Source organism: Coloeus monedula (genome assembly GCF_965178545.1).
Source record: "Coloeus monedula genome assembly, chromosome: 22".
Lineage (NCBI taxonomy): Eukaryota > Metazoa > Chordata > Aves > Passeriformes > Corvidae > Coloeus > Coloeus monedula.
In genome coordinates this window covers 6,600,231-6,737,699 of record NC_138802.1, presented here as the reverse complement: position 1 = coordinate 6,737,699, position 137,469 = coordinate 6,600,231, and the positions used below count along the sequence as shown (strand labels likewise).

Below are 137,469 nucleotides of genomic sequence, written 5' to 3'. Positions count from 1 at the left end.
TTTTTAGCCGAAGAACTCAGTGTCCCCTTTGCAATGTCCAACCAGCCAAAAATCAGCTGCACACACTGGGCACTTCTGCCTTTTGAAGGCAGTCTCCCATCTCGTAAAAGGCTGCTCGCCTCAAATTTGCAAACCGCAGGATGGGAAATGGAATTTGCCTTCAGTATAAAAATCCCAAGTGTTTGCAAACAGCCCTGAGAAGAATCCGGGCTCTTGGCGTGACCTCTCTGCGCTGAATTCCAGCGTGGGGAGTTTGCGGTCTCACAAAAAGGGCAAACGAGCAAAGTCTTCCCGAGTGCCCGGTCGCCTTTCCGGAGCGAGGAAAACAGTGGAGCTGGAGGGAATTTTGGGTGCTCTGGAGGTGCAGGATCGGGCCCCGAGCCAAAACGCTTTTCAAGGAGCCTTGAAGACCTGCCCGTGTTGGAGCAGCTTTGCTCGCGGCGTGCGCTGGCATTGCCGAGGGCGGATCAAGCTGGTGCAGCCATGGGAAACCTGCCCGAGGAGCAGAGGAAACTCCCGGGCAGTTCCTCCTGCCCAAACTCCGCGCCGTTCCCATTAAAGCTTTAGCAGTACCTCTGCCAGATCCCATATCCGACCACGGGGCAGGCAGAGCCGGGTTCTTGCTCCGTCCTCGGGCCTTGCTCCTGCTCTTTTTGTTTTGAAGTCTGCTGGAAAAAAACACCCTCCTCTGTAGTCGCCCGGGCTCGGAGATCCCCTGTGACAAAGCAAGGAGCAGAGTGATGGGGTTCAGCACGGCTGAGGGCAAAGAAACTTCACACCCACTCAAATCAGACTCTTAAAAACCTGAACAGCTGATAAAATTGTCCTTCTGGGGGAGTTCCGGAGTGGGAGTGAGGGGTGGTCTGTCCTCTGCTAGCCCTGGCAGGGCTGTGCTTGCTGCTCCCCAGACCTTTGTTTCTTGTGCGGTGCTGTTTGGGGAGGGAGGGACGTGGGGCGGTGGGGGCCAGGGCTTTCCTGGACATAAATTAGCACCGAGGGTGGGAACGGAACAACCCAGCACCCATCCCAGCAGTTGTGGAGCTGGGCTGGGCTGCTGCCCCCATTCCAGCCGAGCTCGCAGCCCTGTGGAGCTGAGCTTTGGAAATGGCGTCAGGATGGAGCCCTTGCTCGGGTCACTCTCAGATGTGCTTTAAGCCTCCTTCTTCTCTGACACAGAGCTCAGGCAACCTGTCCAGAGCAGGGAAAGGAGCACTGTTCGGGTCACAGTGTGATTTCTTTGTGGTTACTGGGCCCAATCCTGCAGTTTTAGGAGAAACTGTCTAAATGTCAAGTGTGAGGTCAGGCCTGGTAGCGACTGAAAATACCAGCTGGGCTGTGAGCTGTTACCTTACCCCCAAACCCCTCTGGCCCTGCACTTGTGCGTGTTTTTCTGCTTTGGTCAGTGCCATGGGTAAATAACACAGACAATGGGTTTATGCCATCAAAACTGAGGGGGCTGGTGTGATGTAAAACAGAGACTAAAAGAGGGCAAAGCCACATCAGGTGTCATGGGTTAGCATACATCAGGTCACTGAACTTCTGCAGCTGTGACCAAGATATGGCCTAAATGGGTATAAAGGGAGAGGGAGACAGCAGGGTGGATCCTGAAAGATCCACGGCTCCATCTACAAGCTCTTTTCTCCTTTCCTCTTTCCCCTTCTTGCTCCAGCAGCTGGGAACCTGATCCTGCAGGCGCAACCCCGCTGCGTTGGGTTTTTATGCAAGTTTGGTAATGAATGACCGAGCCAGGCGAAAGCCAGCGTGGTTGGCATCCGAGACAGCTCCCCTCGCTGCCTGCAGGAATAAAAAAAATCATCATCCTGGTGGCCACTCTGCACTAGAACTGGTTTTATCTGGTTACAGTTAGGCTTGTTTTGAGTAAGACGAGCGGTGCCAGATTCTGATCTCATTTGCACCAGTGGAGTCATTTGGAGGAGCCGGTCCCAGTTTACCTCACTCTAAGTGGAAGCAGAACGGGGCCTGCTGGGAGAAGTGCTGCCCGCCTGCAAACCCAACCCGGGAGCAGCCAGCGGCTCCGGGACCCTTCCCGCAGGCTCCGGGGGTTTCGCTGCCCACTCGTGAAAGCTGTGCTCCAACAGGGAGGGGAGAGGTTGTGGCTTCAGCCGCACAGGGAGTTGGAGTGACTGAGCTCCAGGTGCTCTGGGGAGGTGCTGCGGGCGGGGGATGATGGTCGGGTCCCGGCAGTGGTGCTGTGCTGCAGGAGGAGATATTCCCTTTCCACGCTGGGTGGGAAACTGCTGCTCGCAGGGGTCAGGGACAGCGTTGGAGAGAGCAGCAAAATCCCTGTTATCCGTGGATTTTCCAAGGGGCTGCTGGACACCCACCGCCCTCCTGCATGTCCAGGTGCCCTCAGCCCCAGGCTGGCTCTCCCGGCTCTGCGGCTGTGTGGGGAACACCAGCTCCAGGAGAAGCAGGAGGCAGCCGGGCCCCGCTCAGGCCCAGGCATGTGAGCGAGGCCTGCGGCTGAAACGCTGCTCCCAGCTGCGCTGGGAAGCGCCTGGTTCTCAGATCAGCTCCGACCCAGCGCTGGGAATGCTCCAGCCATGGCTTCAGATGGGTCCTGCCCTGTGCAGGGGCTCGGGCAGAGCCGGGACCCCCTCCCTCTGCCCAGCGTGCCGAGGCTTCCCAGTCCCGCTGCTCCCCAGAAGCGCTGCTGCTGGAGGCTGGTCCCACGTTTGTGTTCCAGGTCCCCACACAGCTGATCCTTGCTCCCATCCCACTTGTCCCGCTGCTCTTGGGGGCTGCAGAGCCCTATGTGCTTGAAGAAGAGGGGGAGTGGAGGTGTGGGGCCAGGATATGTTCCTGAGCTTCAGGCTGATGCATTTTCCTGGCCGTGATTGTTCTTAATGCTGAAGAAATCGAGCAATTGAAATAAATTACCAGAAACTGTTTAAATGACTCTTGCCTCTTCCACAGGCCATTAGTGCATCCCTTTTCCAGCAGAGATCCTCCAAGACCCCATCCTCAGCCTATCTAAGTCCAGAGGTACCTTTCCAATGACTTTTGGAGGTAAAGCAGCTCAGACTTTTTTTTCCAGCTGCAAAAAATGAGTTTCCCAAGTGCTCAGTGCATGGTCGAGAAGCCAGATTAAAACTCCCAGTGTACCAGCATCTTCTGACATTCTGGCCGATGTGGGCAGGGCAGAGGGCTTTAAACAAGCTGCACTGCTTTTCTTTATTTCTGCTTTATTTCTGTGGCTTGCCCAACCATGCTTGAGTGGAAATTAATATGTTACAGAAAGGGAAGCTCTAACATCTGCTTCTGAAAGGAGCAGACACAGCCAGGTCCACAGTGAGAAACGACACAGCTTTTGCTCCACTATCACAATGTTCTTAGGATGGATTCTTGTGGTTGTTAAATATCAAATGTCTTCCTGTGGTAGTTCCCTGTTTATTTTTTTGTAATTTCTCCCCAGATTTTGCAGCTCAGTGAAGCAAGACTGGAGCTCTGAGCTCGGGAGAGATTTCTGTGCTCAGTTAAGGACACTCTTGTGTCCTGCTGTCCTGAAGAATTACCTCCAGACATTCCCAGTGCAGAGTTCTCTTCCCTGTCCCCTGCCCATTTTGTACCTGAATCAGATCCTTTTGGGCTGTTACAGTCACTACAGTAAGGATCCCCAAAAATGTAAAGTTTTAGCTAAATGCAAATTTCAGAAAGGGGGAAGTATTGAATAAAAACAGGTATTGAATAACATCTGTTGTTTTGATAGATGTTTTTCAATACACAGTGACTTTCCGTTTTGTGCAGTTGAGATTTAAGCTTTTCCTGCTAATAATGCTGGCTTATAAATTGTTTTGTTCCATGTAAGCAAATATTATTTGAGTTGAGTTTCCCAAGAGCCAATCCCCAGTGGTGTTCAGAAGTTACCAACCTAATCCTGTGCCTGAGGAGAGCCGTGCCCTGGATCTTTCTGGGATGTTTCTTTCCAGTTGAAGTGTCAAGCAGACACTTCACTCTGGCTTTTCATCCTTTTAGGTGCCTAAATAATAATTTTCCTTTCAGCATTTCCTGCAGTGAGATCCCTCCTGGCCACCTGCACACGCAGGAGTGATCCCACCCGAGTCCTTGGAGAGCTTCCCCCCCTGCCCTGCAGCACCGTGTCCTGGTGTGACTCCCCCACACGCTGTCCCGGCTCCCACCTGCCCTGTGCCTTCCCCCAGCACCTTCCCATCAGGAGTGTGGGGCAAGGGCTGCTGGCAGCCAGCCCTCCCTCCTGCCCGGGGCAGCCTTCCCTCCAAGGGAGTCTGGCTCTCCGAACACCTCCCTGTGCTTTGCAGCCTCCCTGCACCCATCAGCTCACTCGGTGCTCCCCCGCCCCTGCTCTTGCACCAGGGAAACTGAGGCACGGAGCATCTTTGGGGCTTCCTCTGCTCCGTGTGGCAGCTCCTCTCAGCAAACAGCACAACCAACCAGTGGCACACGAACTGCTGCGACTCTGTCTGACACCAGCCTGGGGTCACTCTCGGCAGTGAGCACAGAGCCCGGCTGGGCGAGGAGCTGGCTCCGTCAGGGAGGAGAGCCCCGTGTCCAGGGAGGCCGGAGAGGGACGTGGGGACTGCAGCTCTGACCCGGACCAGGAGCTGAAACCTTCCCCGTGTCCATCTCTGCTGAGGTCTCGCGTGTCACAAAGGACCTGGGTCCCTGAGTGAGGCACTGAGGTGCCCCGTTTTCCTGAGCTGCAGCATGAGGGGGACCCTGTTTCTGGGCCGTGTTCACAGGCTGGAAGCCTTGGCCAGGTGATGTTTGTAAAGCTTTGGGGGTTCTTGTCTCTCAGAGCCTGGGGTGCCTCGTGTGTGGCCGTGAGCACGATCTACCTGTGTTTGTGCTTCTCTGTATTTGGCAGAATTGCAAGATTCTGGATAAGAAAAATACCTATAAACACATTTAACAACTCATGAAACGCTCCCCATGTCCACCTGCAAGCTTGTGTTATGGTGTAAACTTCCCACTGGAAAAAGAGGGTAAAACTGATTAGATCTGTTTTATTTTCCTCCAGAAGTGTTTGGTTTCCAAATGTCTGGGAACAGCTGTGGGCTGGATGGTGGGAACGTGGCCTCCGAGGTAATTCCAGTGATTGTCCTCCAGCCGATGTAACGATGTGGATTTTCCCAGCTGCTTCCAGGCATTATCCTACTGGAGGGACTCCTGAGAGTGCTGGGATTGCTGGGATGGGAGGAAGGAGCTCCTCTAGGTGACACAAGACTTCTGACGTTGTTCCAGAAGATCTCCAAAGTGAGAAGCTGAGCTGTCGGCAGAACTCCAGGGTCTCGCAGGGGTGCTGGGGTGGTACCCTGAGACCCACTGATGCCTTTTTCTGGTCTTAAAATCAAGAGTCAGACATGGTTAGAAGGGGAAAAGGGATTTTACCTTGGTATTTGTTTTAAGGATCCTTAGGTGCACACATCCAGGTCATATGCACTGAGATGCACCCCGCCCAGTCTGCCCCCCAAAGATCGGGTATAACATTATAGGTGTTACTAATTAGCACATCTATCACAGATTCCCCAATGAGACGCTCGAGTGAGCCCCCCTCCCCAAGGAGCCTTCCCCTGGATGGTTCTATCTTGGTTTACAGAACGTGTTCTGGAGAGGACCTTGGGGTCTGGGGCACACTGATCCCTAACTACGAAGCTTCGAAAATGCTGAGTCTCCCAGCTGAACAAACAAGTCCAAGAATGTAGGCAAAAAGCACTGAGAATACAGAAGTTGTAGAAAGGTTTAAAAGAAAAGGCAAAAAAAATCTTCATGGCATCACCCCCAGCCCCTCAGCTCCTCGGGCACGGGCTGCGAAAGGGCTCCGGAGCCGCTCACCACGAGGCTGCAGCTGTGCCTGCGCTGAGAAGTTGTTTGTGTCGGGAGCTGGGATGTGCCAGGTCCGGGGCTGAGTCATTTATTTCCCAAATGCTGCCCGAGGGATGCCGAGGAAGCTGCCATGCGGCTCCCTGCAGAGGGAGCGGGGGGAGAGCCTCACGGGCCGGTGGCTCTGCCGGAACTGAGCTGAACTTTCTGCTTGAAGAGCTTTGACTAGCGGGGAAAAAAATGTGCCTCGGTGCGGGGAAGAGAAAGAAGCCCCTGTGTGCCGGGAAGTGGCTGCTCTGCCGGGTCAGCCGGGGAACACACTTGTTCCTTTCGGGCTGCAACGTGTAATTTAGCTTGTCACGGAGGAATGTGCTCAATGCCTTTATTTAATCGGGAGTTTGCAAACCTGCTCGAGTGCCTTGTCTTCCTTTTTCCTTTCCCTTCCTTTCCCAGCCGGGGGGGAGAAGGAACACGGTGCTTTTGTCTCCGTCCCTGTGGCTGCTGTCAGATGAATGGTGCTGGTGGCAGCTCTGTTCGCATGACTGGTTTGAGCTATGGACACGCTGCTCCCAGCCCCGGCTCCCTCCCAAACTCAGCTGCATCAGATGTTTTCCTAGGCACTGGCAGAAACCTTGTTACTTACTAGAAAAGTAGCCCTGCGGGTTCCAGGACATTCCTGGGAGAAGGAAAACACCCTGTGCTGTGGATGCGGTGTGTTCAGGGCTGCAGGTCAGTGGGGGATAGCAGTGCTGGCTGCCCTGAGGGATGGGGGAGACTTGGAATTGCTCCAGCTCCAAAGAGGTGCCTGGTTCCCCTGCTGGGGGTACCCAATTCCCCACTCTTCCACCACCCCCCTGCACATGGGACCAGCGGTTGTGGGGGCCCTGGTTACGAACACATCTCTGCTCAGGAAAGGAGAAGGCTGCAGCATGTGTTTAAGTGCTTTCCTGAATCCAGGCCAGGGCCTGTGCTTTAGCAGAGCACAGCCTCGCTCATCTTCCTCGCAGGAGCCCAGATGCTGGGAGAGGATCCCTCGTGCCTCTGGCAGTGGGTCTGCTCTGAGCAGCGCTGCGGAAACACCTCCATGGAACACCTCCCTCCAGGAACACAGATCCCAGGCAGCAGCACTGGCAGCACAGACAGGAATGTTTGTCTCTGCAGCTGGGTAGAGATGCACAGAAACCTGGAAAAAAACCCACCTTTCTTAGGAAAGAAGGAAATTGCTCTCTAATCGGACATGTGGAAGTGAACTTGTGTGCTGCCTCCAGAGGAATTTGGGCTGTTCCCCAGGGGGTTGTGATTGCTCTTTGGGTCACATCCAAGCCCTGATCTTGGACTTGCCTTTGGGAGCAGGATTCCTCAGCACAGAGCTGCTGGCATTTGAGGAATGAGTGATGCTTGTTTCAGAAAACAAACCAAGCGTGTGTGCATGTGCAACTTAGCCATGCTCTTCCTTCAGAAACTGCAGAATTCTCCCACTGAAATGGAAAAAGAAATTCAGGCGGAAGAGTCCTCTTCGGGACAGATGTATTTAACCCCACAACTCTCATCAGTGGCAGTGCAAGCTCAGAGTTTTAACCCTCTGCTGATCTCCAGCCAACACCTGCAAAGCCTTTGTGCAGGTATTCCCACCAGGGATGCATGGGATTCACATCCCACAGGCGCTGGGAGGATTACGAAGCCAGGGCTTTGCAGGTGTTGCTGCATTGTGTGACTGTGGTTCTTGTATCACCAGGAAATGAGGAAATGTAGCAGAGACCCCACACGATTCCTCCAGAGATCCCGTGAATGAGGATGCTCTTTTCTGGGTGCCCTGGGATGGAAGACTGGGAAGAATCTTTCTCATCTGTCTTTTGATTCAGATCCAGGAGGCTGGGCTCAGGGAGGGATAACAGGGCAAAATCCTATAATGACCTTAAAATCCCTGAGTGCTTAGGAGGGCGTCTCAATTGTTCAGCTAAGTCTGGTGGTCCTGCAGCCCAGGGTGTGTGGATGAGGACTCTGGAGGAATAGGGCGTTTTTCCTCTCCTTCCCAGCAAGTGTTAGAGGGCTGGGCCCAGGAGCCACGGGAATCAACAGCAGTCTTTCCAGTGTGGGCTTTGGATTGTCGTCTGGATAAATAAATAGAAGGAAATAACAAATAACGTGGTTCTAACAAATATTTTAAGAAGTACAAATGCCTTTCACCGTGACTCCATCCAAACCCCACACAGGAAAATATTTCCCTGTTCCTGTGATGCTTTTCCATCTGCCTTTCCCCAGCGATTGGGAGTGTTAATTCAGGCGCCTTGGTGGGAGAGCAGAGCCAGGAAACCTCGTGGGGATTTCTCTGGGGCTGGGGAGCGACCTCCAAGCCGCCCACCTTTGCGAGCGAAGTTTGTCCTTGTGATGAGGCCCCCCCTCGTCTGCAGCCCCAGGTCCCGTTCTCGGAGTAACCTTTTGCAGGATTGGAGCGGCTCTGTACAAATAAATGTTGTATTGTTCCTTCCTGCGGGTTCCCAGCCCCTGGGCTGAGGTTTCCCCTGCGTGCTGCTGCCTTGCAGCGACATCTGCTGCTGCTCCTCCTCCCCTCGGCCCCGGCCAGGCTGGCAGCAAGGCCGGCTTTGGCTTTCAAGTGGGAGAAAAGGAAGTGGGAAAGCTTGTTCCTTCCTCAAATAATAACATTTCTGTGGTGTGGGACTTCTCCAGCCTGGCTCAGCCCGTGGCGGTGACACTTTCGGTTTGCAAACTTCTCCCAGCGCAGCTTTGGGTGGGAAATGAGGAAAAGCCTGCTCTTGTTCCAGGCACAGAGCTTGGGAGAGGTGATGCAGGTATCTGACTATCCCAGAGCTTGTTCTGAAGAGGGAAGAGGCAGAGTAGCACATCCCACTCCCCAGGCAGTGTTCTGGGAGCTGTCCTGGCCTCGGCAGTGGCTGTGGAGGGGGATGTGGGGATGGACCTGGGCTTGTAACAACCAAGGACTCCCATGGGGTTGGAGAAATGGGCTGCTCTGCCAGTTTTCTTTGCTGCTAACGCTTTGCTCTCTGTGTCCAGGTGTAGGATTTTGGCAGAGCTGGCCATGATGTTATGGTTCGTGGTGGGGGCCCTGTTCCCAGCGCTGCTCCTGGCTGCTCCACCACCCATAAACAAGCTCGCCCTCTTCCCGGACAAGAGCGCCTGGTGCGAGGCCAAGAACATCACCCAGATCGTGGGGCACAGCGGCTGCGAGTCCAAATCCATCCAGAACAGGTAAAGATCCATCTCAGCCCAGCGCTGGAGGCACCTGATGGCACGGGAGTGGCTCTGGGGACTGTCACTCGCACAAGAAGCCAGGCACGGTGTCCTGCCTCTGTCTGTCTCAGGGGAAGGTCACATCTCCTCTGCCTTTGCTGGGAAGAGCAGCACCTCCCCTGAGCCCCCACCCTCCTGTTCTCTTCGCAGGGCCTGTCTGGGACAGTGTTTCAGCTACAGCGTCCCCAACACTTTCCCCCAGTCCACAGAGTCCCTGGTTCACTGCGACTCCTGCATGCCAGCCCAGTCCATGTGGGAAATCGTGAGTATCCCACTCTGCTCCATGGGGCCTCAGCTCTGCTCTGACACCACTTCAGGGCCAGTCCTTCTCCTTCCCTGGGGTTTTCCCACTCGTAGTTTGCTTCCAGGGTGTCTCTCAGGTGACTGTACCCTGTCTGGAGATGCCTGGGTGGAAGGAGCTGCTGGAAGCTCTGCTAAATGATCTGTTATCCCTCTATTTGCAGAACCATCTCATCCCATTCCCTGCATTATTTATCCCTGTGCTTATCCACATGCCTGCTCTCTCCACTGCTCCGTGTCTCCTGCTCCCCCTTGGCACATTTTGCCATGTTTGATGTCCAGAAGTGCCTCCCACAGCCAGTCATCCTTAGGCCTCACCGTTCTGTGTCACCTCTGAGCCTCACAGAGCCATAACTCCATGCCCAAGAGAAGCCCAGAGTGCAGGGAACCGGCTCAGCTCTGCCTCGCTTTCAGCTCACATTTGATGAGAGGGTTTAGTCCAAACTCCCTGAGCTGCTCGGCATCGTGTCTTGTGGGTGGCCTTTGCTGTCACACCGATATTCCAGTGCCAGCAGTGCCTGGGAGCCGTGTCCTGCTGGAGTGGGTGCTGAAAGGAGGTGGGAGTGAGGTGGAAATGAGGTGGGGGTCGCTCTCTTCTGCCGTGTCTCAAGTGAAAGAAGGAGAGGAAATGGCCTCAGGTTGCACCAAGGGAGGTTCAGATTAGATATAAGAAAAAAAAATTCACTGAAAGGGTGGCCAGGCTTTGGAAAAAGTTCCCCAAGGAGGTGGTGGAGTCTCTGGCCCTGGAGATGTCCAAGGAATGACTGGATGTGGCACTCAGGGCTCTGGGCTGGGTGACAAGGTGGGAGTGGGCCACAGGTTGGATTTGATGGTTTTGGAGATCTTTTCCAATCTTAATGATTCAGTGATTCCACCGTTTAGAGGTGACTGTGCTGGTGCTGTGTTGATGGTTGGACTCGATGATCTTGAAGGTCTCTTCCTGCCTTGATGATCCTGTGATTTTCCCTGAGTGTCTGGAACGAGACATTCCCAGGGAACTCCCGCCTTGCAGACTGACCGGGAGTTTGTTTCTGTGGAAGGAAACCCATCACATCTGCCTTAAAACTCCCCAGATCTGCAGGGCCCGGGGCAGGTCAGGCCTCCCACCACATGAGCCTGAGCACTGACCCACCGTGTCCTTGTCCCACTGCCCAGGTGACGCTGGACTGCCCAGGCAACGAGGAGATCCCCAGGGTGGACAAGCTGGTGGAGAAGATCCTGCACTGCAGCTGCCAGGCGTGCGGGAAGGAGCCGAGCCACGAGGGAGCCCTGTTCAACGTGTACCTGAACGCCGAGGAGAACATGCCCCACGAGGGGCCCGGGCCCCACCACTACCCCCACCACCAGCAGGAGCTGGAGGAGCCGCCGGCCTCCAGCCACCACCACCACGAGGAGGAGGGCGAGGAGTGACCCGGCCCGTGCGGACTGTCCTGGCAGGGCTGTGCGAGCGCCGGGGCCTGGCTTTGGGGAGGGAGGGGGGTGCTGGAGTGTTTCCTGTCTCATTGCTGCCCTCGCTTCGCCCCCCGGCACCCCGGGACGTTCCGAGGCGCAGGCAGGGCTAAGGGTGGAGCTGCAGGGTGAGACACGAGGGCTCGGCGTTTCCTGATGCAAAACTACTTGCACATAATAATAATAATATATTGAGAGGAGTGGCACGAGGGGCTCTGGCTGGGAGCAGGGGCTGGGCCGGGATCCTGGGGCTCTCCTCAGACTCCCAGCCCTGGGGGGAGCCCTCTGAGTCCTGCTTTTCCTCATTCCCAGCGTGGAGGAAGAAGGGAAGCAGCCTCTCCACAGCCCCTCGAGGTACCCACATCTCTCCTGGGCTGGTGGGATCAGCAGCATCCCTTCTGCCTCCTCTCTCCCTGCCTGCCCACACGGGCTCAGCGTGGACACGCTCCTGGCACCCGCTGGATCTTAGTCCAGCTCTTTGTATCAGGTGGCTCTTGGGGAGGGTTTTGCCCCAGGATGTGCCCCTGGGGCTGTGTGTGAGGTGACAGAACCGTGGTGGTGACAGCCCTTACCTTGCTGTCCCCAGGGCCACCACGTTGCTCCCTGGGGATGAGCAACTTGGATCAGGAGCACTGCGGCTTCAAGTTTTGGGGCTGCAGGGGAAGGCCAAGAGCTGGGGGGGTCCGGGGGAGCTTCCAGGCCCTGTCCCCCCTCTCCCTGCTGCACTTCCATGGTGGTGGAGGGAGAAGGGGCCCGAGGGCTGGAGCATCCCTGTGCAGGGAGTGCTCGGGCAGCACTGGGGGTCGGGGTGGGCATGGCCTCTGTTGCCCCTCTCTCTCTGTTGTATAAAGCTGATTCCTTGGCGTTGTCCGGACAAGAGCTTTCAGAGCTTGTAATCGATGCCTCCCCCTCCTTTTGACAAGTTTTGGGGTTTTTTTTTTTTTTTTTTCTTAAATAAATTAGTTCTGACTTCCACTGCTCAGTGCTCTGATGCCTGTCTGGTTTTTGGCAGTGCTGACACCAGGACACCAGCCAGGACAGGCAGCAGTGCCAGATGGTCCCGGGCAGGGGAGGGCCGTGGTTCCCGCAGCTTTCTGCTGCATTCCATCTAGGAAAAGGAGGAGAGAGAGCTGCTGGAAGGAAAACCGAGCCCAAATACTGAGCGTATGGGCTGCATGTGGCCCGGGGAGCCCGCCCGGGGAGCCTGCGCGGCAGCTGTGGCCGGGCGCGGTGGGTTCCACTTGTGTGGGACTCGTGTGGGATCTGTGGGATCACGCGACCTTCTCCAGCGCTGTTGCCACTAGGTGACAGTCTTGGTCCGGCGTGTTCCCTGGCATCCAGATGCTCCCGGACCCCGGGAACGCTTCGGAAGGCGAGCTCGGACAGGACTGGACATCCCTTCGGGGATGAGGAGGGGCTGAGCACCTCGGCTGAAGCCATCGGGCTCTCCCCGAGGGTGTTTGGGTCAGGCATGCCCTGCGCAGGGCAGTGTGTGCCCTTGCAGAGCTCTGGTCCCACTGATGCCCAGGCGGGTGTGGATGCGCCCTCAGAAATGATCAGTGATGCTCCTTGGTCTGAGCTGGCCCTGGGGAAGGTCCATCAGCTCCCCGAGGGGCTGGAGGCTGTGCTGGCCCAGCAGACAGCTCTTATTGCCCCCTTCCTTGAGGCTCTGGGGGCTCTGCACACGTTGGGAGAGCAGGTCTCCGCTTTGGGAAGTGGGACAGGGTTTGCATTAAGGCAGGAATTGCCACAGCAGAGGGGATGGGCTGATCAGGGAGGGCCTGGGAGGACTAGAGGTGCTCTGTGTGTCACCATGAAGTTTTTAGGCTGTGCAGTGTCTTCCCAAGGAATGGAGCTTTGCTTGACAGCCAGGAAAAGGTGGAGAAACCCATGGTGGTCACTGAGCACTGTCACAGGGCCATTTTACTGGTGTACAGTGGAAACAGGCTGGATTTAGCAGGGGGCTGTTCCTGTGAACTCCAGGAGCTGCAGTTCAAGGTGTTTGGAGCAGGACATCTCCGCCTCCGTTCCGCACAACCTGAGCTCCGGCAGAGCAGGCGGTGGAGGGCTGGTGTGCAGATGAAACCATAAATCGAGGTAGTTAGCCAGACCCTGCCCAAATTCAAACCCAAGGAGCCATCCCAGTTAAAGCCTGGAAGGACATGCTGAGAGTGCAGAGCACTAGTGGACGTTGCTGTGTTGAACCCTGGACTGCCTGGATGTCCTCACTGAGGTCTCTCAGCTCCCAGTTTGACTCTCTCTGGCTCAAACTTTTTTTTTTTTTTTTGCCGTGTTGACACTTGGGTGGCTGTTGATAACCTGGTTTTGCTTTCCCTGCCAGTGGTACTGGACAGCAGCGCTGGTGGAGTCCATGATCCCTGCAGATGTGGCCAGAGATGCAGCACAGGGAGGCAGCACAGGCAGGCCAGGAGAGCTGCCAGCACGGAGAAGCTTTTGCAGGGACAATGGTAGGATAATGGGATTTGGACCTCATTTTAAGGCAGTTTTTTTTTAAACACATTTTGTTTTGATCAGTTCAGATCCACTTCCCCAGCAAACACATCCAAACCAAGTGTACAAAACCTCCCACGTGTGGAGGACGTGCTGGGGATGTTGGGAGGAGGCTGCCCAGAGAAGCTGTGGCTGCCCCATCCCTGGAAGTATCCAAGGCCAGGTTGGATGGGGCCTGGAGCAACTTGGGACAGTGGAAGGTGTGGAACGTGGATGAGTTTTAAGGTCCCTCCCAACCCAACCCATTCCAGGATTCCACGATTCTGATCCAGTCTCCTTCTCAGAAGCAAAAGCTCTGGAGCCCAACTGGGATGTTCCTAATGCTGGGATGCAGCAGGGCTGAGAGCGAAGCCTGGCTTTGCACTGTGGCATCACTTCCTCACTGAGCGTTACTGTGGATCCAGCTGGGATAAATCTGTGCTGCTGCCTTCACTTATCCTGGCTGGGGAGGCTGCTCAGGGTGGGCTCGGGGTGGGGTTTCTCTCTGCTCCCAGCACAGATGGGCCGGGGAAGTGAGGGTTTCCTGGGGCAAACGCTTTTCTAAGGAAACTTCCTGCTGCGATCAGAGCCTCGCGTGTGCGTGCGCTGCCCCGGGGCTCCTGCCAGCACACTGTGATGCTGAGGTGGCCGGGGAGGTTTGGCTGGGAGCATCCAAGGAGAGGATCCCTTGGAGGGGAAGCAGAGGGAGGGCAGAGCCTGTCCTGGCACGAGTGGCAGCAGCTGTTTGCCAGCAGCAGCCTGATCCCCCCACGGAGGTCCTGGGGGGATAACGGGGGTGGGGGGGCTGTGTCCCCTTGCCTTCCACCTCCCCAGCAGAGATGGTTTCCAGGCCTGGAATCCCCATCCAGGCACTGGGAAAAGCAGAACAAATTTGCTGGGAAGGTGACTAGAAAAGCAGGACTTGGTAAAGAGGCCAGTTTCTGTCCCGGGGTGGGCGGCTGGGCAGCGCTGGGGATGCGTCGTGCACAGCTGGCTCTCACCCCACATCTGCAGCACAGCTTCCCAGGGGAAGCGTGTTAAGGAAAGCTTTAGTGGGCACTTGGGGAGGAACGAGCAGCAGCCGGCAGTGCCTGGCCCTGGGAGCACAGGGTGGGTGCTGGGGCACACCCTCAGCTCTGGTCTGTGCTGGAGCCGCTGCCTTCAGCTCTGGTCTCCCCCAGCAGAAACCACAACCATTTGTTGGGAAAATGCCACCTTTGGGCAGCTGGATAATTAAAAAACCCCAATCGGTCCCTGCCCAGCACCCCGAGGTGTTTGCCCTGGGTGTGGAGGTGGCAGCAACACACAGAGGCTCAGAAGGGTTTTCTGAGCTGGCTCCTCTCACGTGTTGCCTCCCACCTGCTGAAGGGCAGGCTGCCGTGGGTCCATCCAGGACTGCCCCTCAGGCAGGGAGCTGGGCTGCCCCCAGGCCAGCCCAAATAACTCTGGAGCAGAGGGGCCAGGCTCTCTCTTGTCTCTGTTCCTCCATCCCTGCCTGCAGGTTGCTGGAGTATCTGCCAATGAGTCCTCTGGCTGCTTCCTGAGGGCTGTTGTGTGCAGCTGTTTGTTGGGTTTTTAATTTGACTTTGTAAAATTTTGCTTTTTATCGCCCATTGTGGAGGATGCAGCCTGGAACTCAGAGCTGCTGGCCAGGTTTGGCCACTGACCTGCTGGCCCAGCTGCCAGGTGCCTCCAGCCAGGGCTCCAGCGCTGACACAGATGGAAGGGATGGCAGGGGAGGCAGAGCACGGGGCTGTCTCTCTTTAAGGCAGAAACGGGAACTCTCTGGCTGCCACTTTGCGGAGTTTAGCCCAGATCCCTGTTTTCATTAGCGCTTCATTTCATCTCCTCCTCTCCCCCCCAGCCCCACCTCCTCGATCGGCATTTCTGCATCCTTTGCCGTGCATCCAGAGCAGCAGGTGAAAGTCGGGCTGGCACCTGCACACACCCGCTCTCACAGCTCCCTGCGGGCTGGACGCACCTCTGCCGCGGGAGAGATCCCTTCCCGCACTCCGGATCTTCCTCCTCCCGGGGGGGCTTGGCTGGGAGCATCCCGGTCCTCGCCTGAGGCTGCTCTGCCGCTCCTGGCGGCTCCGGCTGCAGCAGCGGCAGCGCCGGGCACGGAGGAGCTCGGGGACCCCGGGGACAGAGCTCTGCAGGGAGCCCAGCCCAGCTGGGGGGTGAGAGCTGAGCCTCGGGGGGCCGGAGCATCCCCAGCATCTGGAGCATCCTGGAGTCCAGAGCATCCCCAGCATCCAGGGTATCCTGGGTACAGAGCAGCCCTGGCATCCGGAATATCCTGGGATGCAGAGCACCCCCAGCATCTGAAGTATCCTGAGTGCAGAGCATCCAGAGCATCTCGGTGTCTTATTATTCCATGGTCCAGTGCATCCAGAGCATCAGAGTATCCAGAGCATCCTGCCATCCCTGGCATCTCGAGTATCCTGCCATCCAGCTCGTCCCCAGCATCCAGAAGCAGCATCCAGGGACATCCCAGAGCAGTGGAATTTACAGGGACGAGGAACTGCTGTGAGTAATGGGGAGGGAACCTTGGTCCTGCTGATCGGCTCCTGGGAATGTCATTCTGCCCTGAGTGCCAGTGAAGAGAGAGAGTGGGGGAAGAGAGGGAGAGGAGGAGGAGAGAAGGGAGGACAGACACGGAGTGGAGAGAGCTGATCCTCCTTCCCCGGCCCCGGCGATGATCACGTAGCACAGGCCACGCCGGAGAAGGTCCCCAGCCCCAGAGCCAGCCCTGCCCCCGGCTCCTCATGGAGGGGGATCTGGGGGCCCCCAATGCCAGCGTGCTGGGGGAGCACTCCCTGATCGTGGGCAGCAGCTGGGTGGCCGCCTTCCTCTGCTTCATCATCCTGCTGACCACAGCGGGCAACTTCCTCCTCATCCTCCTCATCGTCACCCAGCGCTCCCTCCGCAACACCTCCAACTACTTCCTGGTGTCCCTGTTCATGTCGGACCTGATGGTGGGGCTGGTGGTGATGCCCCCGGCCATGCTCAACCAGCTCTACGGCCGCTGGGTGCTGCGGGGGGACTTCTGCTCCCTCTGGGCCTCCTTCGACGTCATGTGCTGCAGTGCCTCCATCCTCAACCTCTGCGTCATCAGCCTGGACCGCTACCTGCTCATCACGTCCCCGCTCAGGTACAAGCTGCGCATGACGTCCTGCAGGGCCCTGGCGCTCATCCTGGCCACCTGGACCTTGGCTGCGCTGGCCTCCTTCCTGCCCATCAAGATGGGGTGGCACGAGCTGGAGTTCGAGGTGCGGGCCCTGAACGTCACCGGCCGTGGGGACGACGACCAGTGCCGGCTGCTGGTCAGTCTGCCCTACGCCCTGGTGGCCTCCTGCCTCACCTTCTTCCTGCCGTCCGCCGCCATCTCCTTCACCTACTGCCGCATCCTGCTGGCCGCGCGCAAGCAGGCAGTGCAGGTGGCTTCCCTCGCCTCCAACGTGGCCACCACCGACGAGGCCACGCCGCAGGTAAGGTGCCCACAGGGGCATTGCTCTGGCAGACCCCAAATTTGGGTGCCTGGGCTGTTTCTGCCTCCTGGAAGGCCTCAGGGTTGGAGGCAGCTTTGACAACCGCAGGGAGGGAGATTTTGGGCAACATCCACTTCCCTGACATCCTCTGAGGTGCCCCATGCCTTGTCTCAGCAATGGAGAGCTCTGGAGCTGCTCGTGAGCACAGAAATAGTGTGAGCAGAAGCAGAGAAATAAATAAGATTCAGATAAAAATGCTCAGGCATGCAAAATAAACGCAGTTTCGCCCCCCTCCTGGCTGGCGTCATCCCTGAGGGGTTTAATCTTATCTGACTTTCCACTCGTAAATCTTGGCCGTGGTGGGTGTGAGACACACGGGGGAGAGGGATTTTAACTAATAGCAAATGCCAGATTCCCCAGAGCACCTTATTTTGAACAGAAGCTTCTATTTTTGTTACCTGCTCTATAACAGGAGCTGCCAAACCCCTCCTCGCGCGCTCGCCGGTGGAACCGGAGTGTGTGGGTTTTATAACAAAAACGTGGCTGCACTTGTTTGTATTTCTCCAGGAGAAGGTAATTGCCACTAAATCTAACAGCTTTAATTCCCTGTAATAGGTTTTATTGACCTCATATCCTACAGGGAAAAGGCAAACTTAATTGCCTTTAAATACCTTGATTCAGTTTGTTCTCTCCAAGAGCAGAGCCAGGACTCTGGCCAGCTCCTCCACACGTGATAAGCTCCACCAGACAGTCAAAAGGAAAAGGAGAATCAAAGAATAAACAGATAATATCATAAAGTGCTTATTTTCTCACAGGATGCCAGGTTTTTGGACTCCACAAAAAAAGTCAGGGGATCAGGGGACGTTCAGGGGCTTTGCTGTGCCATGGAAGAGCAGAATCCATCCCCCTGTCTTTCAGCTGAGGCCCAAAAGGTTCCTTGAAGCCCTAAATTAGCTGAGAAACAAGGTGTCAGCCACGGAACCCTCAAATTTCATCCTTTAACCTTTTCCATCTTCATCTCATTGTAGGGATTTTTGTTCTCTTTTTGGGCTGGAAGCTGAGTTGCAACAGGGCATCATTTTATTACAGCGGAGGGCTGAGATAATCACTTAATTTTAGATTGCAGGAGGAGATGGATGGAGGGCTGGGTTCTGGTGTTTGGAGGCTGAAATGTTTCATGTCCCGCTTTTAAAAACATAGTTAGTTTGCTGCTGTAATCAGCAGCTGGAGCTGCCTGTTTAGGGCAGCTTTACCCTCGCAGGGACTGAGCTGGGTTTTTCTCTAAGGAGCAGCCTAATGAGAAACACGGTGTGACACAGTAAATAGAGTCATACTCTCAATGCCGAGGGTTTCTATTGCTTCCTCTTCCTAATTTGTGCTTCAGGGCTAGGGGTGCGTGCCCTGCTCCTGCTCCTTGGAAAAGGGAATTACTGGCAGGGTTTTTTGCAGGATCTGGAGCACCAAATGCCACTTTTCTTGGGCAGAGGCCAGTGCTGGTGCCGGGGAGAGCTGCCCACCACTCCCTGTCTCCGGCCGCAGGTTCCACACGCCCCGAGTCAGCCCCTGGCTGGCAGTGAGAGCAGGAGGTTCACCAACAAGCACAGCAAGAAGGCTCTGAAGGCCAGCCTGACCCTGGGAATCCTCCTGGGCATGTTCTTCGTGGCCTGGCTGCCCTTCTTCATCACCAATGTGGCACAGGTAAGAACCTGTGGGAGTTTTACGCCGGGTTTCCAGAAGCTTTTCCTTTGGAATCCAGCTGGGTTCAATTGGAGGCACCTGAAGGTCTTGCTGGACCTCCGGGACCAAGGATGCAATTCCCCAGGGAGCAACAGCAAAGAAAAAGCCCTTCAAAAGGGATTTTAAGGTTTCCTTTGAAAGGGGAACGTTGGTGTGCCTGGGAAGCCCCTCTGGATTGGGGCTGAGGTGGGGGACACCACTAATCCCTGCTGTGTCCCCCCCAGGCAGTTTGTGGCTGTGTCCCAGCCGGATTCTTCGACGTGCTCACCTGGCTGGGCTACTGCAACAGCACCATGAACCCCATCATCTACCCGCTCTTCATGAGGGACTTCAAGAGAGCCATGGGCAAGTTCCTGCCCTGCTGCCGGCGCTCCGGGGAGCCCCGGCCCAGCGCCATCTCCCTGTCCATGAGGAATTCCAACAGCGGCCCCCGCGCTGCCACGTCCCTCAAGAACGTCCTCACCTTGCAGGCTGAGACCGACTCTGTCGACTCCGGGGCACCGGGGAGTGACCCCCGGCTGCTCCCGGCCCCGCCGGGCCCCGGCGCCCGCTCCGTCAGCCTTTGGGATACGGAGCCTCCGGACACGGAGCTGCAGCTCGGCACCCCCGTGGCCTGAGCGCGGCACACGCAGCTCTGTGCGCTGGGAAGGATCCCCCAGGAGCCCAACACAAACCCTCCAGGAGCTGATTTGCCACAAGCCATCTCCCAGATTGCCTGTTCCAGCACATGGTGCAGCTCATGGAGGGGATGGCAGCCCCGGGCACTGTCACAAGGACGATCAAACCGTGCAAAGCCAGGTGCTGCTGCTGAATTAAGCTGCCTTGTGTCTCTCTTTCATCCTTCCTTTGCTCACCGTCACCATCCCCTAACCCTTCCTGTGGCCTTTCCATCTCTGGCGAGTCTGACCCTTGGGCTCCAGACCCTCCATCTCCCTGACCTCAAACCAAGGCTTGGTTTTGCACACACAGAGCTCAGCAGATCTCCGAGTGCACCGACGGGAGTGTTGGAAACACGTCCTATGGCTCATGGACGAGAGGTCTGGGGCTGCTTCAGCAGGAACACTGAGCTTTGGGGCTGCTTCAGCCCACGGAACATCACGTCCTCCTGGAGCTGGATCTCCTCACCAGAGTCGCGTCTGTCTCAGGTTCCTCACACAGCGCGTTCCAGCTCAGTGGCACCGCCGTGTCTCGTCACGCAGAGCTGCAGTGTGGGGGCTGCATTTGGTGCAGAACGTCCAGCCCCGATTTCTGGGTGTTCAGTGGGGGTGTGGGGTGCGACTCACTGCGGCTCTGTGGGTGTCTCGCAGTAGTAACGGGATCAGCTCCTCTTACAGGCTCCATCCCACAGCTTCCCACTCCTGGCACAGGACCATCACACTTCCCTCCAACAACCCATCATGTCCTCGATGATGCAATTAGAAAATACACTTTTCCCCCCCTTCAAATAAGAATCTAAAGGAATATTGTATTTTAAATGACAATGCCAGCCCCCTCCCCAGAGCCATGTGGCAAGTGGGCACTTCAAAAAATCAATAAAACAAATCATTTTACTAAATTCTTCCTCAAGTGCCTTTCTGCTGGCATTTGGCTGCTGTGCCCTCCCTAGACCCCGTCCCTCCAAGCCTTCTGCCTAATTCCAAGACTGTGCTCCTGGAACTCCCCGCTATCCAAACGGACACAGAGCATCCCTTGGATACGAGATGCTGGAAGAAGCAGCCACACACCAGGCCACTCTCATTAGTTTTCTTTCCACGTTGCCCATGGATATTCCAGAACTGAACAGGAGTTTGTATGACCAACGTGGCATTTATTTGCCACAAATCCCTTGGGAGCCAGGGATGAGTGACCAGGACATGCCGAGCACAGGTTCAAACCTCAAACTGTTCGATGCATTTCGCCACAGATGGAGCTTGGGGCTGGTGTTGAGCACCGAGATCAAGATGTGCATCTTCCCACAATAGCTTCATATAAATACAAGCTTGGACTACAACTCCAGCTAAAAAGGAGCAGATAAAGGCACTGTGAAGTCTGGAAGTTTATTAGGTACCAAATCAGCCTCGGGACATGGACAGAGAGGGGGAGAGAGGGAGAGACCTCTTCAAACCAAGCATTCAAAAGCAATAATTCCTCACTGTCTCAACCAGGCAGTTCTGTCTAATTTGGTGTTTGCTTGTGGACAAACCCGGGCACGAGCAGAGAAATCCCATCCCATCCCTGCAGCCAACAGCATCAACACCAGCTGGAAAAAATGGCTGTGGGATCCCACAGCCGGTCCCTCCTGCCTCCGCAGCGAGGCACCGCTCCAGGCCGGAGCTGGGCAGGTCTGAGCCCCCTGGTTGCTGGATTTAGGGAGAGCAATTGCCAGGCACTGTATCCAAACCATGGGGCTTTGCTAGGTCACAGCGTCGCCCCCAAACCCAGCCGTGTCTGACTCCACGAGGAATGATCAATCTGCAGGTAAGGTCTGCGGGAAGGGGATAGAAGGAGAGGGGGGATTAAACGTGGCTGCTGGGTCAGGGGGGAGGAGGAGGGGGAGAACCCTGTGTGAACCAAAACTGGAAGGTGCAATCCCACTGTTTCTCCTCTCGTGAGACAACAGGACCCCCCAGATGGGGGGTGGGAGAGTTTGAACCCTCCCTTGTGGCAAAGCATAAAACTCCAGAGGCGCCCCAGACAGAGGGGGGTTACCTGCCTGCCACGCTCCTGCCAGATGCATTTTCCGGGGCTCAGCAGCAATACAGGTCAGAAAAAGGGCTTTTATGGAAGATGTGGATCATTCCCACATGGTTCTGGAGCTGTGCTGGCAGGGGATGCAGAGCCGTGTCTTTCCCTCTGTTCTGAGACTGGGGATGAAGAGAGTGGAGCCAATTCACTGTTATGGAAGGAGGTAGAAATCAAACAGATCCATGTTTATCCTGTGCCAAGGATTGGTTTTGTTCTAAGCCAATTAAAAATATGTCTGGAGGGGGCTTTTAAGGCTGGAGATGTCTGTGGGACACAAAAGGAAAGTCTGGCTTGGAGAGCCTGGGAGGAATTTTCATAAACCATCCAAAACCCCCTTGGTTTTCCTGCTGCTTTCACCCAGGGTCCCAAACATGTTTCTAACAGGAATGGGGCCTCCAACACCCACCAACCCCAGCCTGGAGACAGGGGAAGTCTTGGAGATGGGAAAGTGCCCGAGTCCTGGCAGCAAACCTGCAGCAGGTGGGGAAAGGAAGCCTGGCAGCCTGAGCCTTTCCCATCCCAGTCAGCAGAGCCGGAGACCGGATGCGGATCCGTCTGGAGAGGGGCAGGCAGAACCTGGAACACACCTGAGATCCTCAAGCCAAACTCATCTCCAGTGGAAAAATGTTTTTAATTTCCTAGTAACGAACCCCTCTGCTTAAAATCCCCTCAGCGCCACCTGCTTCCCCCAGTCACAGCAGGGAAGGTGCAGCCGAGGGGTGCAGCTGCTTCCTGCGAGGATTTGGATGGCATCTGCCTCGGATTCCTGAGGAGCAGTGCAGACTCAGGCAGGAATCAGCTCTCTCTCGCCTGGGGGCGGCTGCTCCAAACGCTTTGATCCAGTGCCACGCCAGTGCCACGCTTTTCTCCGGAGGGGCTGCAAACTGCAGCTGCAGCTCCGCCAGCTCCATCCTCTGGGAATCCCAGTGCCACGGATGTGCTGTGACAGCGGGTTTTGTGCTGGCTGAGCAGCTCTGCCCTAATTTGCTCCTTTGCCCACTGCCTGGCCCTTGCTGTCCGTGCTGGGTGAGCAGTGCAGGCAGGGCAGCGAGGGCTCTCCCAGGGCAGAGCTGGAGGAATCCTGTCCGTGAGCGCAGCCGGCTGGGACGGCCTCACCCCCAGCCTCATCCTCCTCTTTCCTGGTGTTTTCCTCTCCCCTAGCCTCGCTGCCGGCTGCCTGCTGGGATTTCTTGGCTTGAGGGGAAAAAAGACTTCCACTGCCCTTCTCTTTTGGCTGGCATTCCTTGGTTTTAATGCCCACGGCTTTTAGGATCGTGTCCATCTGCTTCATGTAGTCCAGGTGGCCATTTACCTGCAGGGAACAAGAATCCTGTGAGTGGGGAACCCACAGGGATCCAGCTCAGCCAAGTCCTTCATCCCAACAGCTACCACTGCCGAGAGACTTGGGTTTGGCTCTGACAGATGGAAAGAATGAGGTCGGAAAAAATCACAGAATCGTGGAATTGTTAAGGTTGGAAAAGATGTTTATGATCATCAAGTCCATCATGCCGAGACCACCGCTAACCCATGTCCCCAAGTGCCACATTCACAAGTTTTTTGAGCACTTCCAGGGGTGGTGATTCCACCGGGATAAGTGCAGGTGTCCACTGACCAGCCTGAAGTGGCTTCAGCGTTTGGGGCACACACTGGTGCTGGATGACTTTTCCTCTGAGATACTTAAAAGCCTGGACCTGGCTGAGTTCCACCCCCCAAAATCCTGGGTGCCAGGAGGGTCAGAGGAGGAGCTCTGCCCTGGGGAGGGACACCCAGGAAGGAGGGGAGTTCTCTTAGTTCAGCTGCCTGCTCTTGCTAAAGGTGCCGCCCAGGTGCCTCAGCTGCCTTGTAAAAGCCAGGATTATCTTATTTAAATTAGGATGCAGTCATTAAACCTCACACAGCCACAAAGCCGAGGTTCTTGGCTGGAAGCTGCACTGATCCATCCTGCCCTGTATAAAACTGGGAGCCCGGGAGTTACGGGTTTATAAACCAAATAAAGGTCAACAGTAAGTGTAAAAACACAGACAGGTTTATCATAAGATGAATTCCATGATAAGATAACCCCTTCTGAGATGGATGTTGGAAAGTTCCCTTCCAATCAGGCTACAGGAGGAGAGGAAATCTCCTTTGCAGGTGATTGTTCTTGATGTTAAAGGCCATGTGGCTGAAACTCCTTCCCCATTCCAGGTATCCCGAGCGCATGATGTACCAACAGCATCCCCAGATATTTTGCATTTCTGGTAAATCCAATTTTTAGCAGTTTAAATCTTCCTGACCCAGCCAGAGAGCTGTCTTGGCCTTTTATTTTCCCAAGCCTTGCTAGTAATTAGGGGATTTCTGCAGCAGAGAATACCCATAACCTCAGTCCCAGGTTTCCTGCTTCCCAGACACAGGGGTGACTCCTCCAGGAAGGGATGATGATGGTGAGAGCACTTCACAGAGCTCTGTAAAGACACCAGCCCTGGACCCTCTGCTCATCTCCTGCTCACTCCTGCCTGGTGCCAGAGCAATCCTTCAGCTGCCCCATCCCTGGCAGTGTCCAAGGCCACATTGGATGGGGCTTGGAGCAACCTAGGACAGTGGAAAGTGTCCCTGCCCAGGGCAGGGGGTGGCACTGGATGGGCTTTAAGGTCCCTCCCAGCCCAAACCACTGCGGGATTCATGGCTGTGCCAGCACCAGCGTTCCCAGCACACCTCTCCCAAAGCTGAAGACAACCTTTTCACCACAAATCCAACCCCCCGAGCTGTTTGTGTGAAGCTTTGGAGGGGGACATTTGGCTGTACCGAGGGTTTGGAGCAAACTGAAGGATTTACTCAGCACATCAGGAATACAAAGATATGACTTGAATCCGTCCAGATGGCTCAACGGGCTCTGGATGTTTTGAAGAGATTAGTTAATTAAAATAACTACAAAAGGACTGGGAGCTGTGGACATTGTCCTCTGGAAAAGTACAACCCTTTCACTGCTCAGTCAGGGGGGCTGGAGGAAGGAATGAGCACGGCCTTGGGCAGGGTGGGGAGAGACAGGAAGGTACTGGAGTTACTGGGAGCAGGGGCTGAACGCTCTTGGTTTGCTGCATTCAGAACCTCTCCAGTCACATCATCTGCCTGCCCTGGCTGGGGAATTCTCAGCCTGTTGTTACTGAGTCATTAGTCAGAGAGAACTAATTTCCTTTGCCACCCAAGGACTGATTTTCATTACTCTTCAGCATCCAGCAGCTTCCACTAAAACAATAGGGAATTCCTCTTCCCTGAGCACCACGATCCCTGAGAGATGCTGGGTATGAGCCATTCTGAGGAGCTCATGCAGCTGAAAGAGAAGCTGGGACCTCAGGAGAGTCTGTCCCTACTGCAGCTGCAGCTCTGAATCTCTTCCATCGAAACTCCCTCCTGTCCAGGAGAGGATTCCATGAAGCTGGACCAGTGCAATCCCTGAGAAGTGTAAGAGGAGGGAGGACTCTTCTCTGCTGCACTGAGCCACCAGGAAAAGAGCAGCAAACAAACTTCCTTGCCAGTTTAAAGCCATCCTGGTGGGAAAATCCAGCAATTCCAGCTCCCTATAGCCTGGTTTCATTTTCAGTCTGAAAGTCTGAATTCCTCTGCTGGGTAGGTGATGGGAGGGGGACATCTACAACATAGTCAATAAAAACTTTAAAGGGAAATAAAGAATTAATTTAATACTTGTCAGAACAAAGTGCAAGGGGGATTTCAGGACAAAAGGAAGAGTGTCCTCGGCACCAGAGCAAACACATTTCTGCTTGCTGTAAGGAAAGCACTGGGGTGGGTTTATTGGGATTGTTTAGGTGACTTCTCCCAGCCATATTTGACTTTATGGTTGCTTTGACTCTCTGGAACCACGAGCCAGCTGCCTCTGGCACTGCTGCTGCTGCCCAGGACTCCAATGCTGCGCCAGGGGATCTCTGGAAGACAAACTGATGGCTTTGCCCAGGGGGATCTATCACCCAGTCAGCTCAGCACGTTTGGAAAGGTTTTCAAGTCCAAATCCACCCAAAAGTACCAAAAATGTCACTGAGCACAATCAGTTGTGAGGATTAAACTGCCAGGAAAGTGTTTCTGTTGGATACAGAGGATTAAGAGTCCCGGCTTCTCTCTGGTTTGACCCACAGGAGCACAGCGTGTCACGGAGGGGGTGCTGCCCAGGGGAGGGCAGAGGAAGGGCCTGGAGAAGGGAGACATTCCACACAATCCTGTCTCTGCCACAGACTCGGGCACAGACACGACTCCGTCACAACACCGATGTCACAACACTGACGTTACAACACGGACGTCACAGGGACAGGCTCGACACCGCCAGATAACACTTCACTGCTCACTCCAGAGCCAAAAACCTTCAGATCCTGTCCAGTGTCCTTCAATAAAAGCTCCTCCACCCATCCCGAGCAGCCAACACAGGAGTGCTCATGGCTCCAAATGCTCTGCAGGGCTGCGGAACTGCCAGAGCTCAGCTGAGCGTCCCTCCCCACTCTGCTCCCTGCGGGCAGGTGAAGGACAGGGCAGCTCAGCTGTGCCTTCCTCCTGCTCCCCCTCACCAAACACCCTACGGATTCACAGGGAGCCACTGTGGAGGCAAGCAGTGTGGTGGAGAATGCACAGGTCACTCATACACCTGAGAATTCCACTGTGTTCCGAGCCCATCACGCCCAAAGAGCAACTTCATTCCGCAGCAAAAGATCCCCTCAAGTTCAAACATGTCTGCAGAGGTTGGTTATTTCAGCAGGAGCAGCAACAACCTTGGAGGGGATTCTTTAGGATTCCCTTTTGGCAAATACTGTCTGTTTTCATAGAAGATGGTATTTTATGGGGCGTGAAGGAGTTCCTGGAGCGAGCTGCAGTTCTGGAGCTCAGTGGATAATCACAGCTCACCTTCAGGAGCCCTCACCTGCCCTGGGTGTCACACACAGAGTGAAACCCAACTGCAGAGCCAGCTCAGCCCCTCTGGGTATTGGTATTGTTTACTCTCCCTTTCCCAAAGCTGCAGTGAATGTGTTGTCCAGGAAAAGCACTGGAGTCCAGCCCTGCTCTGAGCTGAACTGCCAGTTCCGGGAGCTGTGGGTGCAGATGGGAAGAAGCTCAAATGTCACTGCTGCTTTCCAAAAACTCTTCCATTCTGGGTGCTGCCTCTGAACCCACACAGCCCAAATGGTGGCACAGGCTGATGGATTGCAGGGCTCCCAAGCTCTGCCAGGTTATCCCTCAAAATCCAGTCAGCTCTGCCAAGCTGGCAGGCTCCTCCGGTCACAGATATTCCCACATGTCAGTGTAAGCCTTAATTCCAAGTCTGGATACATCCTGCCTGACAGAGGGCACCCACAGAATCCCAGGATGGTTTGGGCTGGAAAGGACCTTAAAGCCCATCCCATTCCACCCCTGCCATGGCAGGCTCACCTTCCACTGTCCCAGGCTGCTCCAAGTCCTGTCCAGCCTGGCCTTGGGCACTGCCAGGGATCCAGGGGCAGCCACAGCTGCTCTGGGCACCCTGTGCCAGGGCCTGCCCACCCTCACAGGGAACAATTTCTTGCCAATATCCCATCCAGCCCTGCCCTCTGGCAATGGGAAGCCATTCCCTGTGTCCTGTCCCTCCAGGCCCTTGTCCCCAGTCCCTCTCCAGCTCTCTTGGAGCCCCTTTAAGCCTTGGAAGGGCCTCTAAGGTCTCCCTGGAGCCTTCTCTCCTCCAGGATGAACAACCCCAACTCTCAGCCTGGCAGAAAATGTCCTGGCTGTTTCCCACAGTTTTCCGACAGCTCATGGCAAAGCCGTGATGCTGCCTGGGCAGAGGAGCTGGAATATCCAGAGGCAGAGCAGATTCCACAGCAGGAACCCAAAAACATTCAACAGACCTTGACACAGGCTGTGGCTGAATGAAGCTAGAATAGGAATAAAATTCTTCTGTTTGGATTGTCAGGAAACAATGTCTTCTCAAAGTGAGGACAGTGAATACATCCACTAATTCAGAAGCTGCAATTTAAACGGATGTATTAAGAAATGGATTCAATTCACCAATTGAATTTGGCACCTGCAGCAATGGTGCACCCTGGGCACCAGCAGTCCTGGAGAAACCAATAGAAATATATTTGAGGAAGAACTGATAGAGCTGAATTTATTTTGGAAATCCTGACAATGCCATTTGCATTATTCCTCTTTAATGTTTCTATTTCTGCTCTGACAATTGAGGGAATAAAGACTGATTCTGCTGAGGCTCAGAGGCTTTGCTTTGACATTGTCCCTTCGCACAATCACAGTCCTTGTGGACAGAATAAGGCACTCAATTCTTATTTTTCTTCTCTTTTTAAAACTCACTTGACTGGTAAAAATTCTCCTTTCATTGCAGTGATATTTTTTTGAGCCAGACTATAATTTTTTCCTGCGATCATCTTTCAGCCACAACAGATTGATCCTCATTGTTACCTCTCAGGTGGTAATTGAGGGGTGTTCCCCTCAGACACCCTCAGGCAATTCCACACCAAGGCAAGAGCTTTTTCCAAGAGTTTTTTCCATCAAACTTTGGTATGTTTTGTGATCAGTGTTGAAAATTCTGAGTAATCACTGGCTTCTGCTGGATTCATCCACTGCTGAAAATCCCTGCCAGCTTTACTCTCAATTTACCTCCAGCAGTTCCAAGAGAATGACAGAAAGGAGTAAAATACAGAATATAACAAGAAAACACAGGGAGCAAATAGAGGAATCAAGTTCTGGAGGTCTAAGGGACAAGATGGAGAGCAGCTGTACATCAGTGACAACAGGCAGCACAGAATTAGGAATTAATATTCTGAATTAATAAAAGAGTCCTTGAAAGAGTTTCAAGGGAAATATGCCTTCACAAATGTCCCTCTGTTCCCAGATAAAGCCCTCCAAGCCATCCCACTGAAGGAAACAGCTCTTCCATTAATTTTTCAACTGTTTGTGGAGCTGCTGTTGAGTATTTTTTGTTGATGCTCTCCCCAATGACCACCACTCGTTTATAAGGTGGCTATAATTAAATACTCAGTTTTTTAGTGCTAATCCAAGTAGAAATTATTTAAATTCGATGGTTTAAAGAGTGTTTTAAAAGACCCAGCATAAACTGTGTGTATAATTATCACTGATGAATAATTTGAACATAATGTCTTGAACCATGGAGGACAAGAGATCCCAAAAATAAAGACTGGATTGATCCACGGAATTGGAATGATCCTAGAAAGGGCTTAGGGGACCCACGTGTCTGACACCAGGAGCCACAGCAGGCCACTAAGTGACCCAAAGTACTGGACATACTCATCACACCAGGATTATGGAAAATTTCTCAGGATTCCACATGAGAACATTGAGATGAGGTTCAGTGTCCATAACCAGAAGGATGTAACAGGACCAGCCTGAAGCAGAGGGTGACTCCTGTAACACCCAAAGGGATCGTCACCCTTCCTCTCCTGATCTTGCTCCAGGAATACACAAGATTCAAAAAATCAAACATTACCATCTCTGCTGTTTGCAAACCAGGTTCTCAGCCCAACCTCACAAAACAAGGTCACCTGAGGTTAACTAAAAGAGTTTTTGCTGCTTTTGGGGACAACGACCCGTTCTGACTCATCCCTCATGAGCTGATGGCAATAATGTGTCTGGACAAGAAGTCTTGGGCATTTGGGAAATTCCAAGAGCTGTGGAATAGTGCAACATCTCTCCTCAGCAATGTGATATCCTACAAATCCACCACACTGGGATTTGCAGCAGGTTTAAGCCCTCCCCGTCCCCCACTGTCACCGGGGCAGCGACACCTTCGTAGTATTTCAGTGACATTCAGCTCCTATCAATAATTCGGCTGCTCTCATTGCAGCATCTCAAACACATGACGTGTCCAAGGTGTCAGCAAAGTCAGCCTTCCCCTTGATTAACACTTTTAATTGGCTGTTGCGCTGGGATTTTGTTTCCATGTTAGCTGAGGAGGTCAGAAAGGGAGCTCAAAGGGAGCAGAAAAATGATACAGAATCAGCGTTCGTTTTCCAGCAGAAGACAGGAAATTGAAAGCTGAATTTTCTATCCTTAACTCACCTGCCTGGGCTCTGTGTGGGTATTCCTGCAGAACTCAGCTGAACAGTACTTTGGGAAAACTCCCCCTGCTTTGCTCCAGGAAGGGCTGGGACGGGGAAAGCTGCCTGCAAAGCCAACAGCTACAGACCCGCTCACTGCAAACCAGGAAAGGACAGGGGTGCAGCGCCTGCACGTGCAGGAACTGCCCCATTTCCACATGCAAAGTGCTCTGAGGGGGAAGAGAAAATCTATTGAAGGTGATTTGTGATGCCAGTTGTTCCACAGGAGAAAGACGTGATGGCATCACAACTTTGCCGGTTCTGCAAAGGAATAGTGAATTTCCTCTGCTGGACTGCGTTTGATGGAAATAGGAACCACCTGGGAGTCCCTCAAATGTGGCACTTGGTCCCCTCAGCTCTTCTGAAGGAGAAGCTGCAGTCCCAGGAATTCAGCCCTGCCCAGGGTAGCTGGGGGTTGTGGACACCGTACACACTCCAGCAGATAACGTGGGAATCCCCTGTGGAAGGATGCACATGTGTTCCAGGCACCACGGGGAAACAGGAAAATCCCTCCTGTAAATCTGCAGGAAGTTGTGGCACTCTCCTGGTTCCCAGAGCAGGGCACGTGGGAATTTGGGCACCAGCCTTGTGAAATGTGAGTCCTGTAAAATGGTTCTCTCTCTGCCTTTAGAAGCAGCTGAACATCCCCAGGCTCCCACAAAGCACATCCAGCTCGAGCAATCCGTGTGTGCTGGAGCGAGGAGGGACATCGGCCTTTGAGGTTTGTCAGCCACAGAGCAAAAACAAACTGCAAGTTATTAACGGCCTCATTTGCACTTTCTGTTTGGAGAAGCTTTTTCACTTTCTTCCTCTGTTCTAACACAGTGACACTGCCAGCACCCTCTGCTTGTGTCCCAAAGGGAAAAACATACTGAATATGTATTTAACGTGGGATTCTTGGAGCTCCCAAATCAACAGCAAGAAGGAGCACAGAAGATGAAGCCACTGGTGATTCCAGGGGTGTGGAAGCCATCCCTGTAACCTCACAGCCTCACAGACAGATGGAATTGTTTCTACAAAGCCCTGCATGTCCCCCTGATGGGAGAGGAGCTCTCCCAGCTCCTCCAGGCTGCTGCCCGAAGCCGAGTTCTGCTCCAAGCCCTTGTTCCTCTGATCCTGCCCTTGGGGAGGTGACGCTGCTCACTGGGAACAAGAGAAACAAAGGAGTAATGACACACCGGCAACCTTTTTTTGCCTTTCCAACTCCCCAGGGCTCTTAATGAATCTGCATTTTGTAACCACAATTAATTCTTTGCTGCAAGTCTTTGGAATACAGTGGGAAAAAACACAATTTAATGTGTTTGGAGGAAAAAAGCCTGACTCACAGAAGTGCCAAGTCAGTTGGATTTCACAAAATTCAGACTTTCCATCTGCTTATGGTATTGATGTACCTGGCTGCCTTGAATCTGTCTCCCCTCATAATGGGAATTTTGGTCCCTTTTCTGAGAGCTGACAGGAGGGGGGATCCAGGTGGGGGTTGGTCTCCTCTCCCAGTGACAAGTGAGAGGACAAGAGGAAATAGCCTCAGTCTGTGCCAGAGGACATTTAGATTGGATATTAGGGAAAATTTCTCCATGGAAAGGGCTGTTCAGCCCTGGCACAGGGCAAGGATGGAATTTCCATCCTTGGAGGGATTTAAAAGCCATGTGGATGTGGCACTTGGGGGCATGGGTTAGTGGTGGCCTTGGCAGTGCTGGGGGAATGACTGGCCTCAGTGCTCTCTTGAGAGCTTTCCCCCCTCACCAGTTCCAGGATTCTATGATCCATCCCTGCTCTCCACCAGACTTCCAGCCACGCATTCCCACTGCCTCTAAAGCTGCAAGTTCACCCCTGATTTCTGCTGCTGTGAAACTGCCCATTCCTGACTTGTTGCTGACTCCTGAGCCTCCCTGAAGGTGCTCCTTGAGCAGTTGTGCAATATTCAAATGTTAATTCAGATTGCACTGAACAAACTCCCCTGGGAACAAACAGCAATCAGGATAATCCCCTGCAGCTCCACGACTTCCTTGGTCTCTAACAGGTGCTGTCAAATAAATCCACGGAATAAATCAGCCCCATTGTAACCATGAGGAAGGATTTTATAACTGTGTTTGCTGAGTGGGAGGACATTTTTCTCTCTGCTTTTTTACTGACAGTCAGATAAAAACCACACTAATCAAGAGAGACATGAGATGGAGGCCTCGGAGGTGAATTCCTGTTTATACTGAGGGCTCCTAATCCTCCACTCATTTGAGGATTCTGGAGCTACCACAGCAGAGAGAACCAAACTGTCTGGATCCAGTCCAGTTTTCATTATGGATGGACTGGCAGATGCCAAAAATACTGATGCTGCCCTTGTAATATTTTCCTGCCGAGCACTTTTGCATCAGCTACCCTTTATTCTTCTATCACAGCTTGTCCTTCTCCTGGCAGGACACTCACAGGGACCTCCAACAAGGGCATGTGCAGGGATGCAGCTGGTCTCCATAAACACCTGTATCTCTACATACCTCTAAATATCAATGTGTATTTTTCTGTTATGCTACTGCACTGTACTTGCAGCAAAATCCATCTTTGCTTTCTTGCCACTTTAAAAAATATTGCCCCTGGATATTTCCTTAGCCATCCTTGCTCTTTTTACTTCTAAGATGTTCCTCAGAATGCACTGTATTTCCTCCCATGGTCTGGAAAATGGATCAAGGCAATGACACCTACTTAATATACATTTCCCCCCGCCAAAGCTTTGCAGTGAGATGAAGGAAGTGTCAATTCCTTCTGAAGGAGAGCAGCACTGGGACTGACTGCCGGCACCAGGCAGCCGGGATGCAGACACACAGCTCTGGGAGATGAGCAGAGAGCAGCTCTGCAGACGTTACTCATTCAGCTGAAATGGAAATCCTGCTCCTCTGAGGGGAATGGAGAAGCTGCTGTGATCCAGGCAGGGTAAAGTGTGCAGGGCTCTGGGGGGTTTCATGCTTCAGGAAGCAGAGGGTCATTAAAAGGAGGGTCTCTGAAGAGAACCCAGAAAGACACGGGTGACATGGACTGACTGACAGGAAATGTCACCCCAGTGCCACCACCTGGCATTTTGGGCCATTTTCATGCCAGCAACAGATGTCAGAGAGCAAATGAGTACTGGCAGCTCTGGGGACGGTGAGAAAATGGATGTGGGAGTGTGTGGAAATGCTGACAGCCCAGAGAGATGCAAAGATGCATGGACCATGTTTAAAAGCCTCCACTAAACCCCCTCCTCCTGGGAAGCCCCTGTTTTGTTCCTCCAAGTGTCTGTTCTCTCCGCTCAGCACCAAGCCCTGCATGTGCTGCCAAGGGCTGTGCAGAGCTCAGTTATCATGAATGAAATGAGCTGAGAACAGTTGGGTATTTATAGGCTCAGCAAGCTGGTGCTCCAAAAAATCTGAAAGCTCTTCAAAGTGCCTTTAGCTCCAGAGCAACACTGACAGTCCCTGCCAGGTTGTGGGGACATTTGGGAAGAAGAGTCACCGCAGGAACACTGACCATGGAAATATCCTGAGCTTTGTGCTGAGCATCTTCCAGTTTGCAGAGAGTAAACAATGAATTAAAACATTAAGATATGGAAAAAACATGATGGCACGTCCAAGATTGCCCTGGATATAGATACACAAATAAGTTCTCCTTTTTCTTCTGTGGAAGAGACAGCAACCTGGTGATGAGTTTAAGATAATCGAGTTGAACATTGCTTAGATATATTGCCAGATGTTCCAACAGTGGCTTATCACTAATGACACCAGATAGCTTTGAGGAAGCTGAATGTTTCCCAGATATACCAGTGATACTCTCTCCCTGTTTCCTGGAGACACACACTCCAAAAAGGCAGCAAGACCTGGCAAACCAATTGCTGCTATCACAGAGCTTCTGTAATTCCAAACCAGTTCCGGCTCCTGCAGCCCCAGGGACCAAGGTACAAGGGCCAGGAGCCTGCCCCTGGATGAACCTGAGCAGTGTGGAAGGCTCCACCAAGATAAGATAGTGGCTTGCACCTGTCGTGCAGGCGCGTGTTTGAGATCCACGTTTTCCAGCTGCTGATCCCACCTCCCCCGGATCCACACTCACAGGGGCTGGGACCAGGCTTTTTCCAACCCAAACCATTCCATGACTCTGTGACAGCAAGGCCCTTCTTGAGGAGTACAGCATTTTCTATCTCCAGTATGAGATATGTTGGAACCAAAACCCCCAAACATATCCAACAGGAGAGGTAGATTCTCATTGTTTTGCTCAATGCTGAGTGCTAGCTGGGCCAACAAAACCCAGAGGGAAGTGTGGGTAAGAGTTCCCTCAAAGACAGGAAAGAGGGACAGTGTACCTGGAGGGGCTCTCTTCAGTCCCCAGCTTCCCCTGCATGGTGAGTGTGGTGTTACAGTGCTGCAGGCAAAGGATGATGGAGAAAAAATGAGAATATGAGAACCTACCACAGAGGAAAGGTCCATGTTCACCATCCTCCTGTCGTCCAGGTCGACTGGCTGGAGGCCTGCAACGTTGAGCTGGACAGAGGAAGTTCTGTAAACAAAGCTCAGCAGCCAGTCCCCCCTAGAAGCAGAGAAGAGTGGGAATAAATCCTGTTGCCCAGCCAATGCAATGTGGAATCAAAGAATTCCATTCCAGAACAGTTTGGGTTAGAAGGGACCTTAAAGCTCATCCTGTTCCACCCACTACCATAGGCAGGGGCACCTTCCACTAGACCAGGTTGCACCAAGCCCCATCCAACCTGACCTGAACACTTCCAGTGCATTACTACTCAGACCATGAGGAGAGTGGAAGGGCTGGGAAGCACAGTGATGTGTGGAGCAAGACCTGCTGCAGGTCTGTGTGATGTAGGAATCACACCAGGAATCACTTGCTGGATTCAGGGCAGGTTCCTGGGACACAGGGGTGTAAGCCTGAACTGAATGCTGATCCATGGGTGTAGTCTCTTTACCTGCAGGGAGTTTAAAAATCTGACCCTTCTGTTTATTTCTATGTTTGCTTAGGGATCGCATATTGACGTATTTCATCTTTTCCATGTACTGATAGGTTCTCCGGCCCATAAAGCTGTAAAGGTGATGAGACCTACAACACTGATGTTGTGACATAAATATTGACCGTGAAGCTCCTGGGAGTGCTCCTGATTTATAGGTACTGTAGAAATACATGGCTTCAGTGACAGAACTAGGAAGAGTTTGCTCCCACTCTAAAGCAGTGCCATAAGTCACTGTGACAGTTTCAGGGTAGACCATGGCATGAGGAGAGAAGGAAACACAAAACTCTTCTGTGCTGAGCAACAGCATAAAATCTGGGCACTGAAATGCCACAGTGCTCTATAGAGCAGACTGAAGTGGGACATGAGTGGGATTTGTGCTCTGTGATGGCAGCAGGAGAAATGCTCCTGCACAGGTGCCCATTCCTGGCTACTCCCAAATAATCCACACTAGGAGTTGTAAGTAAAACCTTTACAACACATCCACGTTGCTCAGGCGTGGGTTCTTTCAAAAGCTGAGCCAGTCCAACTGATTTGGGTGAGGTTTCCCCCTGGGAATTTGTAACCCTGCTGTTAAGTGGGAGGGGACAGCTCCGACAGCTGACAGGGCTCACTTGCCCTGTCCCTTTATTCCAAAACCAAAGAAGAACAAGGACTGAAGCTCAACAGCTGGGCTAAAATCTGATCTTACAGGAATTCTATCCAGTGTAATTCATCCAACCTAAATAGAGTTAATCCTGAAGTGACAGAACGAGGCCACCCTTTGTACAAGCGAGAGACCAGAGAAATCACAATCAGGTGAGGCCTTACTACACAATGTTTGTATAATCTTTCTCCCATACCTCAATCCTCACAGAAATTACCCATATCTCTCAATTCCCTCCTCTAGCTGCCCCTCATGTTACCTGAATAGCCCCTATTACATGTGACACACACATACTGTATTTTATTCCAACAGCCAGGCAGGCTTAGAAACTGTAACAAGATCTTTTGTGTGTGTGTGTGTGTTCCAGGAAATGGATACACTGAGCTTCTTACAGTGAAATTTAGTTTTAGAAATTTAGAACACAGGGAGGAACAATATTTTCTGGGTAAACTCAGTTATATGCAATGATTTCTATCATTTATGGCTTCTTGGAGGAAGTCAGAGCACTCCCAGGGAGGCAGCTTTTCCTTATGCCACATGAAGAAACACTGCAAGTGGTGTTTACATCCAACATCCCTGAAAATCCTGGGATCCAAAGAGGACAAAAGCAACAATTTCCAGCCTAGCTGAGAGATGGGATCGATAATTTGTTGTTTTAACCTTGAATACTTTTAAATCATTGATTTAATTCCTCTTTCTGAGTTAGAACACTCTGCTAGAAGCACAGTAAGACAATACTTCCCCACCTTCCATGTATGTGTGTAGACATCCATATGGATGTGTGCATGGAAAACGCCAGCAGCATTTTCAGCTGTCCTTGACCCGAGGGCTCACAGCTTTATAAACTGTCTTGACTTGCAGGTTCTTCACTAATCTTCTTGCCTGGTTATTTCTCAATTTATTTCCCCATGCTCTTAGTCTTCCCTGCTTCATTCCTTGGTTTTAATTTCCCCTTATCTAATTGTGCTGGTAAGCAGTGTTCCTGCCACAATTATCTTCCAAGACATAGTCATTAGGTTTGAAGCTGTCACTTGAATACTTAATAGCTTTTCTGAGATTGCTTCAGCTGTTTCAGACCTCTGAACCTCCCTCTTCTCACCCAGCAGCTCCCACAACTCTGCACAACAGTTGTCTGCTTTTATTTCTAAAATGTTTTTAAATGTGGTTTTAAAAGGCTGGTATTTGTTTTGAAGGCAATCTTTGTATTCTTTCACATCCTTACTAAATTTGCTACAGCTATTCCAGCTATTCTTCCCCTGTAAGTTACGTATCTTGTTCATGTGGACTATCTTGACCAGAAACCCAGTCCAGATATAAAAACCTTCAATTTGCTTGAACTCCTTCCCTTCCATTGTGATTTTCACATCTTGTTCCCTATAAGCAGCCACAAGTGAACTGCATCTTAAAGCTTTTATAGATTCTAATTCCCATTCTTTAAGTCAGCAAACTTAACTGCTGTATTTATAGTCCTTCACATAAAGCTGAGATTTAAAGGGGCTTTAGAACATACCAGATTACACACACAAACACACTGACTCAGCTTTAGGATCCCTCTATGAACAGGACCTGCTTGGGCTTCCGGTGTCACAAAGAGCCAAGCGCTGGGTCAAACAGCCTTCAAGTGTCTCCTGAAGCTGTTATCTCCAGTGGATCTGAGGGAGAGGCCTGGAGGGATGAGGCTCTGGCACTGCTGAATCAATGTCCTCACCAGCACTCACAAGGTGCTTGAAAGGGGTAAATAGCCCAAACCATTCCCAGGCTAACGAGGCCGGGCACTGAGCACACACTGACCTGCAGTAGCCGTTTATGATCCTGCCCGACACCACTCTGCTGAGAGCTTTCCAGTGCTTGGCTTCTCCTTCCACTGGAGCTCCCAGTAAGACGACGTCTTCAATGATCCCTTGTGAGTCTGTTAAGGTGAAAGCAGAACAGCTCGGATTTAGAAGATGGATCAGAAGATATTCTTACATGAAGTGTGTTCAGATGTGTGCTACAGAAAAACCATTGTTTCAGTGGCTTCAATTTGAAAGACAGGAACACTGGAAAGGAGGATCATAAATACAACTTTGTATACATGTAAAGTGTCCACAGATCACTTGGAGTTAGTAAATGTGAAAAATCAAGATCCTCAGACAGTGCAAAGGACCAGGCTGATGGCAGGAGGGAGAAATGGCCTGGCCTCTGCCCAGGAAGCCGCTGTTCAAGCAGCAAACCTCTGGAAAAGCTCGGAAACCTCTGGAAAGGTTTCTGCAGGCTCACTGATGTGAGCACAGAGCTTTGAAACAGGTGAAAGGGTCTGAGATCCCACAGAGTGAGCAAATGTTGTGATACGTGAAGCATGAGGAACCCTTCCCACAGCTGATTCTATGAAAAACATGACCTGAACATGCAAGAGAAAATCCCAAATTGTTAATATTGATTTGGAAGTAGCAACAACAGAGGCACTTGCCAATGCACAGTGAAGATCTATCAGACTGGTTTGATTTCCTTCTGCTGTAACCTGAATGCCCAGGGCCTGATTTGCTGAACAGCAATGTTGACTTTTAAGCATAATAAATCTTCCTCGCTTATCAGAGAGCTGCAGCTGGGCAATTTCAGGAGAAATAATGACGGAATGAGAAATATTGGGCAGCTCTGCTACTTCTCCTAAACTGCTGAACAATATATCAGTATCTTCCATAAATCTTTGTAAAGAGAGTTAAATGGAAGACTCGTGAGCATAACATTCCAAATCCATGCCCTGCACCTGTAGGAGACCAGGCTCCCCAGACCTGAGCTAAACCCAACATTTGAGGGAGAGGTGCTGCCTGGGTAGACTTTTCAAATGTAAATCACTTAGCTTCCTTTCCCTGAAAGCAGTAAAGGATTGGAGCTGCCTGCAGTGCCTGGATCCCTCTCCATGGTGAAAATCCCGGTGCCTGACAAATCCAAATGAGCTCTCCTGGAATTATTTCTTATTGCAGAGCAAATTTTTCACCAATCAAAGAGAGCAAAGAGCAATTCAGTTTTGTGAGTCTAATCTGTGAGCAATAAAGCCCTGTTCCCTTAATCATGGGCAATCAAAAGGAAACCCAGAGCCTTACTAATGGGAAAGCCTGTTCCAACCAAGGTTCTAAATTCCACGGCCATGGTGTAAGCCAACCAAATAAACAAACAGCTAATTCATCAGGATCCTGAATTTTTAGGCAAGGTGTTGGAAGCTTTTGTTTCTCCAGTCCTTTGTCCAGATTATTGCTTGCTCAGAACAACAAAAAAAAACGTTTAGCCTTGGCTGCAAAATGCTCATTTTCTTTGAATGTTGACAGGATAGAAACCTGGGAACAGATCACTGGCCTGCAGAGCAGCTGAGGCTCGAGATAAATGAAATGTATTTCACAGTTTGTAAATCTTTTAGATTATGAAGAACAATAAAGTCTGCAAAAGCAGTGGAAAAAAATTAATTCATTAACCATTTAACCTCACAGAGAGTGGCTAATGAATAAGGAGTTTTATAAAAGAAAGTTTCCAATCAAGTCCAAGCAGGTGGGAACAGAGTGAGAATGCCAGGCCAAAATTAAAACCTGATTAAGATGATTTCTCCAGAAAAGGTGTGGAAGAAAGAAGCTGTTCCAGAGACCATAACCAATCCTGGGAGCTGGGCCTTGCTGTGCCCTTGGGATGCAACTCACTGGGAAAGGGAAAGTACCTCAGCACGTTAGTCCTGACTGGACAGAGAAGAGGGCTGGAACTCAGCTCTGGCTGTGTACAGATGTTCCAGGGCAGAGCTGGCAGCAGCACTCCCAACACCTGAGCACAGCAGGGATCCCAGCCCAGCGGGGTACTGGTCACAGGAGCTGTGATCAGTACCAAACACCCAGTGTGTGACACCTCACTCCTGTCACACAGAGCTGGGTTTCAAGGTTCAGGCTCTGGTGGTAACAGCCATTCTCAATTTGCATTCGTTTTCTAAATTGCTAATTATTTATTAAAATGCATGGGAATCACGATGAAGAAATCAGAGCAATGATCTTCCCACGCAGTAACATGTCTCTGATGGCTCATTTACTCCAGCTTCTGCCATAATGTCATTTTCTGGAAACCTGCTGAGCTCTGGCTCCCAAAGTCATCCGTGATGAAATATCCAAAGGTTATTGCATTGCTTTGCAGAGAAGCATTTGAACAGAGTCTGAGTCCCTGCCATGGTGTTTCACTGGCCAATCCATCATCTGCTATTTGTCCTCAGAAATGCCACTGCCATCTGGATACAGAGCCCTGCATGACAGGGCCGTGTGATCCTTTCGTGTGAGACATCCAAGTCCAAACCCAAATCAGTCTCAGCTGTCCCAGGTCCCAGCTCCATTCCTTCTGTGGCTTGCTCTGGAATGTGCCTGTGAAGAACGCCTTGGCAATCTGTGCTAAACATGCTGCTTTTCATCTCACAAACAGCTCAGCTTTCAGAACTCAATTAAGGAACTGAAAAATCAGTGTATGGTGGGAGCTGCTCTGATACATCACCATGATACTTGGATTTCTTTGGAGTGGCAGCCAACCTTCCAGACCCCTAAGGATTTCCCTCCTAAGCTATGGGCTCGTGTTATTCCAGAGTCTGCAGGCTGAAATAAAAGCCTGGAAATACCTCAGCCCTTGGCATCCTCAGGACACAAAAAGTGTAGATCTAGGGCCAGATTAGGATCTGGGTGCTGGCACCAGTGTAACTCCGTTAGGCTCATTCTGGATTTGATTAGATTTATTTTGAGAACAGAATTCCTGTATTTGAGGACTTCCATTTTAAACCAGAAGTGAAGTTCTGGCACACAGCTGTCAGTGCTGACCTTCTCCATCCTCACTTGACCCACTTACTTGGACTTTACTGGACATTTCCCTTATAAAATTCCCTATTCATGATTTATTGTGAAGCTAAATGGTTAATGAGTTAAATTGCTACGTGGGGGGAAGGCAGGCTGCACACACTCACTGCTGACTCAACTCCAAGATACAATTTCCATCAACTGATCATAATGATTTTACTCTTCTTTTTTTCCTAAATTAAAAATAGAATCTATTAATAAACAGAACCACAATGGGTAATAAATTGACAGATGGTTTTATACTTGACTTTGGGGGAAAATTACCATGAAAATAGCAGATGACAGTGGCATTTCAGCGACTTAAATGGAAGGCAGGACTCAGGGAATCAGATACGAGAGCTGCAGAGAGCTCCCAAGAAAGGCAAATCCCTCTGCTGGGATCAGGCAGTGTGTGGGCAGCTCCAGACTGATCACAGATGTCACCTTGTTGTTTACAGACCAAAGTGACCCACTGGAACCCCTCAAGTGAAGACAGTGGATTTCATCTGCTGGACTGGGGGAAATGACAGCAGAATTTGACTCCAAAGGCATTTAAACCTCTTTTTTTGTTTGTTTTTGTCCTATCCTAAAAGAGCCAAGCTGTGTTCTTCCTCTTGGAAGAAAAATTTCTCCATCAGGAGTAAGGAAAATAAAAGAAAAAAGGTTAGAAGGTGAATTTTACCTTTTTCTTGAGCCATTTCCTGCAGGCAGAAGTAAATGACTCTGGCACCCAGGCTGAAGCCAATCAGTGTGACAGGTCTCTGGCCCTGAGAAAGAAGGAAAGGAAAAAATGCCATCAAATGGTGTTTTCTCTGGAAAGAGAGACTGGGCTTGGGATCCCCAAGAGCCTGAGACACAGAGCACCTGCTTGTGCATCACCTTTGAAACACTGGAGTGATTTGGTTGGTTTCAAAGGGATCAGGTCTCCTCAGAGTCATGCCCAGTTCAATATGGAGAATTCTACATATCCAAGTATTTTGTATGTTTTGATCTTCAGAAAATCAACCGAAAAAAAATCTCATGACCAGCAGTTACAACAAAGCAGATGTTTCAAACAGAACCAAAACAGATGCTGTCACTGGTTTGAAATTTCCAAATGAAAACTTTCTTCAAGGAACAAAATTTTCCTAGAAATGTTTCAATAAACAGAAGAAGAAGCTGTAACACAAAAATACTGACCACGTCCTGATTTCAGGCTGAGTGACAGCAGCACCATGCGATGGTTATAAAAAATGATGGGGCTTTTAAGCTCTAAGCTTTTATTTTGAATAGCCTAATAAGATTTTCTGTAAGATCAAAGGGAACCTAATCCTAACATCAATGAAAAATGGTGTTTGTAATATGCAGGGAGCAGGTGTGTGATGGACACCCCAGACATCACATTAACTAGTTTTAGATTTTCCAGCACACTGGAATGTGTGTTTTCACAACAGCAAATGCTTAACAGGCAGGAACAAATGCCCCCGAGCGAAACAAAGGGCTTATATGAAATAAAGTTTATTGAGCTCTCTAGGATTGGATTCTCACGAGAAACCAAGTTTGTTCCTCCTCTGCTGTTCCACCTTGCTGGGACACACAGCTCTGGGGCCACGGCTCCCCTCGGGCTCCTCTATAATCAACAGTGACTAGTGTGAGACAAACATGTGGCCAGCAAAAACCAGTGCTGGGCCAGCAAATGATGGCAGGCTCTTGAGGGGCAGAAATGTCTTTTTTCAAGCTTTTTCAGAGAGACTTCCGTCACTTCTGTCAGACACCAGCCCATTCCCCTTCTCTGCAGGCAAAGCCACGGCTCACTGGGCGTTGGCTGCCACCCACTTTTCTCTCACATTGTTTTGCTGGTGCCTCTTAATGATCAATAAATATTTTTAAAACTCTGTATTCTCCTTTCCTTTTCACCCAACCTCACTTCCTGCTCTCTGACTTCCACTAGGTGAGTGGGCCTGGCTGTGACATGGTTAAGTCACTGATCATTTATGTCCTGGATCTTGTCTTCCTCATTTAGAAAAGCTTTAGGTTAAATGGAACAAATCTCAAGTGGATTTCTCTGATCCACTTGGGACTTCCTCCTTTTCCCCAGTGAGCCAGATATCTGCTGGTCACCTTCATGCAGCACTGAGTTTTTGTTTTATTAATTTTTGTCTCCCATGAAAGATGCCATGTAACCAGCATGACTATCAACCTTCATCCCCTGGGCCAATTCCCTCCCAGCCATAATTCCTGGATAATTCTGGCTGGTCACCTGCTGTCGGCTGAGCAGGATGTGTGCAAGGTGTTTGCCCACTTCAGCAGAGCGATGCAGACACACTCCCCAGGGGTTGTCAATGACACTGGCAACAGTCAGGAGCGATGCTGGCCAAGTCAAGGCTGTCACAATCCCTGCAACACACAGAGGTTCCTTAGAAAACACCAAAATCAAGAGAGTTCACTGAAGTTAAAAGCTAAGCCTAGCAGCTTTTGTCATTTCCAGCTCTTCTTTCCCAATAGCTGTGCTGAGAAAAGCTTTGCTGGACTAAAGATAAGAAAGAATCTGATGTTCTGGCAGGGGGGGGTGAGTGTAACCTGTGTGTTTCTGTACAGCAGTAAACGGTGTGATAACATGGAGAAATGAACAGTCACACGTGAAGGAAGGTGTTTCCAGCTGTAACTTTAACTGAATGATGCAATGACACAGCAGCTCAGCAGGAAAGTCCAGGAAAGCACAGCTAAATTACAGGTGTGGTGGAGGTCACTTCTCAGGTCACTTCTTCTGGGCAGTGCCAGCACTGCCTCCTCCAAAACATTCCTTCTTCAGGAAAGATCCTCTAACAGTGAAACTGCCCAAGAGCCACTCATCAGATGTGATACAATTTAGTTTCTTACCTGACAAGACAGTGAATTTTAGGGCTTCTTGAGCCATCATGTTCACAAAACCATTCAGCAGGGAATCCAAGGCATTGCCAAGCTCCATCAAGTACTTGGATTCCCAGGCCAGGCAGTACTGCTCACTTGAGTGCAACATGCTGCTCCACGGGGCTGTGAAGCTCCCTGGGAAAGGTGCAAAGATGGAATTCATGTCTGGAGAACACAATGGCTGATTCCTGGCAAGAGGAGCCCAAGAGAGGATCGGAATAGAACCTGCAGGACACTGGAATATTCTGGCAATGCTATTAACGACAGATCAACACTGAAGGGCAGAGCAGAATTGTCATCTTAATTTATTAAAAGCCTTCCCACACTCTTCCTTCCCCAAACAATGCAGGCAGGTTGAGGCAGCTGCTGATCGAAGTGACACAAGATTCCCACAGTGGACTGTCATATTTGGGGACACATGGATTGGCAGCTACTGGCAACTCCAAAATCACAAAGTGGCAAATTGCATAAAATTCCTGTCCTCAGTTCCTCTGTCTGAAGGAGTGTGTACACACACTACAGACACTGCTGTAAGGAGGAAAATGGATGACAACCCTAGTTTTGCTCTTTAAAACATCCTAGCAGATTGCTAGTTATGGAAGAAGAATGTGTGTCATCTGTTAACTCCCTTTTAAGGGCAAACAGACACAAAAAGGTTCCTGGAGGGACACACTTGCCTCTCTAACCGTGCCTGGGAGCCCTCCAGCCCTGAGGATTTGGACCTCTGGCAAGCAGATGAAGAGAGAAGCCAAAGCCCAGCACTGCAAAGTGAAAGGAACTTCCCTGTGACAGCAAACTGCAGCCTGGCAAGCGACAGGGTGAGACATCCTTCTGTGTTAATGATATCCAGAGTTAATTATGGTGCTTCTCAGTGAACTGGCAGCTGTTCAGTCAGGTTGCACATCAGCAGACAGGTGACATATTTTATATGACAAGCTACACTGGAAAATAAAGCACTACAGACCTTTCAAGGTTTCCCCTGTAAGTCACCTCCAGAGTGCGGTGCTTAACAGGATTGACTTGACAGAACTTTCTTGCCAATAAACCTCATTAGCTGGCAGATACAGAGAGAGCAAAACCACACTGTTTTCTGTTAATTCCTGGAGGATAAACATAAGGTCTCGGAGACATTTTGTACTAGTGCTGGCAATCATCTCCCAAACAGACCTTTTCTGGCAAAACCTTCCAACAGTTCCTAACAGAAACAATCCTGCTGCGGCTGCTCCCAGTCCTGCTATCACTACCAACTTAATGCCCTCTTCTTTGCCTCTGTTTGCCTGGGATTGCAGATTGGGCTGCAAAGTCTTATGGTGACAACTGACATGGTTTAGTCACCATGCCATGGAAATGTGGGGCAGACATGCTGCTTCGTGAGCACAAACACAGCCTGAAGTGGGACACAGCCTGAAGTGGGACACAGCCATGGCTCTCTGAGGTCCTCTCTGTTTCCTCATCATGTTCTTACCATATTTGCCAGTGCACAGCCATCCAGTGATTGCTATGGTGATGTGGAGTTGCTTCCCTTCAGTAAGTGGGAGGAATTCAAACTCTTCTATGGCTCCCACACGTTTCTTCATCTTGTATCCTACACACAGCCAGGAAGAAACACACGGCTCAGAGATGGCACAGAAAGGACACACTCTGCTAACAGAGTTCGTTAAGGAATTAATTGGGTAACCTGGAGAGGGTTTTTTTTCTTTTCAAAACCCTCAGTCAGTCCATGCATTACTTACAGCTTGGTAAGGAGCCAACATGATCCTTCTGAATTTGTTTGATCTGAGGGAATCTAGCCGAGGGGGATTTTTGCTGTAACAGCTGCTTTTCTCCATGGCAGCATCTTTCTAACCCAAAGCAGCAAGTTTGTATGTCCTTCATTAACCACACACCAAATACTCTTTCCCTGTTTGGTCACCAGGGGCTACAGAGTACCTTAATCAGCAGTGACATAAAAATCTCACAGATTACACCTCCAGTTGCTTCCCTTGCTCTGCAGAGAGCTCAGTGGGGTCACTAACTGTGCTTTTGCAGACATGATCCTGTACCTCGGTGCCTGAGAATGGTGTGGTCACTCTCTTACCAGTAAGACCAGCTCCTGCTGCTCCAAAAAGGGATGCCATGACAGCAATCCCAGCAGTTGATCCTAAAGCAGCTGCTCCAGCACTCCCGATGATCGTGGCAGCTCCCGCAGCAACCAGAGGGGCAGCCAGGCCTCCTGTCAGACCTGAAGATGCAACAAGAGATATCACCAAACTATTACCCCTTAGAAACCCCAGGCAGGCATTTCCCTGTGCTGGGAGAATGCTGATACTCCTGCTGGAAGAGCTTTTTGCATGTCCAATAAAGGGGCTTCCTGAGACCCTTCCCAGGCCCTGAATCTCTGCCCAAATCCTTTGCCTGACTTCAGTAAAAATGAAGAATCATTTCAAAGTCAAAGGAACATTGTGTGGTGATCTGGGGTGAGCTGTGCTCTATTTGCTCAGGAAACATTGATCTAATCTCACACTTTTGATTTCAGAGTTGAAGATCTGATCCTCTTGTAACACGAGAGCAAAGAAGGAGAAAACATTCGTAAGGCTGACAACCTCAGTTTAATGCTTCCCCCAGCTAGTGAAGCTACACTGGAATAACTTTTCCAGATAATTCTTTCATGTTTATTTTTATGGGGCTGAAAATACTTTTCTTGGAGTCAGACCCCTCTCTGTACCTGGTGCTGTGTCCCCAAAATGCCAAGGGCAGCCTCACCAATCACTGTTCCACCCCCAACAGTTGCCAGACCGATCAGCAGGTATCTCTTCAGCTTTTTCCTTCTTTCCTTCTTTTTTCTTGAGACTTCCGCAGTTCTGTGGGGGGACCAGAAGTACGAAAACTAAGGGAAAAGCCTGGTGGATAACATTGCTGCATCAGAATCTGCTTTTATTCTCCTCGGTGTAATTTCCCTCCCAGGAACAGTAAAAAGGAACATGCAGGTGTGGACTGTGACAGCACACTGAGATTTATGAGCATGGATTTAGAGATTTAAATTGAATAGATTAAATGGACCACATATTTAAATTGAAACGATTTAATTGCTGAAAAAGCCAACAGATATTACTTACTCAGAAAACCCTTCCTAATAGGGCTGAAGCTTGTAAAAAAAAAAAAAAGAAACAAAAAGTCAAAAGCATTTCATTAACTATATGCTGCCTAAGTGTCCTAAAAAGCCACAAGAAAGCTAAGGAGAAACAGGGAAAAATGTTTGAAATAAAAGGGACTAGGGGTAATTTGTGCTAACAAACAGAGATTCAATTAAATTATTTTCCAGCATCAGTGTTTACTTCGAGCTGCTTTCTAATTGCACATCACAATATAATAATATAATAGGAATTAAACACAATCATCAGTTCATTTGTCTGTGTGCATTTAAGCTGTATTTTAACAAGCTTATCAGAAAGAGGTAAACAAACCTAAAAGGAACAAATGCCACTTATTAGCCACTACTTTTGACTTCGCTTTAGTGTCTTTGCTTTTTCTCTTACAAGAAGTGCTTCAATTTCAGAGGAAAGTGGGACAAACAGAGGATACTGGAGTAAGTTGTTTCCAAACGAAGGTTCCTTCTGGCCTGTTTACACAGTTAATCCAGGCCTTGAAACGTGACAATTCATCTTGCTTCCAAACTTGGATGTTTTCCCTGTTAATCCTAGCCTAATTTTGGATTTTCATTATCCTTATAATTGCCTAATCCTTCCTGGAACCCCCTAAGCACACTGTAATTTTGATTAAGACAATTTTACACGAGTCCCAAACAATATGCAGCTTTGTGAGGCGCAGCAGGAGGAGAATGGAGCTCAGTGGGTGAAATCCCTGAGTCACTGCACTCACTGGCAGAACTCCCACGGACCTGCACGTCACAGAGATTCTGTCTCCACAGAGACCCTCCAAGAAACCATTGTTCATTACCTTACGCAGCTGCAAACGTGGTGTCTGCAGAGAACACCACCTCTCCAGTTTCTGCACAACCACAGTCACTTCCTACAGCCCCACGGACAAAGTGGTGTTTGGCTATCAGAGAATCATGGAATCATCGACGTTGGAAAAGATCTCCAGGACCATCGAGTCCAACCTGTGCCCAATCCCTACTTTGTAACCCAGCCCAGAGCACTGAGTGCCATGTCCAGTTGTTCTTTGAGCACCTCCAGGGATGGGCACTCCACTACCTCCCTGGGAAGCCCCTTCCGATGCCTGACAGCCCTTTCCATGAGGAAACTCCTCCTGACTTAACCTGAAGCTCCCCTGGCGCAGCTTGAGGCCGTTTCCTCTCATCCTTTCAAAATGCTCTACTTTGTGCCTTAGTCACCAATCCGAATGCTTGGCTTTGGATAAAATTGCTCCTGGAGCTCTTTACACAAGTGCTGCAGCCGGGCTGTTCATACCTAAGCTGGCAATACCCAGCAATTTCTGTTCTACATGAGGTTCATCAGCTTTTACAGTCACTGCACTGTGTCTGAGAATAATGACAAGAGAGCTGGAACTTGTGTAACCTGGAGTCTGTTGGAATAATGAGCAGCTTGAGTTATGTGGGGAGAAAGAGAGTGGCAGCTAAATCCTGCCTGCCAATGCAGTAAATAAAAGGAGGAGTTTTGCCTGTCACTGCTTCCCTTCTGGAGCTGCCAGCAGCTGCTTCCTAATGGCTCCTCCATTATCATTATCACTGGATTACCAGACTGCTTTTATCCACTGTGGTAATTAACTGCTGCCTCTGGTATTTCTCTACCCTCACTGTATGAGCAGCTTCTTGCCTGAACCACAAATTATGTTCAGAGAGATTGTTATGGGGAATTTCAGGTCATTTTCCAATAAGGAAAAGTGGCAGGAAGGCACATCAGCAAGCAAATGTTGTGATGTTTTCCAGTTTCTTACAGAACTGTGTACAGAAGAAAGGTTCACACACCTGCAGGTCAGAACAGGTTTGGTACAAGTAACATGGATCTAAGTGGTTGGAGCGTAATTCTATAGAGGATTGTACATTTAAACTTGCAGATTCTGGGCCTCAATCCAACACATCCACAGCAGCAAAGGCAGGAGCAAAACCTCCTTTTAACAAATACCAGTAAAAACACCTGTACAGGAGCTGCCACAGTTGTTTCTGTTCCAAAACCTATTGCTGGTCAAAGCTGGAAGCATCCCAAGCACATGCTGGTGTTCCCAGCCCCAAAATCTGTGAGGTCAAGGTGGTGATGGGTTTATATTTTGCTTCCTTTCCCCATTGACTCCTGACTTCAAACCAAAGACAGGGTCATGGATTCCCCACAAATCTCAGCCTTGTTTTAGCACAGCAACAACAATGTGTTCACACTGCGGTCTTGGGCTCCTCTCTCCACAAGGATTTTTCTTTTTCCTTTTATCTAATAGACGTTTACTCCCACAGCTGCGATTTGGGCAAAGGACAAGGTAGGAATCCCTGGCTCCTTCCACAGCAGACACACAGGAACCCCACTGGCTCGGCAGCAGGGTTTGAAAGCTGTGCTGTTCTTTCGCTGTTATCAGACACAGCTTAAAGGCCCAGCACTGAGTTTGTTTCCATAAACCACAGCAAAACAATCCCCATCAATACCAACCCTTGATCCTGCACGCCAAACGTTTGGCAGTCCATGATCTTTGAGATTATTCTGACTTTTCCTTTTTACAGTGGGCTATAAAGTTAAGCATTATTTGAATACTGTAATTAGCTGTAACTAGAAGATACCCATCACATGCTAGACCTCATGGTAGTATCTGCGCTGAACCATGGCATGGGTGTTGATTAAAGCCTTTATTAGCATTCAGGGTAATCTCACAACTCATTTGCTGAGTTGACAGATGAAAATATTTCCCTTGAAAGTCCACTACAGACATGTTTACTGCATTAAATATCACTAAACCATCATACAATTCCTGCGCCAGATGAGAAGAATATGAAGATACTACATTTCTTACAGATTCCAAGGATGAATCCTGTATTAATAACATAGAATTAGGAGCTAGGTCTGTACATATCTGAAGATTTAGCCTGTTGCCCTCAGAAATCTCCCTTCAATAGGAGTTATCCAGCTGTCTCTTAAAGATGGACATATCCATAGACAACAAACAGCTGAGGATCCAACCCTGATTATCTGTAGGAACTTGATTCTGCAAGAGGCAGTTCTATCTGAAGGAGATTGGGCCAAGAGACAACAAGATCTTTGTGTTGTATTTATGCAAAATCTACAATCTCTGAGAGGCAACTGGGAAGAGGAATGGAGGCAGCTCAGTGCAGAACAGCCTTTACCAGTGTGCAAGGCCAGGTCTCAGCTCTGATTTTAAGAATGCTGAGCTTTTCTGCTTGTCAGTGCTGTCAGGGCTCTGCAACCCTAATCAAGCCATAAACGACTACAGTAAGAGCCATGTGGGGAATAATCAGAGACTGGACTTAGGCACAAGTAATTACTGCTAAGCTTTTGGCAGTGTTTTTTGATCCCATAGTCAACCCAAATGTTCTTACTCTGACTCTTCCTCTTTTTGTTCCTTCAGGCTCTCAAGCAGAGATTCCTCCAGAACTTCCAGATCTTCCAAGGGGATTCTCAGCAGCTGGCTGACATGACAGATCAACACCCTGGCTCGAGCATCATAGTATCCTTGAAAGAGAGAAAAGCCCAGGAAATCAGTCTAATCAGTCTGATCACACAATTTAGTTAAGGGGCAGAGCACTCAAGGAACATGTCACAGAGCAGCTCCTTCTCCCAGGCCCTCTTTTTCTTCCAGGAACATGAGAAGAGACTGATAAATGGAAAATCCTTCTTCCCTGCGAATAGAGCCACCTCATCAGGTAATGCCTCTGTGGCAGGAAAAGGATCTCAGATCCTTTGGTCTCCATTCTCTGTGAATAGAGGCCTGCTGGCAACTTTTCAACAGAGAAATGCTGCAGCAGGACCACTGCTAACTGGAAATATCAAACATGTCTATGTGGGTGGGCACAGCCCACCTCGACTGCACCAGTGCAGGAGGTGGCATTTTGTAAAAATGCAGCTCCATCCAAAAGCCTTATCTTCAACTTACCTTGGTGGCAACAAGAGGCACTCGGGAGTGTAAAGCTACACACCAGCTCCCCCAGCAGCACCACAAACTAATGTTTGCTTTTATACTCCCTACTGGAGATGCAAGAGTGGACAGTGCACTCAGACAACACCAGACAGCAGAACTGACTACTCCTGGGCTTATAAGCAGGTGTTCTTGAAGAAAAGACATCTTAAATGTAATAGATTTTAAATTATTTGTGCCAACTCTTGCTTTTTAATGTGTTTCTCTCATCAGCTTCCTGATGTTTGGCTTTTCTAAATGGTTCTTGGTGCACTCTGGGATGAAAACCCAATTGCTTTTCTCAGGGTGGGTGAAGATACCAGCAAGACCAAGATACAAAGAGTGTTTGTGACACCTGCTGCACGTAGATCAAATATGGCATTGGGCAATCAATTAAGTTTGTTTATTTATTACCATAATTACCAAGATACCAAACTAATTCTGTGCCTTTGATGACACTGTTCATCAGGGTTGTGCTTAGTTGAGAAATGAGGACAGGATTTATCTGCACTCCTTCCCGAAATGTGGCACGTCCTGCAAGTCCAGGCAGGTGTGTAACGAGCCCCCTTCTTGTTTCCTGTCTGCTGACACTGCTGGGCTCTTTCCTCACCAGCCTGGCGGGAAGGCAGCGAGGCTTGGAAAGATATTTCTTCTGAATTCCAGCTTCGCAAAATAAGAGGTTTTGCAATAACTGACTTGTCAATTTTCCATTAAAAATAAAGCAAGAACAAAACTTGGTTTGTTCTGCAGTGCAACAGGCTAATCAGCAAGCAGTGAGTTCTTTCTTGGGAGAACATGTTAAAACACAGAGATTCAAAAAATGCAAGTAGTGATAGAATCCAGGCTTCTTTTAGAAATGGACATTCTGTTCAGTAGACAGTCTTTATTCCATTAATTTTATCAGATTAATCCATGTAATGGATTGCAAACCAGAGAATTGTTTTATGTGTAATATAATAGATGAGAAAAATCACATTTATTTATAATGGGCTTCACAGGACACTCTGGAATTTATACCCTGAATATTTTTTTTCTTTTTTTTTTTTAGGCAACCAGCAGAAATTTTTTAGGCTGAGATTTTCCTAACAGCTTTACTGCCTTCCTAAGGGAAGAGGTCACCTGCTTCCCTGGAAACATTGGAGAAAAACCACCCCACTCCACCACCATTTACACCTGCTTGCCAATGCAAGGTGTGAGAAGGTACGGGGTGAAGAGCTGTTCAATTTTCAGTGGGTATTATTAACCATTCCTAATATAAGAGTTGTTTTTCTTGAAGGGGATGCAGGGAAGGAGTGTGCTACTTTTGCCAGAGAGGAAGCTGAGATGAAACAGGATAGTACCTTTTTGAGCACTTTAAAGTATCAGATGTAAACTCAACTACATTATTTTTACAAAGAACAAATGCTAAGTAAACTTACCATCTCGAAGAGAGAAGGATAAGATGTCCTAAAGGGGAAAAAAAAAGAATATTCAATTTAAAACTGATGATGTAGGTCTGGAGGGATCAAAATGGAGGCATAAAAACCCATCAGACTGATTTAATTACTGCAGCAGCTCAGTTCATAAGTGGGAAGCAGAAAGCCACAATTCAGTGAGGCAGCACAGAGCAAAACCAGTCCAAAATCCTCCAGAGGCCAGTCCAAAGGGCTGGACAGAAGTAGGCAATGCTTGGTATATGCTGAGGCATCCCACATTTTTTGTTATTTTGTTTGTCCTGATCTTACACCAGACTTCAAAGTTTGGAGGAACAGGGCTCTAATCCTCCCACTCCAATGCCTTCTGCTCCCCACACAGTCATACCTACTCACATATGCAACATCACTAACAGGTTTAAATGTTCCTCTAATGACCCCTATTTTCCTTGGCATTCTGGGAATTCACAGCTCTAGGCAGTAAGGCTGAACTGGCATGAAGTTCTTTTGGATTAAGCGAGTTAGAAAACTCAGAATTTATGGCCATCTGTCAAGACTGAGGGACTTGACTTCTGTGTTGGCTCTTTACCATAAAAACAACAGAAAAACAAATCAATTAAATAGATGGTTTCTATGGATAAATCCATGAAAAAGAGGCCAGTGTTTTTACAACTGTGTTCTCCTCTTTTATTGCCACTGGACAAATTCTAAGCTCTTTATGTGACTACATTAAGTACCAGCTCAGTTGAGCTGCTTCTCTCTCCTACATGCAAATACAGCACAGCTGAATTTTACAGGGAATCCTTTCAGCCCTCTGGGAACACAAAAAATGCAGCCAAAGATGTAGGAGGCTGCCAAAGAGTTTATGATTATTAGTCCTGTAAGCTCCCAAGCACAATTTGCATCATAAAAACGTCTCTAATCTGAGAGTTCTACACATGAGAAGTGCAGAATGGAGAACAAACCATCCTGAACCAACCAGAAGAGGGACAAACTGCAGACTGTTCCCTAGGCTGACTGGTGGGATGTGGGAATTGGAGACACCAGTCCAGAGGGAGGAATGTAACTGGTTCCCCAAAGCCTGACTACTGGGAGTGCCCAGGGATCAGCTACATTGGTACCATCACCGCCTCCTCTCTGGGTACAGTTCTGGGGGAAGGGTTGGCACAGAGGAGTCAAAGCCCAGCAGAGGGTGCAGGGCTGGGAGCCTTGAGCAAAAAGCTGACCAAGCAAAGGGCCTCCAGTCTAGAATAAGGTGAAGCTTGTGACCTTGTTGCCACAATTTTCCCCGGACTGACGTAAGCAGCCTCTGGAACAGGGTGATGGTTTGTGGACAATAAACTGAGTGAGGCTCAGGGAGCTGGGGATATGACTCAGGTCCTGTCCCATCTGCCCAATATCATCTGTGGCACCTTGTATCAAACCACCCCAAATAAATCCGGCCTAAGTAAGTACATACGTACATTTCAAAAGTCACAGATGCACGTAGGTAAGCAGGTGATAAACTGGAACAACTGTTTTTATGGCATCCGTGCCAGTTAGCACTCCCAAATTCTCCAGTTTAGGCTGTGCACATACTGCACGTGCAGGCTCTGGAATTCAACCAGCAGTGACTAGATTAGTTCACAACTGGTTTGTTTTTCTCCCTAAGCAGCAGTTGTTATACTGCAGCCTTATTTTGAAGTCAGTGTTTTGAACCTCCCTGAAAACTCTACGACAAAACAACCACCCATATGATTGAGAAGCCCTACAATGGAAGGGAATCTTTTCCAAGCTTTTTCTGAGTTGATGCAAGTTCAAAACCCATTTCCCTAACAACAGATAGCTCCAAATCCACATTGCAGTGAATGTGTGTAGGAAACCACCGGAAAATGGGCATTCTAAGTATGCTGAGAGCAAAAAACATATTCATAATAAACATTTTCTGTGTTTTATCACCTATCACCACTTCTACACTTCTTTTATTGCATTGCCTTCCCATACCACACCCACAGTCTGCTATGACTACTGTCTTTAAAGGATTCAGTTACCACCATCTGCCTGTGTTAGTCATCTGCAATGAACACAAAGCTAACAATCCATAATCCTCATATGTTCATTGAATTAATGGTGAGCTCACATCTAATCTCCTGACTTCATGGATCATGCCTTCAGCTCCTTTGAGATGAAGGGCCTTCAAAAATGCAGCATTAGTGCCAGCAAGGCCCTGCCACAGAACACGGCAAGCAATTAAAGCAGATACTTAATAAATAGTAAATATTGCGTCAGCTGCAGTTGAATACAAAGGAGCATAAACACCACAAAGCAAAAGATCAATAAATCATAAAGCTTTGCCCTGTAGCTTGTTTATTTTCAGGTAAGAAGGAAAAAGCTGATCTCAGCTTATCACCCATATTTCCCCAACACCAGTGTTTTTTTCCAGACACACCTCTGCTGCCTTGCTCTACTGAAGTCTTTCATTCTGTCCTTCCTCAGACAAAATCAATCACCTTGCCCATGCAGATGACTGTGCAAGGGATTGATGTGGTAGCATTAGACTGATAGTTATTCCTCATCTTTGCTTTCAACTGATCAAAGTTGTCTATGGTTTCTGTATTCCACCCAAATCCAGGGCATATCCTCCGTTTCCTGGGTCAGAGCAAAATCCTGTGTGCTCCCGCTGATCCAGAGCCACTTTTGTAAAAGCACAGGGAGCCCTTATGCAGCGTGAGCTCGGAGCAAGCACAAGCTAAATTTCACCCTTAATAAACTCAGCAGCAATGCAGGAAAACCTGCCTCAATGTAGAGAATCTACCCTGAGGCAGAGAGACTGAGGGAGACAACGCAGGAAGCACAACAAGGCAGAAAGAACAAGTGCAGATGTATTGAATTTGAGGAAACAGCATCCAAAGAGCTGCTTTTATTTTAGAAGATCTTCTCTAAATTATTAATTAAGCTTAAGATCTCTGTTGCTGTCCTTGTAGTGTTGTAGGACCTTGGGCATTGGAACATTCAGAGGTTTGGAGCAGATCCTCTGAGGCAGTTCATGGACTGACAGGAGACAGAAAAAGGTGGCTGAGGAAATGGGAGCTGGTCATGGTGACCAAAGAAGTTCACTGCTCTCTTATCTCCCCTTACACAGCCAAGTTCTCACATCTGCTGCTCTGCTGGGCCATTGCTCAAGGTGAGTGTGTGATAACCCTTTATCAATCAATACAGAGCACTGGCTGCATGCAGGGTGTCTGGCACAGGGTGATACAGCACAGGGTGACAGTGCCCACGTTCTGTGTGGCACCAGCAACAGCCTAATGCCCTCTTCACCCAAAATGGCGTAACAGGAAGTTGGATGAGCAGAGATCTTCCCCAGAAAAACCAAATGCTGCCAAAATGCTTCACCTCTTTTATCTTTCCATCAGCTTTTACAGCAGAACATTATGGAGCAGTCCCAGTTTTACTTTCTCAGTGAAAGAAAATAAAGCCACAATAATTTCCTTCTGGTCAAAGCTTACTCTGGGAAAATGACTTTGGAAATTGTGCTCCTTGGAGCATGTATGTGGAGGTGGTTTGTATTACACATACAGTGAAGGGGGCTTTTAAACAAGTGAAAATCAAGTCTATTGTGTTCAGAGTGTCACTAAAATCTGTACAACACGTGTATGAATGAAAACCATTGCAGTAACACAAAGTAAAAACTTTGTCAGTTCTCTGTTCTGTAGAGCGAAACCATCAAAGTCACAACTCAGCAGACAGTGGCCTTGCCTCGTGTTCATCATTTCCATGAGCTCTTTATGGATAGACTGCCTGTCCCCCCACAGCTGCTTATAAATAGACACCTATCAGAAATATTGATTTTATTTCCCTGACTGCACAAACAGCACTTCAGCTGCAAACAGACACGACAAACCTCTTTTGCAAAGCAAACAAGGATGAGGGGAGCACATGGACTTACCTGGGTAATGAGAAGTGGATTTTCTTTCAAGATGGGATCCTTCAGCAAAATTTCAGTGAAAGTTTCTGTGCCCTCCCCTCCTAAGCCATCAGCAAAGGCTGTCATGGCAGGTAAGACAGCATCAGGCAGGTCCAGCCACTTCACAAAGCCCTTGATGAATTCTGTCCTGAAGGAGCTGTAAGGCAACAGAAGCAGTTAAGGTTTCACAACTGGGTATTGCAAGGCTCCACAACTGGGTATTTTTGGAAGCTTTGAGCAGTCCTTGGTTTCAAACATTGGTTCACACAAAAATCAAAGCATCAGGAGTCAGCAGAAGGCGAATTGCTAAACCAACTGGCTAAATAAACAAGGAAACAATCTGAATGGGGCTAGACCTTGCTTCAGAACATGCTTTGATGTCTGCAGTGTTAATGGATGTGTTTTGTGCTGAATTGTAAAAGTCTTACAGGTGCAAGAGAGAAAGGATCTTCCACTGCCCCAGCTTCAGAAGACCCCACACAGAGTCTGATACCAGCTGCCCTGGCCAGCCCTCGCTCCACTTGTACCTTTGCTCGTTTTCAGGGAACAGCCAGGCGAGGGATATGCCACAAAGTGCCGCGTACGCGAATCTCCCCGGTTCACCCAGCTGCCGGCCCAGGAGCACACACGGCTCCTTCTCCCCGCCATGTTCAGCCTCCTTGCGCTGCTCCGAAGCCCAGCCTTTCCACTTCTCTTCCACAGCCATTTTCACCTGCAAGTTCAAGGAGGAAAAAGCAGCAGAAAAAAAAACAACAGCAAACAGTTGGAAACCAGGAAGTGAGGAGACAAATTGTCTTTGTTTTTACTGCCACACTTGCTGCTGGAATTAAGTCAAGTGTGGCCAGGTCCAGCTTGTCTATTGCCCCCAACACACTGGTGTGACCAAAGAAGACACAGGACCAGGACACAGATGAACAGTTCACCAATTCTCAGAAGTTTTGCACAAAATTAGCTGACAATCTTTCAACCTGCAAAAGGAGAAGTCAAGATGCAAAAGGACTGGGCTCCATCCAGTCCCACATTTACTGCAAAAATAACATGAAAATAAAAGCTCTGCACCTGGTGCAGGGACCAGTACGGATGCTTGGGAAATATTTTTCCTCTCTCATCCTCAGCCCAAGTTGCTCCTGTTTGTTTTGCTGATGGCATTAGGGAAGCTGAGTCCAGCTGCAGCCTCTGAGAAGGACTTTGATGTGCCCCATGGTCATTGCTGTGCTTTGCCTGTAATATTCTTCCTCTACACAACCTGCCACTGCTTTTTCCCTAAAAATAAGATCCCCACGCCACATGGATCTTGAGCTGGGCCAAGATACTACTTTTTAGAGTGTAGATGTGCACACTTCCAAGTGAAGGGCTTCCAGCTGCTCCCATGACGGTGCCAGCAGCAAACTGAGACCTCAGGCAGAGGTGACAACGGCTCATTTCAAATTCAACCTGGGTAACAACCTGCTCCAGAGCTCACTTCCATCACCTGGAATTTCTGCTCTTTTCCTTAAGATTCATTTGGTTTCTAAGGGGCCCAAATCAGCCATTTTATGTTATAGTTCAAATTAAAATGTTTCCTTTCTTCCACATCCTGGCTAAATAGGAATTAGGAGCCCATGACACTACAAGTGACTCCTAGGTGATGCAGATACCATTTATGGATAGTTTTAGAGCCCTAAAATAAAGAAGTGCAATAGAAGCCACTCTTTTTAAAGTGATTTTATTATCTGCATGCCATCTGTCATGGTCCTCCAGGAAAGGTGCCTGTCCTGCCTTCCCACTCAGAAACCCCAAATATCCAAACTTCCAGACCAATTTTCCCAGGAATAATCTAATGCTAAAGTTTCAGTAATTTTACTATTATTTGTCATGTCTGCTCACCTCTGGACACATTATGGGAGACAGCACTGAAAATAAAACCCCCTTCCCTGATAGATTTGTTGATTTCTTAACTTGGGCTAATATGAAAAGTGAAACAGCTAAAAAAGATCCATGAGCAATACAACTGTTTATCCTAATTTCCTAATAACATAAAATATGGAGCAATAGTGGAGCAACACCACAGTGGTGCCTGGCATGCAACAAATAATTCAGAGTGCTGAGCAGCTAAAATACCCATAGAAAGTTTCTGGAAGACTTTGCTCTGAAGATGCTCAGATCAATGTACTTCCCCCTACAAAAGTATCTTTTCCCTGATAAACACGTAGGAAAAAATGGGCTTGGGATTTTCAGACGTGCAGCGTAAAAAAAGGGCAACGAGTGATTCACTGAAGAAAATTTGGGCCAAGAAGTTTTGCTGCAAATCCAAGACGCGGGAATTGAGAGTTAGAAACATAATCCAAAAGTTATTTATTCCAAAAGTTTTTAAGTCTTGTGGCAATGGAATTCTCATCTCTGCCTTGAACAGTGTGGTTCAGCATCAACAGCACTGCCATAATCTGAACTGTCACTTAAAAGAGAATTTTTTATCACTTCCAGTTCTCATTTTTCACACAAAGCCCTTTGTTTTCTTGAGAGATGATGTATTTTATACAGCAGCTCACACAATCCTGTTTGGAAAGCAGAAAGATAACTCCTTTGGGGATCTAAAGCTGTATGATACACGTGTTCCCTGCAGCTGAAAGAGGAAACAGAGACATGGCAGCATCATGTTTGTCCTAAACTATGACAAAAGCAACCAAACCATCATCTCCACAACCCCCACAAGTTAATGAAGCATCTCATTAACTTCAGAGAAGCGGTTGTAGATAATTATTCAGATGGGGCTGGCCAAAAAGTCCTGTGTAAGGCACAGCAGGGACAGCACAGCCTGACTGTGGTTACGCATCACACACAACGCTGTGCCTGAGGAAGTATTTGGGCAGAAGAGATTTTTTGGGGACCTGCACGTGGCTCCAGAGGTGCTGGGAGCACCACAGCCTCTGCTTTTAATTCGTAGATAAGAGCTATGAACACAGAATGCTGTTAGTTCAGTGCTGTCTCAATGCAAATACACATGAATGCGATATGGATGGGCCACAGGGATCAGAGCGTGAGGGGACAGGGCCATGGAGAAGCCCAAAGCTTAAGTAGTTGGAAAAGTGAGCGTGTTTAATTCAGTTAATCTTAAGGTTTGCACAGCAGCGGCTGAGATGTCCTGAACAGGAAAGTGGGCAAAGCTGCGGAAAGGGAAGAGCACATTAAGAAGCATAAAGGCATCACCTCAACTGAGGAAGCTGTATGGTGTCACACCGTCACAGCTGCCCGTGTTCGCTTTTACCACAAGTTTTTCACGTCTGAAGTCTCTGCTGATCCAGCACAGGCACCTACTCACGGAAAGCGGCGCTTCTAGCCACGCTGAGGGGAGGAAGCAGCGCCCAGAGCAAGGGAGCGGCCTGAGGGGAGGGTCCCGCCCGCTCGCCGCTCAGCCCACGACGCTGCCCCCGCCCAGCTGTCTCCCACCCCCAGGCCCGGCCCCGACCTGCCGCCGGCCCGGCCGAGCACGGCGAACCGGGAACCGAGCACGGCGAACCGGGAACCGAGCACCGACTGCCGCCGCCGGCACCCGCCCCTTCCTGCCCGGCCCGGCCTTGCCGCCGGCACTGCGCCATCGGCGCAGCCAAGTGCGTCGGGAGGGTGGGAACTGGGCTGGGCTGAGGGGATGGAGGGGACTGAGGGGACTTGAGGGGGCCAAGGGGATGATGAGGACCGAGGGAACTTGAGGGGGCCGAAGGGATGGTGAGAGCTGAGGGGATCAGAGAATATTCTGAATTGGAAGGGTCCCACAAGGATTATCAAGTCCAACTCCTTATGTGAATGGCCCATAAGGGGATCAAACCCACGATCTTGGTGTTGTCAGCACCGTGCTCCAACCAGCCGAGCTGACCCCGGCATCATGGAGAGTGCTGAGGGGATGGCGAGGGATGAGGGGATGGTGAGGGATGAGGTCATGCTGCCTAGGCCCATTTCTCATTATAATTCCCTCTCTCTCAGGCCACAGTGTATTAACCAGTCACTATCCAAAATCAGGAGCTAGCCAGGTAAGGTAAGCAGGATGCAGGACTTCAGAGCTGAAACTTTCTTAACAAAATGACCGGGATGAATTAAACCTGAGTACAAGCAAATCCTTTACATTTTGGAATAGGTATATAATCCCATTAGCCTTTTCTCTGTAAATTTAATTGCTGCTTCAAAGTCTTGCATGGTTATTGACCCTTGTCTTATCAGACAGGAATCTGTTCAAGAGATACCAGGTTCCAGAGCCTCATGACAGCCACCAGCATCTGTGAACTCTGAATAACCTGCGTGACAGTGGCTCTCAGGCTGAAAAACATATCAGTGGAACTGCTGAAGGAAAACTTGGAAGGTGCTGCTCCATAACTGTATGGATCCATAGGGATTCTTTCAGAGGGCCAGTCTCTCCCTGGAAAACGCACTTCTGTATGCTGCCCTTTCCTGTTGGCCTTTTTTTTTGGCTCTGTAGAAAGTGGTGTAATAAAACAACTCTTTTGTAAGGGCAGGATGAAACATAATAACAGATTTTACTGATTATGTTCATTCTGTTTTAATTTCTTCACACCCGTGTGCTGAAAACATACATAGGCTGGCAGGAACCCTTCTGAGTGATCTGTTCAGGCCAATACTTGTTAAAAACCTTTACAGTACCAGTTACCCACTGGTGTTGGTGAAGAGAACTCGACAAGAATTCACAGACTCACCCGTCTATGAGCTGAAAGACTTGCCTAGGGTTTCTGAAACTATTTTCAGTGCAACTAAATATCTGGTCCAGTCTTTATATTTGGGAAAATATAGTATGTGGGTTTAAAACTACCTTTTTCCCAGCTGGAAAGCTTTTTTCTGGTTGCCTCTTAGCAAATGTCATATGCATTCTGCAGTAAGTCCGTTGCTGTCCAAAGAGATGAGAAAACCCAAAGGATTTGTTTGCCCTGGAAGCTCCTGTTCCTGGCAGAAAACAAACCTGTGTTTTCCAGGACTTTAGGAGCACAAGAGCTCCTACCCTCTTAGTCTAATCTGTTTTATCTGCTGTGAGACACTCTGTATATTTATATACTGAGCAACTGCAGGACATCAGTTTCCATTCTTATCAAACACAAATATTTACCTGATCCAAGGTCTCCTGAGATCCTTGACACTCTTAAACATGCAGTTTAACTACAGAAATCTATTTTTTTGCCTCCATTTAATTTTAGTTGGGTTTCAGGGTATTTTCTTAGCAACAAAGTATTTTTTTAAATGAAGGAACGTGCCAACAAATTACTGCTTTGCTTTACTCACCAACTCAGCTCTGCAGACTCCCTAATACACTTTCTCAGCTGCAATTCCTGTCAATAAGGAAAATGGGAATTGTTTTGACATTAATTGTCCATGAGGAATTGAAACAAAGAAGTCAATGAGCAATCAACATTATTTAAATTTAATGGAGACATTCCATTTAAAAATATCACATGGTGTGGCACAGCACTCGATGGATTTCTGTTTATCTCTGTGAGCATCTCCAAGGGCAATGTAAAGGGGGCAAGAAGAGAGGTGGTGCAGGTAGCCAGATAAAGGAATTCAGGTGAGAGGAACTATTTCTGTGCTAAACAATGTGGGGAATTTAGAGGGTCATGAGTTTTTTGAGCCTTGCTCTTTGCAAGCCACAGACTCAAGATTAGGAATGTTGATTTTGCCTTTTCCTCTCCAATTTTGTGTGTAACTTCAAAACTGACATCCCCTTTTCCCAGTCCCTTTCCCATCCCTGCAAGGGATTAAGGTGATCATCTGGGTTAAAACTGCTCTCTTCCAACTCCCAGATTTAGCAGCTTTATTTCCCACACTGTCCCAAGGAAAAGTGTCCATGTGTTCAGAGAGTGGGAAACAGCAACTGTGGGGTTTTCCAGGACATCACCTCCAGGGTGTTCCAGATAACATCCTCCAGGGCTGATCAGGAGAGGACACAGACACGAACAAAATGGCAAAAGCAAACCAACACAATTACTAGTCTGGGATAAAAATTGTGTGGAAAACATATAAATATCAACATATAAATAGTTCATTTTGTTTGCAGTAATGAGATTTAACAACACTGTGCATTGGCATTGACCCAGCTCAGCCAACTGTGGAATTTATTCTGTGAGAGATTGTTTTTAAGTCCACAACTCACTGGTGTCCCCAGCGTGCACGCTGGCCCAGTCCCTTATCTCCAGGACAGACAGGTTAATTGTTTCAGGCAACAGTAACAACGTGGATGTCCTTGTCACAGGAGGTGGGGGAGTCCTTCTTGCACCTGCAGTGGAATTTAGGAGTGCAGCAAAGCACCATAGACATGACCAACCCCAAAGTAAGCAGGAGACAAATTACCCATTTCACCTTCCCTGAGTACATAAAAGGGAGGATGAGCATGGCGAGGATCACCCCGAGCAGCAGGAGCAGCACGAGTCTCTGCACAGCCAGGCTGGTGTCTGCTGCGCTGTTTTCCTCTGTGATTAAAATGTCTTGGCTGCTCTGAGTCCAGCTATTGCTGTCCAGCCCTATGGTATAGGTTTGCACCTCAGGGTTTGAATCAAGGCTCTCCAAGTGCTCCAGGATGTCTTCTTTATTCTGGAGTGTGCGGATGAGCCCTCCTGACACGAAGGTGGGTTTTCTGCAAAGGGGGCAGGTGATTATCCAGGTGTTCTCCTCTTTCCTGAGGATCAGCTTGAGGCAGACGGCGCAGAAGGCATGCTGGCAGTCCAGGAGTTTTGGGACTCTGTAGATGCTGTACTTGTTGAAGCAGATCATGCAGTCCATATCCATGGTGGCTGTGTCTGAGCACTGGTGGTTCAGTTCCAACCTGCTCATTTCGGGAGAGTTTGTGTTCGTTAGCACAGCAAGTGGCTTTGAGTTCGGAGAGTGTCTTTCCAAAACTGCTGGCTTAAAGGCAGCAGGACTGTCTCTCTCTGTTCCTGAAGGTCTCTCCATTTCTTCAGTACACTCTTCAGAGAATCCCACTCTCTCCTCACGTTTTGTGTTTCGTGTTACGGATCCTGCTCTGCTCATTTCTGCAGCACCTCCCGCCGCGGGCGCAGGACTGTCTGCCTCAGCCTGCAGCACTCCAGGAGCCAGCGATCCGTTTTCCTTGTTTGGCTTGTCAGTGGATTTCTCCATGGAGATAAACCTCGGTGCAGCTTGTCTCCCCTTCGCTGAAGGATTTCCCGAGTCTCTGGCTCCTTTTATGTGTTGCTGTATTCCTGCTGTATGCCTGATTGATTAGTGAGAGCCTTAAGCGAGTCATGCTCTTACAATACGATGTTTTTATGACACGGGGACCTGAGTTAATGATTGACTTCCCAGCCAAGACAGTTTACAACCACTGATCATATCAGTGAGCAATTCCTGTCCGGAAGCAGACTCCATGACATTAACAGACTGCTCTGACAGCCAGACACTACCGTTATTATTAAATTAGAACTCTCTTAGTTGAAAGCAGTTTCATTGTTCTCTAAACAGTGCTTTGCTGGACAGTGACAGGCTTGGGGAAATTACCTGTTACTAACATTGGTGTGCTGAATGCAGTGCTTTGATTAAAGCATAAGTATCGCCAGTTTTGAGCTCTCTGGGTAGGAAGTTTGCTCTTGGTTTAGAAATAACTACCCTACAGCACCAAGAGAAGAATGAGATTGAAATTATTAATTTGACTGTTGAATGTCCAGTTGTTATTAACTCTTTTATCCTAGGGTATCTCTTTTTTTATCCTGTGATAACTCTTTTATCCTGTTTGTTTTAGTCATCAGAAGGCTTCTAGCACAAACTGAAGCATGACTGAGGCTCACACAGAGTCTCACAGAGTCCATGAGAAAGATCTGGAAACCAAGACTAATGTCCTAGATGGTGGGACCATCTTCTTTCCTGTAGCGTTCACCAAACACCTCATGCACTTGGAAATGCCCTTCCTGAGTGGTTTTGTGAATATTCATCTCATCTGAAAAAAATGCCTGAACAAAATCCCTCAGTCTCTAATTTCTTTCTGCCTTTTTAATTTGAGGAGTAAAATACAGATGGTTTCTCAGCAAGAATCTTATAGAAGGAAGGAATGAAAGAAGGAAGGGAAGGATCACTAATCCCAAAAAGCCAGATGAGGTCAGTGTTACGAGCAGAAGCCACACAGTACCATGCTGGTAGCCTCAAGTGCACCTGAATGCTCAAACCATCTGCGCCCCATGTCCCAACCCCTCCCTCCCAGAGAGGAGCAGCAGAAAGAAATGAAACAACTGCAGCTGAGGAGGGCGAGGAGTTCAGGAAGGCTCTAATCTCATGAACTCGCTGGAGGGGGGAATGGGGTGAGAAGAGCTTGTTCTTACTTGCTGAGAAATAGGTTTGTCATAAGCAAACTTCGTCAAAGTGCCTGAGCACTGCTGTGTTTCTGCTGATGTGGCATGTAGTGGTGCTTGATGGACTTTTGGATGACCCCAAATTTTAGGAGTCTGGGTATCTCTCAGTTGCATAAGTTGGTATCAAAGTGCAAGAATGTCTGGAAGTAGGCTGGTGAATGGCAAGACTCATCTTTCAAAAGAGAATTTTCTTTTGCATTTCACATGACTCTTTGTCAGCAAGTTCATGCTGTTAAAAAGATCTGGGAAAGTGGAAAACAGACTTGCCACTATTAGAATAGTTTAGAAGCTTCAAATTTGCTGTGTCAGTTCCCATGTCCAAAATGGAAATGTCTTAAAATTTCTTGATTCTTAATTATTAGAAGAATATAAAAACACCTTGCATGTGTTGCATATTGGAAGTTGGAACAGACACCAAGAGGGACAACTACACGCCTAAACATGAAAAGTTTAAACTAGTTGGGATGAATCTGTGCTCCATGTCTGTCTGCTCTGTGTTCTGTCAGTGGGTAGGGGTGACTTCTCTGTGTCTTTTGTCTTTTGTGCTGGAAGGCTCCGCTTTGTCTCTGGTGTCACGAGTGATGCTCCCTGGCTGGCATGTGCCTTGTGCTTACCTGAATTGCCCACAGCCCGTTAATGCTCCTCGGGCTAATTACTGCCTCATTAATCACTTGCAATCCGTTTATGTACTCACGCTGTTTTCCTGCTTTTAGTGTGTTTGCATTAGAAAATGTGTTTCTATGAAATGCCGTGTATGGAATGGTTTATAGCAGGAAATAGATATAAAAGAGCAGTTCTGTCGTTCCGAGTAAAATCCTCACGTGCCAGAGACCAAACATCCCAGAAGATACTGGGGATACTCCTGTGAGCTTCTCCCTGTGCTGAGCTGTGCTTCAGGTTGTCCTGACTCTGGACCAGAGGAACATAAAAATAATATACAACTTAAAAACCATCGTGATGTGAAGCCTCTCATTGTATTCCCAGGACTGTTTTGTTAGTGTTCCTCACAAAGTTGTCTGGATGTGCCTTCTGAACTAGGAATTAGAAATTCATAGAATCCCAGATTGGTTTGGGTTGGGAGGGACCTTAGACCCACCCCCCTGCCATGGCAGGGACACCTTCCACTGTCCCAGCTGCTCCAAGCCCCATCCAGCCTGGCCTTGGACACTGCCAGGGACCGAGGGGCAGCCATAGCTGCTCTGGGCAAGCTGTGCCAGGGCGTCACCGCCCTCAGAGGGAAGAATTTCCTCCCAAAATCCCGTCTAACCCTGCCCACTGGCAGTAGGAAGCCATTGCCCCTTGTCCTGGCACTCCAGGCCCTTGTAAATAGTCTCTCTCCATCTTTCTTGTCAGCTCCCATAAGGTACTGAAAAGCTGCAATTAGGTCCCCCTGGAGCCTTCTTTTCTCCAAATGGAACAACCCCAATTCTCCCAGCCTTTCCTCACGGGAGAGGTGCTCCATCCCTCCGATCATCTTGGCCTCCTCCGGACTTGGCTGACGTGCAGCAGTTGTGACAGCATCGGGCCCTTCTGCCACCATACCAGCAGAGAAAGCCAGAGTCACGGGCATGGGGATGCCTTGGTGGGTGCTTGCTGCGTGACTCCTTTAAACTCCTTGCTGTGGGACACGTGGAAGAGCCGAAGAGCACGAGGATGGCAGGCAATCCTCCCCAAGAGCCCTGCTCCAGACAAATCACCCATCTTGCTGTGCCTGCCCCTTCTCCAGCATCCTGTGAGGAGTCTCCCTCAGTGCTAGAGGAAGCAAGACGCGGAGGTTCAGTTTATTACACTTACCACATTTAATTAATCGTTGCTGTCTCAGCTCCGCTCCTGCCCCGCCGCTGCTCTCAGCCCTGTTCTCCTGGTGCCACCTCGCGGGTAGTGCATCTGCTCACCTCCCCGATTTGCTGGGTTCATTTCGCAGCGGTGATCTGGGATTGAGCGGACACGGTCGGAGTGGCGTGTCCTAGTGTAGAGCGGCAGAGAAAGCGCCCACCCGCGGGGTCAGAGCGGGCCGTCACGGTGAGGGCCGGGAGCTGTGCTGGGCAGCAGGGAAATGCTCCTGGGCGGGGGAGCGCAATTAACAGCAGAGGCCAATTAGCCGGAATCCGGCAGCTTTTGGTACATTAGTGATTTGTGGCGCTGCTTTCCGCAGCCTCTCCAGCGTTTCTCCGCGGACACGCCGCTCCCGGCGCTAAGTTGCGCTGTCCTTCCCGTCCCCCTTTCGATCCCCATCCTCAGTTTCCCGCCCGGACCCCTCTGTTCCCTCTCCCCTTCCTCTTCCTCCTCCTCCTCGAGGGTCCCCCGGGCGGGCAGCGCGCTCACGTGATCCTCCCGGTGCCGCGATCACGTGACCCGCTCCCGGTGTCTCGATCACGTGATCCTTCCCGGTGCAGCGCTCACGTGACCCGCTCCCGGTGTTTCGATCACGTGATCCGCTCCCGGTGCGGCAGGCGCGGCGCCCGGCGGGGATGTCCCGCAAGCAGGCGGCCAAGGCCCGGCCCGCTGCCGGCGCCAGGAAGGGTCGGCGGCCCCGGCATCCCCCCGCCGGGCCGGCCCCGGGCCCCGCTTCAGGCGGCAGCGGCGGCCTCGCCGGGCAGCTCCGGGCTCTCGGCCTCAAGCTGCGGGAGGTGCCGGGAGATGGGTGAGCGCCGCGACGGGTGTCCCCAGCAACCCCGGGGCCGGCGATTCCCCGGGCATCCAGCCCTGAAGGCTGAGGGCTTCCTCCTCCGCGGGTGATGGGAGCCCGTGTCCCCGCGGCCGAGGGCTTTCATCGCTCCCGGGGATGGGGAGCCCGTGTCCCGGGAGCCGAGGATTTTCCCCTCCCGGTTCAGTGGGCCCAGTGCTCCGCAGGGGCGAGAATTTCCACGCTGTACCACTCAGGGATCTCTGCTGTTCTCTGCGGTTCTGTAGGGCCTGACGGCTTGGCCAGTCCCAGCCCTGGTGCCCGGGGGGCCGAGGGCTGCACTGTCCGGCTGAACAGAGCATAGGAAGGTCCGTAAATGTTCTTATGGAACACTTTCACCCCCTTCTTTTCCATAAGGTGAAAGGGTAGTAAACGCTTCTGCTGAGAAGTGGCTCGGTGGGTCATTGGCTTGTCCTTTGTTGCTTTATGTCACTTGTCTGGTGTTGGTGTAAGACACTTTGGCGCAGCAGTTGTACCGTGACACGATCGCTCAAACGCAGCCGTTCCCGCAGCAGCAGCCATTCGAAGCACGGGGAACGAATGCTCCTTTGCATCCATACCCTTGCTAAACTGGGCAGAACGAGCGCAGCCCTTTCCCTTTGACCCGTATTCCTTCTGCTGCCTCAGACACACTCACTCATCATTTCCCTCTCGGCAGCAACTGCTTGTTCCGGGCCCTGGGGGACCAGCTGGAGGGGCACTCCCGGAACCACCTGCGGCACCGCCAGGAGACGGTGGAGTACATGGTGAGGCAGCGTGGGGACTTTGAGCCCTTCGTGGAGGATGATGTGCCCTTTGACAAGCATGGTATGGGCTCCGTGGGACATCCTGGGAGGCGTCCTTGTGCCGTGGGGTTGCATCTCCTCAGAGCAGCTCCTTACGAACCAGTTCCTCATGCCAGAACTACCTGAGGGCTCCTCCCTAGTTTTTAGAAGCAAGGATTTTACACTTATGGCTGTTGTGATGCTGTGGAGAGGCGAGCTGTTTAATCTGCATTGAATTTGTCCTGGAAATTATTTAAATTTAGGAGGAACTTGGAGAATGAAAGAGAGACCAAAAAGGCAAGGAGTAAAAATTAGGTGTTTTCAAACGGAACTTAAGAAAAATTGTCTAGTTCTCCTTGAATACTGGTGGGTATTTGGCTGTTTTGGTGAGTGGCTGATTGCTTTGGGTTTCTTTCTCCTTGGAACTCAGTATTTCCTACTGGGAACCCAGGGGAAGATCCAAAGCAGAGGTGAATACAGCCTTTGATGTGCCAGGCACCGTGCAGATAATGCAGGAAGGTGGTTTGGTCACTTAGTATGTGGCACTCCTCCTTCTGAGCTAACAAAGCCAGTGGCCTTGCTTAGTCTAAGAGTGTAGTGCCCTTTTTAGAGATCTCTGTGGTCATTTAAATGTATTAAATTCTGTTGCTGCCAAATTCTTGCCTCAGCACTCACTGTTTCACAGGTGGGATTTCCCTTCCAGAATTTCTTGGGCTCGTGTTGAAATCCAACCCCTCCTTATCCCTCCACTGCTTCTGGAAGTGTCAGAAATCAGCTTTCAACTCTTGTGAATGTTTTTTCCTTTAGTTGCCAATTTGGCCGAGCCTGGTACTTTTGCTGGCAACGATGCTATCGTGGCCTTTGCAAGGAACAATCAGATGAATGTGGTTATTCATCAGCTCAACGCTCCGCTGTGGCAGGTGAGAAACAAAGCTTCTGCATTTTGGCCTAATTTTTACCTGATGGATATAAATAGTGTGGAAAAATCCTGATTTATTAAAAAAGAGCAGTCACTGCAATGAGCTGGGCATGGTGCGAGCTGTGCTTGGTTTTGAAGAGGGGGAGCACTCCAGATTTTGGCTAGGAGGAAAGAAAACAGCAAATGCATGAAAGGTGGGCGTGTGGGGGCAGAGCAGTGTGTTTTAGTTGGGTTTGAAGCTGTGAGCTTCCGTGCCATGCTCTGTCTCCTGAAGATCAGACTGCATGTGAGGTGAGTTTTCTGGTAGGAATCCCAGAATGGGTCAGGTGGATCATCTGGTCCTGTCTCCCTGCTCTCGAGGCTGAGCAGCCCCAGCTCCCTCAGTCTGTCCTGGGCACGGGGATGCTCCAGGCCCTTCCTCGCCTCCGCTGCCCCGGCTCCAGGAGCTCCCTGGCCCTGCTGTGCTGAGGAGCCCAGGCTGGACACAGCACTCCAGGTGTGTCTCCCAGGGCTGGGCAGAGGGGCAGGGTCGCTCCCTGACCTGCTGCCAATGCTCCTCCCAGTGCACCGCAGGATCCCATTGGCCTCTTGGCCCCCAGGACACTCTGCTGGCTCCAGGACAGCTCGTTGGCCACGGGACCCCCAGGTGCTTCTCCGCAGAGCTGCTCCAGCAGGTCACCCCCAGCTTGTGCTGGTACTTGGGGTTGTTCCTCCCCAGGGGCAGGACCTGCATCTGCCCTTGTTGAGCTTCAGACGTTCTTCCCTGCCCATCTCTCCAGCCTGGTGAGGCCTTCTGAAGGACTGCACAGCCCTCTGGGGATCAGCCCCCTGGAATTTGAGCTAGGCTTAAGGAAATCTGTACAATAAGGTTTAGGAAGATGGAAATGAAGGTATAGCAGGGCATGCACTGCATGGGAGCGAAGCTCCATCAATTCTGCTTGGGATGTGGAATGCCAGGATTTCTGACAGATGGAGAAATGAGGTTTTAAAAGAAGTGTTAAAACCTTAAAATGGTTCCTGGAAAGGACTGTGTGGTGTGGTTTCCTCTGACAGAGGGACACTGAAACAAGTAATCCATCAGGTCCCTCATTTTCTCTTTTTTGTTGTTTTTCTGTGGCAAGTCCACACTGGAACAGGTCCATGCTCAGTCTGCCTGGTCACTGAGCAGGTGAGAACCTGTATTCAAGCCAGGATTGTTTCTGGCCCCTATTTACAGACAGAAACAATGAAGTATATAGATTAAACAGGGCAATAAAGATAAAACACCGGCTGAAAGCTGTCAGTGACGTCTTAATACATTTAAAACAGCGTCAAGTGGATTCCTGAACTCAGACAAGTTTAAACTCTCCTTTATAGGCAGCCATGGCCAGTGGGACAGGTGGGTGAAGCACCTGTGCAGGGGCAGTGACCCTGCAGGGGAGGTCACAGGGGTGGTTTTCATGTATTGTTCCTCAGTGTTATAATTTATTGAGATTTTGATGTCCTCCTGAAAACCTTGGTTCTTTAATCTCCTCTCACTGACCATTTTAGGATGTCAGTACAGAGTGTGGGATGAGGCTCTCTCTTGCCCGAGCAGTGTTGTTAGTGGAGGGTTGTCTCAGGCCCTTGAGAATGGTGTGAGTAAAGAGAACTGTGAGTAGTTGTAACATCATGAGAAGCTCCTTGCAGGTGGACATCTCTGCATAGAATTTTTAGGGTTTTGAACACCCCTTAACTTTTTTGATAGTGACTGTAAATCCTAGAATTGGTAAGGTTGGAAAAGACCTTTAAGATCATGGAGTCCAACCATAGACTCAGGTTAGCTGAGATTTGTAGGTTATTTTATTGGCTTTTTGGATAACAGGTTGGCTTTTTTCCCCTCTGTTTTTAATCTGCAGCTCTCATTTACTTACCAGTTTCAGTGTGTTCATAGAATCAGAGAATCCCAGGTGGGTTAAGGTTGGGAGGGACCTTAAAGCCCATCCAGTGCCACCCCTGCCATGGCAGGTTCACCTTCCACTGTCCCAGGCTGCTCCAAGCCCTGTCCAACCTGGCCTTGGACACTTCCAGGGATCCAGGGGCAGCCACAGCTGCTCTGGGCACCCTGTGCCAGGGCCTGCCCACCCTCACAGGGAAGAATTCCTTCCCAATATCCCACCTAACCCTGCCCTCTGTCATTGGGAAGCCATTCCCCCTTGTGCTGGCACTCCAGGCCCTTGTCCACAGTCTCTCTCCACCTCTCCCATCGGCTCCTTCAGGCACTGGAAGGTCACAATTAGGTCTTCCTGGAGCCTTCTCTTCTTCGGGCTGAACAATCCCAATTCTCTCAGTCTTTCATCATAGGAAAGCTGCTCCATCCCTCTAAATCAATTTGGTGGCCTCCTCTGGGCCCACTCCAGAGTGAAAAGAGGCTTCTCTAATGAGAGCTAAATTGGCTAATTTTCAGAATAATCTTTCAAGAGCTTTGGGATTTGTTAGATACCTATGCAAGCTCTGGCAGAAGATAAATCTTTGAGACTAATCTGACCAAGTTTCAGCATTTGAATAATTCAATAGGATAAAAAGCAGGAGTTAAGTATAACCAAGTGCTGAGTTGGAACCTGAAGGTGAAATAGATGAATGGAGAGTTATTTGTTGGAAAACCTGAAGTCATTAGTGCAGCACAGACCGCAGACACAGCTGAAGGGTGACTTGGTGTGTGGTCTTGGAGCTGAGATAAGGCAATTCACAGACGTAAAAGGGTTGGGAAACTCTGGAGCCCTAAAGCAAGGAGTTCTGGTCCTTTGCTTACTGACGTCTGCTCCAGGAGAGCTGTTGGGTCTTTGAACTCAGGCTGGCAGGTCAGGCCAAGCTGGTCTGCTAGTGCAGTGGGATTTTCTGCATTCCTGGCAGGAGCTGGAATGGTGTAGCTCTTATCTAATAGTTTGAGACACTGATAATCAGGGCAGTAATGATTCTCACATCAGTACAGATAATACTCAGAGCAGAAATTTTCTGTGGAAACTGCTGTAACTTGGTGCTGATAAAGCAAAGGAACATTTGGTTGTTAACAGTGCTCCTGAACAGAGTTAGTACATTTTCATGGATTGGCTTTCTTTTAAAAACAAAACACAGCCACCTGGAATGCTGTTAAAACAGCATCTTGTCCCAGCTGCAGATCAGAATTTCCTCTGAGTGGCTGTTTCCACTGTTGCTGTCACTTGAATGGCATCTCTTCCCTCATGTTTGAGGGTACAATGACATGGTACCTTCCCTGGGAGCTGTTGCTGAAGTTGGTTCTGGGAAGATGATCAGAAAACTGATAGCTCCTGTGGAAAGTTTAGGAAATAGTCCTGAGCTTTCCACAGAAATATTTTCATCCCACGTTTTGTTTGTTCTGATGTAACTGCCCAATATTTTACATCTGGCTTTCAAACCTTCTTCTTCTCTTCCTGTTTCAAATGCTCCGGCAGCCACGTACTCGCTTCCTCCACGGCGTTTGCCATCGCTGCAAAAAATGAATACTTTGATGAATCTGGTGCTGAAGTCGATTCCAAATCCTGATTTGCTGTTTGCTTCTTTTATTGAGATTCGGGGCACGGACAGGAGCGACGCGCGGGAGCTGCACATCGCCTACCGGTACGGGGAGCACTACGACAGCGTCAGGAGGATCAGCGACGACTCGGAAGCCCCGGCCTATCTTCGGATGGAGGTTGGTTTTGGTGGAATGAGCCAGCTGTGGGTGACAGACAGAGCTGATGAATGCTGCCAGTTGATTTCCATTCTCCTGTGGGATGGAGGGAAGAGCTGGGTCTCTGTGTCATGCTGGGATAGCAAAGCCCTGAGGTTGTTGTAGCTCATGCTGCCGGCTCTCCTGGGAGGGGACGGATTTCAGCCTCTGGGCTGGAAATGAATCCAAAGCTGATGCTGTGATGTGGGCTGTCTGGGAGCAATCTCATCTAAATGACATAATTGTGCACCTCAAATGGAAAAACAAAGGGAAGGGAGGAAAGAGCTGGAAATGCAACAGCTGGATGCAGCTGTCTTCTTCATATCTCCCTTTTTGATATTGAGGAGTAATTGTGCTGTGTGAGAGGTTCTCTGCACACAGCTGAGGTGTGGTATTGTATAAAAAGAATCCATTTAAAAGCTTGTTTATTGTGATTCATGATGCTGTGGTACACTGGAGTTTGTTCAGCAGTGCAGGAGATGTGGGAAACTCTCAGTGATGGTGGAAGTTACACAGTTTCCAAGATGGTTTGACAGGGGATGTTCCCAAGAAAAGTGTGCAATGATAATTACTTTTATTAGGATATCAGGTTTTTTTGGGTTGCCTGCTTGTGTGCTCTGCTGGGCTTTGCTCTTCTTCAGATGCTTTGCAAGAACGATTCAAACAAGGCAGAGGAAGTGAAGCCACAGAAGGGCGACTCCGAAGATGAGACTGAAGTGGAGGTGGAAGATGCTGTACAAAAAGTGTGCAGTGCAACTGGGTGTTCAGTAGGTATCGAGGAGCCTTTCTGTGCTTAATGTTGAAACCTCCTTGATACATGAAAGTAGTTCTGGGAAAAATTCTAAAAAACACTCGTCTTGGAGAAACTTGAGTACCACGGCCATCAATCGGGGTGCATCTCATCCTAGAATCAACCCTTAAATGCAGGTGAAATACCTACTTTCTGTGGATGCCTAATAATTTTGGAAGGTTTGTCATGCAGGTCTCATAAAATTCACTTGGAAACAAATCCTGTAAGTTCTGAAATCCTTTGGGGCTATTGAAGATCCCAGATAACTGGATAATCTGTGAGTCTTGGCACTGTGCAGGTGCCTAGAACAGAAAGGGCAAAGAGGGAAACTTATGCTGAAACAGCATATTCCTTTTTCCTGATATCTTCAGGAATTTAAGGTTTTCCCCCTCACCTTTTCAGAAGTGAAGCACAGACCAATTGAGTGATCATAAAAGCAGCAGCTCCCTCTCAGTGGTGCAGCTGTTGTTAAGTGAATGTAGGTCAGAGATTTGAACTTCCTCAGTGTTCTCCTTCCCCTCTTGTGGACAGGACATTGATTTAGTGAGCCACGTTCTGGAAGTGGAGGACTACAACGTGGAATCTGCAATATTTGCCATCTTGCAAATGAAGGAAGGGGAAGGAATAGGTGAGTCACAGTTTGTCACCTGGGGCTTCAGGTGGCTGTGATGTTGGGGACAGAAACGGGGCAGGTGGGGTTTGTGTGCTTCCACTTCAGCCTTCTGTGCTCAGGAAGGTTGGTAGTGAGGGCAGCTTCAATCCAGCTTCCAAAAAACTCCAGGACTTCTGGGAGAAGGAACTGGCTGACAGTGCAGCAGCTCCTGGGTAGAGCGTGTCTGAGGAAAACCTCTGCTGTTGGTAGGTACCGAGGAGCAGCAGGAGCCCCCGGGCAGCGAGCAGAAATCCTGCAGCAGAGCACTGTGGGAGGAGAACGGAAGTGGTTCAAGAATCTTTGGAAATCAGAGCTTGCATCAAGGTGAACCAAAAAACGACAAGGGACGGGTTGGATCCAGGGAAGAGAACCGAGCCAGCAGAAACCCAAAGGTGTGTGAGGGGTTTGGCAGCAACGTGAGCACCCTTCAGTGATTGGGGGATGCCCTAGCATTGCTTACTCAGCAACTCTCTTCTCCTTTCAGTTAAAACCAGCTTCTGCTCACTGCATTTTGTCACTGCTGCAGCTGTGACTTCTCTGCCACAAACATTTCCTGGTGACATGTGGCACTGTTCCCAAAACAACTCGGAATAAAGTCCTGATAAATACTTAGCAATGTCCTCTGGCAGCTGCCTTGGCATCTGCTTGTCTCCTTTATTACTTTTCCCCAGCTGAGCAGAACACATGTGGTTTGAACTTTGTGTTTCCATCCTTCCCTTTCAGGTAGCCAAGAAACAAAGGAAGGAGCAGCAGCGGCTGGAGAAGAAGAAGCGGCAGGAGGAGAGGCACCGGCAGAAGGTCCTGGCCACCAAGAGGGACAGTGCAGACAACAGGACAGAGACAGACCCAGGCAACCACGTCACCCTGGTGAAGGCCATGGCAGCCCTAAACATATGACTCAGTGCTCTGCTGAGAAAAGTCAATAAAACTGATTAAGACAAAATTCCCCCCAGGAGAATTTCCAGGCACCCATTGTTATCTTAAAATCCATCTCTGCCAGGATTTCCAAGCACGACAGAACTTCCTGTTCCTTTGCTTGTGGGGAGGACAATTGCTCACTGATTCTGCATCAGCCTGTGGTGAGAAGAGTTGTTTGAACTTAGCAGGAAGTAGAGACTTGGGTCTATAATCTTGGAGTTAGATGAAGTTGAGAACCTTTTCTTCACACAAAGGTGTCAGATTTGTTTGACATCTCTTGATGTGCCTGGATTTTTTTTTTTTTTTTTTTTTTAAATTTGATTATGCTTGGAGGAGCTTTATTTTACCTTGCTGTCAGGGAAAGCTTAACAAATCTCAACTCAGGAATATCCCTGGTGGGTCTTTTTCTATTTAAATTCAAACAAAGTAAGGGAACAGAGTCCCAGAATCCTTTCCAAAGCAAAGTGTGTCAGGCAGCACTGTCTCAAACATGACATTCCTCTTTTCTTTGCCATGCAGGAGTGCAGTGACAAGTTTTAATCTCACTAGAACTGCTAGCTTTGCACTGGGCTGGCTCAGAAGTGATTAATACATGGAGGGAGATTGGGATTGCTGCATCCATGAGGTTTGGGATCAGCTCCTGAGACCTGTAGGGGGAAAAAAAAACCCACCTGCAACAACAATCCCAGTGGACTCATGAGACTGCAGAGCCAATTCTTCTGATCTGGTAAAATGTGACAGGAACGGGCATGAGATTCCTGGTGAGTGTTGTTACTTGGACACCTGGAATCTTGTCCCCTTTGCCACGTTCCAGAGGTTTTGGGCTACTCCAGGGCTTTAGTCCAAGCCAGGAGCTTGATAGGTGTTAGTCTCCAAATGAAATTAGTGTGGCCAAAGGACCAGGAGTCCTGGGAACAAGCTTCCAAGCAGCAGTGATCCCTGGGAAACCTGCCTATTTCACCTCATAAATCAAGCTTTTTTTCCAGGGTAGGATTTTTTTTTTCATCTTAAATGCCATTTTGGTGAGGTCACCAAGTAGGATGTACAGCTTGACTCCTGGGATATTTTCCACTGTAGGACTGAGAATTTGGATCGAGGTGAAAGGACTGTGGGACTCAGCCTCTGATTTATGGCTCACGGTGTTTCAGCTCCACTCAGGTTTTTGGGCTTGTAACAAGCACTAAGCTTGAAGAAAGCACATGTGCACTTACACACAGGAGACACCTCATCAGCTAGGGCAGAAGTGAAAGGGATCTTCTGAAAGTAAGGAGTGTTGCATTTGAAAAATTTCTGTCTGTGCTTTGAAGTTCATGAATCAGCATGGAAATAGAAATGTTGTTTTTTTTTTTTACTGAACTGCCAAGAACTGATCTGGTACTTGGTGTGCTCTGCTGCTGTTACTTGAAGAATAAAAAGAAAGGGGCTCTCCTGGAAGAGCTGGTGGTGTAGGAATTCCTGTTTCTCTGAGACAGTCCTTTTTACAGTAGTGGAAAGAGAGGTGAGTCACAGCTGAGTGGGGAGAAAGTGCAATTTCCTTCAGGGGGTGATGAGCTGTGACAGCAGGTTTGGCAAGGCAGTGCAGGTGAACGTGTCACCTGTGGCCTGGCCTGGCCTGTATTTTGGCCTGAAAAGCAGGTGTGTTCTGCAGGTTTGAAGAGATAAGAATTTGCAGTTGTGTACTGTGAATAAGAGGTTTGATCTTAATGAATTGGGTTTTTGTCCTCTGGAGCCAGAGCTAATAAGAGGTTCATTGTTGCCTGGAGCCTGAGAGCTGTGAAGGGAGTTGTCTTGGAGGCTCAGGAGGGAACTCAAACCTCACCCCATCGTGTCCAGGATGAAAGGGGGGGTCTGCAACAGCAGCACAAACAGCAGAGGGAGAGACTGGCCAGCAGCTCCTGGCCTCTGATACCTGGAACCAAATCTGGGGCTGAAAATGCTTTAATTTCCAAGTGTAATAAGATTAAAATAAACTGTTGATGTGCTGGGCTCAGAAATCTTGACAAGATCTTTATCTTGCCAAGAAGGCTTTGTGCCTGCACAGCCAGTCTGTATCCAAAGATGTTAAAATTGATTTTGTCTGTTTCAGGTTTCTCCTGTTGAAATTTCCACCTTCCCAATGTATTTTTTTTTTTTCCTGGGGAATCTTTGTGCAACATTCTTCACAGAACTCAATTTATGCAGTGAATTTGCTTTGTAAACAGGTTGTGGATTTCCCTGGGAGGAGGAAGGGAGGCGAGGAACAAGAGCAGAACAGCACCATGATTCATAGTGTGTGTTTACTCCTTGTTGGAGCTGAGTGCTCTGTAATCCACGGGCTGAGAATGGACAATAAGCACTGGATATTGCCTTGGGATTTGAGGAGGATGACTGTTTGTTATTAGCTGCTGGCTGACAAATTTGAGGGTGTTTTGGCTGTTGCTGCAGCAGGGTTCACTGTGAGCCTCTCAAGGGCGAATATGCAGCAGGAGGGTGTAGAAAGCCACTTTCCCTGCATCCTATCTCCCACCATCATCTTCCCTGAACTTACTTTCCCAAATCCTGCCTCTGCAGGTCAGGAGTTCAGTTGAACTGGAAGTTTTAAGCATTTAGGCAGATTCTGACTGCCCTCTATAAGCATGTCTGCATATGGGAAGGGTTTTCTGCCCGTGCTGCTCCGTGTCTCCTGTCCCTTGTTCCTCCTTGGGAGCTGCCTTCTGGTTTATCTCACAGCTTTGCCACATCACCCATGGTCTCCATGGCTGCAGAGCTTTGGGACCTGCAGACAGGAAGGGAAATCAGGCCTGAAGAATGATCCATAATCCAGCGTTGGACGAGAGGTAGATGGTTTGTTCTGGTATTGGAGCTTCCTGGGTGCAGGTGCCAGCCTTAGAGGACAGCATTGGCTCTGTCTCAGCTTCTAGAATCCTTCAGTGACTGTAGACAATGAGAAGAAATGAGTGGTTTGGAGTTACAAAAACACCACATTTACTCTAGGGGCATTGCTTGTAATGAAACACTTAACAGAGTCAGGCAGGAGCACTGAGGTGGAACTCAAAGAAATTACCCTTAAAACTCCTTTATTTTAGGCAGAACGCATCTCCAGAGGCAGAGTTGGAGGTGCCCCCATCGCGGCCCAGGGCTGTGGTACAGCCAGCCCTGGCTTGTTAGAGGTAATTACGGCTGATTTGGGATCATGTGCAGCTGTGGTGTGGGACCAGGTGGCTGCAGGGAGCTGCAGCCTGAGATGTCTGCAAGAAAGAGCCACCCAAACCTCTGAGCCCCCTCTGTTGGACTCCCCCGTGCCTTCAGTGAGTATTAATTGCTTAAACAGTCATTAGGAGTGGGATGGGGCTGAGCTCCTGGAGGGAAGCTGGGCTTGGAGCCTGCTTTGGGGTTGGGGTGCAGCAGCCACTTCCTGTTTCTGTGGTCATTTTTTTTCTCTGGAGCTCTTAAGACTTTGTGGTTGGCTGCTAAAATGTCACTTCTGGTCATTTTTTAAGAAAAACCATGTGCAGGAAAGAATATTTTCTTCAAAAAATCAGCCCTCAAGCTCTGTGCTGTTACCTACCCCTTCCACCACTGATTCCCAAAACACAACACTGATCACAATTCACAAATTTCTTTTAAAAGTGTATCTTTATTTGCAGGGTCTGCCTCATTTTTATGAGTTATTTAACCACGGGGAGCAGTTTCTCCCTGTGCCAAGGCTCTGAGGAAAGGTGCTGGACACCTTTTCGGTGCCGCAGGGCTGTGCCTTGTCCTGCCTGGCCACAGGGAAGGCAGAACAGCCCCAATTCCGATGGTTTCTGTCAGGTTTGGAGCCCCAGGTGTGTTCAGCAGGAGGGTGTTGGGCCCTTGCACTTGTATTGGGGGTAATTGTCGTAGGATTTGCGGTAGGTCTTGGCTGCCCTGTGGAAGCAGTCCACCGCCGCCTTGTCGCAAGCACAGCTCATTTTTTGGCACAAATTCCCGGCTCCTGGAAGAAAATTGGGGGGGATGGAGGCAGGCAAAGGCTGTGAGGGTCAGGGGGAGTTTTTTGGACTGTCCCCACTGTTGAGTTTGGGGTGTCTCAGGTGGTCTCACCTCTGCGGTGTGGAGCTACCTGGCCCTGGAGGGAAGGCTTAATTCACTTTCTCTCTGATGTGTCTGTGGGTATTTTCCTGGATCGCTGGGATGGGCTTTGCTTTGCTCCATGGAACAATGAGTTTGCTCTGGGGGACTCACGGCAGCTGTGCCTGGTCCCCATCCAGGCTGGGAGGGTCACCTCAAACCCTCCATATTTGGCCTCTTGGGAAGGACAAGGCCCCTCCTCAGAGAAGTCTCCAAGCTCTAAACTTCACCATAATCCAGCAAATAATTTTTTGCCTTATTCTTGGCACTTTTCCTGTATTTCCACCCACTTCACTGCGTGTGGTTTCCAGGCTAGGATGGTCTAAAGGGGATCTTGGAAGCCAAGCTCCCTGAGAGTGTGGGTGGCTCTGCCCCCCTGCTCAGAGCTCTGCCCCCGCCCCACTCTTACCGCAGGTTATTTGGTTGTTTTGGAAGGAGTACTTGTAGGTGGTAATTTTGGCGTTGCAGTGGGAGGAAGCCAATCTCTTGTAGCAGCAGTCGTGGGCGTGGCAGCACCTGGGGACATGAGAGCCGAGGTCAGGGCAGGCGACAGTTGGGACAATGCAATAGAACATCAAGGACGTGCATCTTTGCTGCTGCTAAACCGCTTCTAAAGAGGCTAAGGACAAGCAGCAATTTTCTCTTTGCTACTTCCATTCCCAGGAGCAGGAACAAGATTCCCCTCGCTGTACCCAGGGAGGTGAGGGGGCACCTGCTCTGCCTTCCCCAGGCCCCAGCTTACCTGTCGGTGGCATCCAGGGGCTGTTTGGATCCCCCCCAGCCACAGTAGCAGCCGTATCTGTTGTAGGCCAGCGGCGATTTCCCGGTCTTTTGCTTAATCATCAATCCAAACTGGAGCAAGTTGCAGCTGACAAGGGCCAGTCCTAGGACTGGAGATGGGGGGTTAGGAGCACTGGGAAAAGCAACCTCCCATCCCACCTTTCCACAGCAGAAATGAGCATTTCACCCTCCCCATCTGCCTATGCACAGGACCTGGGAGCTGTCCCGGGGTGGAAGCTGGCAGGGGATACTCACAGAAGAGGAGCAGCGAGAGGAGCTTCATTCTGGCGGTAGCAGCTCTGGGGTTTGGTGAGCCTGAGGTGCTGCTGGTTACACCTTTTATGGCTGTGCACCCTCAGTGGGGCCCCTCCTCTGGAGAGGCCAAAGTGGGCAAATATTGACAATCCTCCCCATACCGCTCCAGCTGCTGTGCAGGTCTGCTGGCATTGCTGGGGGCCCTGGCTGTGGGATGCCTCACATAGTGAAGCTCTTGTCAGGGAGGTTTTGGATACGTGGGGCAGCCTGGGGTCGAGTCTGTGCATGGCTCTGGGTGTCTCAGCATTCCCAGAGCTTCCCTGAGCAAAATGGGAGAACTTGAGGGAGAACAGGAACCACTTAGTGCAAGGTGTCCCTTCCCATGGCAGGGGGTGGAGAGAGACTGTCGAGGGGTCTGTGATTCCGTGATCCACTTTCTTGCTGAATGAGAGTTTTTTGATGTCTTGGCTAGAAAACACCTTTCTGTGTCTTACTGTTTCCATCTTGACTTACCTGGGCAGGGAGAAAATGCAGCCAGTGCAAAGCATCCTCCACTCTTGACTTACCAGAGTGGGTGAGATGCAGCCTGGGGAGTGGAGGAAGATCCCACGATCCCCAGAATGGCTGGGAATTCCCTCCACTATCAAGAAAACCACCATACATGGCCTCTGCTCAGCTCTTTCTCAGTGCCCAGATGCCCCCTGCATTTGGGGATGCTCCATCCCTCTCCCCGTGTGTGCTGGGCACTGAGTTTTGCTCTCAAAAACCTCGTGGCATGAGGTGTGTGGTTCACCTTTATTGAGAAGCAAAATAAGGCAAGTGGCAGGGCAGAAAAAACGCAAGAGGTGTATGATGGAAGGCGGGGAAAAAAGAGGCTGCTTGTGTCGGGAGAATCTCAAATCAGTGGTACTGAACAACGATTTAGCAGATTCCTTCTGGCAGAGATTGCAGGTGCTCTGTGCTGCTTTTTGGGGAACCCCAGCAAGGGCAGGCACTGAGGCAGGGGAGGAAATCCCCCTGGGGCTGGTAGGGAAACTGAGGCAGGAAACAAGGATGTGACTTGTGTGAGAATCCGAGAGATGCTGAGAAAAGGGAACTTGGCTCAGCAAAATCTCTTCCCCCCTCTGGCCCTTTGCCTCATCAGCTCTCTGGGCTAATTTAAGTAGTCCCCTGGGATGGTGTTAATTGGCTAAACCAGGATTTGCCATCATTCAGGATTTTCCAAGTCCACAGCCAGTTTTATCGCAGGGGAATAAGGGATATTCTTGTGCACCACGTTGGCTGAGCTCCAGTGAAAGCCTCTCCATCCCAGCCCCTCTACCTGTTGCAGGTTTGCAGGATCCCTCCTTCAAATGGGAAATAAGCCCCCCCCAAGCCAAATGCCTCCTGGGGAGATGTGGATTTTGTTTCACAGTATGAAAACCACAACTTTTGCAGCCCAGCTTATTGCAATGCTCTGAGGGGGTGCAGTATCTGAGCCAAAGCATCAGCACTTGGAGCTCTGTGTGAATGGATTTGTACAGCCGGATGTCCAAGCAGTAAAATTCATGGATGGTTAAAATTCACCCAGAATTTACAAATGGAGAGTGTGATTCAGTTAATCCCGGCCTGCAATCTGTCTGGGATATCCTCTCGGCAAGGATTTGATCCTTGATTTATGTCCTGCAAACATCAGCTGCTGGGCAAAGAGCTCCTTCCTCATGTCCCCCAGGATCCCCCATGGCTGGAGGAGGGGGAGGGTGGTAGGGCCTGATTCCTGGGTGACAGCTGGCAGAAGATTGCTGATTTAAGGGCTGTTTCCTGGTGCCCTTGATTTTAGCTATGGGGCAATCCAGGGGAGAGTACTCCAACTGGGCATCAGCCCCTGGGGAAATAGTGTTTTGTCGCTGTTTCTGTGGCTTTATTTCATTGCTGAGCCCCCCTAGGAGAGTTTGGAGCACTGAGACCTGCTGGAGTCAACACCCCGGGGCACAAAAGCTGGGGATGCCGAAGGGGGGGAAGCAGCCACTGCCTGAGCGGCCTTTTCCTAAGGGATGTGCTCAGGGCTGTTGCAGAATTGGGCCAAAACATTCTTTTCTGGTGAGAACTCTGTTTTGCTCAGCACCGGGTGTGAGGCAAGCTCCCGGCCACCCTGTCACAGCAGAGATTTAGGGGATCACAGAACATCCCGAGCTGGAAGGGACCCATAAGGATCATGGAAATCTAAGCCCGGCCCTCCCCCGCCATCGTGCCTGCCCCCCAGCCCTTCCACCAGCCTCCACTTCTCCATCTCTCAGAAAAAAACGGGAAAATTTCAGAGCCTGAAGGTTAAGAGCTAAGTTGGGGCAGTTCAGGGCTTGTGTCACCCCTCAGGTGTCATTTTCGCTGGGTACTTCAACAGGAAACCCATCTGAGATGTGATGGGTGGTCGCTGGGTTCAGCTGAGTCACGGCACGCTGCGAACCGGTGCTTTGGGCTCTCTGGTTTTATTTCGGAGCAACAGGAGGAAATTTGCTGTGAAGCAGGAAGCGGAGGGAGCGGACAGGCAGCCGAGGGGAGACGCTTCCCATCTCGCCCCTCACCGGGACGAGGGGCAGGTGTCCGCCCCTCCCTTGTTTTGCTGTGCTGGGACACCACGTCAGCGCTGCTCCCCCTCCTCGGATCCCGTGACGCGGCTTCACCGGAGGGTTGTTGTCCTCGCCTCGAAGCCAAAAAGGCCCGAGGAGGAGGCTCGCCAGGGCTGGGAAGCGCTGCCGGCGCCGTCCCTTCGCGGCTCAGCCCGGAGGCGGCTTTGCGAAGGGAGGTTTTGCTTCAGCAGCGCCCGGCCCGGCCCCGGCACCTGGCGCGGCGGCGGAGCTGAGCCCGGCGGAGCCGAGCCCGGCACAGCCACGCCGCCCGCTCGCACCTGCAGGCGCCGCGCTGGCACCACGTCCCCGACCCTGCGGGGACCGACAGCGCACCTGAGACCTTCCCCGAGCGCCCCGGGACAGGGCGCCACGAGAGAGGGGATGGTGCGGAAAGGGGCATCCCGAGCCGTGGGGGGAGCACTCACTGCAGGTGGGGAGCCCCGCCCGGGCCGCAGCGAGGGGCGGCTGCACGGGTCCCACGCGGCACCGCCGCGCTGCCAGCCTGGCATAGCAGCAGGCTCGGAGCAGGCAGCACCTGCGGGAGAAGGAGAGCCTGGACTCGCCGGGAATGTGGCACCGGCCGCTTCTGCCCCACCTGACACAGGCTCTGCGAGCCGCCAGCTCTGCATCCACCTGCCCTGGATCGCCCCGAAGCTGCTCTTTCCAGCCCGTTCCCACGCCAAGCCTCTGCTTCCCCGTGCAATCCCTGCCCAGCGTCCTGGCTTCGGGACCGTCCCTCTCGGCTGGTGCCATCCCAGTTGTCACTGGCACCGCGCTACTGACTCCGGGATGGAATTAGGGGTGACCACTGCCTCACTGTCCCTACTTCCCGAAAACCTGATTCTTTCCTGCTGCTGCCAAGCACCTGGGCTGCATTTTGCAAAGCTTCGGGGAGGGGCTGCAGAGCCCCGGGGTTATTCCGGGACCAGCGTTAGCCCTCCGGGGCAGTGTTGCCTGTACCGGTCCGTTGAAACCCTCGAGGTTCCCCATCCCGAGTAGCATCCATGGGCAGTCAGGTTTCCTACGGTGCTTCCCTCGAGTCCCGGTGTGAACGTGCGTGGGTGCTTCCCACGAGCTGTGAACACACCTAGAGTGACCGGAAAAAATGTGATTTTTTTGTAAGTTATATGCAGAAATGAGGCCTGGGGCACTGGGGAGGGAAGGAGACCTTGCTGGGAGTCTCCCTGAGGGGTGCACAGGAGTTTGGGGATGAGCCTGGCTCCCATCTGTGGGTCGGGGATGCACTTACTGCAGGCAAACAGCATCGTCAGTGCTAGAAAGACCTTCATCTTCCTCTCACCTGGGCCTGGGAGGAGAAACAGGGCACAGGCTCAGCCGAGCAGCATGGCCAGTTTGACAGGAGCTGTCGTGAGAAGCTTCCTCTGAAATAGGATCAACCCCCAAAATTGGGAGGGAGGAGAGCAACTGTGCCCCCTCACATCTGTGTTGCTGCCTCTTGGCCGAGAGCAGGTGGTTTCTGAAGCTGCCCCCCCCCCACCTGAGCATCCCCCACCTCCCGTCCCACCACTCCCGCACTTCTCACCTCCTGTCCCACCGCTTTTGGCACCCAGTGCCGCTCTCCCCCCGGCTGCAGCCTCCCAGCTGTGCTTTCATTGGGAAGCGATTACACTTTTCCTGCAGGCACGGGGCCGTTCCCGCTCCCTCCTCCCGACATTCCCCCCGTATTTTCCTTTCCACAGCAGCGGCGTGAGGGGGGGAGTTGCTCACCAGGGATCTTCCTCGCTGCCAGTCTGTCCTCCCGGGGAGAGCTGGCCCTCCGTGTCCAGCCCGCGAGCTCCGACTGGAAGCTCCAAAATGACTCGTCTGTCCCAAACCCACGGAATGCTACGCCCCTTCCCCCCCGGCCAGCCCCCTCTCCCCGTGGGCTGCAGCCTCGAGTGACGCAGGGGCCGAGACGGAGTTCTTGGAAAGTTTTGGGAAGATGTTGATTATTTACGGGGATTTCTCTCCCTGCCCAGCAGCAGCTCCCAGAGGAGCGAGGACGTTGAACAAGAACATTGTTTATTTCCGCGTTGATTTAATTTACAGCAGCTCTGGCGTGGTCAGCACAGGCAGGGATGAAGGGCGATCCCGGCGCGGACCCGCGCATGCTCCGGCCCCGCATCCCAGCTCCCATCACCAGCACAGCTTGTTGGGGTAGAACTGGTAGAGTTTCCTGTAGCTCCTGACGTTTCTCCTCAGGCACAGCGCCAGGCTGCGGTCGCACTCACAGGACAAGTAGGAGCACTGGGAGCCCTTTCCTGCGGGACGAGGGGAGCTCAGGGTCAGCCCTGGCTTTGGGGGGGCCGGGGGGGATGTGACACCCCCTTTTCCAGGGCCCTACTCACTGCAGGAGAGCCTGTCATGGTGCCAGCTGTAGCGGTAGAGCCGTGTCTTGGCATGGCAGTGGTAGTTCAGGAGGTTTTGGTAGCAAGTATCGTGCAGCTGGCAGCATCTGCACGGGAGATCAAAGCTTTAGGGGATGGAATTTTCTCCCCCTCACCCCACAAACTGAAAAATATTCAAGAACGTGTCCGGCCAGGGGGCTTTTAAGTGGATTCTCACCTGTCTGTGGCATCCTTGGGGTGCCCCTTGCCCCCCAGGCCGCAGTAGCAGCCGTAGAAGCCGTAATGCAGAAGAGCGTTTTTCCCTGTCGCCTCCGAGATCATCTGGTGCAGCTGCAAGAGGCTCCCGTGGGCTGGGGACAAGCCTGGAGGGGGGAAATCAGGGAGATCACGCTGAGTCCCTGCCCCCCCAGCAGCAGCTCCATCTCTTCGGCCCCCAAATTGGCACCTAGGTGGTGATGTCTTAGAAATCATAATGCAACAGAGAGGAAATTTGTTCCCAGCTTGGTGCAGGAGAGTTGTTGCACGTCTGGGAGAGCTGGTGGTGGGGAAAGGTGAAGAAATCACCAGCCTGGTCCTAATTTCAATGAATGTAACTGCACAGAGAACCTTGGGACTGAGAGAGGACACTTACCCCAAACAAACAGCACAGCGAGGCTGAGGAGAGAGTTCATTCTTCTGACAGCTCTGTGAGAGGAAACCAAACCATTCCCTGTGATACCAACCACCACCTTCTTTCTTTCCCTCATCCAGGAGCAGGGATGCTCCCTCTCTCCAGGGACTAGGAGAGGTGAGGGGCATAGGGATGCACCCATTGTTTCAGCACAAAGAGTCAGGGATGGGAAGTGATGGGAATCAGATGGTGGAGGGGTGGAAAAAAGCAAAAATCAGGGGAAAGGCAGAAAAATTGGAGGGATGATCAGCCCTCGAGGGCTGCACCCACTGCTCTTCTTCTGGGCTGGCGTCTCAGGCAGCATCTCCTTCAATCCTGCTTTCCCAGCATGGCACTCGCCCCCCATTTGCAGCGCAGCTTCTGGTTAGAGGAGGAAAAGAAGGAAAAGCAATCCTCCATCCGATCCTGCTTCCCCACTTACCTTGGGAAAGCCCTGCTGGCTTGCAGTGCCCTGCAGCCAAGTGGGCTTGCTTTATATAGTTTGCTCCCATCTGCCTGGGGCTCCTTTGACTCAAATCTCGCTGACTGGGCTTTCCTGTGAAGGGGAAGGTGCCATCCTTCCCCTTTCGAGGAATGTCAGAAATCCCCCAACGCCCCGGCTCCGTACCCCACGCACGGGGTGGCTGCTGCGTGGGATGAGGTGGAAAAGCAGCGTCACTTCCAGCCCAAGGAGGAAGCAAACACCCTCTGCCTCAGCCAGAGATGCCCAAGGGCCTTCTCCTGTGCCCTTGTCAGCACCAAGGAGCCGCATCAGGGGGGAAAAGAGCAGCCCTGGTTCAGGCTGGGCATGGACGAAGCAGGTTTGGGGCTTTCAAGGGGGTGTAAGGTGGTTCAGGGAGATTTATCAGTTCTCTGGGAAAAGTTTATGGGCAACACTGAAAGCATCTCTAAACGTGCAGTTCCGAGAGACACGAGGCTGGGCAGACACTGGATGATTACACCCTTGCTCACCATGAAAAAGCAGAGAAGCAAAATGAATGTTCTGAGGTGAGAAAGTGCAGCTTCCCTTTATTTCTATCCTTGTGGTTTTTCCGCCCCCTCATTCCACCCTTCAGCAGAAACCATTCAATCATCAACTGCCCTCCTGAATTAGCATTTGCCGCATCTAAGTGGTCAAGGCTTTGAAATCTTCCTTCCTCTGTGGATGATTACTCTTTAGCCCTTATGTCCAAGAGTCATGGAATCCCAGACTGCTTTGATTTGGGAGGGATGTTCAGGAAGGAAGGTGATCTGTCTGTGTCTTTTGTCTTATGTGTTGGAAAAATAGTTTTTTGTTGTCCTCCACTGACAAAGTTTTCAGCCAAGCCCTGATTCCAGCTCTGCTTTGTCCTTTGCTTTGTGCTTATGTGAATTGCCCACAGCTCGTTAATGCTCCTCGGGCTAATTACTGCCTCATTAATCACTTGCAATCCGTTTATGTACTCACGCTGTTTTCCTGCTTTTAGTGTGTTTGCATTAGAAAATGTGTTTCTATGAAATGCCGTGTATGGAATGGTTTATAGCAGGAAATAGATATAAAAGAGCAGTTCTGTCGTTCCGAGTAAAATCCTCACGTGCCAGAGACCAAACATCCCAGAAGATACTGGGGATACTCCTGTGAGCTTCTCCCTGTGCTGAGCTGTGCTTCAGGTTGTCCTGACTCTGGACCAGAGGAACATAAAAATAATATACAACTTAAAAACCATCGTGATGTGAAGCCTCTCGTATTCCCGGGACTGTTTTGTTTTGTTAGTGTTCCTCACAAAGTTGTCTGGATGTGCCTTCTGAACTAGGAATTAGAAATTCATAGAATCCCAGAATCCCAGATTGGTTTGGGTTGGGAGGGACCTTAGACCCACCCCCTGCCATGGGCAGGGACACCTTCCACTGTCCCAGCTGCTCCAAGCCCCGTCCAGCCTGGCCTTGGACACTTCCAGGGACCGAGGGGCAGCCACAGCTGCTCTGAGCAACCTGTTCCCCAAACTTAGTGCTTCACATTAGGACAGATCTGTGAATTACAGCCCTGTGGGGACCATGGAAATACTGGGGTGTCAGGCAGATGTTGTGGCTGAGGTGTGGGATGCAGAAGTGCTCCCCAAATTCGGCAGCCACAGTTGCAGTGTCTCAATCTCAGCAGCCCTTACAGGAAAACACCACGGAGAACCAGTTTGCATCCCTTTTATTGTATCTCTTTATTATCTTTGCAGGGAAATGAAATCAAGAGAGGAAGAAGGGACGAAAAAGAGGAAGCTGGTGTGTCTTTCCAGGAACTGGTGGGTCTCCATCCATGGTGTGTGTGCCCTTCTCACTCTGAGCAGCACCTCGCAGGGGGCCTCGGGGGCTCTGCCTTTTCTCAGCCCCCAACCCAGGCCTTTCTCGCTGGGGTAAAAACCAACCAGTCCCAAAATCTGGGACTCTCTGTGCCGATTCCCCCTCCTCAGCACTGCAGCCTGCTTCCTTGGCATTTGAGCTTGAAGTAGAAGCGGTAGGAATTGTTGTAGGAATGCAGGGTGCTCGCGAAGCACGAGGCCACCGCGGTGTCACACAGGCAGGTCTCTCTCTCGCACCAGCTCTGCTCATCACCTGCGGGGGGAACACGGAGCCCTGCGGCGGCTTTCCCGGCCGGAGACACCGGGGGAAGGGGAAAGAGCAGCGCGTCCCCGTGCTTGCCCTCCCCAACCTGCCCACATCCTCAATGCCCATTCAATTATCCCAGGCGGCCGGGAATGGGGCTGGATTCATGCAGGGGATGCTCTCCTGTGTGCCCTGCTCCGGGGATGGGGTGTCTCGGGGAGCAGTGCTGCTCCGCACTCCCCGCTCAGTACTCACTGCAGGTGACGTGCCCGTCGGTGGAGGAGAAGCTGTACGGGGTGATCAGGGGGCTGCACTTGCCCTCCCTCAGCCTCCTGTAGCAGCAGTCGTGGGCTTGGCAGCACCTGCGGGGACCCCACGTCAAACCGCGGCCCCCAAACCCTCCCTCGCCACACCTGGAGGGCAGAGGGAAGTCCAGCCTCGAATTTAAGGCGACCAGGAGGAGGAGGAGGCGGCAAGGCAGCAGCGGGACTTGGCTGGGGAAGGGTGCAAACCCCACCCAGGGCTGGGAGGCTGCCAGTGAGGGGCTTTTAGGGACCCCAAGCTGGGAGCGGTGACGCTGTTCTGGGTACTCACCGGTCAGTGGGATCCACGGGGGTCCCGGTGCCCCCGATGCCGCAGAAACAGCCGTACCAGCTGTAGGACAGCAGGGCGCTCTTCCCCGTGGCCACCCTGATCATCCGCTCCAGCTCCAGGACGCTGGTGCCAGCCGGGAGCAGCCCTGCGGGGACACAGGATGGGCTCGTGCCGGAGCAGAGCGGGGAGCCCGGTGGCATTCCCTGCACCTCGCACCGGCAGGGGCGTTAAGCTCTCTGGCATTGCTGGATATGTGCACTTTCAGGGCTTGAACCATGAGAAGCTTTATCCCCCTCCTCCAGAATTATGGAATCACAGGATCATGAAATGGTTTGGGTTGGAAGGAACCTCAAAGCCCATCTTGTTCCACCCCCTGCCATGGGCAGGGACACCTTCCACCACCCCAGGCTGCTCCAAGCCCCGTCCAACCTGGCCTTGGACACTACCGGGACTGGGGCAGCCACAGCTCCTCTGGTCAGCCTGTGCCAGGGCCACCCTCACAGGGAGGATGGCTTTTACAGTCTGGCTTTTACAGTCTGGCTTTTACAGCCGCTGGATTTGGTCTGGCACGAGATATTTTGCCCTCTGGACTGGCTCTGCCGTGCTGCAAACTGCAATCCCCCATCACCAGGATCAGCCATGGGCTTGGCACAGGCAGGAAAGGTAACAACAGGCTCCAGGGCCTCCCAAAATAAATACGGATCTCAGCATCCCAAAGCCTCCCCATCACAAAGCCCTCCAGGATTGCAGCAGTTCTACACAAAGCACTAGAGAGAAACTGCCAGATTTAAAAAAACCTGAATTGTTCACAAAGACTTGGGGTTTGTACATGGATCCCGGCCTGGCCAGGGACAGCAGGGCACTTACCACAAGCCAGGAGCACGGCAAGGAGGAGATTCCTCATCCTGTGGCTGCCCTGGAGAGGGAACAACAAGGACGGGCGATGAACCGGGGGCAGGACAGAGGCTCCTCCAGTGCCCCCATGAGGGGCAAGGAGCCAGCTGGGTGCACCTGGGCAATGCCTCAGGCGACACTTGTGTCACTGTGGATACACAGCGTTGTAAGGCATCACCGAGTGAATCCCGACGGTTCTTTATCCCAGTTTTGGGATGTGGCGCCTGGCAGGGACGTGGTGGCTCATCCTGCCTGGGGCTGGTGGAGCAGCTCAGGACCTGCAGCCCTCCCCCCGTGCCCTGAGCTGCCTGCTGAGCACCAGGGCAGTGAAATCCCCTCTCCTTACCCCACCCGGACTTGCAGCTCCAACGCCACCGGCTCAGCGGGGTGGGTTTATATGTCTGCGAGGCCCACCCCCTCCTCTATCTGTGCTGACGGCGTGTGTCGTTCCGAGCTGGGCTTTCCTGGAACAGGGAGCAGATTCCCATCCTTCTCTTGCCCAAAACCCACGAGTTTTCCCACAGCAGGGAGCCCCAACACTCCGTCCATCACCTCGCTCATCCCTGGGCACGAGGCTGTCTCCATCCCTGTGTGAGGCCAGTCAAGGCCTTGGCCATGGTTTTAAAATCCATGGGATTTGGTGGCTGGAGAGATGGGATGGATTTACATCCAGGATGGCACCTCAGAGGCCGTTCAATCCTTGTTCCAGGTGTAGAGGCAGCACTTTGGGCTCAGTGTTGCCTTGGTTTAGCCAACTCACTCCCTGAAGCCTCAAAGATGATTTCACTTGGCTCCTTCCTTGCCACTGCCTGCCCAAATCCATGGCTGCATCCAAATCTGGCCTTGCCAAATTGCAAGGGAGAGAGTGAACACCAGGATTGCAGTTCCTGGGTCTGCAGTTTTCCTGTCCTGCCCTCAGGTTTTCCTGTCTGCCCAGGGGGCAAGGGGTCTGTGAAATTAAACCACCAGCAGCAAAGGCTGGAAAAGTCATGGAAACCCGACTTGGAATGCTTTGGGAATACAGTTTATTTAATTACCATAAGACAAACATGACACAGAGACACGGGGGAGGCAGAAAACCAGAGGAGATAAGGAACAAAAGCTGCTGTTTTCCCTTGAAACAGTGGGGCCAAGAGCAAACACAGACACAAGTGCGGGTATCGGATGATATGCAGGGCCCCACCCTCAGGGATTACCACACTCCTGGGGAAGGGAATTCGGGTTGGGAATTGTGAAGAAATGACTGAAATGACTGCTCTGGAGTCAAGAAGAGAAACCTTTGTTGAAATTCCCAAGGGCCACCAAAGCTGACATGGAAGGGACTTCAACCTCTTGGCTGTCCTCCAAGGTGGCAGAGCTCTCTGTCTGTCCCTGGGTTTTCCTTCCCTCTAACCTTTTATTTCCTGCTGCAAGTGGAATAAATCCCTATCCAAGCCTGTTAAGGATGGACAGCAACCTCTCACCTGCCTCCCCACTCGCCATCTGCACAAGAAACCACTCCAAAATGCCACAATGACAACCCCAGCCCCTGCTTTCCCCACCTGACTTTTAAAACCATGGCATCCCTAATAATTAATTAATCAATCCCTTTCCCACCTCCTCCACAAAATGCTTCCATTGCAGAAGGTTTTCCCCACTGTGGTAGTCATCATCTGTGCTGCTCCTGCTTTGGTGTTGCAGACCCTTGGATTTGGGGGGAAAATCTTGGGCTTTGCTGTAGAGTTTGGACAAATCTGTGTGAAAAGCATTGTCCAGAGATGTAAAAGGAGAGCAAAGGGCTGGGATCACATGGATTTGGGATCCACACATGGTTTTAACTGAATCCTCTCATTTTAGGCCCTCCCTCTCTGTGGAGGATCTCAGGGGAGCACCCACACAAAGCTAAACCATGTCTTTAACTAACCCACAAACTCGAGGGCTTAAAAACCACCTGTGGAAGTTATTATCCCACTGGAAATGTGGAACTTTTCAGCCTTCCTATGGAGCAAGCAGAGCCGAGTATCGCCCCCCCATCTGTTTGTTCAGGGCCCTATTGAGGTGTAAATACCCCGTATGCTTTGATCTGCAACGAGCCTGTTTTCCCAGCAGCGTTGCTACATCCTGGCCTGCGGTGAGCTGATAGGAAACTATTTCCCTAATTATTTTATTTATTTTCAGTGCGCAGGTTCGCCTTGATCCTGCCGCCCCGCAGGGTGGGGACCCCAAGTTTATGGTGGATATTTATTGCTTGTTTCTTGCTGCCTTCGATGGGCATCTGTTAGTGGGGGCTTGAAGTAGGAGTGGGTTTAGAACGGGATTAACGGGGAGAGATGGGAAGGTCGGTGTTTTGTGGGGTGTTCCCAGAAAGAAAACTGACTCAGGGATCATTTGTAGTCGGGGGGATCAGGAGGACTCCCCCTCCCTCCCAGCTGCAGCTTTCCCAGCACAAACTCCCCCACAAGAGTTGTTTTAGATCCCCGCGTGATCTTGTGGGTGAAGTGTCATTTTTTAAGGTGTTTTCATCACAATTCGTGAGTTTGGGGTTTATTTGTCTGGTTTTATTCAGCGGTCACTGAATAATGTCACAGGGAGGTTAAACTTGTCTTGGTGCTCCCATCCTGCTGCCTTTGCTCAGGACGAGCTGTAACGCCTTGGTTTCAAACCGCTGGGGTTCAACCCCAGATTTGGGTATTTAAGCAGGGTGACACCATTGTGGTTTTGCTTTGGGTGGGTTGGAGGAATGAGAATTCCTGCGGGAGGGCTGGGACACCCCGGGTTCCACAGTCACCCGCGGGTGGAGTTTGGGAGAGACCCCTGAGCGATCCCCTGCTCCCCCCTGAGCCACTCCTGCTCCCCCCGGAGCCACCCCCTGCTCCCCCCTGAGCCACTCCTGCTCCCCCCTGAGCCACCCCTTGCTCCCCCCTCAGCCATCCCCTGCTCCCCCCTGAGCCACTCCTGCTCCCCCCTGAGCCACCCCCTGCTCCCCCCTCAGCCATCCCCTGCTCCCCCCTGAGCCACCCCTGCTCCCCCCTGAGCCACTCCTGCTCCCCCCTGAGCCATCCCCTGCTCCCCCCTGAGCCACTCCTGCTCCCCCCTGAGCCACCTCTGCTCCCCCCTGAGCCACTCCTGCTCCCCCCTGAGCCACTCCTGCTCCCCCCTCAGCCATCCCCTGCTCCCCCCTGAGCCACTCCTGCTCCCCCCTGAGCCACTCCTGCTCCCCCCGAGCCACTCCTGCTCCCCCCTGAGCCACTCCTGCTCCCCCCGAGCCATCCCCTGCTCCCCCCTGAGCCACCCCTGCTCCCCCCTGAGCCACCCCTGCTCCCCCCTGAGCCACCCCCTTCGTGGTGGGCGGAGCCCCCGGAACCTTCCCAAAGTCACGGGGCTGCTCCTGTGCCATGCCGAGGCCCGAGGCCGTGTCACGGCCCCGTGCAGAGCTCACAGCGGGTCACGGCTGTCCCTGAGCCTGGGGACGTCCCCCGGGACCACACTGGGACATCCCAGCTGTTCCCAGCCCTGGTTCCATCCACCCCGCAACATCCTGGTTGTTCCCATCCCTGTATCCACCCCGGGACATCCCAGCTGTTCCCAGCCCTGGATCCAGCTCTGGATCCACCCCGGGACATCCTGGCTGTCCCATCCCTGCCTGCTCCCATCTCCGTTCCCATCCATTCCCATCCCCGTTCCCGTTCCCATCCATTCCCGTTCCCATTCCCGTTCCCATTCCCATTCCCATTCCCATTCCCATTCCCATTCCCATTCCCATCCATTCCCGTTCCCATTCCCATTCCCGTTCCCATCCATTCCCATTCCCATTCCTATTCCCATCCATTCCCATCCTGTTCCCGTTCCCATCCATTCCTGTTCCCGTCCTGTTTCCATCCATCCCCGTTCCCATCCATTCCCGTTCCTATCCATTCCTATTCCCGTTCCCGTTCCCATCCCCGTTCCTGTCCCTGTCCCCATCCCTGTCCCCATCCCCATCCCCGTTCCCGTCCCCATCCCTGTTCCCGTTCCCATTCCCATCCCCATTCCCGTTCCATCCCCGTTCCCGTTCCCGTCCCCATCCATTCCCGTTCCCGTTCCCATCCCCTCCATTCCCGTTCCCATCCGTTCCCGTTCCCCTCCATTCCTGTCCCCGTCCCCGTTCCCATCCATTCCCGTTCCCCTCCATTCCCGTCCCCGTTCCCGTTCCCATCTGTTCCCGTTCCCATTCCCTTTCCCCTCCATTCCCGTTCCCGTTCCCGTTCCCCTCCATTCCCGTTCCCGTCCCTGTTCCTATGCATTCCCGTCCCTGTTCCCGTTCCCGTCCCTGTTCCTATGCATTCCCGTCCCCGTTCCCATTCCCGTCCCTGTTCCTATGCATTCCCGTCCCTGTTCCCGTTCCTGTCCCTGTTCCTATGCATTCCCGTTCCCGTTCCCGTTCCCGTCCCTGTTCCTATGCATTCCCATCCCCGTTCCCGTTCCTGTCCCTGTTCCTATGCATTCCCGTCCCCGTTCCCGTTCCCGTCCCTGTTCCTATGCATTCCCGTCCCCGTTCCCGTTCCCGTCCCTGTTCCTATGCATTCCCGTCCCCGTTCCCATTCCCGTCCCTGTTCCTATGCATTCCCATCCCCGTTCCCGTTCCTGTCCCTGTTCCTATGCATTCCCGTCCCCGTTCCCGTTCCCGTCCCTGTTCCTATGCATTCCCGTCCCCGTTCCCGTTCCCGTCCCTGTTCCTATGCATTCCCGTCCCCGTTCCCGTTCCTGTCCCTGTTCCTATGCATTCCCGTCCCCGTTCCCGTTCCCGTCCCTGTTCCTATGCATTCCCGTCCCCGTTCCCGTTCCCGTCCCTGTTCCTATGCATTCCCGTCCCCGTTCCCATTCCCGTCCCTGTTCCTATGCATTCCCGTTCCCGTTCCCGTTCCCGTTCCCGTTCCCGTTCCCGTTCCCGCGCGCGCCGGGGGGCGGGGCGGGGCGTCGCGCGCGCCCGGAAGTGCCGCGGTCGCCACGGCAACGGCGTCGTGCGGCGGGCGCGGGGCAGGTGAGGGCCGGCGGGGCCGGTGCGGGACCGGGACCGGGGCCGGGGCCGGGAGAAGGACCGGGGCCGGGGGAGGGACCGGGGTCTGGCTCCGGGTCTGTGCAGCCGCGCTCGAGGGCCGGGCTCTGCCGGCGGGGCTGCGCTGCTGCCGTGGGGCCCGGCTGTGGCCCCGGCCAGGCTGTGGCACTGAGGGCTCTGCCTGGGGCTGTGCCAGCCCTCACAGGACAAGGAGCAGCGGGCAGGGACTGATGTCCAGGAAGTTCCACCCGAACATAAGGAAGAACTTCTTTAAACACCTGGAATGCATTGCCCAGAGAGGGTGTGGAGTGTCCCTCACTGGAGATGTTCCGGACCCATCGGCAGAATCCTGTGTGCTGTGCTCTGGGCTGACCCTGCTGGAGCAGGGAGGTGGCCCCAGATGAGCTGCCATTGTCCCTTCCAGCCTGACCCAGCCTGTGATCCCGTGCTGTAGGTCGGGGGTGGGAAGTGCCCACCTCCCAGGCCCTGGGGTCACCGTTTTGGGGGCATCTCCGTGGCTGCGGTTCCCCATCCCACCCCTCAGCAGACCCCGTGTTTTCAGCCTCTCCTCTCTCACACCGTGCTGGGGCGGTACAGACACTCGTGGAGGGTCTCACCAGGGCTTTGCCAGGTTGGTTGGTTGGTTGGGGGTTTGTTCTTGGAAGTGGCAGCGTCACTGGGGATATTTGTAGGTGCTCCCGTGTGCTTGGGAGTTCTCCCTCAGCGTGTTGTTGCCTTGGAGTTCATTTGTTAGCGGCAGTAAAGGGAAGGCACAGCCCCCGTCCCTCCCACAGGCTCCGGGGAAACTGGGGTGGGTCACCTGGGCGAGTGTCCCTGTCCAGCTCCGCTGGAGGCTCGGGACGGGCAGGTCTGTCAGCTGCGGCTGGGCAGGGTGTGCTGGGACTCTGCCTTGGCCGTGCTGAGCTGGAGGAGAAATCAGGTGTTAGGTAACAAACACATTGCTGGCAAAGCGCCACAGGGGCTGTTCCCTCTGTTAGTTTGATTTAGAATAGAACCCCAGAAGGGGTTGGGTTCGAAGGGAGCCTAAAGCCCATCTTGTTCCATCCCCTGCCATGGGCAGGGTCTCCTTCCACTCTCTCAGGCTGCTCCAAGCCCCATCCAGCCTGGCCTTGGACACTGCCAGGGATCCAGGGACAGGCACAACTTCTCTGGGCACCCTGTGCCAGGGCCTCCCCAACCTCACAGGTTTCCTTCCCAATATCCCATCTAACCCTGCCCTCTGTCATTGGAAAGCCATTCCCCTTTGTCCTGGCACTCCAAGCCCTTGGAAAAAGTCTCTGTCCATCTTTCCTGTCAGCTGCCTTCAGGTACTGGAAGGCCACAGTTAGGTCATCCTGGAGCCTTCTCTCTCCGGGCTGAACAATCCCAGTTCTCTCAACCTTTCCTCCCAGCAGAGCTGCTTCATCCCTCTGATCATCCTGGTGCCTCCTCTGGACTCTCTCCAGCAGCTCCATGTCCTTCCCTTGCTGGGGACTCTTGATCTGGAGGCAGCTCTGTAGGTCGTTCTCCCAGAGCTGCTCTTCATCCCTTCTCCACCCAGGTGTGCCTGGGATTGGCCCAACCAGGCTGTAAGGTTTTGCCCTTGGCTTTGCTGACCTCGGTGAGGTTTGCATTAACCCGCTCACTGCTGGGGTGACAAACAGCAGCTGAGTGTGACTGTGTCATTTCTGGAGAATGCCAAGCAATCCAAGGTGACTTTTTTTTCCCCCCCTCAGTAAATGCTGCCATGAAACCCACAGGAACAGAAGATGAGGTTCCCTGTGGCACTTCTCCAAAGTGTTGTTGTGAGTTTGTGACCCCATGGCTGGGCTGCCTGTCCTGGCATAGCCGAGTGCTCCGAGCACAGCTTCCTTTGGGGAACATGCAGCAGATCGTGGCTTCCTCCTCAGTGGAGGTTCTATCACAGAACCACGGAATATTCTGAGCTGGAAAGGGCCCACAAGGATCATCCAGTCCAGCTCCTGGCCCTGCCCAGACACCCCAACAGCCCCACCCTGGGCATCCCTGGCAGCGCTGCCCAAACGCTCCTGGAGCTCTGGCAGCCTCGGGGCTGTGCCCATTCCCTGGGGAGCCTGGGCAGTGCCCAGCACCCTCTGGGGGAAGAACCTTTCCTGAGATCCAACCTAAACCCCCCTGACAGGGCTCCTGCCATTCCCTCAGGTAAATCATTCACTGTTAAGCAGCTTTTGGTCACAGGAGAGTCAGAACAGGTTTCTGTGTATTGAGTCAGGGTTTTTCAATCTCGGTGGTCTTGAGATCTCTCTAAAATATGAAGTGTAGTCAGTCTTATCCGAAAATCCACAATGGGAACTGAATCTGCCACTGCAGGAACAGTGGAAAGGCCAGAGCTGTGCTCGGAGCTTCACTCATCTCCCGTTTGCACTGAGTTTCCAGCTTCAGAAGAAAAGAATTGTTCTTTCCATCAAAGGAAAGAACATTCAGTGGCTAAGGGCGCAACCTCCCAAAGCTCTGGGTCAACTTTCCACAGTTCCTGCCAAACCCAGTCCCTACAAATAACACATCTCCCACCCTCTGTGACTCAGCCCTTACTGCACCACAGGGTTGCTGCGTGCCCACGCCGTGATACCCCAGATTTATTCTATTATGACCTGACACGCAGCACAAGGTGGGAGTCACAGGGAGATTGAACTTTCTAGAGTCTTCCTGGCCAGTTCCTGTAACTTTTCCCTCTGCTCCCGGCCCGCAGGTGCGATGGCCACAGCGGCTTTCCTGGACTCGGCACCAGCTCAGCTCTGCTTCCCTCTGGGCACAGCCACTCTGCCGTGGGCCAGCGCTGTCACCATGCACGTCACCAGGCCCAAATCTGCCAAGGGACAGAGGCGAAGCATGGGCCACCCTCAGGGCATGGAAGCCTGTCCGTGCCACGTGCCGGCAGCCTCTCCTCGGGAATTAGTGAACAGCCGGAGAGCATCACTCACAAAACCGGCGTTCCCACCCAGCCAGGTGTCTCCTGAGAAAATCCCAAAGCTCCTGCAGCAAGTGCCTTTGAAGACCTCCTCGTCCCTGAACAAGTACCGGGTGCTCCCCTCCATCGTCCGGAAGGGCGCAGGGAGCGACGCCGTGGAAGCGCTGGCTGAACGGACCAACCGGCTGGAAGTGAGTGAGGGGCAGGAGGACGCTCCAGAAGGCATCAAGACTCTTCCTGGAGAACAGGGATCTGCCAGCACACTGTCAGGAAGTGACATTCCCACGGAGGGGAGCTCACACATGCACTGTGCCCCCGAGCAGTGGGGACAGCAAGCGAGGCAGGAGAGCCCTTGGATGCCCCCTGCAAGCCTGGAAGAGCCGCACGTGCTGCTCGCTGTGCGGTCTCCCTCTGGGCAGAGGTTTGAGCACCACTTCAAACCCTCTGATAGTCTCCAGACAGTCCTTGCTGTGGCAGGACAGAAATTGTTGGCCAGCTACCAACACTGCAGTGTTGAAACCATGGAGGTGCCCCGGAGGAGCTTCTCTGACCTTACAAAGTCCCTTCAGGAATGTGGGATCCTCCAGAAGTCCGTGCTGTGCATCCGACAGGATGAGCAGCACGATGCAGCAGATCTTTAGGCACACAGAGATGCCTTGGGTTGTTCTGCCCAGTGGGGTGCATTGCTGCTTCCAAAAAACTGAGAGTCTGATGCTTCTTGTGCCTACTTCTTTATCTTCCATCTCCCACAAAATCCCTGTGAAGCAGAGTTATGGCTATGTCTTGAAATAGTATTTCAGATGCATAAACCTGATTGATACAGAGCAGCTTGAGTCAAAGTGCCATCACAAATTTCTGCCTCAGCACCACCAACCTTCAGCCTTTTTGGTTTGTTGAAGTTGCTGATGTTCTTTGAAAACTCAAGTTTCCAAGGCCTTTCCCCTTGTCCTTTTCTATATTTTGGGAAGGTACCACTTCTCTGAATGCAGAAGCACCATTTGGGAAAGTAGAAACAGAACTGGTTTTGCTACAGGACCACCTTCACTAGCTTCTCATTATCCTAAACATCTTCTCAAGAGACTGAAAAGGCGATCAAACCCCAAAACCATCTGGAAATAACAGTAATGACACATTAATGGGTTATTGTGAAGTATTAAATTGCAACAGTGATCGTAAAATACCTGTGAGGGCTCAGGTCTTTCTGGGTAACCTCAGTCCAGCTCTTAACTGTGACTAAATCATCTTTTTAAGAACAAGTAATTATTATTTTGGCTGTCTTGAGGAGCAGCAGGATTTTCTCCGTAGCTTTCCTTCTCTTATTCGGCTCATGTGATCCGTAGGTAAGAACAGATGGATCGTTAAGGGATGTTACAGATAATTCCATTTAACACCTCTACACTGAAGCGAGTTAGTCCGAGAAGCAAGTGCTGCTTTGGGAGTTTTTAAGTAAGGTATTAATGGGATTTGACTGGGAACTGGCTCAAGGAGTAAGCCATCTTTTACTAAACCATCATTAAAAGGCTGGTTGGGTGCCTTGGCAGGTTTAGGCAAACACAGTGTGCTGGTGCTAAAACAAGATGTATCTCCTAGTTTCTAATGGCATTTCAAAGGCAGTAATTTTTAATCTCCTTAAAGTATGAACCACTTGCCACACAGATGAGTGAGTTTAAATGTTTTGAGACAAACCCAATTTATTTTGAAGCTCAGCGTAACTTGCCAAACCAACTCAGCGCAGGAGCAGAAAGCTGATGCTGGCACTGGCTACGTGTGGAACCTGATGCTAAATCAGTGCTGAGGGTCCAGCAGCTTTGTAAAGGCAGTGCCTGATGGAACAGTGGTACCTGCTGCTGTCGGTGATGGGAATCGCTCAGCAGCAGTCCCAGATATCGAAACACATGGACGCCTTCAGCAGAGCCACAAAGTATTTCATTGGAGAAGGGACCATTTTCCATGTTCCTTTAGTGTTAGGTAGTTAATTCCCTTTCTCTGCCTGTTGTCTGCACTGTGTTACTCCTACGTTTCAGAGTGTTTCCATCCTGTGTTAAATAAAACCTTTTAGGCTGAAACTTGAACGTCAGATGATTTACGTGAGCTGAGGTTTATCCATCACACCTGCTCTTAAGAAACCTTTAATTCGATGGCAAATGCTCAGGGGCTGCCCAAATCAGCCTTTGGATGGTCAGCTGCCCTCCACACCATCTTCCTGTTTGTATCTGCATCCTGTGCTGGATCCAAGATTGGAGCCAAGGAGGAAGCACTCTGGATCAGAGACAAGCTGGGGACCACCAGGCAGGTGTGAGAGCACAGGGGCTCTGAGCAAGAACAGAAGAGTCAGACAATTCAATAACTTGGCTCACAGTGGACTTCTCCTGCTGGAGGATGTTCCTCCTGGATATCTAAGATAAAGCTGGATGAGTTTGGTTCTAATCACCTCACTAAGCCTACAGCATCTCCAAAGATGGGCAAAAAGTATCAAGTCTTGATCTAGGCAAGCACAGCACAGGGAAAACACCTCTTTTCTCCCTCAGTTCTCCTCCTCTTCCCTTCACAACTGTTCTGGGAAGATTTTAGCAGCAACTCTGCCAAGTCCAGAACAAGAAGCACAGGGGGGAAGAACAACATTTATCTGACCTCATTATTGTGTGGCATCATTTAACGGCCTTCTTTGTGGGAATCTTTTAAGAATTTCAGCATTAAAATTCAGTCTGTTACAGGATGAGAAGGTCATAAATACAAAACTTACCAGGACTTTTGGCTGGGAACGTCCTTACCTGAGGCTTTTTAAAAACACCAACAAAGTATTCAAGCAAGAAGTCAGCACAGGGATTGTTCAGTATGTGTTCTTTAATTCCAATTAAAAGTACATTAGAAACAGCACACAGGACCAGCAGCAGCTTCCATGACAATTCAACCCAATACTCTGCTGTCACCAGGTCATTCAGCTGTACTAGGAAAGTAGGTGATTAAATCAAGTCTTCCACTCCACACGAAAGCACTCACTCACCTGCCACTTTAAATAGGATTCCAACAGAATAAAAATAGATACACCCCAGAATACAAAAAGTTTAATTTTAAGCTGTTTTTTTTTTTTCTTCACTAAAGCCTTTATACAAATTGATAAAAGGGTGCACATTTCCTAAAATTTTAGGTACATTTTAAATGAGCCTTTTTTTACTTGGTAAAAGGATCCATGTTCCTGTCTTTGAACAGAATATGATGGCCAAAATTGCAAAGAAAACAATTCAGTTTAAATTTACAATTTATACATTTGTTTTGACATGATTCCCACACTGAGTAGCAGGCCCATGGCTGCTCACGCATGTCCCATTTCCCCCCAACAAAGAGCTGTGCACCCAAGTTCTGGTTCAGGAGCCTCCTTCTCCTGGAGACTGGGCTGGGGGAGCAGCCCACAGCTTCCAGCTGTGTGCACCAGAGTGGTTCCAACACACAGGAGGTGTCATCCTTCCTTCTCCAGGAGTTGTGAATCCTTCCTTTTCCATGGAACACCCTGGGACAGGGTTGCACTATGGAGCACTTCCCACCTGCAATTTGGCTGAGCAATTTAACTCAAAACTCTGGTACTGAAACATACTGTAACAGGTAAATTCAGTGTTTTAAGGGTAAATTCTTTTGGTCAATCCAGGCTATCATGATTTTTTTTTTTGTTCTTTTATTCCTGTATCTGATGGGTGAAGCCCAACAGCTCTGTACATTATCCATGCTGAGCTTCACAGCACGGTGCATTTAATCACATGGTGAATTTAATTCACAGAGGTGAATTTAATCAGACAGTTCATTAGTACAGTTCCTTTCATACTGCCCCTCCCACCCCCCCCCACCCACACCGTAGCCAGGTTAAACACTTGGGATGAACTTCTGTAGTGTCACCACCACCCAGGTCACAGAGAGCGGCCATCCCAACAAATCCAGGACAAAGGAAAAGAAAATACTGCCCAGCAAAAGCAACACGGCACCTGTGTCTGCGAGGAGGAGCTACTGGAGACATCCTCAGGACAATTTACGGAAGGAAAAGCAGGACAAATCCATCAGGAAGCCAGAAATGAGTCTTAAAGAGCTCAGGGGAGCGCCAAAGAGAATGACATCCTAATTTGTACAAGTTGAGTACTTAGCCAAAACCCAGCTGCCTTGTTTGCGGCTTTTGTTTTGGTTTTTTTTCCTTTCCTAATGTCCATTATATGTTCAGCTGTTGAATTGAAACTGACCAGGTTAATGCTGCACATTATTCACATTATTCCAATTAAAGGCAAGAATGTTTTTTTTTTCTTTTAAAATTTTAGATAATTCCCTATTGCCTCTCTTTTGGCAAGTGTATTTCTCAGAATTCCAAAGATCATCCCATTTTAAGGCTAAACTAAGAAATGTTAAAAGCTTCTGTAAACATTTCCTCTTTCTCCCCATAGTTGCACAATTTGAAGTCCAACTGCAATTTTGAAAATGAGGTAATTTTTGTGTACTCATATCTTGAAGAGTCCTTTTCGGGACGAGCCGAGAGGCTGTGCCAATCCAAACGCTGATCCAATTGTAGTGGGAGAGCTTCCACAGCAGGGCACACACCAGTTCCAGCAGCTATTTCAGTTATTTATCTTCTCAATTTCATCCAAGTCGTCAGTATCCAATTTGTTTATCTTTTTGTCTGGGGAAGAAGAGAAATAAGTCAGATTTTGTAACACTGAGCAGAGAAGGGAACACTGCTCTCCCCAGCTGGACGTCAGTTCTGCTTTATCAGGGAATGTTCAGTCAGGTTTTAAAAACACAAATTAAAACTGTTTCCTTTTAGCAAAGGCCCCTCTGGGTACTCCAGTGTTACCCACCCCTGGAACATCCACTTCCAAGGACTACCCAGGCAGCCAGCAAACACAGCCTGATTTATTCTGCTCCTGTCACAGGCAGCAGGTCACAATCCCAAGTGACACTACACCAAACACACCTGCTGTGCTCCTCTGCCACCCGCTTAAGGCTCCACAAACACCCCTCAGCCCTGCTCAGCATCCACCGAGTCCAATTCTGCAGCAATTCAGCAGCTTAGAGAAAGAAGAAAGCCTGAGGGTACGTACTGAAATGTTCCTGGATTCTGTTGAGAATGTTCATGCTGTGCTTGCTGTCCACCATGTTAATGGCCAGCCCTCGCTTGCCAAAGCGGCCGGTGCGGCCGATCCGGTGCAGGTAGGTCTCGTTATCTGGATTTCCATCCTTGTCCACAGGAAGGTCAAAATTGATAACAACAGAGACCTGCTCTACATCGATCCCTGACAAAAAGAAAGCATCGGGTTACACAACTTCACTTAAATCCTTTTAGCGTAGGAACAGCCTCCTCAGACTCTGAAATGGAGCTTTTCCACAATATTCCTACAGGGTACTTGGAAATAAAACCTGTCGAGCTGTTAGAGAATCCCACTGAAACAGCCAAAGGCACTTAGGTATTTTGGAAACACTCTTCCTCTGCAAAGCTCTAAAGACCACTTGTTTTTTCCAAGTAGGATCCTGTCTTAACTGTCTAGGATGTCAAATTACACCACAAATTCCTACTGGGACAGTGAACTGGATTTTGCTGTTTTCAGTTTTCCGTACTTGGGCACCTGCTCACTGCAAACCCTGAAGGTCAGCTAGGGCAAGGCAGGCTTGGTGCCAGATTCTCACAGGATGGACTTGTCCATCTCAAGCAGCAGGAAACCAACAAGGAATCCTGTGTTTGTCCACAGGCACACAGTGTAAGGACACCAATTTCTCCCAACTGGAACCCCTGAGGAGGCGAATTCTCCCTCCAAGCTGGCCAGGGGTGTGTGTTATCTTAGGGAGTGCTGCTTCCAGCCCTCCCCTGGCCCTGGTCTGCTGTGTCCTACCTCTGGCACAGACGTTTGTGGTCACCAGCACCTTCTCCTTGCCCTCTCGGAAGCGCTCGATCACGGCAGCTCTCTGCTCCACCATCATCTCCCCGCTGAGCAATGCCACCTGATGGCCCTCCCTGGACAGCTCTGCCGCCAGCCACCCCGCTGTCTTCCGAGTCTGGAACACATGTAGATACAAAAATGCTGCTAGCAAGGATTTTCTTGCTATTTTCCAAGTCTGTGAGAGACTCTTCTCTCTCACAGAAGAGGTAGCAGAGTTATGTAAACAACCAAACCACCTGCAACCTTGAAAAATCTTGTTTATAGTACAGTAGAAAAATATTTTGACAATGGATGTCTTAGGATTTTAGCCAATCACCCCAAGGGGTGGCTGATCCTTTGTCCAATTAGACTATGAAGAAAAAAGTATAAAAGAGTTTGTAAAATAATTAAATAAATCAATCTTGCTGCACAATTCCTGCCTGCTGGATGTTCTCTCCTCCTCCTCCCTATGGCTGTGGGACACGGTGATATACCCTAGGGCCCAGGCCTGCGGTAATAAACACACAGCCAGCCCCACATTTGGGAGGGGGTTTTAATGCTGGAAAGCAGCAATAAACCTCTCTGGGGGCCCACTGGAAGCTCAGTGGCTGCTCAGTTTTTGTCCCCGTTACAAACTGTATCAGAAGGAGGACAATACACCTCTGCCACCACAGGAGCCCTTGATTAATAAAGGACATGTTTTCTTCGTGCTCTGCTCCTTTGATTTCACCCTGCTGGAGACTGACATTACACATGTACACTGAAAACTCCTGAAAATTGTCACAAAACCACAACTACTCATCTTGGAAAACGGCAGGGTCAGACCTGAACGTAGCTGTGAAATCCCACAGAGGCTCTGCACAGCCTTGCATTAAACAGTTCCCAATTACGATACAGTTTTTTGAGCTCCAATTATGTCGTGACACAGCCTAAAAGCAAACTGCTGCAGCAGATTCCAAACACTTTCATCCTGTCTGTCTCACTTTGCCTGGCTGTTCTGTGCTGTCAGCACTGATTTTTCCCTAAAAGTTATTATGGTGGCTTCCAGAAAAAGAAAACAAAGTCAGTGTGATTCACAGTGAGATCCCAGAGGTGTATCCTCAATTACCTGAGGGAAATGGAGTCCCAGGAACAGCTCTGTATCAGCTACAGAAGCAAAAGACTTCCCAATCCCTCATTCTGCCCTATTTCCACCCATTTTCCAACCCCACTTTTTTTTTCAGTAGTTCAGAGTTTTGGAAAAATGTGCATTACTCTGATCTTTTGCTTCAGAGGACTTCAGGGATAACAGTGACCATTCAGGAACACAAAAGTCCAATGCTGCCTCCTGGATGGACAAACCCAGAGAATCAAACCAGCCAGCGCTAACATGGCTTTCAGGATTTCAATCCAAGACGGAGCCAGAGAAGCCACAAAGGGCAATTTTGTTCTCACTTTCTGGCTTGGTTTTGGCACTAGCAGACACAGAGGGGGTCACTAGGACTGATGTTCCCTGGAAGCACTCACGTGGCAGAAGATCATGGCCTGGGCGATGGTGATGGCGCCGTAGATGTTACAGAGGGCCCGGAACTTCTCATCTCTGTTATTGCACAGAACGTAATACTGCTTGATGGTGTCCAGGGTCTCCTCCTCGCGCTTCAGTTTGATAATGTTTGGGTCAGGAACAACTTTTTGAGCAAACTTCCACACAGAATCCTCAAAAGTAGCTGAGAACAGGAGCATCTGGCAGTCCCTGGGAAGCATTCTGAAAGAAAGGGAAATAGGGAGGGTTCTCACACAACACTGTCATCTCCCAGCATGATGGAATTCATGCTACGGGCAAAGGAGAACCATAATCCTGGAACCAGTTATTTCAGTGGCTGGAAAGACTAATACCAATCTTACCCACCCAGGATCGCTCCCTCATGGACCACAGGCATCCACATTTGCCTTCTTAAAAAGAAATAAACCCTACTCCAGGGACAGGATTTTTATTCTGTAAGGAAATGAAACTGCTTGTCATCCCCTCACATTGTGCCTCTATTAACCACCAGGACTAGAGCTGATCTGTCATTTAAATCTTGTTGCTTCATCGGTGAGGACACAGGTCCCGAGTGCAGCCCCGCCGTCCCTGTGGCACCGGTCCGTACCTCTGGATGCGGATGCTCTGGTCCTGGTGGCCCTGGGTCGCGATCATCACATCCGCCTCATCCAGCACAAACACCTTGATCTTCTTGGGATCGATGAATTTCAGTTTGGAACACCAGTCCAGCACGGTGCCGGGTGTGCCGATTACGATCTGCTCCGAGATCTTCTGCCCCCTCTCCACTGCCGAGACAGAAGGAAGGGCTGCTCTAGGGTGGCTGTGCAGGCAGGGACATGCTCTGGCCCTCTCTGACCCAGCTATTTCACCACCTGGCTGTTCTGGTGCACCTGAGGAGTCTCATTCTCTCATTCCTGTTTGCAATGTTTCCCCTTACTCACATTTGTTGCCTCGGACAGCGTACGCAAGTTTCAGCTCCGGGTAGAAGTTTCCCATCTGTTCAATCACTTTCCCTGTTTGAAGTGCCAGCTCGTATGTTGGGGAAAGGCACAAACACTGGAGAAACAGAAGGATAATGAGTGAGATGATCAACATCCAGGACAACACTATCATACCTGCTTTTTAAAATCCTTGTTGAAGTTTTCTTCAAGATGAACAGGCAAGTGGCTGAACAGTTTCTCAACCATTCCATGAGGAAATTGGATTTAAAAAGTCCCTTCTGGGCATTGTCGGCTCTGTTGTCACAGTTAACCTCTTCCACCCCAAACCCACTTATCCAACCCCCTTCAGGCTGCACTATTTCTCTGATTTAAGTCCTCCCAGAAAGATTTAACTCCTCACAGAGCAACGGCATCCTGTGTGATGCATGGGAAGGACTGACAGGAACAAGCTTTAAGCACAATCCACATCTTTTGCACTGAAGGCATTTTGATAAACCCCCAAACCTCCATTCCCTTTAAAGAGTTTAAAGAAATAACGCCATGGCCCCATCAAGCCATGAATTTACATCTGAAGGCCTCCCAGCAGCTCAGGCTCTTCACTAGATGGCACTGCACCACCACGGAACGCCCCGAACCAGCCACATCCCACAAACTTTACCTGTGGATACTTGTTCCCAGGCTCAACCCTGCTGAGCATGGCCAGGACGAAGGCAGCTGTCTTGCCAGTACCGGACTGCGACTGTGCGATGAGGTTCTGCGGGCTGGGGGCACAGCAGGCACACCTCAGAGGGTGAAGCACCACGGTGGCATTTGAATCCTGTCACATTTACCCCTGCTCTGGATCCATGGCCAACTTGACCAGCTATGCTCCATGGGGCAGGAATTACCTCCTGCCCAACGCTCCCCTTCAGCGTGTCTCAATTATGAAGATTTGGAAGCAGAACTGTGGTTATCTCTCAGTATTTCCCATTTCAGTCTTCCCCAGCGTCTCAGTATCGCACACATTCCAGCTCAGGGTTGTGGAGAGGAAACCCAGCACCTCAGCTACTCCCACCAACCTGGGATTTCTGAGCTATTTCCTATTATTTCTTCCCAAACTAATGAGGAAAATGGGAATGCCCTCCCAAACAGCACAGCACTGCATGTTCAGTACCAGCCCTAGGAAAAGGATGAATCCAGGGCTGTTGACACACAGTTAATAACCACAGAAACACCGTGGCATGGGAACCCTTTCTCCATACCCCAAGAGTTTCTCCATCACCCTCCTCCCACCCAAAATTCAGGAGCAGCACACTGAACCTTTCAAATCCTTCTATTCTGGTAGGGAGTAGGAAGAATGTGTACGTACGGTTCAGCAAGCATCATGGGCAGGGCATTCTCTTGGATCTTAGATGGTCTGTTGAAGCCCATGGCATAGACTCCTTGCAGGAGCTGTGGTTTCCTGAAAAGAGAATTTTTTATATTGAGACCTATTAAAGTCCATTTAGTTTTCATTTGTGTAAAAAAAATGTGAGAAAAACCCTTGAGAAGATGGCCTAGAGCTGTCCCTGCTACAATCCCACCTGTGAAACAACTATGGTCAGCATCTGGAAGCACAAGTGACAGCAGAAGTTTGGACAGGAAGCTTTGGAAAATCCCCTGGATTTAGTAAGTCAGCCTGCCTGTCCCAGGTCGAGGGCAAAGCCTGTGTCTAAGGCCAGCACTGCTTGTTCAAAGCAGCTTTTCAGACAATCCAGGAATCCCAGAGCAGAAAGCATTAATCCTGTCCTTTAGGCCAATCCCATTTCCTCAGCCATACCTAAGCTTGGTGCCAAAATTATCACTCCTCGATGACTCAAACACAGGACAAAGTGATCTCAGTATGTGAGGAACAGGATGAAGGGATCATGAGATCATTGCAAGGACTTCAGGAAGTCATGTGGATTCTGTAATACAACTGAGCGAAGCTGGCTCAGGTAAATGCTCAGGTAAATTAGCTCAGTTTGCTGTGACTACACCTTGTGATCCGTGGGTGCAAGCCAGCCCTCACACCCAGAACTGCATGGTGACACTGCTGGCCAGCAAACTCTCATCTACTGCTTTCTCTTGAGGGAGCTTTCTACTCTCAGCAGACACTTGTGTAGACAAGGAGACCCCAGAACAACCGAAATCCAGGTTATGGTGCTGGAAACTCTCAGCTGATGACCCCCGAGTGCTCCCTGGAGGCTGGGAGTGCTCTCAGAAGGGCTCTCCTTTCAAAGCAGGTTACAGGTCTCCTGCCTGCATTTCCCACTGCAGTAACTTCCTATTCAGCCCAATGGGCTTTTGCAAAAATCCTGTATTACTTTCCAACGATGGCTGGAACAAAAGCTCTTTGAAAACGTAACCTTGTGCTGCTCCAAGCAAGGACACACAAAGCCCAACTCTGCACCAGTTGCCAAGGATACCCCGAGTCATAACAAAATGAAGACTCAATTAGGCTGGCTGTCCCTGTCATTAACTCCCTGGGATTGTTTGCCTTTCGAAACACAGGAATTAGTCTAACAGGCACTGCAGGACCTCAGCTTCTTTTTGTAGACGTTCAACCACTAACACCAACAAAGCAAAACATCCTGACATTTCAGAGGGAGAATGCTCCTTAGCTCCCATTTCCCTGTAGAGCTTGTAGAGCAACAAACCTGAGATCAATGTGAGCACAACAGTCCCAACAGGACACACTCTTCAAAATATATCCATCTGTCATGCCTTAAATATACTTATCATCACTTGAAAGCTGCACTGGTAAAGGTTTCCAGTGGGAAAGAAGTCAGAAAAGACTGGTCTCTCCAGTACATAAATCCAGTATTGCTGGAAAAGATAAGCTTTTCCCTTTGTGCTGTCACTGCTGTTGTTTCAGATGGAAACCCCCACCAGGCACCCAGATAAACCAACTCTCCTTGCATTTAAATAATACAAATGATACTCATTTATTAATGACACCTTGGCAGTAACCTGAAACACAAACCCATGTACTTTTGAGTGGTGTCTCCTATGCAACCAGGGAATTTTTCAGGACGTGAGGAAAGGTTCCAACTACCTGATGGGCTCCAAACTCACACCTGCTCTGGTAGTTTTAGTAGAACTGCTCTTCCAGAGTTTACTAATAAGGCTGCCCACAACAAACTGAAAAATACAGTTATAAGGGAGCCTATTTAATGTATCTGATCCCAGGATTTAACAGCTCCACGCAGAGAAGGTTCTGCCTCATCCCAGCAGGCACTTACAGGCGCAGCTCCTCGAAAGACTTGACGGAGTAGAGGGGTGATGTGGGGTCCCTCTGCAGCACCTCCACCTGATTTGTGGTGTCAACCAGGTTACTGCGGATCAGCTTGTTCAGTAAGGACTGGGCAGCTCTGTCCTCTAGGAAAGGAGGTGGAAAACATAAATCCATCAGTCACAGCCTGCTCCAGGTCTTGCTCCCACTGAACTCCTGAGCCAGTTAAAAGGGACAAAATCCGTCCAAATACTGAAATTCTTCATTAGAGTGTAATGGCTTGAAGAGCCCAAACTTCCTGGATGAGACATCAAGAGATCCCAGAGATTCCCCCTTTTAATACCCAGGAAGACAAACCAAATGAGCACTGTTCTAAGGGGGCCTTTAACAGATCCAGATTTCTGCTTATTTAAGATTATTTTAGCTTTAGCATCTACCTGGGACAGTGTAAGGCCACCTCGAGCCTCACTCTGACATGTGGGCACACACCTCTTAGGGTTTTATTTTTAAGGAAATTTTGAGGATAAATGGTACTTTAAAAGATTCCAGAGCTGAAACACAAGGGCTGAGGATAAGGGAGATCCAAACAAGGTTAAACTGCTGCACTCTGGGGTTTTGCTACTAGATCTGCTCCCTAAAACCACCTTCTGAAAGATTTTGAGCCGTTACCCACCTCTGAACAGCCACTGCATAAACGCAACTTGTTGGTTGCTACAGCAATCCCAGCTCCAGGTTATCCAATTGCTCCTGTATCCAGTCCTGCCTTGAGGATACTGCTATCCCCTTATTTCTCTCCACTCTAATCCAGGAGTCTCCCAAGTTATTACAGGACACAATGCCTTTAAAAGTATTATGGAGGAAGGACATGTCTTACAATTAAGTCCTTGGGGCAGGATACAAGATCAGCGGTCCTGAGACATAAGGCAGACTTACTTTAAGCATATATTAAATCAATATAATCACAATTAATAATTATATTAAATTCATTTCCTTGCCAAAGCTTTTTTCAGGAAGGCACTTACCCTTCTCCTCATCCTCCGTCTTCTCCACATTGTCATCTGCCTTGACAACGGCACCTGAATTGGAACAGTTTTGGGGGGCACAGGTGAGGTCAGGCCTCAGGGACAGCCCACACCCCCAGAGCTTTGGAATACCGTGGGAAAAGCTACAAAACAGCTCATTTTCCTGAGGAGAACTGCCCTGCTCCATTGCTGTGCAGAGGAAACCCAGGCTCCAAGTGGAGTTTAGCAACCCCACCAATGGATTCTGCTCACACAGCTCCCTGAAGACACCACAATATTTAGTCTGTGCTGCTGCTTAGTCTCAGCTCTTCTGGAATTTCATGATTTATCAGGAATTTACTTTGTCAGCAGCGCTCTGAACTCCACAGGGGGAACATTCCACCCTTTCCAACTTTTCCAACCCCATCTGAGCAGCTGGAACTCACCATTGGCATCTGGTTTGGTTTTTTCATCCTTCAGGTGTAAAGTGCTCAGCTAGAAATGAGGAAAAACACAAGATCAGAGAAATTCAAAGGCTCCCTATATTCTAATTCCAGCCAGGAAAACCTAAGCTTTGGATTTATAAAGTACTGCACAAACCCTGCTCAGCTGGAAGGGATGAAGACACAAGAGGAACTTGATTTCAAGAGTTTTAATACAACTATTTCTAAGCAAGAGTTTTAACACAAATACAAGTTTTTATAAGCTGTAAGAACAACACAGAGAAGGGCTTGTTTTCTATCCTATAGCCTCCATTCCCTAATAGTTCTGCTGATGGAAAATGGGAGAAAATCAGCATTCCAGGATGCAAACGGGATCCATGCACAGTCCTGGCCAGCACAAGCTGCCCCAGGATGAGTTTGTTTCACCACCTGAGATGTACAGGGAGAGCAACCCCGAGGGTCTTCCCCATATCCAGGGGCCCAGTAAGGGTTCTGTGCCCAAGCACAGTGGTTGAGCAGCTCAGAAAAAATAGAAAAAAATTCTTTTGAGACACAGAGTTGCATCTTTTCATTAAAGAAATACGACAGAAATTTTTTTGGATGCTGGAAGACAGAGCTGAGGCTGGGTGAGTGCCTGAAGCGGTGCAGTGTCTGGATGGAGAGTGAGGGGGACGGCAGGGACGTCTCTGCCCTTTGGATATGCAATAAATGGATGAAGGCGAAGAAACTGAAAAAATAATGGTAAGTAAAAAAAAAATTAAATGGGGTTTTTGCTTATAAAAGAAGAGCCCAAGCCCAGGGACAACTCGATACCCCGGGCCCTCCCCATCCCCACGGCAGAAAACGGGGCGAAAAAGGGTTTCCCCGATCGCTGTTTCCTGTGAGGAGGCGGCGGGGGCCGCGCGGCCCGGGGGACCCCGAGCCGCTGGACCGGGCCGGGCCGGGCCGGGCCCTCCCGAGCCCCCGCGGGCCCCGGCGCGAACTCACCGACTCGGCCGCCGCCTCCTGCTCGTCCACGGCCAGGGCCCACGAGTCGGTGGCCATGGCCGGCCCGGGGTGGCCGCAGCAGCCGCGATGGCGCCGGGCGGGAGCGGCGCCTGCGCGCCCGCGGCACCGCCCCGCCACCGCCCGGACCCGCGAACCGCGGCCGCGCACCGGCGTTCCGGGGGCAGCGCGTTCCGGGGGCGACGGAGAGAGGGGATGGGGGGGCTGAGGGGTGAGATCGGGGGTGTCTGAGGTGGGGGGGAGGTGGACACGGTGTGGGGTGAGCCCTGTGTGAGGCCGTGAGCCCTGTGTGGGGCTGTGAGCCCTGTGTGGGGTGAGGCTGTGAGCCCTGTGTGCTCTGTGGGGCTGTGAGCACTCTGTGGCGTGCGGCTGGGCAATCAGGTCCCCTCTATGTTGAGGGGGCCTGCAGTTGGGGCCCTGGTACCCTGAATGCTGTGGGGCATTCTGAGATCAGACCCCAGTATGATGTGGGGGTCTGGGGGTCAGCCTGTGTCTCACAGGATGTGGGGCTCAGTCCCCTGTGTGACCTGGGCCTCCCTGGGGGTCAGGCCCCCCATATTGTGTGGGGCTGGGGCTGTGCCCCCTGGCTGGCTCGGAGCTGGGGTCAGGCCCTGCCGTGCTGTCTGGTGTGGGGTCTGCCCCCCTGTTTGGTGTGAGGCTGGAGCTCCTGTTTCCCATGGAATGGAGTCCCTGTGGGAGCTAGGGCTGGGGGAAGATCACGCAGACACATTTGTGAGGGAACTGCAGCTCTGTGTCTGGAACAGGGATGGAGGTGAAAACAAGGTTGTAGGATGAGTCATGGAGGTGTAGAAGTGGCAGGAGCTGAAGAATCATTTCTGTCCTGTCTCCTGCTGTAGGGCAGGAACCAGCTTAGGCCTGGTATCAAACCTGTTCTTTAAAGGTCCTGGAATAAAGAGGAGTAAAAGGGAAAGTAGAAATCAAAGAAGTGTGGGAAGAGCCTGTGGGATTTCCCTGCTGGGCTGCTGTTCCTTTCCTTGAGCCTTCTTTTAAAGAGCAGCCCTCGAGGGTCTGAATTTGTGTTTTTATTCCATGCAGCAGAACCAGTAAAATGGCCAAGCCTGCAGGCATCAGCCACAAGTTCCCAAACCAAGGATTATTTCCCTATGTCAGTATTCCCCCTCCCCTTTAACAGAGACACTTAATTTGTTCCCATTGCCTAAAACTTCCATCTGAGCTGTTATTTCTTTCTGTGCTGAGAAATCGTATCCCAGGCAGGGCTGGACCCTTCACTTTTGCTCTTCACACCAACTGTGGGTGGTTTTTTTCCTTAAAACTAAACCCTGTCATTATCAAATATTATCATCTGATGCTTTTCCATCTAATTCAGTTTCCTGCTTGGAAGTGGCAGCCCCGTGTCCCCCAATCTGCCAGGATCCCTCCCCAGCCCCACACCTGAACTTTGGGTCTGGCAGCTTTATTTGTGGAAGTGACATCATGGCTTTTTTTTCCATGGCAACAGGAGGATGCTGAACACGGGAGCTGAACGCGAGGAGATTTTCAATGGGAACAGAGCAGGCAGCCAAAGGCAAGTCTGAGACATTAATTAGTTAATTAGGGTAAAAATAAAGATGAATGTGGGAAGTCCCAGAGGCTGACAGGCTTGTGCTTCCCAAATTAGTGTTTTCTTGCAGACACACCTCCTGTAAACATATTTAATTGGGATTAGTCCCATTTTAGAGAGGGGAAACCAGAGGCACTGAACAGAAGACAACCGTGGTCAGGTAACACTGGCTGGGGGCAGATCCTTCCAATTCCTCCTTTCTGCTCCTTGACCTTGGCTGCAATAATTCCTTGGGATTTTCAGGAAGGACTTTCCTCCTCAGTCTCTGGAGCACGGATGGGCTCCTGTGGGTTTCCTGCGGGTTCTGTGCAGGGTCCTTGATTTCGCTGGAGACTCTGCTGTCATATAATTACATATTTATTCATTTAAACATGAGATAAGTATTCAGACAAATTTAAATAAATGCTTAATTCACCTCACCAGCGGACTTTGGCTGTGTTGGAACGAGCTCTCACAATGGTGGAGGTTGGATGATGGAATTTCATTGGAATTATCTGCGGTCCTTACACACCACCCAGGCCAGAGTCTTCCTTGCTCACACACAAACCTGCTGCCAGGAGGAAGAAGAGGAAGAAGAAAAGGAGGAGAAGAAAGAGGAGGAGGCAGTCCCTGCCCAGCCCTGTGTCATCACGATCTCCCAGAAGGGTGATTATTTGTTTCTTCAGAGCATTCCAGGCTGAGGAAAATGGCATTTACATACAGAGCACGCATGGAGATCATGGGGAGTGCCCGTTGCTGTCCATCCAGCAGGAGATTTGGTTCAGTATTGGTTTTCTTCCTGTTCTTTTTTCAGTTTTGAGCGTGTCTGAATCTCCCAACACAAGAGCACCGCACTTGCACACTCAAGTGAGCCGGATAATGAGCCTGGAAAGCCTGTCCTGTGCTTGGCCAGTCCCAGAATCCACCCAGGCATGAACCAGGACTGGAAATACTCCTCTGTGGTGGTTAGAGGTGCTGCTGTTGCCTAGCCCCAGAGGGGTAAAGCCACAAGCTTAGTGATGGCACTTAGGTGACCTCAAATGCTATTTTTAGCTTGTCCCTTCCTCAGTTTTGCCTCATTTATACCCATCCACTTCCCCAGTGCTGCTCCCTGGGAGGGGCTGGCCCTTGTGGATGGTGGGGTGTCATGGGCAAAGCCAACCTGGAGAAGATGAGGAGGAACAAACACCAGCTGAAGGCCCCTGTGAGCTGTTTTGGGCAGCACTTTTGAACACCTCATTGATGCCCGTGGGGATGCAGCTTCACCATCGGCACTAAATATTAATTCCCCCAAAACAACTCGGTGTGTGTCCTCCTGAGGTCTCACACTTGCCTCATCCACCGTGTCAGATGCTGCTTTATCTTCTAAACAAATACCCCGCTGCTACCACATTTGTTGGTTTGAATCCCAGGATTTCTCCTGACATATGTTATTTTCTTCCTAGAAGCCACAAGTGGTAAACAAACATTTACAGGCGCTGGGAACACAGGACATGGGTTTCTCGGCGGCTGACTTATTTGTCTAGCAAGAACCATAAATTCTGGAGGTTCAGGGCTGAAGTCAGCCCTGGGGGCTGGGCTTAGGAAAAAATTCTTGAACAGGCATTTGTTTGTGGAGTTTCTTGCCATCTCCTCTAAAGCACATTGTTCTTGGGGAACAAGATGGGTCATTGGGGATGCCACATGTCTAGTGATCCCGATCCTACAGCGTGGATGTGTCCTTGGAGAGCAGGGGGAGAAGGAGAAGCTTTACCCTCTATATCTCTGACCCAGGCTCCCTGTCCAGCTCTGCTTTGGGATAATGTCCAAGTCTGTGCCGCTCCAGCTGCCTCAGCTTTCCCTTTCTACAAGTTGTTTTTCTGGGTTTAAGTTGCTCAGGGCAGGGACTGTATCCCACCAAGGACATCCCTCAGTGACAGCATTGCTCCCGTGGGGAGGGTCCTTCTAGACCCCCATGGATAGGGGCTGTGGTTGAGGGGCTTTGGGTGTTCCTGGGAAGGGGAGAGTGGTTGAGCTGAGATGGGAATGGGGACAACAGCAAGGGTGGAAGAGAGATCCAGCCTAGGGGTGCAGAGGAGGCCAGTGAGGGGTGACGCATCCTGATTTTGGGAGGCTTTAGGGTACTTTCCCTCTTTTAAAAGAGGAAGGGGATGACAAGAGGTGAATGCGGTGGGTTCTTCCCCTCCCGGCAGCTGCTGCGGAAAATCCCGGGGAGACAAGTCGTGGGGATGGGTAAGGGGAGTTCACAGCCTGTTTTTTCCACCAGCCTGCCCAGCTCGGGGGCATCTCCTCCGCCTGGGTGGGCTTCGCCCCTCGCCCTTTCCCTCCCCTGCAGCCCCCGGGCGCAGGAGGGGAGCGAGGGGAGGAGGAACCGCCAGAGTGTTCGGGGGGATCGTCATGGTTACCTCCTTGGCAAAACAAATGGCTCCACTGAGTGATGATGATGATGGTGATGGTCACCCAGACAGCTCCGGACACTTTGAGACAGCGGTGGGGGGCGAGAGACCCACCCTGGGGATCCAGAAGCCCCCCCTCCCAGGGGAGCCAGACACCCTCCCGGCTCCGGGCAGAGCCTCCCCGCCGGGGCACATGTTGCTGCAGCCGGTTCGGTAAGACCCTTCCTCGCCCCGCAGGGACCCCCCGGATCCCCCGGTTTCCCCCGCCCCGCTGCCCGCTGGGGAGGGTCCGTAGGGGTGATGCCACCGGTTGCTGAGGTGGCTGGTGGTGCAGCGCTCCCCCACCCCAAGCCCCGGCGCTTGCTCCTCTCCCTCTCTCCCTCCCTTTCCCTCTCTCCTCATTTCCCTCTCTCCCTGTCTTCCAGAGACAAAAGCGCTCCGCAGCTGTGCCTGTCGCCTTCGGGATTCCTCCTGCCCCCCCAGCCCAGCCGCAGAGGGGCTGGAAGAGTGGGTGAAGTTGCTCCAACCCCCCCATCCCCTTCTTCCTTCTCTTCCTCCTCTCTCCCAGGAAAGGTAAGAAAAGCAGTGGCTGCTCTCCAGTTGCTCCTGCACCTTTTTAGCTCTGCAGGGGTGGGTGTGAGGGGTGTGTGTGTGTGTCACTTTCCAAGGCTGTGCACGATCCCAGCACAAAGCCGCTCACTGAAGAGATCCCTGTCATAATATTTCTGCAGGCACAAGCCCACACTCAGCAAGCTGCTGCTTCCCAGCCTTGCCTTTTCCCAGCTGGATGGTGAGTCCTGGAACATCCCATCCCTCCCCAAAAATTGTACAGACATTAGTAGTGCCTGTGTCTGTCTCCGTGCAGGCAGAGGACAGGGATGGATATGGGGATGATGCTGGGGGTGACGGGCTGTTGCTGTCCTGGGCAGCCAAGGGGGATAACCCGTGTGTGGACACACTGTTCGGGGAAGGAGGAGTGACCTTGGCAGGTTGAGGGGGGCTGATCCCCCCGGTAAGGGTCAAAACATTGAGACCTGGCTGGAATCCACCATAGTGGCTGGGGCAGGGCAGGAAAGGGGTGGATGGAGGAGGGCTGTGCTGCTCCTGGGGACCCTGTGTGTCTCCTTGGATCCAGATGCATCCCAAGCAGGAACCAGGCTGCAGGTTTAGCCCAGCTGAGGGGTGTCTGGCCAACACCCCCTCTCTGGCTCAGCCCAGGGATCTTCCCCCGGCTGTGAGCCTGGTGAGGTGGGGGTTAACTAACCCCTGTGTCAGAAACGTGTGATTAACAGCTCTAGGAAGGGACTTGGGACATGAATCCAGGTCCTTGAGACCCAACTCTGGGGCCAGCCTGGTGGTCCAAGAGCTGCCAGGGGTGTGGCTGACAGTCCCCAAAATCTGTCTGCCAGGGCTGTCACGTCCCAGCCTGGCACTGTGTCACCTTGGGGAGGGGGACCTGGTTGCTTCCCCTGGGCTCTGGCAGGAGCAGCTGCTTCCCAGTCTTTTCCCAGTCTCCCTGTCTGAGGCCTCAGCGTGCCCTTGAAGCCAGCAGTCCTTGTCACTGCTGTGGCAGTGGGGGGCCATGTTGTCACCCTTTGGGGGGCCTACAGTGGCTGTTTTCCTGGTTTTCCATCAAGTGGGATACTCCGCTTGCAGTTTGAGGCAAGGGGAGGCTGGAGATGGGAGAACAGTTCCTGTAGCTTTTCCTGAGAGTATCCCACAGGTCTGCCATGGTGGATCCATGGCTCTTCCAGGTAGGACAGTGCTATGTGTGCTCTTTCAAACCCCATTTCCTCCTGTTGCTTCCTAGAGATATTCTGGGGGTTGATCCCAGTTTCCTGGCCAGGTTTGAGCCTCGTGCTTTGGGAGAAAGCAGCTGGAGGGGTCCTGCACGTCTTAGTCATGACCTGCAGTGATGTGGGTCAGGTAGGTGAAGTCAGGGGTCCCTCAGCAGCATGCCCACATCTGCTCCCTGAGCCCTGCTGCCCCTGAAAACCAGGGAGAATTCCCAAGTGTGACTCTACTTGAGAGCCCTGAAAGTTTGGGAAGCGCAAGGCTTCTCCTGTCTTGGATTTGCAAGCAGGGGGGAGTTTGCTTCCCCGTGGTGATTGCCCAGGAATGCTGATGGAAGGCTGTGGAGCAACAGGCATCCTTGGCCAGGTCTGTCCACCTGTACATCTCCACAGGGCGCTCCGGCTGTCGTCATCCCGGCGAGCCACTGGATGTCAGTGTTGATTGAGACAGACGACGTGGAAGGAATATTTTACCCAGCTGCAGAAAACCTGGCGTCCTCTGAGCAGTCGGGATGTGCCCCAGGTCTAGATCTCCAAGGGAACCTGTTTGTGGCCGGTCAGGGGTTACAGCAGGGCGGGGCAGCGATTCAGCAGCCCAAAAATGCGTCTGACACAAGGTGTGGCACCAGGGCTGGGCTTCACGCGGCTGCCTTCCTGTCCTGGCGGGCTGAAACAGCCGAGCTGCCCCCGGTATCTGCCCTTCAGGCAGCAGGGCCGGGTGGGGCTGGGTCGGGTTTTATCCCAGCTCCTGGTCTGGCTCTCCCTGTCCTGTTGTCGGCTGCGGATGCCACAGATCCTGTGGTGTGGTACAGCTGGGACCCCAGCCCGCTCCTGGGAGTCGGGTCCTGCCGGAAGCCAGGCTGTGTGCTCACAGTTTTGCTCTGTTTTCCTATTCAGTGCACCAAAATAGACCTCAGAGGAGCATTATTCTGCCCCTGTCTTTACTCCACGTGCCCAGACAGATTTTTTGAGGGCCCATCAGTGCTAGAGACACAGACGGACACTCAGGAATCTCTGAGCAGCTCTCCAGGCACCACCTCCCTTTTTCAGGCACATAAACACCTTTTCCGATCCCCTAAAATCCAGCCCCAGCCTCTCGGGAGTGCTGGGACAGGCGCCTGCAGCCCTGTGGAGGGGCTGGAGCCTGTGCTCCAGCTCGCAGCCCTGCGCTCTCTGCGCATCACGGGGACCGTCCGCAGACGTCGCAGCAGCATCAGCACCTTCCCCGTCAGTCGGGCACAGGAATTGGCCGAGGGTATTGCCTGGAGTGGGGTGATCACGCTTCCGTGTCTCCCTCCCCTCCGTGGCCAGGAGGAGCAGTGGATTGTCAGGAAAGAGCACTTACAAAGGAAGGGGGAAAATAAAGATTGATCCGGTAGCAGCCTGGTGTGCCAGGTCCAGAGTGTGGCTGGCCAAGGGACAGTGTCTGTCACCAGCCCTGAGCTGCTTCCTAGTTGATGGGATTACAGGTGTATTTTGAGGGCTGGAGGTAGTAACCAGTGGTTTCCCTTTTTCCTGGGATGCCAGATGCAGTGTGAGGTCGGGAGGCACCTGACCAGGTCCATGGGATGGCCCCGCGCCTGCTGTGTGCGGGAGGCAGGACACTTTTGGTGGCAGTGACGGGACACGCTGAGGACTGGGTGGGTGTAGGGATATCCTGTGCAGCTTGGTAATTTTTTGGGGATGCAGGGTCCTGCCAGGTCCCATCCTCAGAGTCCAGCCCTGTGACCTGAATGGAGACTGAGTGCACATCCCAGAGCAGCAAAGGCAGGATGGGGAGCAGGCAAGGGGCCGGTGCTGAGCTCCTGGGGGGCACAGGAGAGACATTCCAGCCTTCCTACTGCTCTCCCTCACTCCAGCCTCTCCGCTGCTCTCCCTTTCCATGCTCCAGTCACTTGATGGCGTTGGTGACACGAGCTGTGGAGCAGCCCCATGGCTCTGCTGGCAGCGTCCCCTATCAAAGGGTTTTTGCCGGGAAGAGCCCTCTGAGCCCTCCCTATCCTTGTGGGGTCGATTTTTTGGCTGGCACAGCAGTAAGGGCTGGTGCCAGGCTCCTCTGAGCCACCTTGGAGCTGCAGGAGAGGTGCAACTCTCCTGGCTGTCTCAAACAGGACATGGCATGGGGCTCTGTGTCCCACTAAGGGTCCCTTGGTGCTTGTCCAGGCCCAGGCGATGCAGAAAGCCCTGCTGGCAGAGTGGCTCCCAGGGGAGTTATGCCCCCAATCTCCCATGGGTGCAGGAGATGTGAGTGGCTTGGATCTCACCCATGGCTCTGCACTACGTCCCCACTTCCAAGCTGAAGTCACGCTCTTGGAGCCCATATCCACCCCTCTGGCAGTCCCGTAATGAATTCCTGTTGTGCCAAGGTGGTAGAGAGCTCCTTCCCATTATTATTTCTTCCCTAAGGTAAAAGAATTCCCTCTCCTTCCTCCCCCTCCTGGCATTTAATCACTTCCCGATACCTTGATGGCCTCAGCCACATCTCGCAGTGAGGGGAACTTCATTATCTCTCCCTGTGCAGGTGAACCCTTGCCAGCTCCTGACTTCTCAAGCCCTGTTGGCACAGCTGGGAGCATCCCAGTGTGGGATGGCCTCCCCTGGCTCAGGCAGGGCTCCCAGTTATCTCCTGACTGTGTGGGGCTGCATCCCCATGGATGCATCCCCGACCTCCCTGGGCAGCTCCTGGCGTGAGCAGCATTTGTGGTGGAAGGAGAGGTGGATTCAATCGGGAATGGCTGAGGTTTTTGGCCGGGATTCAGGGGCGTGCCTTGGGATTACTGCCCTCCATCATCATCTTTGCTGCTGTTTCCTTTGCTCAGTTTCCGTGTCTGCTCTCCCCCATCCCGGACAGCCCTTCTTGCTCTCTCTGGCTCTCCCTTCTTCCTTTCCTAACGCCGTTTTCCTGCCTGAGCACATTGAGCTCGTGGCCTTGATGTCTTCGGTGGCATTTGCATGTAAAGGTGGGTTTTAATAACGCAGGACTGGTAGGGAATGAGAAACGGATGTATTTCAGTGCTGCTGGCTCCTCCTGAGCCTCGTAAATCACTGCATAAAGCATTGCAGAGCCAGCCAGGGAGAACTGCTGCCTAGCAACTTCTCCCGGTTCCCCGGGGGAGCGGGATGGGGCCCTAAAATCCACCTGAAAGGTCTCCTTTGAAACCCTGAGGCTTGGGGGAGAGGAGCTGGAACGGAGGAAAACCTGCTTAGGGAAAAGAGTTGGAACGTAATTGGCAGAAGAAGTCGCTTTGCATCTGAATGTGTCGGCTGAGCACAGGAAGGGATGAGTCAGCCCGTGCAGGAAGGATCTGGAGATGCAGGGCAGCAGAGCAGTGGCACCTCCCCGAAATCAGCGAGGATGAGGATGGGCAAGGGCATGGGAGGGCAGGAGGATGCCTGGCTCTGCCTGCCTGCTCTTCCTTCTCCAGGATAAAGGAAAACTCTGATGATCATAGTCTTATCCTGGAGAAAGTTGTTGGTTTGGAGAATAATGAGGAGAAAGAGGGACAGAAAAAGATGTTAACCTGTTCTGCCCAGACTCCAGCAGTGTGGGAGCTGGGGAGTTGGACCTCCAGGGCTGTCTGCCCCCAGCCAGGGAGGTTTGATCTGAACCTCCTCCCTTGTGCCGATGGGGATTTGGGGCAGGGGTTTTCCTTGTGTCTTCCCACCGGAGTCTTGCTCCATCCCCATCCCCATCACTGCAGTCATCAAGCCCAGGTGTCGTCCTGTCCCAGGTCATTCACCTTTCTGTCCTCAGGGCTTCAGAATGAGGTGGCAGAGGCATGCAAACATTTCGGGCACTCAGGGCTCCACATCCATTCTTACCTTTCTCTCTCCAGCTCCCCACCATCACCCAGAGACCCCCGGGAAGATGCCAGGGCTGATTAACCGGGTGACCTTCTCCCGGCTGCCCCTCATCGCGTCCGAGGTGACATCCTGCGTCAGCGGCTATGCCTTTGGGATGACAGCCCTGCTCACCTACCACAACCCAGACCCCCAGGCTTTGGAAGGCAAGTTTCAAGGAGTGAAGCTTGGAATGGGAACTTTAGAGCCAGGATATGGCAGTGCTGGGTTTCTGTGCATGCCTTAAACCTTTAGATGCTGGTGGGAAGCACAACCAAGTGTATTGTGTCCAAGTCTCCAACTTTTTAGGTGTGAAAAATCCCACAAGTGGGATTTTTTTCCCACTTGGGAAGTGCCAAGAGGGACCTGGCTGGTGGGGCCGGGGAAGTGGTGGGTGTTGCTAACACCCCTCCTGGCTGGCAGGTCTCTTTGTGTACCCCTTGGACGAGGGCACGACTGTCGTGGGCTTCAAGGCGGCCGTGTGCCGGCGCACGGTGACAGTGCAGATCAAAGACAAAGCCAAGATAGATGACACCTACTTCGACAGCTGCAGCCTCCCCCCTGGAAGAGCTGGTGATGGAAGCGGTGAGGGGATTGAGGGTGTTTTAGGGAATGCGGGGAGAAAAGGAGAGGAAGGGGAGTAGGGCGGTGGCAGGGGGTGGCTGGCTGGTGTCTGCTGTGACACCAAGGGGGCTTCTTTTGGGAAGCTGAGGGGTTGTGGTGCTCACGTCCCTGCCAAAAATATCAGTCATGACCATCTTGGAAAGCACTGCTGCTTCTGGGCAGCCAAAGGAGTGATGCAGGAGCTGAGGCTGTTCAAAGAAAGCTGATGTGTGCAGCAGGGGTGGCTTTGGGTGTTTGATCCGGGGCTGGGGGTTGTGGGAGGCCTGGAAAGGAGCATTTTCCATGGTTGCAATACCTGGTGTGGTCCTCTCTGTGCAGGAAGGATCATGATGGATGAGGACCTGGAGAGGCTTGTTTTTGTGGCCAACCTGGGCATGATTCCTTCCCTGGAAAGTGTGTCCATCTTCATCAGCACCTCCTCTGAGCTGCAGACACTGCCCAGCGGGGCAGTGAGGGTCCACCTGCCAGCTGTGTGCGTCCCCAGGGTCCCCCAGCCCAGCCTGGAGAATGCCAGCAGCCTTTCCAGCCACCAGCTCCGAACGTACGGAAAACCACGGGGTGGGCTCTGTCTGGGACTGATCCTGGGGAATGCAGGGCTGGCTGAGCAGGAGCTGCAGGAGGCTGGAGAGTGGCTGCAGGCTTTACCTCCAGCAGCCCTGCAGTTCCTGGGGGGATAGAACACGTTCACAGGGTTTGTTGGCATTTATCTCACTGGCAGGGACAAGCACCTCTGCGGATCAGGGAGCCCGGAGCAAGGGAGCAGGTTCTGCCTGGCTCAGCTGCTGGACAGTGAGGCCACCAACCCCTTTGAGTACGAGTTCAGCTTCCACCTGGAGATCCGGGGGCCATGTTTGCTGGCAGGTAGGAGCACTGGGGCTGTCCTGCTGCACAAGGCTGATTTGTCACCTCCCCATGTGGCAATGTCCACACTCCTCCTCCTCAATGCAAATCTGTGTTGGCAACTTAACTGTGCTGGGGTGGATTTACCAGTACCAGGCTGATGCTAACGTGGGCTCCTGTCCTCTGCCACCTTGTCATCTCTTCTCCCTGGTCTCCCCCACCCTCAATCCCTGCTGGCACCTCGGTTTCCCCGGGCAGGAGTTGAGAGCCCCACACACGAGATCCGAGCAGACGCCGACCCCTCAGCTCGCTCCGCCAAGAGCATCGTGATCACGCTGGCCAACAAACACTCCTTCGACAGACCCGTGGAGATCCTGATCCATCCAAGTGGTAGGTGGGCTCTGCTTCCCCTCTGCTGGTCTTGCCCCTTCCTGGGATCCTCATCTGTAGCTCTGGAGACAGCTGGATTAGCACTGGTTTTGCAAATATTGTCAAGGTTAGGCTTCCTGGGAGGTAATCCTGGCCACGCTCAGGGTTTTCTGGGCTCCCCAAGCTCACAGATACTGCTGTTTTCCCAGTCAAGAGTGTCTGCATCTCTGCCAGACCCAAAGTGTTACCACGGCTGTTCTTCACACAATTCTCTGCATTTCTAGAGCCCCACATGCCCCACGTCTTAATGGAAGAGGGTGACATGACCCCTGCAGAGTACGAACGACACCTGAAGGGGAAGAATGATTTCATTAAAGGCACTAGGAAAGACCCCAGTGCCAAGAGAAAGGTGAGAAACACAAGCTGCAGGTGTTAACTGAGGCTTTCCATGGACTGGAGCTGAGCTAGAAGATGCTTCCTTGTTTCCAGCATCACTGTCCCAATGATACCTTCAACATCCTCCCTTGGAGAGGGGCTTGTGTGGAGGCAGAGGGGAAAATATGGCAGTGCTGCTGATAAACTGAGAGTGGAAGGAGCTCTGAGATGGTTATTGTGTGTATAATTAGTGCTAGTCTAGCATAGCATAATTAGAGAGGTGCATTGTGATAGCATTAAGGGTATTATAATTATTGCAATGACATAGAATAAAATATTCTTTTAATTGCTCAGTAAATGTTTACTGTTTCTGGGTAGCTGTCAGAGAGAAAGAAGTGATTTTCCTTGGAATAATGAGCTGAACTGAAGACAAGGTAGGAGAGACTTCTCTTTGTTCTGCTGAGCAGCAAAGAGAAAAATATCTGCGCTGGGATTTGTGCCTCGTCTTCCAGCAGTTCTGAAGGAATGAGGGACAGCCCAGCACTTTGGTGTGTCTGGGATCAGCGGAGAGGAGCAGACAGCTCAGAGCCCTCCAGATTTCCAGGGTGGGCGTCTTCCCCTAAGGGACAGGTTGTGCTTGTGTGGCCACGGCCGGGGCTGATGGTGTCAACTCCTGTTTTACACAGCTGGGGCTCTCCTGTGTGCCCAGGGATGCTCATTTCCCCCTAAACTCCTTCTCCACATGTCTGATCCTGGGTTCCTCTTGGCAGACATCCCGGACCTGCTGCAGGGGTGCCTCCTCATGCTGCTAAGATTTCTCCTTGCATGAGAGACTTGTCAAGCCTCCTCTCCTTCCTTCCCTTTGCCCTCACTCTCTCTCTCAGGGCTGGGACTCCGCAGGCATCTCCTCTAATTGTGTTCAGCGTGTGGCAGGTGGAATGAGATGAAACTCCCACGCTACGCCTCGGATGGCTCCCTAATTATTTCTGCTTCTTTGGCATGTCAAATTATCTAAGGGGGGGATCATTCTGGAGACATTTCCCTGCAGGAAAGCCACCTGTGCCCCAGGAGGACTGGGAAACAACTGCAGGGAGCAGAGAAAATGCCTGGAATATCTGGGGTAGATGATGGGCTGCAATTGCTGTTGCTCAGAGCAGGACACTGGCCACTTCTCGGCTTAAATTAAATTAGCCCAGAAATTTCAGCAGTAAATGATAATCAATTCTCTTCCCTCAGTTTGTTATGGAAAAGGCTTGGATCCTGTCAGCTGCAGGTTGGTGGGGATGGATGCACACTGGAATCAACTTTCCTCGACAAAATCTGATTAGCTTACGGTAATTGGATAATGGGTGAAGGGGAACGGAAGGTGAGGAGATGTTTTGTTTTCTGGCTGACCCCTAGCAGCACCTCTGAGGCTGTTTACTGAAGATTTGCCTGTAAAATTCTCTTCAGAGTCAGTGAGAAATCCCAAAGTCTGGGCTTATCCTGATCCCACAGGAAATTTATGTCGTGGATACCCAAGAGCATTTCAGGGAGTTCTGTGGATAGGTCCAGGGCCACGATTCAGTCCTTGGACAGAGGCAGCAAGGAACACTCTAGTCTGGAATGTGATCAACTGGAAAAGTTGTTGAACAAAATAATATCATATGGCTGGAGGGAAATGGAAATGGAAAGAGCCCTTTGATTTCTCAGCAGCTGATTAATTTATACCCCATCCCATGGAAGGGAAAGGCAAGAAGATGAGTGGGAGCTTGGCTCGTTCCTGTGAGTGGGACTTGTCTTTTCACTGGGTCAGAGAAGCAGCACTCAGGCACAGGATCTGAAAGCAGAGCTCGTGTGTGTGTGTTGAGCCACAGGGAGTTAGTGAGTTATAGAAAACAAAGGTTGGTCATCATCTCATAGACTGAGGAATGTGACTCATGGCTGGAGAAAACAAGCACAGTTATCTGGGGTCTGCTTTACTCCCGGTGAAACCAATGAGAAAAGCAGCCAGAAAGAGGAGAAGGCGGCAAACAAAGCCCCTGAGGATCGAGCTGCTGTTGTGGAGTTGTTTCCACACTCAGACCCAGGGATGAAAGGCCACAGCTGGGCTCATGTGGGGTCCTGGAGCTCCCTCCAAAGCAGCTGAGGCTGTGAACCTGTTACTGCTTGATACACACATAACAGTACTTTATAAACGTATCACAGGAGGTTTTTACCAGTTTAATTTTATCCCTTTTGTAATGAATACTTGAAATAGAAGGAGAGAAAATATTGAGAGCCAATGGAGCTGTGTGCAGTGCAGAGACAGATCATGCAGGTTCCTATCGAACCATGGCCGGAGCAGCCGGTTCAGCTTTCCAAAGCCTTTCAATCCCTACAAAGAAATGTGATAAAAGAAATGGGCAGAAAAAGCAGCAAACCAGAGGTGGCAGGAATGAATTGGAGCGGTGAATGCAGCACATCAAGGGCTGCATCTCACACTTCATTAGTGAGTGACCATGGAGAAAACCTCTGGTGTGCCTCGGTGGGATGCTAAGCTGTGCTAATGAACCAGGTTTTTGGGAAGGATCTAATTAAAGGTTTGGAGAATCAGTTTTGCAAGGTGCTGGGTTGGGCCAGGTCTTTTGATTTCTTCTCCAGGCTTTTATCTGAGTGTGCAGTTGCTCCATACAATCGCAGAAGGATAGGACCTTAAAGCTTATCTTGTCCCACCCCCTGCCATGGGTAGGGACACCTTTCACTATCCTAGCCTGCTCCAAGCCCCGTCCAACCTGGCCTTGGACACTTCCAGGGGTGGAGAATACTGTGGGTATGGACACAATAGAACACCTGGACACTGGCCCACCCTGGTGTTGTCACCTCTGAGGCCAGAACAAGCAGATTCTGGCCCACAAAGGGCCCTGCACTTGCATTTTTACCCCTGCTCTGATTCCCCTCAAATTGAAGTGGGGTAGAAAAATGAGCTCTCTCCTGCTTTATTTCAGACGGAAATCATTAGGAAGCGGCTGAACAAGGACATCCCCCACCACCCCGTCATCATGCTCAACTTCTGCCCTGACTTGAGGACTGTGCAGCCAGGCCTCCAGAAAGCCCAGGGAGAGTTTATCTTCCTGGTAGACCGCAGCAAGAGCATGAGTGGTGTGAACATCAACCATGCCAAGGTACCTGCAGGAGGGGAAGCACCTGCCTGTCAACAGGCAATGAGAGAGAGCGCTGGGGGTGCTGAGAGCAGAAGTGTTCATTATCAGGGGATGGGGGGTAATTATGGGCTGTATTTCAGTCATCTCAACCGTGGCGCTTGTTCAGTACCTGCAATGAAGGTGACTCTCCCCTGTTCTCTTCCCCTTCTTCCTATCAGCACATAAAATGCAAAATTATTTTCTTTCCCTCTCTTGCTGGCATGTTTTGTGCATCCCTTTTCCAGTTCTCCCTGTCTCCAGGAGGGCTTTGAGTGATGGCTGCCTAGGGGGAAACCTCCAGGGAGCTCCAAGGGGAGCAACGTGCTGACCAAGCATTAGGAGAGGTTTTGCTGATGGGCACCTCTGTGCACCCACAGAAATGATTTAAACGTGAGACATCTCTTTTCCAAACACAAATGAACACCAGCAGCCTGCTGGATGGTTATGTGAGTTGTGCCGACACCTCTGGATAAAAAATAGCATTGTCAGGATATTTTGTGGGTCTGAGGTTCCCCTGTCAGATGTGGCTCTCACCCAGTGCCAGCCCCGGTGCAGGACCCTGCACTTGGTCTGTTGAACCTCATGAGGTTCCCACGGACCCACTCCTGAGCTTGTCCATCTTCTAGCACATCTCCTTTCCCATCTGTCTCCAGTTTCCATGGGAACTGCCGAAGGACAGACACCTTCAGCAGCAAGGATTGGGATGCTGGGGAGCCTGCGGACGGCTGCAGCACATCCTCTGGGATAGGGAGGCTGTTCCCAAGGGGAACAGGATATCTCTGGGGTTGTACCCCTTTCCCCCAGCACCTTTAGGAGCCTGGGAATCTTGTCCCAGGGTGGATTTTCACTTTCCAACTCACAGCATGGCTGGGTTTAGGCACCACAGTGTCTGCAGCCTCTGTGGAGGCAGGATTGTCCCCTGGGGATGGGGACCTGAAGGAGCAGAGCTCTTCTCTGAGAGGTCCTGAAATGGAAACCCCATCACAGGAGGGCTGTAGAAACAGGGAAAAGGCTGTTCCCCTTCAAGAAAAAATATTTTGAGGGAGATAGAGGGGATTTTGGAGGAGATACCTCAAGGGAGAAACCCACTGTCCCTCTTTTGAGTGTCCCAATCCTTGTTTGTCACTCGCAGACACCGGGGACCTCGCAGCAGGGGCTATTCTGAGAGGGTTTGGGTGGGGTTTGCTTGGTGGAACCTTCTGCATCATTCTCAGCTGGCTGGATGCACGGCATGACAGGGCTCAGAGCTGTGCAGCCTCAGGATGCCTCAGGGATGGGATGGAAGGGCCCGTGCGGAGCAGGAGGGCACCCGTCCAAAGCAGCTGGAGTGGAAAATTCAGGGATTTAAATTTCCTGCAGCCAGTTCCTTTCCCACCCTGATGCAGCCAGGGAGAAGAGCCAGGCTGTGATGGTGCTCACTGGCAAAACTACGCTAATAACTGGGAATTGACTTTTATGGAAGCAAGCGTCCCTCCTTATTGAGTTGCCATATAGCTATTGAGTGCAACAGGATCAAGATCAATATTTACCATAAGAAGCAATAAATCTTTCTGCCTGCTGAAACAGCAAGCAGGCATCAGTTGCCCATTTTGGGAAGTGCTTTAAGAGAAATATTTGGAAATTTGTATTTTTTCCCTTGTAATGAGTTCCAAGATGGGATGTCAGCATTGAGATCTGGAAGAGCCAGCATCCCAGGAGCCATCTGGGAGCAGTGGTATAAATATATCCTCGTAGGTTTGAGATAACAGCTTGGATTCAAGTACTCCAGAGCCTGTTAAAGGGCAGCCCTGTTCTTGTACATTATCCCACTGATTTTCAGTGCTCCAGCTCTGCGTTGTTGCTGAGTCTTACAGGCTTTGGGAGCTGGATTGACCTGGCACTACATCCCTGCTGGTCCCAGGCAGGGGGTTCACTGTGTCTCTCTGTGGTCACTCGGTCTTTGCCACTGGTAGGACAACTCAAGGAGGCTGTTCTTGCTCATTTGACCTTGGCAGCTCCTCCAGGGGCTGGCTCGAGGGTTTCTGCTGCCCTCGGCAGACTGGCAGGAGTCTGCCTTCATCAGCATTTAAATAGAGCTGAGCTGCTCCTGAGCACTTTGCTTTACATTTTGCTTTACATAAACACTTTGCTTTAAATGGGCCTCCTCTCCTGCCACATAATTGCTCCTACAAGCTCAAGAGCTCCTTAGGCAGCTCTTGCCCGATTGCTGCGATCACAAGCTCTGTCCTGGACTTGTCCACGACATCGCTGTGCAACAATTCAAGTTGCTCTTGCCTTATGTAAAGCCCAGGAATAGGCACGTTAGATAACCACCTCTGGTAAAGAAAATAGCTTAAAACTGTCGTCTCCCAGTTATTTTAATTGAAGCCAGCTATGAATACAAGAGAATTGGGGATGGGGGAGGCTTTTCCTTTTGTGTGACTTTAAGCTGTTTGTTTATTTTCTGCAAGTTTAGGCATTGAGATGCATTGCGTGTCGCACTTCTCAATTTCACACTCTGCTTCTCACCCACCAGCTCTGTGCTGCAGCGCTGTGTTGCCAGCACAAATTGAATCCCTTAAAAACAAACAGAAAAATTTGTTCAGCTCTTTGTTGTCTTTTTTTTTTTTTCCCAAAGACTCCCCATTTTCCTCACTGCTTCGGGTCCCAAATAACATCAGGGGACTTTGAAAAGAGCGGGGTCATATGGAGGCATGGGAAAGAAGCAGTTGGTTTGTTGTCAGATGAAGGTGGGATGGCTCTGGGCAGAGCTCTTACTGGTGAAGTTGGGGCAGCCAGGGAGAGTCCAAGTGTGCTGATATCTGTTTGCTTTCCACCCCTCAGGATGCCCTGTTGGTCATTCTCAAGAGCCTGATGCCAGCGTGTCTCTTCAACGTCATTGGGTTTGGATCCACCTTTAAGACCCTCTTTCCTGCCAGTCAGGCCTACTGTGAGGTGGGTGAGCCCACAGTCCATAGAATCACAGACTGGTTTGTGTGGGGAGGGATCTTACATGCCACAGGCGGGGACACCTTCCACTATCCCAAGGTGCTCCAAGCCTGGTCCAGCCAGGCCTTGGGATAGGGATGGGACAGCCACAGCTTCTCTGGGCAACCTGTGCCAGGGCCTCACTACCCTTATAGTAAATAATTTCCTTTTAATACCAAATCTAAACCTGCCCTTTTTTAGCTTAAGGCTATTCCCCCTTGTCCTGTCACTCCAGGCCCTTGTCCAAAGTCCTTCTCCAGCTCTCTGGGAGCCCCTTTAGGCACTGGAAGTGGCTTTAAGTTCTCCCCAGAGCCTTCCCTTCTCCAGGATGAACAACCTCAACTCCCTCAGCCTCTCCTGTTGTGCTCCTCGGTGCTCGGAGGGTGCTGGTGCTGATGATTCCACTGCTCCTTTGGGCAGGAGAGCCTGGCCATCGCCTGCCAGAGCATCAGGAGGATCCAGGCTGATATGGGCAGCATCAACCTCTTATCCCCGCTGAAGTGGGTCATCCGCCAGCCCATCCACAGGGGCCACCCCCGGCTGCTCTTCCTGCTGACAGCCGGGGCCATCAGCAACCCCGGGAAGGTTCTGGAGCTGCTGCGGGACCACTCCTGCTCCACCAGGTACGGGAGGCAGCCGGGCTCACCCCTGTGGGACCAGAAACCTGGCACAGGCTGGGATGTGCCTCTCCTTGAGCACAGCTCCATCTCACAGACATCCCCACTTCAGAGACAGAGGCAGGAGAGATTGCTGCTATGAGCCATGGGAGAACCTCAAAGGGTTTGGAACGGATCCCAGAAGTTCAGATGCTTTTTAAACAATCAAAAGCAGGATAATTGAGCTGACAACTTCACAGCTCTCGGCTGATGCTTCCTGCTAGGAGAGATTGACACGCCAACAATCTTCCTTGCTTTTTTTAAATTTTTTTTTAAAGCACATCTGGGGCTGGCCCCAGCTGCTTCCAGGATGGGGCTCTGCAGAATTGAATATGCTGAAAGGGAGCAATGTAAAAAGCAGCTAATTTGTGCACAAGCTCCCAGCCTGGCTCCCCAGCTCTGATCACAGGCTGTTCTGGTTTCTCCTCTGCCTCTTTAAGGGGCACAAAACATGAGAAAAATGTATTCCTCTTCCATCTGTCAGATTTCGGGGCTTACCAGGGAAGCTGCTCTGTGGGTCTGTAACTGCACAGAGCTCTGATTGCTTCCCAGTGTAGAGGGCATCCCACCATCCCACCCCTTGCTCTTATGGAGCTGTAGGGGAGGGTTAAATGCAGTCAGAGCTGGAGCGTGGTCTCGGGTGACCCTGGAAGGGAGAGTCCTGGGCATTGCCATCTTAAAAGAAGATCAGAGCCTTATTTAAGAGGGGTGTGAGGCTGGCTTAGGATTTGCTGCCAGCTGAGGATTAAAACCCACAAGAGAAAAGCCCCTTGTGCAGATGCAGTTTGCTGCTGAAGGTGCTTTCTCAGCAATCCACTGCCCTGCCCAAATGCCGTATCCCACCCATTCCCATCCTCCTGGCTTCCTGGTGCATCCATCCCCACCTACCACTGCCCTCCCTGCCTGGGCTCCAGCTCCACTTCCAGCCTTCAACCCCAACCAAATCCTGATTCTCAGCGCTGGGAGTCGGGAGAGCAGCCTGAACTGACTTGATCCTCCTTCCTTGAGAAAATGTTTTTTTTGTTGCAAGCGGAGTTAATTACTGGATATTTAGTGCTATTGACCACAACCAGCAGGGAAAAGAGATGAATTGAGAGCAAAGCAGCTTGTTTGTGTTTGCAGAGGAGGGGAAGGCTGGAGGTCCTGCTGGGAACCCCCGAGTGTCACTGCTGAAGGCTGGTCTTTGGGGAAGGGGGTTGGGGTCTGCTGAGAGGAGGGGGCTGGGGGTTCATAGAGCCCCTGGATGGTTTGGATTGGAAGGGACCTTAAAGCCCATCCCATTCCACCCCCCTGCGACAGGCAGGGGCTCCTTCCACCATCCCAGGCTGTTTCAAGCCCCATCCAGCCTGGCCTTGGACACTGCCAGGGATCCAGGGACAGCCACAGCTGCTCTGGGCACCCTGTGCCAGGGCCTCCCCTCCCTCTCAGGGAAGAATTTCTTCCCAACATCCCATGTAACCCTGCCCCTGTGGGAAGCCATTCCCCCCTGTCTTGCCATTCCATGATCGTGTCCAAAGTCCTTCTCCAGCTCTCCTGGAGCCCCTTTAGGCACTGGGATGTTCCCAGCTCTCCTGCCAGCCACCTAAAAGAGCAGCTGCTTTATTCCTCTGGACATAGCAGTGGGATAAAGCCTGAGGGAGTTTCTGCCTGAGGGAGTGTGTGAACTACATGGGGCTGGGGGGTGGTTTTTCCTCTGGATCCTGATTCGCCCTGTCCCTTTGCAGGTGCTACAGCTTCGGCATCGGGCCAAATGCCTGCAGGAGGCTGGTCCGGGGTCTGGCTGCCGTGTCCAGGGGCATCTCCGAGTTCCTGGTGGAGGGCGAGAGGCTCCAGCCCAAGGTACAGCCCCCATTCCCCAGGGGCCACCCCGTGGGGCTCTAACGATGCTCTGGTTCAGTGAGGGGGAGGCCACGGCTCCCAGCGGGTTCATTCCCCATCCTGGCCCTGCTTTCCCAACTCCCCCTCGCAGCAGGTGGGCGAGCGGGAGGGGATGAAGGAGCATCTCCATGTCCGGCCGTCGGAGGGAGAGGGAGGGTGTGCTTCCCTCCGCCTGGGGCATGGGGGCCGCGATAGCCGCGATGCAGCAGCTCTGCCTTCAAAGGCAGCTCTGCCTCAGACACGGCGAGGGCAGAGGGACCGGCATCAAAGCAGCCAATTAGTTTTGAAGTCGGGCTCAGCCCTGGCATTGCTCAGGCGAGAAGGACTCGAGGCTGGAGCGGGAGGAATGCGCTGTGATGGCTTTGCTTATTAAGCCGACTTTAAAGCCTCTCCGTTCCCTCTCTCCCCATGAAGAGTAAAACCGTGTGCTTCAAATCCGGCGTAGGGGTGCCTCTGTCCCCTGGTGAACGCACGGAGCCCAGCCTGTCACCTGCTGCATGACTAAACCCAGAGAGAATTGGGTCTTTAGCGCCTAAATATCTCCAAAAAGCCAGCTCCTACCTTCTTGATCTCACGAGGAGGAGATGGGCAACTCCCCCCTCTGCAGGAACCTGGAGCACACAAAAACCTCTCTAAGACAGAACAGCATCAACATTTCTGATGTAAATTAAAAGCAAAGACAGCGAAGAGAGAGGTTTTTAATAAGAGCTATTAATAAGAGCTTTGCAGGCTGTGCAACTCGATGCCTTCAGCAGTCTGAGGCGTCAATTAATGGCCTTATAAAACACAGCCTGGTGTGTCTTCCCGAGCCTGTGAAAAAGCAGGGAACAATAGGGAATATTTGAGCTCTTCTGCCTCTAAATCCGGTGTTCAGTTCCCTTGGCGTACAGGGAAGCTCATGTAGATGGCTCCCTGGGAGGTTTGTCCATGTGGTATTCACGAGTATCGGTCTTCTCCACATGTGGAACTGGCAGAGCATTGCTGATCTCTGGCAGTGGCTTGTGCCAGCAATGAGCTGTTCCAAAAATATCAGTGTGTGAGTGCCAGGCTTGGGACAGGGGCTGGGTCTCAGACCAGTGAAGGCTGACAGCTTTTCCTGGGTGCTGGAGGAGAGCAGGGGATGCTGCCTCACATCAGAGCAAGATCCTTCTGGCCACAAGCTCCCACCTTGCTCTGGGCTCGCAGCATGTGTGAGATCAGCCTGTGCTCCATCACTATCTGCTCTTGGGAAAAAATCATGGAATCATGGAGCCATTTAGGTTGGAAAAGACGTATAGGATTAACCCAGCTCTGCCAAGTATAAGTGTGCCAAGGAGATGGGGGTGCTGGGATGGGCATCAGAGTAGACTAAGAGGAAGCAGACTGTCAGGAGAGGGCAGGAATCAGCTGATGGGTTTGTTCGAGGGAATGTTCCCCTTCCCTGCAGCACATGGCACGTGCACCATGGCTCATCCCGTGTCCAGCTGGTGTTGAACCTCTCCCTCCTGCCCTTTGCAGATGATCAGGTCACTGAAGAAGGCGATGGCGCCGGTCCTGAGTGATGTGTCTGTGGAGTGGGTCTTTCCTGAGAGCACTGAGGTCCTGGTGTCTCCTGTCAGCACCAGCTGCCTGTTCCCTGGTGACCGCCTGGTCAGCTACGGTGTCATCTGCGACACCTCCCTGTACCTCTCCAACCCCAGATCCGTGAGTCCGTGGGGCTGTCCCGGGAGTGGGGGGTGTTGGGGGTGTACAGAGGGTCTCTGCTCTGTGCGTGGTCAGGAGGTGTCTCCTGCAATCCAACTCTGTCCTTAAGGGAGATGATGGGCAAGAGTTTGGGAGGAAATAGTGGATAAGGGTGCTGGTGCAGCCTGTCTCGGCTGGGAGCCGTGGACAGACATGGTGGTGGGACCTGTTCCCTCTCTGTGCTTCCCCCCAGGACAAGAGGCGGCGGTACAGCATGATGCATTCCCAGGAGTCGGGCAGCTCTGTTTTCTTTCACTCCCAGGAGGAGGGAGCAGGCTTGGAGAGCTGGAACCACTCCAGAGACTCGGAGGGCTCCTGCCCCGCCGAGCGCTTCCCCGACCACCTGGGCTTGGGCAGAGATCCCGAGGGAGAGTCGGACACGGACACGGGTCAGAGTTTCCTCTGTACACGTGGGGGGGTGATGCCCCTGTCTCTCTAATCAAGCTCCTGTCACTGCTCCCCCAGTTTTTTTGCCTGATAAATACATGTCTTCAGCTGCAAAGAGCTGGGGGAGTTTGCAGGAGAGATGACAGATCTCCTGAGGCTTGAGCAAGTCTGTTTAGTTTGGATGTTTTATCCAAACCTGTCAGGAAATCAAGGGAAGCCCTGGTGAGCTGGGTTCCCTGGAGATTTTCAAAGCAGCTTTAGCTTTGGCCACATAATTATTTACAAGCTTCCCAAGCTGTGTAGGAGGAATGGAGTGAACAAATGGGTAGCTCTGCTAGACCATCCCTGTACCTGCAAAGCAACTTCCCAGTTGAGAGGGGGGGAATGGATCCAAAGCCCAGTCCCCAGGGAGTCACTCCTCTCCACCATGGCTTGGCTGGTGTTTGTGTCAGCAGCATGTGGCATAAAGCAGCTGGTTGCACCCCGGAGCTGGGGAAACCTCTGTTACTCACAGGATGTTCTTCCCTTTTATTCCAAGCGGAGCTGTGCTGTGCATCCCCCCAAACTTGTCAAAAGCAATGAGAAATCATGTCTTTCCAAGACAAATTTTAGTCTTGCTCTGACAGGAGCGTGTCTGCACTAATTAAATTTCATTAGTAAATCCTTTGTCTTCTCCAGGGAGGTTTGGGGAAATGCAGTCAGGCTCTTTTTTTGGCTGAAAACTCCTCAGACAAAACCTTCCCAACCTGCTCTCTTGATATCCCCAGGAATTTTGAGTGTTCCTATTTCCTTCTGTGGTTTCGTTGCTTTGTTTAAAACTTTGCAGGGCTGAGTGTGGCCCCCTGAGCTTTGGCAGGACCCTGGGGAGGGCTGCCTGCCTCCCACCATGAGCCGAGGGGGGTGGTGCTGGCTGATCCTGCTCCGGAGTGGAGCCGATCCTCTCTCCCACCGTTCAGGAATGGACGTGAAGGCTCTGTCCAGGAGACGGGCGTACAGCACCACCCAAATCTCTGACCATGAGCCTCGCAGGAAGGTGCCCACAGCCAGCGATCCTGGCACAGCCCTGGTGAAAAACCCCCTCCGGAAAACCCACCTGCAGGACCTGCAGCAGGTCAGCCCCGAGCCCTGGCAGGTGGATTTCCAGGTAGGTGATCCCCCGAGGGGTTTTGCCTGCAGGTGGAAGCCAGCAAGGAGAAGCAGGAAAATATCAGGTGGATAAGAGCCTGAGGGAAAGGGCCTGACTCACACTAGTCCTAAAATATTGATATAGATAATAGATAGAGATAATAGATATAGATAATAGATACAGATAACAGATGTAGCTCTGCAGCACATCACAAACACTGGGAAATGAGCCAAGCAGGGAGCAGAGTGCCATCACCATATCCCATAGCAGTCCCTCCCCATAGGTGCCTGCTTTTCCCTGCTCCTCTTCCCCTCAGTGGCCTGTGCTTCACCCTTGCTGCTCCTCTGGTCCTTCTTATCTCCCTACAGTTTAGGATTCAAACTCTCCCCATGGCTGTGGCACTTTTGTGCCCGGCAGGCAAAAGGAATTCAGTGCCAAAGCAGATTCCAAGCTGGATCCACAGCCTCATGCAGCCCTGGGATGAGACGTGAACCTGTGTGATGATACACCTGCTGAACAGGGTTATGTCCCCTGCCTGCAGCAGGTGGAATTGGGGCAGGTTTTTCTACTGATCCGTGGGAAGGATAGGGATAGTTCTCTGCCATCCTTGGCATCGCTGGGATGCTCTGCTCTGCAATCAGCATCTGCAGGGCTGGGAGGACCAGCAGCACTTATGTTCCCATGGAAACTTGGAGCGGGATGTTGGGGACTTTCATTTCCCCTCTGCTGTGGGTTACAGATCACTGGGTGAGGGGTGGGAGGGGAGATGAGGGGGTAAAGGGGAAGCAGGGCCAGGGCTCCACAGGGAGGGATGAGACCTCTACCCTCAGGCTACAGCACTGAGGATGGTGAACAGCATCAATGACCAAGAACAAGCAGGTTTTAGGGGTACTGGCAACATTCCCTGTATTGGGAAGGTCCCCAGGGCATCCTCCTGCCCTCGGCATGCAGGCAGGGGTGGAACTGACTCCCTCCTGGAGGGCAGTAAATGGTTAACAGCATGCATCCTGCTCTTAATTAAATGCAGCCTGGTTTTGCTATCCCTCCTGCTGCCAGGGCTCCCAGCAGCTCTCCCAGCTCCCAGTCCTGCTGCCAGGGCTTGACATTTTCGGGGATGTGAAGCCAAGCCCTCAGCTCATCTCCACACTTGCTGTGCTGGGAAGGAAAGGTCAGCGCCAGCCACGGGCAGCTTAAACCCCCAGCTCCATTCCCAGCTGGCTTCCTCTGGCTAGCAGGAGAGCTCGGGCAGGAGAAGAAGCAGGTTTGGAATGGAAAGGGTCTGGCAGGATATGTCAATATTAGCTTGGTAAATCGCTCCTGGAGCCGCCTGGCTCCCAGTTTTGCTGGTCTCAGAACAACAGAAATTAGGTGGTGGTGGAGGTCATATCCGTGTCTGTCATCCAGAGCAAGTATCCTTCCATCTACCACTTTCTACCACCTCTGTTCTTTGCTGATGTTGTGCTAGGAATACAGAATCTGTCTGTTTTAGATGGATCTTCCCACAGCCATGGGGACAGGGATGAAACCCAGACCTTGCAGAGGGGAGCATCTGTGTGGCACTAGAGGTGCTGAAGTGGGGGATTCATGTCTCCTGAAAGTGGAGAAACAGTCTCATAAAAAAAAAAAAAAGAAAAAAGATAAAAATTCCTTTCTCCCATCCCCTGCGCCTCTCTCCTTTCGTTACTAAGCAACTGGTCCTTGATCTTTCTGTCTCTCTTCTTTTCTTTGGTTCCCAAGTGAAGTCATTAAAATGTCTGGAGGGATGAAACTCCTATTTCACCTTCTGCATGTCTGGGGAAGGAGCCCCTGGGGCCAGGGTCCCTTGGGGACATCCTGAGGTCTGGCAGAGGGCTTTGTCTGGGCAGGGATCCCAGCTGGGGATGGGCAGAGGGAAGGGCCTGTGTGATTGCATCCCATGCGGGGGTCGGGCAGGGAGCAGACGGGATCAGAGGGCACACAGCAGGTCTGTGCAGAGAGTAGAACAGGATCAGAGGGCACAGAGCAGGTCCGTGCCATTGGCTGCAGCCGGATCCAGCCCAAGCATCTGCTCTGCTCGCAGCCCCTCGCGGCCCCCCGGCATGGCTCTGCCACCAGGATCCGTGGTGCAGGCGCCCGGCGCCCAGCCCTGCTCCAGCGCAGCTGCGTGTCCTCCTGCCATGATGCCAACTCCCCGGCACCGCTGGACGGGCTGCAGGAAGCCCCGGCAAGGGGCTTGGAAGCAGCCGATGCCATCCCGAGCCTGCGCTCCTCGTCGGACAGCCGGAGCCCCGGGGATCTGGGTAACTGGGAGAGGGGGAGGCGTGGCCAGCCTCACCTGTCCGTGCTGGGGTTCGGTGGCATTGCGTCGCGCTCCGTGCCACCGTGTGAAAACTGGGAAAGATTAATTATGGTTTTGTGGTGGCAGTGGGGAATTCAGTTCCTGGGGAGGTGATTAATGATCTGCCTCTCCCCTCTCTGCAGAGTCTGCCCAGCATCCATCCCTCACCTTTGAGACAGAGATCTCCTCTGACTGGGAGCCCCAGGACCTGGATATCAGCACTGCCTGCGGCTCCCTGCACTCCCCCAGGACCCTCTGCAAGGCGGTGGTGAAGGGGCTGAGGAACAACGAGCCCGTGCAGTGGGAAGTCACCTTTGACATCTGCCCTCTGTTCCGGGAGCGGGGGAGCCAGGAGGATGGAGACACAGACCTGTGGAGTGAGACCTTCCACCACCTGGCAGCCAAGTCGCTCATCCAGGACTTGGAGCAGCTCGCCGAGAGGGAGTGTGAAATCGAGCATGGTAATGCACAGCTGGCTGCAGGCAGACCCTGCCCAGCCTCGCAAAGGCTTTCCAGCAGTCTCAGCAGCCTCTGGGGTGAAAACAAGAGCTGCTGGTGGTGAAATATTAGGGAATATCTCACACAGCTCCCAAATAACAGCCCCCTTCAGCTGCCTTGTGCTCTTCTGCTTCTGCAGCCTTGCTGCACGTGAGCGTTCCCGAGCTCATGCTCCTTCCCACTCCTCAGGAGCAGGAGGTGGACTTGATGGTCCTTGAGGGTCCCTTCTGACTCAGTATGTTCCATGATTCCCTGGCTCCTCTGCTTCATGCACCAGGTAACACGGTTATTTTTAAGGAATTGGTC

The 137,469-nt window shown here is 51.4% G+C and overlaps 12 protein-coding genes across 14 annotated transcripts in view; 5 read left to right on the top strand and 7 right to left on the bottom strand.

Moving 5' to 3' along the window:
• Positions 1-11,807, top strand: part of LOC309581172 (neuroblastoma suppressor of tumorigenicity 1-like) — a 12,897-nt gene extending 1,090 nt beyond the window's left edge. The window contains exons 2-5 of one of the 2 annotated variants that reach the window (XM_082295620.1): positions 5,018-5,082; positions 8,854-9,048; positions 9,241-9,352; positions 10,546-11,807. In XM_082295620.1, the coding sequence (XP_082151746.1) occupies positions 5,018-5,082; positions 8,854-9,048; positions 9,241-9,352; positions 10,546-10,800 (627 nt within the window). In that variant the 3' untranslated portion in view covers positions 10,801-11,807. The remainder of the gene's footprint in view (positions 1-5,017; positions 5,083-8,853; positions 9,049-9,240; positions 9,353-10,545) is intronic. The other variant, XM_082295621.1, reaches the window with a different exon arrangement.
• A 4,290-nt stretch (positions 11,808-16,097) lies between these two features.
• HTR6 (5-hydroxytryptamine receptor 6) lies at positions 16,098-19,174 on the top strand (the record flags this gene model as incomplete). Its single annotated transcript, XM_082295629.1, has 3 exons — positions 16,098-16,820; positions 18,360-18,518; positions 18,782-19,174. The coding sequence occupies 3 exons, from the start codon at positions 16,098-16,100 to the stop codon at positions 19,172-19,174; spliced, it is 1,275 nt and encodes a 424-aa protein (XP_082151755.1).
• Positions 19,175-22,260: 3,086 nt separating this feature from the next.
• TMCO4 (transmembrane and coiled-coil domains 4) lies at positions 22,261-65,301 on the bottom strand (the record flags this gene model as incomplete). Its single annotated transcript, XM_082295616.1, has 13 exons — positions 65,249-65,301; positions 55,649-55,833; positions 55,104-55,278; positions 49,189-49,349; positions 45,435-45,532; positions 44,770-44,913; positions 44,158-44,277; positions 42,663-42,827; positions 42,043-42,179; positions 40,486-40,570; positions 36,769-36,886; positions 33,787-33,904; positions 22,261-22,593 (listed from the first exon to the last, which is right to left on the bottom strand). The coding sequence occupies exons 2-13, from the start codon at positions 55,825-55,827 to the stop codon at positions 22,261-22,263; spliced, it is 1,833 nt and encodes a 610-aa protein (XP_082151742.1). The 5' UTR covers positions 55,828-55,833; positions 65,249-65,301.
• RNF186 (ring finger protein 186) lies at positions 61,311-62,231 on the bottom strand (the record flags this gene model as incomplete). The annotated part of the gene is made up of 1 exon (XM_082295918.1): positions 61,311-62,231. One exon carries the CDS (start codon positions 62,229-62,231, stop codon positions 61,311-61,313), a length of 921 nt encoding a protein of 306 aa, XP_082152044.1.
• A 624-nt stretch (positions 65,302-65,925) lies between the features above and the next one.
• OTUD3 (OTU deubiquitinase 3) lies at positions 65,926-74,142 on the top strand (the record flags this gene model as incomplete). Its single annotated transcript, XM_082295532.1, has 8 exons — positions 65,926-66,098; positions 66,799-66,947; positions 67,712-67,824; positions 71,371-71,493; positions 72,153-72,278; positions 72,833-72,929; positions 73,164-73,345; positions 73,677-74,142. The coding sequence occupies 8 exons, from the start codon at positions 65,926-65,928 to the stop codon at positions 73,848-73,850; spliced, it is 1,137 nt and encodes a 378-aa protein (XP_082151658.1). The 3' UTR covers positions 73,851-74,142.
• A 3,541-nt stretch (positions 74,143-77,683) lies between these two features.
• LOC309581339 (acidic phospholipase A2 PLA-1-like) lies at positions 77,684-79,023 on the bottom strand (the record flags this gene model as incomplete). The annotated part of the gene is made up of 4 exons (XM_082295897.1): positions 77,684-77,826; positions 78,370-78,476; positions 78,703-78,850; positions 78,996-79,023. The coding sequence occupies 4 exons, from the start codon at positions 79,021-79,023 to the stop codon at positions 77,684-77,686; spliced, it is 426 nt and encodes a 141-aa protein (XP_082152023.1).
• Positions 79,024-81,435: 2,412 nt separating this feature from the next.
• LOC309581327 (basic phospholipase A2 9-like) lies at positions 81,436-83,393 on the bottom strand. Its single transcript, XM_082295880.1, has 5 exons — positions 83,330-83,393; positions 82,851-82,907; positions 82,562-82,688; positions 82,027-82,136; positions 81,436-81,913 (listed from the first exon to the last, which is right to left on the bottom strand). The coding sequence occupies exons 2-5, from the start codon at positions 82,888-82,890 to the stop codon at positions 81,786-81,788; spliced, it is 405 nt and encodes a 134-aa protein (XP_082152006.1). The 5' UTR covers positions 82,891-82,907; positions 83,330-83,393; the 3' UTR covers positions 81,436-81,785.
• Positions 83,394-83,737: 344 nt separating this feature from the next.
• LOC309581144 (phospholipase A2, membrane associated-like) lies at positions 83,738-84,620 on the bottom strand (the record flags this gene model as incomplete). Its single annotated transcript, XM_082295589.1, is given in 4 exon segments — positions 83,738-83,941; positions 83,945-84,056; positions 84,167-84,311; positions 84,581-84,620. Coding segments are annotated over 4 exon segments (501 nt in total).
• A 2,415-nt stretch (positions 84,621-87,035) lies between these two features.
• Positions 87,036-88,670, bottom strand: LOC309581179 (phospholipase A2, membrane associated-like; the record flags this gene model as incomplete). The annotated part of the gene is made up of 4 exons (XM_082295631.1): positions 87,036-87,181; positions 87,428-87,534; positions 87,767-87,911; positions 88,634-88,670. 4 exons carry the CDS (start codon positions 88,668-88,670, stop codon positions 87,036-87,038), a joined length of 435 nt encoding a protein of 144 aa, XP_082151757.1.
• A 7,737-nt stretch (positions 88,671-96,407) lies between these two features.
• Positions 96,408-97,262, top strand: UBXN10 (UBX domain protein 10; the record flags this gene model as incomplete). The annotated part of the gene is made up of 1 exon (XM_082295879.1): positions 96,408-97,262. The coding sequence occupies one exon, from the start codon at positions 96,408-96,410 to the stop codon at positions 97,260-97,262; it is 855 nt and encodes a 284-aa protein (XP_082152005.1).
• A 2,185-nt stretch (positions 97,263-99,447) lies between these two features.
• Positions 99,448-110,762, bottom strand: LOC309581310 (ATP-dependent RNA helicase DDX19B). 2 transcript variants are annotated; one of them, XM_082295855.1, is made up of 12 exons: positions 110,636-110,762; positions 109,652-109,700; positions 109,227-109,280; positions 108,215-108,350; positions 106,321-106,413; positions 105,631-105,733; positions 104,973-105,087; positions 104,639-104,816; positions 104,016-104,253; positions 102,483-102,645; positions 101,697-101,888; positions 99,448-101,275 (listed from the first exon to the last, which is right to left on the bottom strand). In XM_082295855.1, the coding sequence occupies exons 1-12, from the start codon at positions 110,690-110,692 to the stop codon at positions 101,214-101,216; spliced, it is 1,440 nt and encodes a 479-aa protein (XP_082151981.1). In that variant the 5' UTR covers positions 110,693-110,762; the 3' UTR covers positions 99,448-101,213. The 2 variants fall into 2 exon arrangements, with proteins under 2 accessions (XP_082151981.1, XP_082151982.1); XM_082295856.1 differs by lacking the exon at positions 110,636-110,762 and adding an exon at positions 108,878-109,043 and having other exon boundaries at positions 109,652-109,687.
• Positions 110,763-120,271: 9,509 nt separating this feature from the next.
• Positions 120,272-137,469, top strand: part of VWA5B1 (von Willebrand factor A domain containing 5B1) — a gene marked incomplete at both ends in the record, with an annotated part of 20,555 nt that continues 3,357 nt past the window's right edge. The window contains 15 exons of the mRNA XM_082295603.1: positions 120,272-120,410; positions 120,667-120,828; positions 121,186-121,408; positions 121,586-121,728; positions 121,966-122,097; positions 122,361-122,485; positions 125,418-125,594; positions 128,436-128,546; positions 129,000-129,202; positions 130,960-131,074; positions 132,611-132,796; positions 133,029-133,224; positions 134,179-134,366; positions 136,408-136,627; positions 136,809-137,126. Of these exons, the coding sequence (XP_082151729.1) occupies positions 120,272-120,410; positions 120,667-120,828; positions 121,186-121,408; positions 121,586-121,728; positions 121,966-122,097; positions 122,361-122,485; positions 125,418-125,594; positions 128,436-128,546; positions 129,000-129,202; positions 130,960-131,074; positions 132,611-132,796; positions 133,029-133,224; positions 134,179-134,366; positions 136,408-136,627; positions 136,809-137,126 (2,638 nt within the window). The remainder of the gene's footprint in view (positions 120,411-120,666; positions 120,829-121,185; positions 121,409-121,585; positions 121,729-121,965; positions 122,098-122,360; positions 122,486-125,417; positions 125,595-128,435; positions 128,547-128,999; positions 129,203-130,959; positions 131,075-132,610; positions 132,797-133,028; positions 133,225-134,178; positions 134,367-136,407; positions 136,628-136,808; positions 137,127-137,469) is intronic.

Bases quoted from the DNA above. Each gene is read 5' to 3' on its own strand.
- LOC309581327 (XM_082295880.1), bottom strand. From the start codon at position 82,890: ATGAAGGTCTTTCTAGCACTGACGATGCTGTTTGCCTGCA. The intron at 82,689-82,850 runs GTAAGTGCATCC...CGGTCACTCTAG, and splicing joins GACGATGCTGTTTGCCTGCA to GTGTGTTCACAGCTCGTGGG. The intron at 81,914-82,026 runs GTGAGTGCTCCC...CGGTCCCCGCAG, and splicing joins GGCGGGGCTCCCCACCTGCA to GGTCGGGGACGTGGTGCCAG.
- LOC309581310 (XM_082295855.1), bottom strand. From the start codon at position 110,692: ATGGCCACCGACTCGTGGGCCCTGGCCGTGGACGAGCAGGAGGCGGCG. The intron at 105,734-106,320 runs GTACGTACACAT...CTGTGCCCCCAG, and splicing joins CCCATGATGCTTGCTGAACC to CCCGCAGAACCTCATCGCAC. The intron at 101,276-101,696 runs GTACGTACCCTC...CTTCTTCCCCAG, and splicing joins CAGAATCCAGGAACATTTCA to ACAAAAAGATAAACAAATTG.